Source organism: Sorex fumeus, unplaced genomic scaffold (genome assembly GCF_029834395.1).
Source record: "Sorex fumeus unplaced genomic scaffold, SorFum_2.1 ptg000128l, whole genome shotgun sequence".
NCBI lineage: Eukaryota > Metazoa > Chordata > Mammalia > Eulipotyphla > Soricidae > Sorex > Sorex fumeus.
The window spans coordinates 32,082,196-32,226,374 of NW_026606185.1; the positions used below are offsets into that span (position 1 = coordinate 32,082,196).

Below are 144,179 nucleotides of genomic sequence, written 5' to 3' on the forward strand. Positions count from 1 at the left end.
AAGAGTTTCGGTGAAATGGTATCACCCTGCTGAACCCCTCTCTTGACATCAATGATCACTTCCTTGTACAATGGTGAGATCCTGGTTGTGTATCTATAGTACAGCTCAAGGAGGATTCTGATGTATTGAATTTGAATGCCCTGATTATCTAGGGCTTCGATGACCACTTCAGTCTCAACAGAATCAAAGGCCTTCTTTAAATCAATTAATGTTAGACAGAGCGGCGTCTTGAACTCCTGAGAAACCTCAATGAGCTTGGTTATCCTGTGGATATGGTCTATTGTGCTAAATCCTTTTCGGAAACCAGCTTGCTTGTATGGTTGTCCTTCATCTACTATTCTGCCGATCCTATTCAGGATGATTCAAGTGAGCAGCTTGTAGATGACAGAAAACAGGCAGATGGGATGATAGTTGCCAATGTCATGAATGTCTCCCTTCTTGTACAGTAGTTCAGTCCTGCTGATTTTCCACTGGGATGGAACCTTGCATGTAGACATGTAGCATGTGAAGAGCCGAGCAAATGTATTGATGAGTACTAACGGCAGGCACTTCAGGTGTTTGGGTCTGACCTTGTCTGGGTCGGGTGCTGTTAGCTCTTTACTGACGAAATGGCATGTTGGATTTCGGAATGAGAACTTTGGGGGTGACATATTCATCCTGCAGAATTTGGTATATTATACCAAATTGCCAACATTATAAATTGAGGTAATATCATAAATTACAAATTCATATCCAAAACTTTTGTCAGAGTATGAAAAAATTCAAAGCATTGCTGCATTTCCATTTTTCTCATGACCTCACTCTACATGTTTTCTTTCACCGTTCTTCTTTATTTCTTGATTAATGCTTTTTAATAACTGCCTTAATCTATTTAGTTCACTATATCTCCTGCATAATCTATTTGATATTGAATAATAATTTCTCTCTGATTTAGGTAGTTCATTTTAACTTGCTATTTCAAATCATAAAAAATGCAGAATATTTTTAATTTCTATATGGTATTAACTTTAAGTGATATATTAACATATTTGATAATTCCCATGTGTTATTTCTTCACCTAAATAAAAAGTGAGTGGACTTCTTTTTACTTAACCTTTTAAATTTATTTTACTTTTTTTGGGATCCAAGCCCACTATGTACAGTGCTTACTTCTGGCTCTCTGCTTAAGGATCACTCTTGTTAGGGCTGGGGGTGCTGTATGTGATGTCAAAGATCAAATCTTTTACATGCAACAAGGCATGTGCCTAGCCCTCCGTACTCTCTCTCCTAACCTCATTTTAAACTTTCACCAAGTCCTGGTTAATATCGCAAGTAATTATTAGTATAATGCCCTAAATACTAATATAGACATGAATGACTATTCTTTCATTATGTATTTGGAACACTTCATGTAAAATCTATGCACACTGAAGGTTTTATGTTAGCAGGCTCTCTGGATGGCTCTATCTCACCGCCTGCTTTTGGTGCTCTTGAGCCGCTGTGTGTGGCCTGGATCAGGAGGGCTGTTGGCCAAGGGAAGACGAAGGAAGAAATGAGAGCCAGGCTTGTTGTTTTTAGTTGCCATTTATTCCAATCCTCTTCACTCTTGTCTCTTCTCTGCCTCTCTTCTGGGCCCTAATCTGAAACCCTCTCTCCCTCTCTCTCTGACTCTGGATCTTTGGAGCCCGAGCCCCTTCCGATCTTAAAGTCTTAGTTTATATAGCAATCATGTAGGGTGGTGACACAAAGGTGGGTTGAACATCAACAAATCAACAAAGATAGGTAAAACCACTCCTGCAGGAGATTAATTCAAGGATAAAATCTTATCTAAAAAGATTACTCCAGATTACTAGGAGATCTGCTCAGGGTGGGATCCCAAAGAGGATGTGTTCTTTCCTCAGCTAGTAATCTACTTAAATAGTTGTAGTAAATCTACTTCTAGTATTTCTAGCAATGTCGTTCTGCATGAGCACAGGAAGAGATATAAACTTACAGTTTGGTTCTTCCTGAGGACATCTCACTACATATCCCACAGCCCTTAAGACCAGGTTAATCTTTCTAGCCCCAGGAGGGTCCTAGTCTCATCTTTATTTACTTTTGGATCATGACGGCATTTGCCCATGATCATGCCCTTAACTTATAGTTGAGTATCGTGTAGCTTTGGCCTGGCCCATTCCGATGCCAGGTTAGCTCACAGCTTTCCCTGGGTCCATTCAGTCCCTCGTTGGGACCCTGCTTTTGGGGTGCTAGGAACTAAGGGCAACTGAGTCAAGAAAGCAGATGCCCAGGAGTAAATATTATTCGGAGTCAATCAGCTCCCAAGTTACAAAGCAAAATATTTACTGTCTTCCTGTGTCCACACAGAAAGGATACTGCTTTAACATAAACTATTCAAAAGACATAAGGAGAGGAGAAAGGTAATATTAATTTATAATACAAGTTCAGTGTCCTAGAAAGATCTGACCTTACAAATTAACAGAATATGATTAGGGGAATAAGCTGATTAACTGTTTGGGGAAGAGAGCATAGAGAAGTAGTTACAAATAAACAAAAGAATGGGAGTGACTCAGTAACACAGGAATGGGTGTGACACAATAAACCTAAACTACCTGAGGAAGGACAAAACCGTGTTATCCTACAACTTAATAAGTATGATTTAATCTCTAACTAGAAATTTAAATCTATGTGACATAGTGATATTTTTGATATTAAGGCACTTGCCTTGCACACAGACAATGCTGGTTCAATCTCCAACACCACATACAGTCCTCTGAGGACAGACAGAAGTGAATTTTGAGCACAGAGTCAGGAGAAAGCTCTAAAGACTATAGGTATAACCCCTAACCCCACAAAAAAAAAAAGAAAAAGAATAAAGGAGAGAAAGAATGAAAGAAAAATAAGAAAACTTGTTTTCTTATATATTTTCTGGTGGACACCTTTTTTAATGAATAAAAACATCTTTTTAAATAAAATTAAGAAAAATGTGCATGATTTATAAGTCTTGAGACTTGAATTGTGATCTTTGATATTAAGTGATTTTTCCATAATCAACTAAGTACAAGCCACATATTGTTAAGATGGTTTGGGTATTGAGTCTTCTTTATAGCCTCATTTCATTTGAACATTTTTCCCCGCTCCTTTTCATTTTTCTTATTTATTTTACCTCATTACCCTTTTTAAACTTTGTTGGCTATTATGGATGGAGTCTTAAAGTCACAGCATATGATAAATTATAAATATGGCTATATGTCTACGTATGCGACTCAATATAATATGGAACAGTCAGTCATTACTATTTGAGCGCCAAATTGCGGCCTTCTCTGGAATCAGCAGAGAAGGGATGATAACAGAAAGTTCTATAGCAGGGAAGGGAAGGCATTAAGAAAATAGAAAGTGTCAAATTTTTTTTTTCATCCAATTTAAGGTCTTGCCTTAGTTCCTAAGCATGAATTGTCTTGCAGCATAAAAATTACTTTACCACACTATGTTTTGAAAATACTCCTCAAAGGGTTAAAGACAGCCATTGCCAGTGAGTGATTCCTGGGAATTTTAATAAGCCTGAGCTTCTGCAATTCAGCAGATAACAGTCACTAGGACTGCTATGCATACAAAACTGTTCAGTGTCAAGTTTTCACAGTTGCACAATTCTTGTAGAAAATGCTCCTGGAATGCCCCAGTTTCATAGACGACAGATCCACAACGTGTTGCAGGAGCTACCACAATGGTGAATCTCTTGCTGAAGCCATAACCTTTTGGACTTTGAAGCCAAATGAAGTGGAAGAAGGGCAGAGTGACTGATGTTCGTCAGTCTCCATCTATCAGCAGTCACTTGGGTAAACAAGTTTCCCTCTGAGGTGGCAGTTGTACTCTCCTGCTGCACCCAAGACCAGTGCTCTCATCAGAGTATCTCAGTATGTAGGAAATAAACATATTTGCTTCATAATTTATGTAGCATATATATGCAAAGAATTATAAATAGGATAATTCTGCCTTCATTGTCCCAATACCCAGGGTCATTAATTCCATTTGTCATGGCATAGTGGTGCTATCCAGCCCTGAAGGGTAAGGTTGATTGACTTCTTTATATAAACAATAGACTAGTTTTTGTCATGTAGTATTGCAGAGCTCCTACCCAGGAAATAAATTCCTATGCTTTGGATGTCTCATGAATTCTGTATGATTTTTACCCCTAGGAATCTAAGAAACACTGCTCTTTTTGTACTACCAAGTAATGCAATGTGTAGCCTAAACAGATGGAAACAGCTTGACTTTGGTACAAGTGTTAGAATATGCGGTTTATGTGAAGAAATTCACGAAGCACAGCTAACATAAGTCTGCATCATTTAAAAGGCCTATCAAGTTTACTTTGTCATAAGGATTAAGGCATTGCTTGTGAGCTGGTTTATTTATTTATTTTTTTTGCATTTTTTCATGAAATTAATAGAGAATTTTAAATATATGAAATCCAAGAAAATAACATAAGAAATGAAAATGTCAATTTTTACAAATTAACTACCCATGAACTCTTATTATCGTTAATAATGGTAACTAATGCTTTCCTTATTCATGCAAATGGATGATTATAGTCTAACTCCAATCTTAACAGAGACCAGGTACATTCCAGTGCATTGTATTCTCATAAATCGGGACACAAAAATGGTATATTTTTTCTTTTGGGGTAACACCCAGCGATGAACAGGGATTAACCCTGGTTCATGCACTCAGGTATTACTCCTGGTGGTGCTCAGGCTACCATTTGGGATGCTGGGAATTGAATCTGGGTTGGCCACGTGCAAGGCAAATGACCTACCCACTGTGCTATCACTCCATCCCCTGTAAAATGACTTTAATATAGTTAGTTAATAGTCATTTCTAAACTTTTCAGTTGTTTTGAATATTGTTTTCACATTTATGAATTACTTTTATTTTAAAATACTTAAAAATAAACCTTGGAAAAACAAATATAGAAAAATAAGAAAAAAATTAAAATTAGAAAAATAGAAAAATATAATTAGAAAGAGTAAAAAATCATATAATCATAAATGCAGTTTTAGATTGGTACTATTCGATAGTATACATGCTTGAAATGCATACCAGTAAAAGCTAGGTAGGTTAAACTTGGGCTTTATTGCCTTCTATTTTTTTGTTTCTTTCTCTTTATCCATTTTATTTTTGTTTGTTTTTTCATACCTTTACTCTTACCTTCACCATCCCCAGGATTAACATTTGTGATTGATTATCTACCTGTTCTAAATATTTATGCTGGCAAGAATAATATCTAGCAAAACAAACAGATTCTTACCTGTTGTTAACGTTGTTCTCAATAAAGTTCTTTACACTTTTAAAAAGGACTTGGATAAAAAACTTGGAAACTGAACTACTATCTTTAGTTCAGGCATGCTTTAATGACATTTTATCTTTAAGGTCATTTATTCTTAGAGAGTATTAATTTTAAAGTATTACTTGAAAGAGTCCAGTTTTCTTTGCTAAACTTGCTTACAATTGGAGACTACTTCAAAATACTGAAGTTCCATCTGATTAAGAAGGGCTAAAGGACTTGATTTATGCCATTACCTACACATCTGACACTGTGTAAGTACTCTGATTCTTAATTTAACGAGCCATGTCATAAATGTCAAGTCACTGTCACTGTCATCCTGTTGTTCATTGATTTGCTCAAGCGGGCCCAGTAACGTCTCCATTGGAGACTTTGTTGTTACTGTGTTTGGCATATCGAATACATCACAGGTAGCTTGCCAGGCTCTGCCATGCAGGCAAGATACTCTCGGTAACTTGCAGGGTTCTCCGAGAGGGTCAGAGGAATCGAACTCGCGTCGGCCATGTTGGCTGCCTGCAAGGCAAACGCCCTGCCGCTGTGCTATCACACACACAAAAATGTCAAGAGTAATATAAAAAAACATGATTATTCTTTTAATGTATTTAAACATTTTGTTTCAAATTAGTAAATGTTTACTCAAATTCCAGGATATTAAAAATTTAATGCAGTAAATTAAGAATAATTTTCATTCTGTGAGAATTGATACTTTAGCCATAGTTGTTCATAGTAATACATTCTTCGAAGATCCATGAATTTGTATACCCCAAACATTTACAGTTTTATTAATGAATGGCATCTTAATAACAATAATAAAAGTAGCATACAACACAAAACTTCTCTCTCATCAAGTTATTAATGATCAGTAAAGTAATGAAAAGCAAATGAGAGAGTGATGTGGGAGTAAATATATGAAAACTCGTAAATTTTCTTCAAAACTAGGCAAAATATTAAAAATAATATGCTGGGGTTAATTTAACACAAACATATTTTTTTTTGTTTTTTTGTTTTTTTTATTTTTATTTATTTATATTTTTACAGTTGTAGATTTACAATTTTTTTTGTGCTTGGGTTTCAATTATACAATGATCAGATACCCATCCCTCCACCAGTGCCCGTTTTTCACCACCATGGATAATATCCCTCCCACCCCCATCTCCCCATCCCCCCCTGCCTCTGTGGCAGGACAATCCCCTGTGTTCTCTCTCTCCGTTTGGGTGTTGTAACACAAACATATTAAGATGGAAAATCTTTATGTATCTTATCTTACTGTTAACTACTAATAGTACAATCTTTACTTGTAACACTTAAATGTCTCCTTGTGATGGTGACAATAAACTATTTCCATACATACACTCTGCTCATTTCCTTATGCCAGCAACCATTTCTGAACAAAAAAAGAAATGTTACTGAAATAGTAAAGAATGTGTTAAGGCCCTCAGTCTAACATCAAGAATCAGACATAGTCAGGTTGTAGACAAGCAAAGCAAGACCAAAAATGAGCAACAAAGCTGAGATTCTACCCAATGCAGAATTCTATATGTGATTTAGACATGATGGAATGAATTACTTTCACAGGTTTTTGGACATTTTGGCCATAAAACGTTATTTTTAATAGAGTTCGCCAAACTATTTTTTTACTAAAATCATACACTAATTAGTAATGCTCCCTTAATGGTTAGCATCTTAAGTAAATTATTAGCATTTGTTTCCTTTTATGTTTCTGAGTGTCTTGCAAAGTGTTGTTCATGAAATCTGGGTAACCATTCCAAGATGCTAGGGCCAAAGACGGCACAAGTCCTGTGCACTAGAAACTATCAGGGACATGCAAGTGGTGTTTAAGGGGCCTTCAAGGACATACCCAGCAATGCTCAGAAACTCATGTGTTGTGTACAAGACAATCATCCTAACCCTGTGCTATCTTCTTGGTGCCAATAACCTACATCTTATTCATTTTGATTAATTTCAACTTTGAGAACATTTTAAGCCAATCATTTTAATTACTGTTTATACTTTTTCTCTGGGGCTGGAGCAATAGAACAGCAGGTAGGGCATTTGCCTTGCACACAGCCAACATGGCCAACCCAAGTTCGATTCCTCTGCCCCTCTTGGAAAGCCCGGCAAGCTACTGAGAGTATCTCTCCGGCACGCCAAAGCCTGGCAAGCTACCTGTGATGTATTCGATATGCCAAACACAGGAATAAGTCTCACGATGGAGACATTACTGGGCCCACTCGAGAAAATCGATGAACAGCGGGAGGACCGTGACCGTGACTTTTCCTCTGCGTGGATACCATATTTTCTTATTAATCATACAAGCAGGGTATATTCAGTCATCATGGTGGGCACTACAATCCTCCTAATTTGGGGCTCATAGGGGACTTTTTAGTTTCTATTTTATCTTTCACTTTCTGGTTGCCTAACGTATTTTAGATGTTTGTATAAATGTTAATTCGTATTTCTGTAAGCCATTCATAAATTTCCTCACAGACCCATCTATTTTATATCCTCTCACATATTTTGCAAAGACTGAGTCTCCAATTACCATTGTGCTGGAACTGCTGGGACTAAACATACATATCAACCATGATGCTCATATTAGAAGTACATTAGTTCCAAGAATTGGGGGTGGACAAGAGGTCCTTGTCTAATTCCAGGAAAGAACATTCCTTGAATGTCCTTCCACCATGCATGTTACATGTTAGAGCTGTGTATACGTGGCATGCTGCAATGAGCGTAGAAGTGCAGATAGCATATCTTCTGTGTATTTTAGGCCGCTGGGGATTCGTTTCCAGATTTGGTATTGCTGGGTTGTATGAAAGCTCAATTTCTAGTTTTTTGAGGAACATCCATATTGCTTCCAATAAAGACTGTACCAGTCAGCATTCCCACTAATAATAGAGTACCTTTTATCTACACCCACGTGCCAATTTCTGCTCTGTGGTGTTCTATGATACCGCTTTGTTGTTTTGATTTGCATCTCCCTGATGATCAGCAATGTAGAGCATTTCTTCATTTGTGTTTTGGAAATTTATACTTCTTTGAGAAAGTTTCTGTTCATTTCTTTGTCCCATTTTTTGATGGAGTTGGATGTTTCTTGTGAAATTCTACCAGAGCCTTATATATCTTGGATATTAACCCTTTATCAGAGGGTATTGGTAAATGTTTTTTCCCAATCTTCGGTCTCTTAGTTTTTTTTGTATCTTAGTTTCTTTTGATGTGCAGAAACTTCTTAGTTTAATGTAGTCCCATCTATTTGTCTTTGCTCCTATTGCTTGGTTATTGGTGTCTCATTGAAAATACCTTTAGCTTTAATGTCATGAAGGGTTCTTCTCATGTTTTTCTCCATGTACCTTGTACATTCAGGTCTGATATTGAGGTCTTGAATCTATTTTGATCTGACTTTTGTGCGTGGCATTGGAAAGAGGTCTTAGTTCTTTTTTGCATGAAGCTGCCCAGTTTCTCCAGCACCACTTGTTAAAGACTCTTTACTTGTTCCACTTCATATTTCTTGCTCCTTTATCAAAGATTAGGTGATCATATATTTGAGGGTCAGTGTCAGGATATTTGAATTTGTTCCATTGACACGCAGGTTTATCTTTATTCCAGTAGCATGCTGTTTTAATTACTACTGTTTTGCAGTATAGTTTCATATTGGGACAGGTGATGCCTCTCTTCTTCTTCCCAAGGATTGCTTTAGCTGTTCAAGAGGGCTTTTTGATTCCTGATGAATTTCAGAAGCATTTGATCTATTTCTTTTAAAAAATGTCATGAGTATAGTCATAGGGACTGTATTGAATCTAAATAATGCTTTGGAGAGTATTGCCATTTTGACAATGTTAATCCTCCCAATCTCTGATCAAGGAATGTGTTTCCATTTTCTCATGTCCTCTTTTATTTCTAGAAGTGTTTTATAAATTTTTTTTTGTATATGATTTTCACCTCATTAGTTAACCTGATTCTGAGGTAATTGATTTTTCTGAGGCATGATTGTGAGTGGCATTGTGTTTCTAATATTTCTCTCTTCTCTTTCATTATTTGTATAAAAAAATCCATGGACTTCTGGGTATTGATTTTGTAACCTACCACTCTAATATACAAATATATTGTTTCTAGAAATTATTTTGTGGAGTCTTTAGGGTTCTCTAAGTATAATATCATGTCATCTGCAAATAGAGACTGTTCTTTACTCTCTAGATGTCTTTAATATCTTACCTAATTGTTATGGCAAAGACCTGCAGTAGCTTATTAAATAGAAGTGGCAAGAGTTGGCAACCTTGTCTTGCACCTAATCTTAGAGGGAAGACTTTTAGTTTTTCCAAACTGAGTTAATGATTGCTGTAGGCTTGTGGTAGATGGCTTTGACTATATTGAGGAAAGTTCCTTCAGCTCCCATTTTATAGAGAATTTTCATCATGAATGGATGCTGGATCTTGTCAACTATTTTTTCTTTATCTATTGATATGATTTATGTCTCTTATCTTTTCTTTTATTGGTATGGTGTATTATGTTGATTAATTTGCAAATGTTAAACCATCCTTGCACCCCCTAGATGTATCCTATTTGGTCATGGTGTATGGTATGTTTAATGAGTTTTTAGAATCTATTTGCTAGTATTATGTTTAGGATCTTTGCATCCGTGTTCATCAGATATATGAGTCTGTAATTTTTTTTTTTTTGTGGTGTCTCTGCTTAGGGTATAAGGGTGATATTTGCCTCATAAAAATTATTTGGGAGTGTTTCTGTTTTTTCAATTTGCTGTAAACGCTTGAAAAGGATTAGCCATAGGTACTCTTTGTAGGTTTGAAATGGTTCACTAGTGAATACATCTGGTAGCTTGCCAGTTTGTCCAAAGTAGGAATGAGATGATGAGATGTCGCGCGGCCGCGTGCTTCCAGGAGCTGGGTTTTATAGTGTCTGAGTCTTGGCCATTGATGGGATTACACGGCGCCAGGGGTCCAGTTGGTGGGTGTGACCCCCGCCTACTGGAATTTGGAGGATCTGGGTGGAGGATGCTCAGCCCCGATCCGAGTAGGCTTGGAGATCTCAGCCCCGGGACCCGCATGACTTTGTTCCCCTGCCAGTACCTTCGTGCGTGCGAAGAGTGGTCTCAGCATGGTGGTGGCTGGCTGGAGGTCTTGGGCTGCCAGAGGGTCTCATTCTACTAACTCTGAAAGAGCCTTGATTATGGCACTTTTTAAAAAATCTCAGGGCTAAGACGAAGGAGACGTTACTGGGGCCTGCTCGAGGCAATCGACAAATAACAGGATGGTCGTGACCGTCGTGAATCCATCTGGGCCTGGGTTTTTATTTCTGGGAAGGGATTTTATTGATATTTCAATTTTTTGATGGTAAGAGTTCTGTTCAGGTATTCCAAATCTTATTGGTTCAGCCTTGGGAGGTTATAGGCATACAGGAATTCATCCATTTCTTCAAGGTTCTCTTGTTTCATGCAGATCTTCAAAATGATCTCTAATGATCCTATGGATTTCTGTAGTTTATGTTGTGATGACCCCTTTACATTTTTTATTTAGTTTATTAGATTTCTCTCTGTGGTTTTTTTTTTTTGGTAAGTCTTGCTAGTGGTTTATCGGTCTTGTTTATTTTCTCAAAAAATGATGACTTCTTTGCTCTTTTGGACTGTTTTTTGGATTCCAGCTCATTGATTTCTGCATTATGTTTTATTATTTACTTTTCCTGCTTTGTTTGGGATTCTTTTATTAGTCATTTTCTAAGATTTTAAGCTATGAGTTTAAATTATTGATGTGAACCCTTCCTTCCTTTCTGAAAAACGTTTGCAGAACTATACATTTTTCTTAACATTACTTTTGCTATGCTCCACAAGTTCTAGTAGATTGTGTGCTCATTCTAATTTGTTTCCAAGAATCTTTTGATTTCCTCTTTGATTTTCTCTCTAACCCACTGGTTGTTCATTAGCGAGCTATTTTATTTCCAGGTGCTTGATTTGATTCTCCGTTTCTCTGTGTTTCGTTTCTGTTATCAATGCATCATGTTCTGAAAAGATAGTTTATATGATTTCTATCCTTTGAGTTTTATGGAGATATTTTTCGTGTCCTAGCATGCAGTCTATCTTGAATAATATCCCATGTAAAATGGGAAGAATGTGTATTAAGCTTTTTGGAGATGAAAAGTTATGTATATAAAGTCTCCCTTCCCCATCTTTCATTTATTTTCTCAAATAAAGTATTCCTTTGCTAAGCTTTACTCTGGGTAGTCTATTGATAGGTGACAAAGCAGTGTTGAAATCTCTATCATTGTATCATTGTGTTGCTGTTAATGTTATACTTCAAGTCTATTAACAGTTGTTTTAAATATTTTACTGGTCCCTCATTCAGTGTATATACATTTATGAGTACGAGTTCTTCCTGATGAACAAATCCCTTAATCATTAAGAAATGACCTTCACTGCCTCTTAAAATCTTCTTCAGCCTGAAGTCTACATGGTCTAGTATTGCCACCCTAGATTTTTGATGGGGTTGTTTGCTTGGAGATTGTTTTCTAGTCATTGACTTTGAGTCTGTGTTTACTTTGGTTGTTCAGATGTATTTCTTTCAGTCAGCACAATGTTGCATTCAATTTTCTAATCCATCTTGCCTCTCTGTGCCACTTGATTGATGCATTTAATCCACTGACATTGAGAAAGGTTACTGTGATGGGGATTTCTGCCATCTTTGTGTAGGTGTTTTGTGTACTTGTGTGGCTTTTCTTAAGTAGCAGATTTAGTTCTTCTTGTGACAATTGTTTTGTGTCTATGAAGTTCCTGAGTTGTTCTTTATCTATGAGGTTGTATACTGTTCCTTCAAATCTAAATGAGAGTTTGGCTGGGTAATGTATTCTTGATGAGGCCTTTATTTCATTGAATTTGTTCACTGTATCCCTCCACTGTCTTTGGGCCCAGAGGGTTTAATTGGAAACATCTGTGAATCTTAGGGATTCTCCATTATAAGCAATTTCCTTCTTTGATCTCACTACCTTTGGTTTTCTATCTCTATTTGTGGTTTTCATAATTATGATTAGGATATGTCTTGGGGTATTTTTATTTGGATTTATTTTAGCTGGTACACTTCAGGCTTCTGGATTTGGGTGCACATACTCTTCAGTTCTGGGGACTTCTCAGCATGATAGCTTTGACAGTTGCTTCTTAATCAGGGTTTTCTTCCTGCCCCTCCAGTACTCCAGTGATACTTATGTTGTTCTTGGTTTCATACCAATTTTTTCTCGTCATCTACTGGTTTATTTGGATGTTTTTTTTTCTTTTTTTCTTTTTTTGCTTTTTTTTTGGGGGGGGGGGTCACACCTGGTGATGCACAGCAGTTATTCCTGGCTCTGCATTCAGGAGTTACTCCTGGCAGTGCTCAGGGGACCATATGGGATGCTGGGAATCGGACCTGGGTTGGTCTCGTGCAAGGCAATTGCCCTACCCGCTGTGCTATTTCTCCAGCCCCAGATATTTTCCATATTCTACTGTAGTCTAGAGATTCTCTACACCTTATCTTAAGAGCTCACTGTTTCTGTCCTCTGAGGCTATTACTCTGCTCCTGAGGTTTTCCAGTGAGTTTTTCATTTCATCTACCAAGTGAAATTTCAGATCTGTCATTTCTGCTTGTACTTTTGTTTGTATTTTTCTCATTTCTGTTCTCATATCCTCCTGTATTTTATTGGCTGTGTGTTCCATTGTTTCGTTGAGCTCATTATGCATTCTTAGCAGTTCCATTCTAAATTCCTTATCACAGAGGTTATATTTTTCATTGCATCATATGTGATAGCTCTTTCATTCACTAAAACTGGTTTATGTCTTTGTTGCTTTCCCATTGTGACCTTTTCAAATTAGGGTTGCTTCCTGTGTATTTTTGTGTCGTTAGTAGCTTAAGTTAGAATGTCTTGTATGTATAGGATGAGTCAAAGAGTGGTGAATTCTCTGCTTTGCCCCAGCTCAGTTCCCTCTCACTCCTCAGGATTTTTTATGTTTTAACTAAAAAAAGATTTCAAATTTTTAAATGAATTAGAATATTGGATTAAATTAAGAATCAAGACTTGAGAGGCCAGAGAGATAACACAATAGATAGTGGCTTGCCTTGCACACTTCCATCCTGGGTTTGATTCCCAGCACCCCATTTGACATCCTGAGCTTGCCAGGAGAGATCCAATAGTGCAGAACCAGGAGTAAGTCCTCAGCACAATGGGTGTACCTACACTCCCCCAATACAACAAAACAAAGAATCAATGACTTTAATATCATGGTTTGTCTTAATCATATGTTATATATGTGCATGATATCTATACTTAGCATATATTATAATAGTCAGGGTTGATTACAAATTCAGTTTAGTTTGCATTGAAAATAAAATTCTTATCTTAGTATGAACTTTTTCTCCATAAATACTTTTGGCTTGCTTTGGCATTTATGCAGCAGCAGGAGACCATTATTCAGTGACACATTCTATCCCACTGACATTATCACTCAAAGATGGTCGATTTCATTTTCAGGAAGGTCCCAGAGAGCCACAGACAGGTTACAATCAATCACACAACCACAATTGCTAACAGAACCACATAACTCTTAAAAAGAAAGAGTAAGGAAAACACAAATGGATTAATGCATATTTAAATCTGATATAAAAAAAACTAAAAAATGAGAGTTTTTTTCACATTTCAATATCATTATGTTTACCTTTGCCATCTTTCCCCCCAAAGTATATACAGTTTAAATTTTGTTTAAATGTTTTGCTGTGTGGTTGTAGAATATTTTCTGGTACATCAGAAAGATTGTGGTTGTTTAATGTATCATGTAGTATAGGAGTGGAAATAGATGGAAAAATTTAAAATAACTCAAATAAAATTGGAATTGGATATTTTGAGATTGAGAGATAATGTTAAGTAGAATGCAGGTTAAAGAAAGTAATAGGTATCATGGGTAAATAAAATTATCACTAGAATCAATTAAATCTGAAGTACAACATAAGGTGAGGAATTGACTCCGGGTCACTAGATTTCAAAGCACTTCAGATATGGGAGTTTGGCTCATTGGAGTTTTAAGGAAGACATTTCCCCAGGCATTGTGAGAATTTCTGCATAATGGACTTTAGACTCAGTCAGTGGATCAAACTCTTTCTGTGTGAAAAGAATCCTATTCCCATGTGTCACTTTAAGTCTTTGAAGAGTCTTGTAATTACGGTTCTTTCCCCAAAACGTTTTTGGTTTCTGTGTTAGAAGCTGGAATTCCACTGGGTTGCTTGTCATGTAATATGGCAAGTTGATGCTATCCTGCTCTTTACTTTCATTATGGAGCGAGATGATCAAGTTATTAACCCTCCTACTGCAACTTCAGTTGCCTCACATATTTCCTAGTAATAAAACCAATATTAAGCAAAAAAAATAAATTTTATTACGTATGAATAAATTATTATATAAGTGAGTTGCTACTACAAACTAGGTTTCTTAATGTCTGTTGGTAACTTTCAACTTTGCTCAAGCGGGCCCAGTAACGTCTCCATTGAAGATTTTGTTGTTACTGTGTTTGGCATATCGAATACGTCACGGGGAGCTTGCCAGGCTCTGCCGTGCGGGCGAGATACTCTCGGTAGCTTGCCCGGCTCTCCGAGAGGGGCGGAGGAATCGAACTCGGGTCGGCCATGTTGGTTGTGTGCAAGGCAAACGCCCTACCGCTGTGCTATCGATCAAATCAATTTTCCCTATAGCCTCCCCACCTCCAGCCCAATCCAGAACATATATAGGTCAACTCAGAAAGCACTTGTTAGAGGATTTGTGAAAACATTTACTGTGTAATAGTTATCTTTAAAAATGGATATAGAAAGCAAACAATTTTGAGTGGAAAAAATTTTACACATGATTTCCCCACTGCCATCTATATTCCACATTATACTGTCCCTGTATATTTGGTGTTGAATGAGATTTTGATCTATTAAAAAGCATAAAAGAGTTTATTCTTTATCTAAAAGGTTTACAAACTAGCAGCACTTTGTTATTACTGTTATTTACCAATAAAGTAAGAACAATAACATACATATGTAAAATAAAAAATGAATAGCTACTATAGTTCTTGGAAAACTTGTCTAAATTGTCTAGAATGAATTATTTTAAAAACATGGGAAAATGAGGTGAAAAAGGAGTATTTAACTCTAATATACATTCTCTATAATTTTATGTTTCCTAAATATGATCTTACATGATAATTTTTCTCTGAAATCTAAATTTTGTAGTAACTATAGCATACTATTTTTACTGCTTAGAAGTAGAACAGCTAATTTATTCATGATTTATATAAGAATTCATTATATGTAATTAAATTATAAAAATGTATAACTTGAAGTTTGTGATTGAATAGTTGAATAAATGTTGGATTCTGACAATCTGCCCTCATTAAGGTTTCTCTGAGTTAACTGTAACCAATAGTTATATATAGGACCAAATCTTTTACTGAAGGTGGAATTAAAAGATGCTTTTATATACCTCTCTCCCAACAACATAGGTTTAGTATCATCAAATACAATTGAAAATCATTGCATTAGATCTATTTGCAAAGCTAAAAGAAATAGAATATATTTATATATGTACATATGTTGCATCAATTGGTTACTTTAAAACACAAAATATTTAAAATAATATAAAATATTTAAAAAGATAAAATATTTTAAAGTAAATTAGCTACTTTAAAATATAAAATTTATGTGTGGCAGATTTTCCCTCCATTCAAAATTAGGTGTTAAGTGAAGAAGATGGCATTAAGATCATTCATTCTACAGAGAATAGTGATTTTTAGAATCCACATAATGATGGGATATGATGTTATTAAAAATCCCATCAAAGGTGATCCCAGCAAAACTTCTCACCACACGAGTCAATAAGTATCTTAGAGTAATCCTTCTTGAATTATAATTAATTTCATAATGTAGGTGCCGCGAATCGCCTAATACCCTTCCCTATTGCCACACTCCTTTTTCTATTATCTTACATATTTCTGGGCAACTGGCCAACATCAATCACCAAGCAAGTGTTGATAGAGTAAAGAAGTAAGCACTGTAGTGAACACTAGAAACACAATTAGGAAAAAAAAAAAGATATTGTGTCTCCCTTTAAAAAAATCATCCTTGACTGGAAGGCAAGTTAACAAGCAATTAAATGCATTGTAGTGAGTGCTATAATAGTGGTGCCTCAGGGGAAAAATTCAAATTCTATAAAAGAGTAATAAATGAATGATCATGAGACCTTATGAAGAAAATGGCATTTAATCTGGAACAAAAGAAGTTGGAAAAGTGCATTTTAGACATAGGCAAGTGACAGAGAGTAGAAATTCTAAAACAAAAGTAAATGAAGCAAATGGTTGGAAGTTTGCTACAAGAGTGTGTGTGTGTGTGGGGCGGGTAGCCAAAGGGCTATTAGAATAGAGAAGGGATCAGTATGACAATAAGAGTGAAATGATCACTTTGGACAGGAACTGAATGTTGAAACTAGGTAAAGGGATGTTAACCTTTCAGTATCTATATTGCAAACTATTATGCCTAAAAGCAAAGAGAGAGAGAGAGTAAAAGAGAGAGAAGAGAGAGAGGGGAGAGAGAGAGAGAGAGAGAGAGAGAGAGAGAGAGAGAGAGAGAGAGAGAGAGAAGGAAGGTACAGAAGAAGTAGAGAGAGAGAGAGAGAGAAGGAAAGTGCAGAAAGTGCTTGCAGTAGAGGCAGGAATGGGTAGGCAGGAGGGAAACTGGGGACATCGGTGCATCAGTGGTGGGAAATATACACTGGTGAAAGAATTGGTGTTAGAATATTATAGGACTGAAATCCAATCATGGACATCTTTGTAACTGTGTATGTCACTGTGATTCAATATTTTTTTTTAAAACTCCTTACCCCCATATCCCCAAAAGTAAGTGCATTGTTTAGAGAGTAGTCAGGAATTAAATATGCCTGCTGTATAAGAGTGAGGTATGATGAAGGAGACTAGAAAATCTGGATCAGGAAGGGCTTTTGAGCCATAACAAAGAGTTGGGAAAGTATCTCCTTAATGATTGATATAATTACATTTTTAGAAGTATGGATGGTTGACTGATTCGAGAGGGTAAGACTAAAGAATAATGACGTCAATTAGAAAATACTTTATTCATAGTCAGAAAAAAAAAGAAGCTGGTGGCCAAATATGAAGGCATAACTACAGAGAGAAGTGAGCAAAACTCAGAAATATTGAAACGGTAGGCTGACACGATTTAAGGAAGAGAGAAATTAAACAGATCATACAGGTTTCCTATGGAGCAATTCATGAAATGTAAAGCCATTACTAAAATACAGAACTAAGAAAATGGGACAGGTTTGTGGGGAAAGATGAATATTCTGTTTTTGAAACATAGTAAGCTGTTTTATGCTATAGAGGTTATATTAGATAAAATGAGATAAATATGTCTGGAGCAAGGAAGAAATATATACGGTAAGAATAGAGATTTGGAAGTTATCAAACTCTTTGAACTCTTTGATTAGAGGAGCTCAATCGCAAGAAAGCTGCATTTTAGAGAAAGAATAACAAAACAAAACAAAACAAAAAGACCAGAATTCTGGCTAAAATAAAGAAGAGACTCCAAGATCAACAATAAAGGGCAACTAGAAGCTACAGTGTCAGAGTTGCAAATTGGGCAAGAAGGTCTCCAGGATAAATGTATGGCTTCATCAGATAACTACTGAACCTTGTCCATTCAAATTACCATACAGTTTGTTTTCATGATTGTAACAAAGGTATTTTCACTGAAAATTGGCTAAGAAGACATATCCCAGTGCTGGGGAGTAAATAAAAATATGAAAGTGGAAATGTTGTATATGAATTTTGGCATTTGGGTTTCTTTTTTTATTTTTTAATTTAATTTAATTTTTTTTATTAGTGAAACACCATGAGGTACAGTTATAGACTTACAAATTTTTGTGCTTGATTTTCAGTTATACAATAATCAAGTACCCCTTCCTCCACCAGCGCCCATCCTCTACCACCACGGGTCCCAGCGTCCCTCCCACCCCCCATCCTCCCGTCCCAACCTGCCTCTGTGGCAGGGCATTCCCTTTTGTTCTCTGTCTCTCCTTTTGGGTCCTGTAGTTTGCAAGAGAGGCACTGAGTGGCAATTATGTTTGGTCTACAATCTACTTTCAGCATGCTTCTCCCATACTGGGAGGATCCTCCCAACACCCTTTAATTGGTGCTCCCTTCTCTATCTGAGCTTCCTTTTCCCCTAGCACGTGTGGCTGGCCTCCAAGTCAAGGAGCAAAATTCCTGGTACTAATCTCAGCCACTCCTGGGTATTAGTCTCCCATTTTGTTACTTTATGTTCCCCAGATGAATGCAATCTTTCTGTGCCTATCCCGCTGTTTCTGACTCATTTTGCTTAACATGATACTTTCCATGTAGTACCACTTGTATGTAAATTTCATGACTTCATCTTTTCTAACAGCCACATAGTACTTCATTGTGTAAATGTACCAAAGTTTCTTTAACCAGTCATCTGTTCTCGGACACTCAGGTTTTTTCCAGATTCTGGCTACTGTAAAGAGTGCTGCAATGAACAAACAATTGCAGATGTCACTTCGACTATACTTATTTGCCTTTCTGGGATAAATTCCCAGGAGTGTTATTGCTGGGTCAAATGGGAGCTCAAATTCTAATTTTTTGAGAATTGTCCATACTGTTTTCCAAAAGGGTTGGACCAGTCGACATTCCCATCAGCAGTGAAGGAGGGTCCCTTTCTCGCCACATCTGCGCCAGCACCAGTTGCTTTTGTTCTTTTGGATGTGGGCCAGTCTGTGTGGTGTGAAATGATATCTCATTGTTGTTTTGATCTGACATTTGGGCTTCTTAAGAGGATAACTTTTAAAAACATAGAGGATTAAGGGACAGAATAAAAAATAAATAAGGGAATGAGATTCAGGCATGTTAAATGCTAAACGGGAGAGATTAAGATGTTTAAAATGAAGGAGAATAAGGGAATATAAATTGTAGGAAAGTTCTCTTGAAAGAGGAATAGAGAGAAGAGGGAAATAGAAGATTTAGTACAGAGAAATTCAAGTTTGGCAATGAAAGAATGTTGACAAATTCAATTATCTCATGATGCATATACATACATGCACTGGTAGGTGGTGTAGATGGAGCTATTATTTTTCTGATGACTGTTTTCTTTGTGGAGTAGGAGACTATACTACTGAGTGTAAGAAAACTAGAAGGTATAGAGAAGACAATTTGATGGTAGTAGAGATTATTTGGTATAGATGCTCCAGAAGCATGGAATCAAAAAAAGGGGGAAAAAACGATGGTTGAAGAAGAATCATGTCTATTTGGATATTTGGATCACAGAATGACACTAAGAAGTGGTGAAGGCTCAGTTTAACTGGAAAGAACAAATTTGAGATATTTCAAGTTCTGAGAATGTGTTCTATTTGCCTCAGCTCATTCAATATCCTTTTGTGAAATCAGACTCTAAATTTTACATTAGTATGATTTTTGCCAGTGGAGTACAATGGAAGGACAAAGAACAACAAAAGGAAAAAAATACTTTCAGAGGAATGACTGATGAAAAAATAAACAAACAATCTTTGCTTCTTAGACAAGAAAAACCAAGCAGTGGAGATAGATTTGGAGATACATCTCTTTATAAAATGGATGAAGAAAAACCATTTTAGTAAATGGATTAAGGAAAAATCAATTTATAGAAATTAAAGGACAGAAGTTTTGGAGTGCTCTCAGCATTGTGGTGGCTGGTTCTGGAGGTCTTCGGCTGCCAGAACCCTGGTCGGGGCGGGGAAGAAAACTCAACCTGCTCCCCTCCAAGGGGCTCCTGTGAGGATAGCTAGGCATGGGGGCAGGAGACTCTGTGCTGTTCTCTTCTGGGATCTGGGTTTTATAGTCTCTGGGTCTTGGCGCCAGGGGGCCAGTTGGTGGGTGTGACCCCTGCCTACTGGAATATGGAGGATCTGGTTGGAGGATGCTCCTGAGTGAAGTCTCCTGCCCCCGCGCCTGGCTGTCCTCGCCAGGGCACCTTGGAGGGGAGTGGGTTGAGTTTCTCTACCGGCCCTGACCAGGGCTCTGGCAGCCAAAGACCTCCAGACCCAGCCACCACCATGCTGAGACCACTCTCCACACGCATAAAGGTACCGGCAGAGGAACAAAAGCATGCGGGTCCCAGAGCTGAGATCTCCAAGCCCGCTCGGATCGGGATTGAGTATCCTCCACCCAGATCCTTCATATTCCAGTAGGCAGGTTACACACCCACCAACTGGCCCCCTGGCGCCATGTAATCCCATCAACGGCCAAGACCCCAAGACTATAAAACCCAGATCCCGGAAGCATGCGGCCACATTCATGGCCGCACGACATCTTATTATCTCATCCTTACTTTGGACAAACTGGCAGGCTACTGAATATAACCTGCCCACACGGCAGAGTCTGGCAAACTCCCCGTGGTGTACCCAATATGCCAAATACCAGTAACAAGGATGGGTCTCATTCTCCTAACCCTGAAAGAGTCTTGAATATGGCACATTTTCAAAAATCCCAGGCTAGGATGAAGGAGACATTACTAGGGCCTGCTCGAGGAAATCGACGAACAACAGTATGATCATGATTCGTCGTGATTCCTGAAGTCTTGGAGCAGTGATGATAAAATTTAAGATTTTTGAGTTTGTGAATATTGTAATTGTTGTTTAAAATAAAGTCAGTAATTTAATTATTTTATAAACAATATTTGATTATATGAGATGAAATCTCATGCGAGCAATATTTTTCACATTGTACTAATGTAAAATCATAAACAAATTTTTCCAAATCTAATGTCATTGATTTTTTTCACATGGCATTAAGCTGGTTTTTAATCTTTGTGACATGTGCCTGTCTCACTAGTGTGAGGTGAAATCAAATTGTTGTTTTGGTTTGCATTATTTGATGATGAACGATGCCAAACATTTAGTAATTATGCTCTACTTTTTTTTTCTATTGTCTGTTTAAATGCTAGAACCTCACTACTTGTATGACTATACCTTTACTGCATAGTTTAAAATCAAGAGCTATAACATCCCATGATTTGTTCTTTTTTCTCAGGATGAGCTAAATGAGGTCTTTTATGATTTACATAAATGTTAGGAATATTTTATTAGTTTCTTTAAAAAATTTGATAGAATTATTATAGGAATTATATTAAATCTACATAACATTTGGAAGGAGTACATTTGAATATTATTTAGTCTTCCAAGTTAAGAGAACCAGGTACCTTTTCATTGATTTATATCTTATTTCAGTTCTCACATAAAAGTCATAACTACATGTATAGAGCTTGTTTATCTCCTCAGTTGAAATTACTTAGGATCATATTATTTAGAAGTCATTGTAAATGGAGTTATATTTTTTTCTTTTCTATATCCAGAAATTTTGTTTTTACAGTACCAAAATCATATAGAAATTTGATATCGATTTTGTATCCCAAAACTTTCCTAGCAGATCTGAAAGTCATTGTGATTGGGCTTGTAGAATTCCTTATATGTATAAACATCTCAATTGCAAATAATTATATTTCCTTCATAATACTTTTGATATATTTTATTTTATTTTATTTCTCTTTTGGTCTGACTGCTCTAGGCAGGATTTTCAATATTAAGCTAAGTAGAATGGTAAAATGAGTTACACTTGTTACACTTGTCTTGTATTTGATCTTATACTTTTCTTTCCTCATTGAGGATGATGTTCATGTGTTTGTTAATAATTGGCCCATAGTTTATTAGTAGTATAGGTTCCCCCTCTGACTAATTGATTAAAAGCTTATATCATTACTGGATGTTGAATTTTATCTATTACCTTTTGTGCCTTCAGCACCCGATATTCGCAGGCGGTCTCCCATCCAACCAGGCTTGGCTGTGCTTAACTTCCAAGATCAGATGAGATCAGACACGTTCAGGGTGGTATGGAGTGATAGCACAGCGGGTAGGGCATTTACCTTGAACACGGCTGACCAGGCCAACCCGGTTCAATTCCTCTGCCCTTCTCAGTATCTTGCCACACGGCAAAGCCTGGCAAGCTACCCCTGATGTATTCTATATGCCAAACACAGTAACAACAAGTCTCACAATGGAGACGTTACTGGGCCTGCTCGAGCAAATCGATGAACAATAGGAAGACAGTGACAGTGACCTTTTGTGAATCTTTTGAGATGGTTGGGTAGAATTATTTTCTATCATCCTTTTAATGTGATTTACCAAATAATTGACATATTTATGTTGAACCATTCTTATATCCTAGAGATAAATCCCACTTGATCTTGTTGAACTTTACGATATTGATGAATTCTGATCAATAATATCTTATTAAGACTTTTTGCATTTGGCAAGGGGTATTATTTAAATTGCTTAAGTGCATGCTTTGCATGCTGGAGCCTGAGTACTACTGAGCCATGGGACTACCTAATACTACTGAAACTAATCTTTAAGTACAAAGTCAGAAGTTCCCGAACACCACAAATTGTGATGTAAAGACAGAGAAGGAAAAGAAACTTTATGTCTCTACATTCATAATTAATACATGTCAATAATTCTATATTTTTTCCTTTGTTCTTTTCTAATGATAGGGGGTGGACATTTTCAATGGGACTCAAATTTTGCTCCTTGCTCTGTGCACAAGGATCATTTCTGGTGATGTCAAGAGGATCACATGAATTTCCTAACATTGAACAAAGGTCAGCACAGGGTTGAACTTACCAATAAGTACAAAGAGGTATTTACGCCTTGTAATAACTCTCCCGTCTTCCTTTCTAATTTTGATATGTTTTTGTTTATTTTGAGGGTTGCACTTAATCTATGTATAGAAGAGGGATGAGATCCAGGATACCTCTTTACTTCTATTTAGAGATATGATGCTTAGGAATTTCCTTCCTTAAGGAGGTACTCATGTTATGATTTAATTTTGACACAATTGATATATAGTTATTTTTCTACATTCATCCATTATTGGTGGAAATTGGTAGAAATGTACTTTTTGGTCAGTTTCTATGGAAAACATTATTGAGGTTTTTTTAAAAATGTGAGAATAGAATTTCCATACAAGCCAATGATACCACTTCTTAACATATACACTACCCCCGGAAAACCCCACAAAAAACATTAACTGAGAAAGATATGTGTATATATGTATATATATATATATATTTCTTGGAATATTATGTAAATTGATAGAATATGGAAGCAACACAAATATTCAATAATAGACGATAGAACAAAAATGTGGTATATATGCAAAATAGAATATTATGAATTTGTAAAAAAAAGCTGCAGTTTGCCACAAATGAGATGGAACAAAAGGTATCATATTAAGTAAAGTAAGTCATAAGTAGAAGGACAAATACAGTAGGTATTCAAAATACAGAGTGACTAAACCAGTGACTAGACAGTATTAATGGGTAACAAACCCTTGGCCTTTGATTATAAAACAGAGATTATACTAAATAGTGTGAGGAAGGAGAGAAGGGGAAGGAAGATGCAGACTATAAGTAAAATAAGGGCAGAAGTGAAAGAAGTGACATAAGTGGTAGAGGGCTTTGTTACTTCAATAGTAGTGAAGCTACAGTAAACTTATATATCAAAACCATAAACATACTATCATAGCATGCTTCATAAACAAAACCAACAGTTTTTTAATTTAAAGAAAATTTTCCAAATTTAAGAATATTTGATTTTTAATTATGAATTCTTTGTCATCTATACATCTATAAAATAATTTGGAAAAAAATAAACGAACCACTTTTACAATGACATTAAATTTTATCAGTTTAAGTCACATTTCAGTAGTTGGAATTTGCATAGGTACCATTATTTAGCGTGGAAACAGTATTCTGATACTTCTTTTGCAATCTGCCTTATGCTGGATGGTATGTAGCATTATTAATTTATGTCAACTTATAGTCTCAGGTAATAAGGTTCTAAATAATTTGTTTTCAGGACAAAATAATTTTTTAATTATTGTTAAGTTTTATGTTTGTTATGAGTATTTTTCCCCATGATCAGGAAGAAATATTAATTCAAAACTTGTTTTTACTGCTTTTCATTAAACCACAACAGAGTTTCATTGGGTTACATTTGGTAATTTTCTCATCGAAGTGCTTTAGATTGGTGCCAAGACTAATTCAATTGCTTTTTTTTTTCTAGATTCATAGGTTTCATAAAAAGTTCATTTTATGTTAGCTTAGGGCTTTTCTGCCTAGTGAGGATTACAGAATTTGTTGCAAGGGTGCTAAGACTTATTAAGTAAAAAAAAATCGTAAATTTTACAATCAAAATGACTATATTTAGAATGCTTAATAATGGCACTTAAGAGACAACAGTGTTTGTACATTCTTATGCTAATTATCCAATTTGCTGTTGCTTTTCTTAATTGTGAAAGGTGGTTTTAGTGCAGATTTCTGTGTGTGATTTATAGAACATTAAGACGTTAACTTATATTGGTGCTTTCAGGGGAATTGGGACAGTTTCTTCTGCACAAATGCTGTCACATTGCAAAAGACATGAAACTCATTATGTGATGTATTTATTGGAGGATAGTTTTCATGATAGAGATATTGTAGAGAGTGGAACCCATGCCATTTCTAATGTGTTTCATTGTTTGCAAGAAAGCCTGACTCTATTGCCATTATTATTCTGGTCACATAATACAGAGAGCTCAGAATTTTAATAACTGCCCTATTCAGTGAATTATAGTCGTTTGATGTAGCAATTTGACAGTATTGTGATTAGCTGGCTAGTGGCTACCCATTTTCATTGGTGTTCTAATAAGCCTTCTCTATCCAGGCCCGTAGGCATCTTGGATGCTGTACAAAGAGGTAACTGAAATGATGAAGTGTTGTATATTATTTATAACCTCAATTTGCTGAACTAGCTTGTTTTGTGTTGGTTTTGAGTGAAAGAAAAGATCAGGCAACTCTAAATGATTTCCATTTGTGTCCTCTGGGTATGGCTCTCAGTTCACTGCACCCTCTAATTTAAAAGATGGTTTTACTTCTGAGATGAAAGTGATTGTGCCAGAACCTGGCTTAAGCCAGCTGCAGAACTAAATGATGATTTGAAAAAGCCAGTGCTTGTCCCTAAATGCTTTAACATACTACCAGGGAATAACTTTGGCAAGAAAAAGTGAAGAAATCTGTCCACAATTTCATTAATCAATTCAACTTCAACGAAAACAATTGCACCTTCTATTATTGTAAGAGAATTAAATTAAAACATCTTAAATCATCTTCAAAGTGAGTTTTATTTCAGACTCTAGTCTAATGGTAGCTTGACTGTTCTTTAACTTGTCATCAGAAAAGACAGAGGGATGTATTTTTTTCTTCTTCTATCTTTCCATCTACCTATCCATCTATACATCAATTTCTCTTCTGTTACCTAACAAGCCAGTGTTATTTTAATAGATAATAAACAGTATTTACTTGTCCATGCAATATTCAGCATTTATTTGTATCAGGCAGTATGCTTTGTGCTGGGATGTAAGAATGAATGAAATGCTTGGCTGAATCACACATGCTAATAAAACACTCTACAACAGGGTTGTAAGTAGTTTGACAGGGATAGAAAAATTATGCCATTGCTTAGAGATAAAGGCGATTGAGCTAGTGCAGATTAGAATGAAGCAGAGTAAAAAAAAATAGTCGCTGTACTCTAGTTGAAATTCGAAGGCAGATAAATACTGCTGTCGAAGTAGCAGTACTAACTGGATCCCACAGGACGCTAAAATAACATCTGGTCCCCACCTACAAGATGGTCTAAGTTCTTCATCAAGACCCTGAACAAACAGTTTGGTGCTCTTTGTGTTCCTAAAGTGAGCAGATGCCATTGTGCTACACTAGCACACAATAGGGATGAATGGACATGTTTCTGTCGCCCACTTGAGCAAATCAGTGAGCAAAGGGATGACAAGTCAAGTGATACAAGTGAGGTGGAAGTAGACAGAAGGAAAAGTAGAAAATGTAACAGAAAAGAACATGCTCTTTTAGTGACAATAATCACGAAAGAAGTAGATAGAACTTCATGAGTGTAGGAGAAGGTATGCCTATAACTATGAATTGTATAGAAATACTTCACAATCTACAGAAGAAACACTTAATATTATATGTGCAAAAAAGAGAGGTATCTCTGAGGTAGTGAGTTTGTTTCCAAAAACCACTTATTTTTAATATACGGTTAATAAATAAACTATTTAACTTTGATTTCAATAGGAAAGGAGGCACTCTAGAATTAGTGACTCATCAGAAATATTCACAATATTAATGACTAAATAAATATTGTATAAATAATGCAATATTTAATGACAGCTTGGTAATTGTATATCTTTACATTTATCTAATTTAATTCCTCCAGGAATTGTGTGTGGGAGGAAATAACAAATTACTGTTTTATTGACCAAGTCTCTGAGACTTCTCCATACTTACTATTCTGCTAAGTGTCATGAGTCTGTTACTTATAGCTCAAATTCCATGCCAGTTCTATCTTTCTCATGATTTTCAGGTTTAAGAAATGTGATATCATAATAATATTAGGACATATGCAATGTTAAGCATTAGAGTTGTGAGTATTAAAATTTCAGGAAGGTGAAATAGAGTACAGGAAATATTTGGTGAATGATATACACCAGTTTTTGGATGTTATCTTTGCATTTGCATAGAATGTCCTTGCTGTTCCAGGCTATGCTTAAAATTTCTTTTGACGTCTTCTGAGCACTTGTATATTTCACCTTATATTTCACTAGCATCTCTATATATCTCTCTTCATAATCTGGTATTTCTTATGTTTGGTTTTTGTGTCACACTTGGTGGTGTTCAGAATTTTCTCCTGGATCTGTGCCTATGGATCACTCCTGATGTGGCTCTTAGGACCATATGGGGTACCAGGAATCAAACCTTAGTTAGCTACTTGCAAGAAAAGCACACAGCCTCTTAAATCTTCTAGACCTAAGAATGTAAGAAAAGAAAATGAGTTGAGGATAAAATTAGTGAATTTTGAAAGCATATAATGTAAGACACAATAATAAAATTTAAAACTTATCTCCCAAGTTTTGGGATATGGAGGCAACATGGGATCATTGGTGGAGGGATGGGGTCTTGACGTGGTGGGATTGTATTCTTGAAACCCTTTTATAAACAACATTGTAAATCACAATGTTTTAATACAAAATAAACTTATTTTGAAAATCAGTGACAGGGTGGCAGCAACGCATATGGTCCCCTGAGCCCTATCTTGAGTGAATATAGATCACAGAGTCCAGAGTAACCCTGAGCACTGCCAGATGTGGCCCCAAAACTAACACCAAAAAAATCAGTAACAATAATCAACAAACTTTTCTGTAATTACCTATGGTTTGGTGCTAATAACTAGTACAATGACATTCATTTGAATAAGGCTACTTTGTGACCTATTGGAATGTAGCTAATAAAATCACACAAAATATTTTTATTCTACTATGCTTAGGATGATGATAGATTAGACCTCCAACTCAGACTTCATAAGGGCATAGCCAAGCTATCATCACATGCTTATGTCACTAGTAATTTTAGTGGATAAGTACTGTTTAGTATGAAATATCTATAAAATATATTTATAAGGAACTGCTCTGCTACATACAAAACCCTGACTCAGAAGCAGGTCATTAACAAATGGTTTAGCACCAGGTGCCCCACGAACTACAAATGTGCGTTGCATGACAGGAGAGGGGACAGCAGCCATGAGGGATGCACCCTAGTTCCCAAGACAAGCAGCTCTCCGCCCTGGACCCTGGTCCCGACGTGCAGTGGGGGACACACAGGCGAAGGTGTGGCCCGTAGGCGGGAATGGCGGAGGACCGGCTAGCTGGGGCCCACCAAAGTTCCCACGGCGCTGATGTATCTTCCGGGAGGGCTGACTTTCAACAGTTCACAATAGACCTCCACTACCTCCACTACCTAGCTGCCACCACACTCCAGGACACTTTCTGGATGCTCGGGCCGAGACTCACGCATGAGTGAAGACCCACAGAACCAGGTAAGCAGAACTTTAAACTCCAGGCTCAACGGACCCAGGAACAGAGATCTTTTGAATGCTCCCACCAACCACAGGTGACCAAGCCACTAAAACCAGGAACCTCACCCTACTCTGCCCTGTCTGCTTCCACCAAATGCTGGAGACCCAGGGATTCAATACAGAAGACCCACCCTACTGGTACAGATAAATACCTCATCTGTAGACCCCCACTAACTCCACTACCTCCACTACCCAGCTGCCGGCATGCGTCAGGACACTTTCCAAACCGTGTCACAAAACAACATAAGCGGAATTCTGAGAACTAGGACTCCAGGCCCAATGGACACATCATAAGACACTTAATACTCATCTTTCAGGATTGATGCACAATATTTGATAGGGTTCAAATATGGAATGTAGCCTGCCCACAAGGCAGAGTCTGGCAAACTCCCCGTGGCGTACCAAATATGCCAAATACCAGTAACAATGATGGGTCTCATTCTCCTAAAGAGCCGTGAATATAATCTCAGGGCTAGGATGAAAGAGACGTTACTGGGGCCTGCTCGAGGCAATCGAGGATTAACAGGATGATGAAATGAAATGAAAATGAAAAAAAAATATGGTTTGAACCATGGGAACACCTAGAAGGGCAATTAGAGACCATCCCAAAAGCCTCTATCCCTCTCGGAGAGCCTGGCAAGCTGCCGAGAGTAATTCGCCCGCACAGAAGAGCCTGGCAAACTATCCATGGCGTAATTGATATGCCAAAACCAGTAATTACAATGGGTCACTTTACCCTGACCCTGAAAGAGCCACCAATATGACGGCATTAAGAAGGATGAGAAAGGAGAGGCTTATAAAATCTCAAGGCTGAACTAGGCTGCCAAAACAAAGAAAGACAAAAATGACTGTGTGTACTTTCAAAGCACGTAGTCTGTCATTGGATGCATCCATCGAGGACCTGATGGTACAAGGGAGAAAGATCAAGTACAACGTCATTTGTCTGACCGAGACCAGGAGGCATCAATCACATCACACCATTTTCTACACTGGAGAAGAACTGTTCCTTGGAACATGTGACAAAAGAGGTGTCAGAGGTGTCGGTGTCTTTGTCAACACAAACTTGGACATAAGCATTGATTCATTTGAATGTCTAACAACCTGATTCAAACAATTACACTTGAATAGATGTGGCTCACTGCCGGCAGTATCTATCTTCATTGTCTATGCACCAACATCCAATTATGATGAAGGAGAAATTGAGAAGTTCTACATGGAGCTTCTATAAAGAAGACTACACCTTTTACAAGATCATTGTTGGTGATTTTAATGCTAAGGTAGGACCGAGAAGATCAGCTGAAGAACTCCACATTGGGACCCATAGTACGCATAGCCTAGAATGGAACAAACAGGGTGAGAGACTGTCTGTGTTCATCATGTCGACCAATACCATCCATGGTAACTCACAGCTTCAGAAGAACGAATCTAAACGTTGGACATGGGAGTCTCCCGGTGGACGGTTCCACAACGAAATTGACCACATCATATTCAATCAATGGTTTTGCCTAACCGATGTCACTGTTGTCCCAAAATTCCAAATGGGATCGGACCACTGTCTGCTTTGTGCAAAATTCTGCTTCACAGAGCAGGAGAAAGAGCTGCAAAGTTTAAGAAGAGAACTCCCAGAACAACCACCAACTGTGAGTTCTTTGGCACTATTGCGGCAACATGGGAAGATGTCGTCCTTGAAAACATTGATGAGGAATACAGTCAACTGGTTCAGCATCTCCACGATTGTGTGAGGAATGCCAAGAGAGAGATAGCCACACACACACACACACACACACACACACACACATACACACACACACAATGCCTGTCTTCGAAAATTCTTGGGCTTTTTCATCAACCTGGCTTGGCGCAAGCCTCTGGCAACTGCAAGAGAACATCTGAGCTTGCAAATAAGTGCAGAGAAGCGATAAAGGAAGAACTCAGAGAAGATGAGCAGTGCTGGCAGATGCAGCAGAAGTCAGGAAAAGCATTCACAACGCCCACCTGTCCTTCGCCACTACAAGACCGAGAAGACTGCCCTCTGATGTCCTGATGGATCTATCACATCTTCCAGAAGAGCAATGGAGCAAATTATCCATGACTTCTACTCAGATCTCTTTGATAGCCACATTCACCTGCCCACATACTGAATTCCACAGGATGGATATGTTGTTTCCAACATTCTCCCTTCCGAAATCCAACATGCCATTTCATCGGTAAAGAAGCAAACAGCACCTGGCTCAGACAAGGTCACACCCAAACACCTGAAGAATCTGCCATCGGTACTCTTCAATATACTGGCTCGGCTCCTCACATGCTACCAGTCTGAATGCAAGTTTCAATCCTAGTGGAAAACCAGCAGGACTGTACTACTGTACAAGAAGAGAGACATTCACTACATTGGCAAGTATTGCCCCATCTGCCTAATGTTTCTCATCTACAAGCTGTTCACTCGAGTCATCCTGAATAGGATTGGCAGAACTCTAGATGAAGAACAACCATGTGAGCAAGCCTGATTCTACAAAGGACTGAGCACGATTGACCATGTCCACGTGATAACCAAGCAAATTGAGGTTTCTCGGGAGTTCGAGATGCAACTCTGTCTAATGTTCATTGATTTAAAGAAGCCTTTTGATTCTGTTGACACTGAAGCGGTCATCGAAGCCCTAGCCAAACAGGGCATTCAAACTCAATACATCAGGATCCTGCGTGAGCTCTATTATGGATTCACTAGCAGGATCTACCATTCTACAAGGAAATGATCATCGATGTCAAGAGAGGGGTTCGGCAGTGTGATACCATCTCACCAAAACTCTTCAGTGCCACCCTCAAGAACGTCATTTGATGACTGGAATGGGAAGAAATGGGAGTGAAGATAGATGGTTGGCAACTACACCACCTCCTCTTTGCTGATGACATTGTTCTAATAACACCAAACATTGTTCTAATAACACCAAGCGGCACAAATACTGACCAACTTTGACCGTGAGTGTGGAATGGTCGAACTACAGCTGAATCTCATGAAGACAATGTTTATGAGAAACAATCTCATTCCTGATGGTCCATTTGCTCTCAACAGAACGAACATCTCTGCATGCAACATTTATGTGTACTTAGGTCGAGAAATCAAGATGACGAAACACTTGGCACCTGAGTTACACAGGCGGAAGAGAGCAGCTTGGTATGCCTTCAAGGGCGTCGAAGAAATAGCTAAGAGGATGAAAAACCTCCGGTTTCAGGCACATGTCCTCGATTTCACTGTTCTTCCTGCATTAACATACGCCTCAGAGATCTGATCCCTACAAAAACAGGATCAGAACACTATTCGGGTCTCCCAAAGAGGAGTGGAAAGGGCTATGATTGGAGTATCAAGCTTCACTCAAATGAGAAAGAATCCGGAGTTTGGACCTCTGCCGATGGTCAAGAATCAGGGACGCTCTCTCGTTTGCCGAGGCATCGAAAATCAGATGGGCTGGACACGTAATAAGATTTGGAGATGACCACTGGACTAGAGGCATTAGTGACTGGATTCCATGGAACGTCAAAAGATCATGTGGCCATCTACCTACAAGATGTCAGACTTCTTTGTCAAGACCCTGAACTATCGGTTTGAGGCTCTTCATGTTCCTAAAATGAACAGATGCCATTGGGCTACACTTGCACGTGACAGGGACGAATGGAGACATTACTGGCATCCGCTCGAGCAAATTGATGAGTAACGAGATGTCAAGTGATAGAGTGATCGGTCACGGTCACGGTCACGGTCCTCCCATTGTTCATCGATTTGCTCAAGCGGGCCTAGTAACATCTGCATTGGAGACTTTTTTGTTACTGTGTTTGGCATACGAATACATCACGGGTAGCTTGCCAGGCTCTGCCGTGCAGGCGAGATACTCTCGGTAGCTTGCAGGGCTCTCCGAGAGGGGCGGAGGAATCGAACTCCGGTCGGCCATGTTGGCTGCGTGCAAGGCAAATGCCCTACCGCTGTGCTATCACTCCTATTTAAAATATATATCTGCTGTTATATTCATGACTGAAATAATTAGTCATGAATATAATAGCAGATGATTTAATGCTTTTCTAAGTTCCTACAACTATTTCAGATTTTAGAAAAGAATCAACATAACAACAGATCCACTTTTTTTTATTAAAGAAAGTGTACCAAAGCTTAAGTGGTTTCATTGCTTTTGTAATCACTTGCCTAAACAATCTGCAAGGTGTTAGATATTACAAAACTATGGTTTTTGAATCCAACTTGGTGACTGACTCCATGATGTTTCTTGTGTTTAAATATTCTTTTATATACTCATTTGTCCACACTTTCAATTTGATTCTTTATTTCCCATCTCTTTGTTTCTTTTAACTATATTTTATATAATTTTTATAGATTATGTTAACTTACATTAATCTCTTTTGTTTGTCTCTACTGAGGTTTTGTATTTCATCATATTTTTCTCTTATGAATGTATTATTTTTGAATTTTACTCAATAACTTGATCATACTTAGAGTTTGTTATATTTCATATGACTTAGTTTTCTCTTTTTATTTTACATCATAAAATATTATCAATTAATTCTAGCATCCTATCTTTTCTTTTGTTTATAGTTTATAACATTTGGTTTCTTTTTGTGTTTTATTGTAATATTCGGCTATATGTTCATGATCTTTGACCCATTATCTCTTGCTAAGCAGAAAAGTGTAAGCAATCAGGGATGCAATGCAAGGAATTTTTGGGTGATGCAGAATTTTTTTAATTAAGATTTTAATTTTAAGTTTTAAGAATATTGAGAGATGTATTTTAACATATCTATTATGTTATCTTGAAAATTTTAGCATATTAAACCTTGTACATTTTTATATTCTTTGATTATGTGTAGAACACTCATAAATCCATGACTTGCATGCATTTTACAGAAGAAAAATTTTATGTTATTGGCTCGGCTAAGAATACTGTTTTAGTAAGGATGTTTTAAGGTACCACATTAGTGATTTTTTTTTCTTGCTTAGATGAGGGTACCCAGCAGTGGTCAGGGTCTACACCTGGTTCTGAGCTCCATGATCACTCCTGGCCAGTTCCAGGGACTATATGTGGTGACAGGGATCTATCAAGTCCGGGGCAACCACAAACAAGGCAAGTTCTCTAGGCTAGAGTGTTAGCACAGTGGGTAGGGTGTTTGCTTTGCACAGAGCCAACCTGGGTTCGATTCCCAGCATCCCATATAGTCCACCAAGTACCACCAGGAGTCATTCCTGAGTGAAGAGCCAGGAATAACCCCTGTGAATCGGATCGCCAGGTGTGACCCAAAAAGCAAAAAAAAAAAACAACAAAAAAGGCAATTTCCCTACTTGTTATATTATTGCTCTGGCCCCCACATTAGTGATTAAAAAAATACATTCAAAATTCTTGCCTGAACACTAAAAGAAACACTATGCGAAACTGAGTAGTGTGTGATATGTTTGCCTCAAGGATTTAGAATTAGTGATAATAAAAATAATTGCATCAAATTTATTTAGGTTATATTAAGATAGTGTACAATTTAAATCAATGCAGAAAAATACATATATACATTCACATATACACATAGCTATTCTATGAACTATATTATATATGTCACTGTCCTCCCGTTCATCGATTTGCTCGAGCGGGCCCAGTAACGTCTCCATTGGAGACTTTGTTGTTACTGTGTTTGGCATATCAAATACACCACAAGTAGCTTGCCAGGCTCTGCTGTGCGGGCGAGATACTCTCGATAGCTTGCCGGGCTCTCTGAGAGGGGCAGAGGAATCGAACTCGGGTCGGCCATGTTGGCTGCGTGTAAGGCAGAGGCCCTACCGCTGTGCTATCGTTCCAGCCCATGAACTAGTATATTTAATATTTTAAGTATAAATAATTAAGTAATGCAGTAAGTAGTCAATAAATAGGAAGACAAAAATGAATCGATGAAAAAAATATTTTAATTTAGGATTTCTTAACTGCAGTATTTCAGTATATAAATGGCAAAACATAGAAATTAAGTAGTTATTCCATAGGCTGACATGAGAAAGAGTACAGTGGGTGTGGTGTTTTCCTTACATGTGGCTGACCAGACTTCAATCCCTTGCACCCCATATAGTCTTCTGAACATACAGTAGTAATAATTTCTAAGTACAGAGGCAGAAGTAACCTTTTAGCATAGCTGAGTACTACCCCAAAACAAAAATAAATAAATTAAAAATGAATTAATAGTCCTTTATTTCAGGAACAAGTTCATGACTTAAAATTTCAGAATTCTGGCAATTTTACAGTCACTTTATTATCTACTTTTTCTTAATTTAATAAGCTAAAATCTGTTGGTTAAATAAAAGGAGTGGATGACAAGTATCACCTTCATATGAGATAGTGCATAAGAATGTTGCATAATCAAATTATTTTCAGAGTATAAGTAGCATCCTTAAAACAATCCTCCTCCTCCCAAGACTTTAATGAAAGATATCCAAAATTATTTTTCATGCTATCTTTAATGTTCTTAAAGTCGTTGCTGTTTTATCACAATTCCACATTTAACCACTTAACCTCAGAATATAGGGTTAAAATCAACAGAACTTTCAAAGAAATCATCACAAATGAGTAGTGATAACACACACACTCACACACAAGTTTGTGATAGAAAATGTGTACAGTTTAGGATCCAAAGGGCAGCAGAAAAGCATCAGCAATCATTGAGAGATTACTCAAAAACTTGTATTTGCACTATGAGAATGCAGTTTTGGGAAAAATTAACTCTACTAGCAGAAGTTAGTAGGAGTTTCCACAAAAAAGAAAATTGGATCCTCCCAGGATGGGAGACGCATTCTGAAAGTAGACTATAGACCGAACATGATTGCCACTCAATGCCTCTTTTGCAAACCACAGCACCCCAAAGGAGAGAGAGAACAAAAGGGAATGACCTGCCACAGAGGCAGGGGGGTGGGGAGGATTGGGGGTGGGAGGGATACTGGGATCAGTGGTGGTGAAAAATAGGCATTGGTGGAGGAATGGGTTCTCGATAATTGTATAATTGAAACCCAAGCACAAAATGTGTAAGTCTACAACTTTACCTCATGGTGTTTCACTAATAAAAAATTTTTAAAAAATAAAAAAAAGAAAATAACTAATGAAAATGGGACAAAAGTGATATTATTTTGGAAAGATAATTGCCTTGTATGTGTCCAACCTGGGTTCAAACCTCAGCATCCACATGTATACCCCTGTGTACCACTAGTAGTAATCCCAGATAGTAGAGGTAGCAGTAATCCCTGATAAGGCTTAAACACAGCTGGGTATGTCCCTCCACTAGCCTCCATTAGAGAGGAGAAGGAGGAGGAGGAGGAGGAGGAGGAGGAGGAGGAGGAGGAGGAGGAGGAGGAGGAGGATGAGGAGAAGGAGGAGGAGGAGGAGGAGAAGAAGGAGGAGAAGAAGAAGAAGAAGAAGAAGAAGAAGAAGAAGAAGAAGAAGAAGAAGAAGAAGAAGAAGAAGAAGAAGAAGAAGAAGAAGAAGAAGAAGAAGAAGAAGAAGAAGAAGAAACACTTGAAAGCAGAAGTGGACAAAATGCTGCAGTGAAAATATGTAATTCAAGATAAGAATAAGTAAAAGATGGCTTGGAACATTGCTAAAAGTTTTATAGCAACTACTTTGCATGCAGGAGTTCTTGGTTGAGTCAGTGGCACTGCATGATCCCCTGTGCAATGCTGGGAGAATCCATGACTAAAGTGTGTGCGTGTGTGTGTGTGTGTGTGTGTGTGTGTGTGTGTGTGTGTGTGTAAATACAAGAAAACATGGAGAAATCATCAATGTGGCTGGAACATAGTGGAATGCAGAAAGGAATGAACAAATAACTTAGACATACAGTTAGGAAAGAAGCACCTGAAAATGTAACTCTTTTTTCAGGAATATAATTTAAATCATTGGAAAACACTTCATCTGTCATGTGCTACCTGTTAAATTTTATAGAAATGAGAAGGAAGCATCCAGTAGTTATCCAGAGAAAAGGGAAATATAGATATTTTCCTTGTTAGCATTAAATTAAAACTTTGTGACAGAGCTACAGGAAATGCTGCATCAGGAAAGAGATATTAGACCTATTATGTAAGTGAAATTTCTCTGTCACATGGCAAGTATTGACAGATGGTGGTATAAAACACCCTTATAGCATTCTTAACTGAGGAATTTAATACAAGGCCTTTGTTAGAAATCAGTAAAATTTCAGACACAAGGCCAGGATCTCCAGGGAACAATTAACAGTTGCAACAAAATCTGAGAAATTCTAGCATACCAGACCAATAAAGCCTACATGAGAAATAAAGCATAAGCAGAAATATATTCCATCAGAGGATTTTATCTTAGACTGTCTGAAAGCAGGATCTGCCACATTTTTGAGGATCAATCAAACATTTTGGTTTTTGGCCAATCCACAATCTCTCACTCTCCAGTGCAGACTGAGTGATTTTACATATCTACAGTGAGACCAACCAGCTGGCTGCTCAAAGCCACATTCTTTGAAGCAACCACAATTGTCACTACCCAGTTCCCTTTATATGCCCCGTTTTTATACCATAGTGGCCAGTGTTTGAGCCCACATACTAATTTCTGATTTTATTCTTCATGTTTGTTAGTTTTCATTTCATTCCCCTTGCCCTATAATATAGTTCACGTTTATCTCTTCTATTCTAAACTCTGGATCCTGGCATTTCCTTGTTCCCTCCAATCCCGCCTGCTCCCCCATCCCCCCCACCCCCTGCAACACACTCACAGAGTCACAAACAGAAGTCAGTGCTGCTTTGTCTCCTTTCTCTAGTGTGGCTGCTATCCTCTCCCCTCAGTGAAAATCCCCTTCCAATACTGTCAGCTCTCTAAATCTTGAAAGTACATGTTCATGTGAGTGTACTTGCCACTATAATTTTAAGGTAATAGCCAAGCTTTCTAATTTTTTTCTATTTATATTTTCTTTTCATGAGAATGTAAATCCTAAATAATTGAAAAAATTAACTATGATCTTTAATATTCTACAGAAACAGTTTATATATGATTTTTCAAAAGTAGTGCATCTAGCTAACCTTAAGACTTGGCATAAAATGTGATTTTTTTTACCCATTCTGGAAGCCTGTATGAAATCTGCCTATAATTATAAACATAATAACAAACCTAGTCATGGCAGTTTTTAAAATTGGTTGCTATAAAAATCTATGACCTACATGCAAAATAAACATATTTTAATAAAATGTCACCAAATTATAGTGTTCTAAGGGTTTTGGAGCTTAGTTCTTACAATGTTGCAGGTGCAAAAACCAGACCCAAGATTAATCTTTTAGCAAAGAGCAGATCTCTCCTCTGTGTTCCTTGTTCATTTCACTTTGCATTTGGGGATTTTGTTCACTTTGCCCTCATGATGGGGATTTTGTTCACTTTGCCCTCATGACTGACCCTATCTTAAAAATTGTGGGTAAAACCCATGATGCTGAAAAGACTTGTCTTATTTATACACAGATACTTTTGCTTTTGTTTTAGAAGTGGGGAGCAACTAGAATTTTTGTAATGATTCTGTGAATGTTCATTTCTGTGTGCGGTGATCTCAGTGAACTTGTTACATACTAACTGTTGATCTGATTTCTCTGCACTATTCTACACCCACATACAGAGACAACAAAGTAACAGGAGGAAATGGTAAGATAATGGATCAGAGTCTGCTTTCTGCATGGGGTAACATGGGCTTTTTTATTACAAGAATACATTTTACACAGTTGGATAGAGGGAATCTCTCCTTTGGAGTGACTGTGTATCATCTTTGCATTTGGATATTGTACTTAAGCATCGTTTCTTCATTCTTTTCTTCCTTCAACAAAACTTTATTAACCACTATAACAAGCACATGCAAAGTATTGGGGAAATAAAAAAATAATAAAACTATATTATCAGTTTTTCAAGAGGTCTCTAAGAGACTGTTTAAAACTAGACATTAATAGAAGGGAGTGCATGTTATAGTAGTACATCTGCACTAGAGATGTATAAGGAGGGGGTGAAATTTTAAAAGTTTAAGAGAAGTATCCCTAGGATTCTAACACCTGAACTAAGAGAGCCAAGAATGTTAGGAATGATCTCAGTAATGAACTGCATTATCAGAGAGACCATGTGGACAATGGAAATGATTTTTTAAATAGTGTATGACAGCTCTTTCACAGAAAACAATGATTCTTTCTTTGGAGGCCAACAGCACCAAAGAGAAATGTCATTCCTGGAACATGTTGGTGTTATTCTCATCAAACTAGATTGTTTTAAAATTTTAATTAAAAGTAAAACTTGTAATATGTCAATGGCTTAAAAAAGGTATTCATTCAAACATAATAAAATAACCATAAGTAATAAAAAGAAATAGAAATTAAATGAAAAAAATATGTTAAAATTTATACAAGTCTTAGCAAGGGCAATTGCATTTTTCATTTTGCAACTATAATGCATGGTGGGCATTGATCTTCCAAACTTGGAGTAGCTGAAAAAGAATGTTTGAGAAATTCCTGAGTTCCTTTTAATGTGGAATAAATTAAATTGGTCATGTAATTGATTGGAACGCTGTCACCTGTGCCCTATATGATTTCAAAGAAAGTTTAAATGTGCTGTTTCCTTATATTCTGAAAATGGAGGAAATAATATGGCAAACTCAGGCAAATATTTCAGCTTGAACCAACTGTGATATTCTGAAATCATATTTTGGACAATGGATTGAAAAATGATCAAACAGTTTTGCATTCTTAAAGGTTAATTTAAACTAAATACTGGATATGTAAATAATGTCAAACAAATTAAATGCAAATGTGAATAAAGAAAGGTAATAAAAAATAACTGAAAATGCTTTTCAGAATTAGTTCACTGTGTCTAACACATTTGAACAAAACTTGTCTCCTGTTCAAATAAGAGAAAATGTCTCTAACTTAGGTTTTCTAAGAAAATCTCTTGGCAAGCCAGAAAGACTGTAGGGGGTGAAGGGGGAGACACAAAGTTATTGTCTTCTTGCTGCTCACCTGTTTTTGATCCCCGACATTGCATATGGCCCATGTACTAACAACAGGAGTCACCTCTTAGCATACAGCCAACAGTATGTACTGAACATTGAGTGTTCTGCTCCCTCCTTCATGTCTCTTATAGTTGTAGTTTGATACACTCATTGAAATTACTTTTTGAGCAAAAAATACGTTGCTTGAGCAGCCTAACTGACAGAGTCTAGATATCAAGTTTTGAAGGCCAACAAAGCAAAAATTTCACTTCTGCATATCCACATTTGTTTGCTAAAGTAAAATATACAATTTATATTGTTTTACAACTTATGAGTTTTAAAATTTGTGAAAAATGGGAACCGAGGAACCATTGTCTCTGCAAGAATGAGATAACAGCATTGGACAGCAGTGCAGAGGAAGAAATAATAAGTTACATTGGAGATTTAAGGAAACTTTAAAAGAAAATATCATAGTGTGGAAGTTGAGTTTTGAAAAGTGAAGAGCATGTTTGGTAGAAGTAGAGGAAATGTTGTTTTAGAACGGAAAGTTATATGAGCAGTCATGGATTTTTATGTTAAATGCATATTCTAAAGGAATTCTAACTGTGTAGTTGGAATACATGGTTGAAGGATGCCGCTCAAAGGGCAGACACAAAACTTGAAGTCTTCACTTCAAAGATGAACAGAACAGATTTACTTGCTCTGATTATCAGACCAGAGCACTTTCTGTTGTATCTGTGTGTTCTAAGAGAGTAAGGCTACTCCTCTAGTGAAGTACTGAACTGATATTCATTTTTAATTTGCTGGAACTATGTCTAAAATGCATTACTAGCTAAGTAGGTAAATTAGGTTGATGATGATGGATTCACATTTTATTATTACTTTCTATTGTCACAGAAAAGCCTATTTTAGTCCCTTACCTTGAGATCAGCTTTAGGTAGTGGGAGCATTCTTGACAAAGTAATAATTTGTTTCTGTTTTCTCCTGTATAAAATGGAGTAGACATAGCACCTGCATCACCAGCTGTGAGAGTAAGTGAGTTCATTCATTTCAGAAAGCTGGTCTAGAGCTTATGGTATAATATGTATGCTATTGTTGTCTCTATTTTGCTAGTTTGTCTGAAGATTGAAGAAGAGGGATGAGAAGTAAACAATATCACCAACATAAAGTATCACTTGATCACTTGACATCCCGTTACTCATAGATTTGCTTGAGTGGGCACCAGTAACATCTCCATTCATCCCTGTCACATGCTAATGTAGCCCAATGGCATCTGCTTGTTCTAGGAACACGAACAGCCTCAAACTGATCGTTCAGGGTCTTGATGAAGAAGTCTGACCATCTCGTTGGTGGGTGGCCACATGACATTTGACATCCCATGGAACCCAGTCAATAATGGCTCTAGTCCAGAAGTCCTCTCCAATTCTCATTATGTGTCCAGCCAATCTAATATTTGATGCCTTGGCAAACGGGACAGCATCCCTGATTCTTAACCATCCACGGAGGTCAGAACTCCAGATTCTTTCTCTCATTTGAGTGAAGCATGATACTCCAAGCATAGCTCTTTTGATTCCTCTTTAGAAGACCTGAAGAGCATTCTCTTCCTGTTTTAGTAGGGCCCAGGTCTCTGAGGCATATGTTAATGGAAGAAGAATAGTGGAATCGAAGAGATGTGCTCGGAGCTGGAGGTTCTTCATCCTCTTAGTTATTTCTTCGACGCTCTTGAGGGCGTTCCAAGCTGCTCTCTTCCTCCTGTGTAACTCAGGTGCCAGGTCATTCGTTGACTACTCAACCTACATACACATAACTGTTGCATTCGGAGATGGTCGTTCCATAGAGAGTGAATGGAGCATCAGGAATGAGGCTGTTTCTCATAAACATTGTGTTTGTGAGATTCAGCTGTAATCTGACCTTTCCACACTCATGATCAAAGTCGGCCAGCATTTGTGCTGCATGGCTGATGTTTGGTGTCATAAGAATGATGTCATCAGTGAAGCAGAGATGGCGTAGTTGCGACCGTCTATCTTCACTCCCATTCCTTCCCATTCCAGTTATTGCATGCTGTTCTTGAGGGTGGCAATGAAGAGTTTCGGTGAAATGGTATCAACCTGCTGAACCCCTCTCTTGACGTCAATGATCACCTCCCTGTAGAATGGTGAGATCCTGGCAGTGAATCTGCAGTAGAGCTCACGGAGGATCCTGATGTATTGAGTTTGAATGCACTGTTTGGCAAGGGCCTCGATGTCCGCATCAGTCTAAACAGAATCAAAGGCCTTCTTTAAATCAATGAACTTTAGACAGAGTGGCATCTTGAAATTCTGAGAAACCTCAATGAGCTTGCTTATCATGTGTATATGGTAGATTGTGCTAAATCCTTTTCAGAACCCAGCTTGCTCTCATGGTTGTCCTTCATCTAGTGTTCTGCCAATCCTATTCAGGATAACTCAAGTGAACAGCTTGTAGATGACAGATGACAGGCAGATAGGGCGATACTTGCTAATGTCGTGGATGTCTCCCTTCTTGTACAGTAGTACAGTCCTGCTGGTTTTCCATTGGGATGGAACCTTGCATTCAGACAGGTAGTGTGTGAAGAGCCAAGCCAGTATATTCATGAGTACTGATGGCAGGTTCTTCAGGTATTCGGATCTGACCTTGTCTGGGCAGGGTGTTGTTTGCTTCTTTATCGACTAAATGGCATGTCATTTTTCAGAAGGGAGAACTTTGGGAACAACATATCCATCCTGCGGAATTTGATATTTGGACAGGTGGACATTGCTATGGAAGAAACACGAGTAGAAATCATGGTTAATCTTTGCCATTGCCCTTCTGGGAGATTTGTTAGATCCATCAGGACATCGGAGGGCAGTCATCTTGGTCTTGTTGTTGGCAAAGGACAGGCGGGCGTTGTGAATGCTTTTATCAGCTTCTGCCACATCTGCCAGCACTGCTGCTCTTCTCTCTTTGAGGTCTTCCTTGATCGCTTCTCTGCACTGCTTTGTGAACTCAGACATGTGCGCCAAGCCACATGAGCTCAATAGTTTTCAAAGACAAACATCTTTTTGTGGCTATCTCTCTCTCCGGCTTTTCTCACAAAATCATGCAGGTGTTGAACCAGTCGATCATATTCCTCATCAATGTTGTCAACGACAGCATCTTCTCATGTTGCAGCAATAGTGCCAAAGAGCTCCCAGTTGGTGGTCATTCTGGGAGTTCTCTTCTTAAACTTTGCAGCCCTTTCTCCCCATTCTGTGAAGTAGAATTTTACATGAAGGAGACGGTGTTCCAATCCCATTTGGAATTTTGGGACAATAGCAACATCAGTCAGGCAAGATCATTGGTTGAATACGATGTGGTCAGTGCCATTGTGGAACCGTCCACCAGGAGACTCCCATACCCAATGTTTAGATTCGGCCTTCTGGAACTGTGAGTTACCATGGATAGTCTTGGTTGACATAATGAACTCGGACAATCTCTCACCCTGTTTGTTCTATTATAGGCCATGGGTCCCAAAGTGGAGTTTTTTGGCTGAAATTCTTGGTCCTATCTTGGCATTAAAATTACCGACAATGATCTTGTAGTAGGTGTGGTCTACTTTATAGAACTTTGCCATCTCCGTGTAGAACTTCTCAATTTCTCCTTCATTGTAATTGGATGTTGGTGCGTAGACAATGAAAATAGAAACTGCTTTCAGTGAGCTACATCTATTTGAGTGTTATTGTCTGATTTGGGTTGTTAGACATTCGAATGAATCAATGTTTATAGCCAAGTTCATGTTGACAAGAACACCAACACCACCGACGCCTCTTTTGTCACATTTTCCAAGGAACACTTCTTCCCCAGTGTCAAATATGGTGTGTTGTGATTGGTGCCTTCTTATCTTGACCAGAACAATGATGTTGTACTTGATCTTTTGCGCTTGAACCATCAAGTCCTCAATGGATGCATCCAATGCCTGTGTACGTGCATTGAAAATATAGACAGCCATTTTTGTCCTTCTTCATTTTGGCAGCCTAGGTCGGCCTTTAGATTTTATCAGCCTCTCCTTCCTCATCCTTCTTAATGCTACCATATTGGTGGCTCTTTCAGGGTCATGGGAATGAGACCCACTGTATTTACTGGTTTTGGCATATACACCACGAATAACTTGCCAGGCTCTGCCGTGTGGGCAGAATGCTCTCGCTAGCTTGCCAGGCTCTCCGAGAGGAATAGAGGCATTTAGGGCAGCCTATAATCATCCTTGCAGGTGTTCCCATGGTTCATACCATATTTCAACACATTCAAATATGGTGCAGTAATCTTGTATTAAGTGTTTTATGATGCAAGGGTTTCTGCAATGCGGCCGTGCGGTCCAGAAAGTGTCCTGAAGCGTGTCAGCAGCTGAATAGTGGAGGTAGTGGAGGTAATGGAGGTCTGCCCGGCTGCAAGGAGCATAAACTATTATATATATGAGGTGTAAATAGGAATTTGGAGTAGAAAAAAGTAGAGGAGGTGTAAATCATTGGAGGACCCTTTAGGAATGTGAGTTACTAGAAATGTGGATGAGAAATTCTGGCGAGTTCTAAAAAGCCTAAGAAATTTTTAAAAAAGTGAATTTTGTAGGTTGGAGAGATGTTGGTAGGCACTTTCCTTGCATACTGCTGATATCTATTGATCCCTGGCTTTACATAGTTTCCCTCAACATTGTAAGGAATGACCTGAGAGTAGAGTCATATGTAAGCCTGAGCACCACTATGGGTGACTCCCAAATCCTCCCTAAACTCTATTTTTATATTTTTGATTTCTCATTATTAATTTCCAAATAAAAACTAGAAACCAACTTTACAGTACTACTTTTAAGATTTGTAGAAGCTTCAGAGAGGGCTTGGGATTCAGAAATTCACTGTGCATAAATTAGGGTAGAGTACTAAAAGACTTGGCCAGAAATAAAGGGACATTGTAACCCTTGCTGTGTGCTTTACACTTCCCAGAAGATCCAAACATTTTCATCCAAACAACCATTTGTTGAGTCTCTCAATTTGGAACTCCACAACTAATGTGAAACATAAAATGTTTGCTTAATAATTCTTAGAGTTTTGTTTTCCTTTGGTTCCTATATTGATATTTTTTATTGTTGTTCTGTGGCTCCACAACACATAATCAATTGTATTAGTGTGCTTCAGACTACATTTTATAGTATGATATTTACTTGAAACATTATTCTTAGGTTTTAAGGGACCCAGAATGGCTCAGTGGTGGAAGATTTTGACTCTTTGATGCTGAAGTAGCACTGTACACCAAAAGCAGGAGCCTTACTATTATTGTAAATGATATTATCTCTGTCATAATAAATAAAATTGAAAAAAAAACAAATAAGTAGTTACAGATTAACCAAATATATGAAAAAAGTTTCTTGAAATCACTTTGGGATTCTTTCAAATTTTATTATTATGAGTCTTAATGGGAAGCACATTTCACTGGATATGAAGAGATCTTGCATTAACTAGAATACTTAATTGTATTATAATTTCCTTTCCTCTAAACAAAGCTCATTCTTATACCACCATCATTAAATTAATTAAATATATCTGTGTATCTAGTATAATGTGAAGAACATAGCTAAAATCAGAGCAAATATGATTTTTTTGGGGGGGGGATCACACCCACAGCGATATCCTGGTTGTACTCAGGGATCTCTTCTGGTGGGCTTGATGGACCATATTGGTGCCAAAGATCAAACCTGGATTGGCTTCATGCAAGACAATTGCCCTACACACCACACTATCACTCAAGCTCTACAATATGAATTCTTTAAATAAACACTTCTTTATCATTTATTACTAAAAGTACTGCAACAATGCTGAGGGGACACGTGATAAGGAAACTTATTTCTATTGTAATGTGGTAGAGAGACAGATACATACATATACAATAAAATAGTTAAATTTATCTAACTGCATGCAAAAAATAAGCAAATACATGAATAGCTTAGTATGTTTTAGACATATGATAATTTTTCAGAAGAAATCATAAGGTTAAGAATCTATTATTTAAGTGTAATCCAGATCATAATTTGTATATTTTTAAATTTTTCTGCTCATCTCTGACATACTTGTTATTTGGCTTGCAAGATCTCAAGGCATTTTTGATGGGTCAAAAATATAATAAGTTATAATCAATTTGCTACAAACACATATAACTTAAATCAATCTTCACACACTCCAAATTTGATTAATTATTTTACCTTGGAAATATAAATAATTTAAAAGTGGGGTAATGCAAGGCATTTGGTTTCAGTTAGTTGAGATTCATGACAACATTGTCAAAGAAAATGTCTGCTTTGTAAGTTGCAATGTTTCAAATATTGAAACTTGGCTAATGTCTAAATCTATGCACATATTATTATTATTATCATTATTATTATTTTGTTAGAAAAATATAAACTAGAATCAACTAAATAACCGTTTTATTACCTGAATTGTCCTCTTTTCTTGTTGTATAATAAGGTTACTCAATTTTTGGAACTATTTTTCCTAAGTAACTATTTTACCTACACTTTTTCTAAAAACATTTTATTCTTAAAAGGTTTTTTGAAGGAAAATGGAAAAAATGCCTAAAAGATGTTTGGTGTAATCTGTTTTAATTTATCTGAGGATCTACATAGTAGAAAGTCATAAAAAAAGAGAGTTGACTTTTCTGATATTAGTTAGTCGGCCTGTTTTGAGACTATAATAACACCTTTGAGCTAAGTCTACCCTCACATAATATTAGAATTGAAAGAAAATGAGAAGATTGGTCCTGTAACCTAACATAGAGGCAACTGTCTGGGAAGCTTTTGGTGTACAAGTTTTCTCTTATATACCTACTCCTGCATTCTACTCCAATCACACTGTAAAATCCAGACTCCATGGCAAAGGAATCTGTATGTTAATCCAGTGCTCAAAGAGATAAATAAAAAAAAACTTGGGAATATATTAAAGTATAGATAAAGGTAAGCTCATTTATGCATAGGGATGTTACAATACAGAGATTAAAGTGTGGAGATATGTGCTTATTATATTTTTCAATGAAGAGTAAATATGTAGTGTGAAGAATAATATATAAGGGAAGGAGCATGTAGGAAGTATATAAATTAACACAGAAAATGCCAATAAAAATATATCACTGCTCTCAGATATACATATTGTAATAAGGCTATAGGAATATAGATTAGAATGTATTCTTTTCCACATAGTGCATCAAATTACTATTTTTCTTTTGAGAAAATGTAAAGTACAGATATTAATATCCCCTAGCATTTTGCTTTCATTTTTAAAAAAGTATCTTAAGTGGGATATAATTAATGATTAAAACCTTCCTCCCTGAGAGCAATACATGAAAGAATTGATATTCGGGTGAGGGGTGTCAGCCCACACCTCACAATATTCAGAACTTATCCCAGGCTCTGTGCCCAAGGGTCATGCCTGGCAATGCTCAGAAAACCATTTGATGATTGCATCATAGTGAACTTGGTGCAAGGGAAATGCTTTAACCATATTATTTCTCCAGTCCCAGAGGCTAACACTTATTAAGTACTTAAACTATTTTATGTGCCTTACTATTTTGTATTCATTAACATATATTCCTCACAACAACCCTTCTAGACAAATACCATTATTCTTTTTTTACTGATTGATGCAAAAAAGGATTACATAAATGGAGTTCTGGAAGTTGATATTTAGAGTTTGCTTAGCAGATAATTGCATTTCTCTAGGATAAAAGAAAACAAAAAATAATTTATGGTGAACATGCCCACTTCTGTATGGTTGGTAGTGTCAATTAAGACAATGACACAGGCGTTACATACTGAAATTACTAGGATCGTCAAGCCTTATGCATTCTTTGTTTCTATTTCTAAAAGAATATGTCCTGACACCCCAAAGAACAAAGATACTAGATGTAAGGAAAGAGTTCACTCCATAGACCCTGGAGAAAAATTCATCACCCTAAGATTTGACAACAATAAATTTTTTACTGCAAACTAATCAAGCAGATAGGAAGAGGGCCATGGCATGTGGTTTACTTAATTAAATCTTTGAGGGAGGAGAGTGAGTTAGTTCATAGAGCTGTAGACTTTACACGTTGACAAAAACCAGCAATGCCAGCAGCACAAAAAGAATATCACTCTGAAAATGACAAATGCAATTGCTTAGGGTGCTCTGTCTGCCTCTGTTAAATATGACAGGGCCTGCTTTATGTCAGGAAAAATCAGGTGATTTCTATTTTGTAGCAGAGTCCTATTGTTCTTGTGAAAACTTTATGCAGTATGTAGTGAATCATTTCTCAGGAAATCTCTTAAGGCTTTTCTGACAATCAAGAGTAGCAGGAATCTCTTCTACAAAAAATTGCTTGAATGTGGTCAGATGGGTACAGACAAATTCCTTCAAGGTCTTTTGTTACTTTGTGATCCACTAACAGATATGTTGGATCCTTGCTGTTAGCCTTCTCCTGTTCTCCAGCACGCCTAGCATCTTTTTGTTTGTTAAATGGGACTGGGAAACTCTATCAGTAATAGTAGTCTTGGCTAGACTGCAGTAACAAATAACACTCAGGTCTCAGACAATAAATGCAATAAGAGTTTAAATCTAGCTCATCCCACCTTTGTAGCATAGAGGAGCACGGAGGATGGAGAGTGCTGACATAATGTCATCACCTAGTGACTCAGGCTGAAAGAAAAGCTTTCTTGACAAATGCTTTTTCCAATAACGAGAGGAAGGGAAAGGGAATGTGGTAATTATACATTGACTCATGAAACTTCTCTCTGGAAGGAATACCTGTCACTTCAAATTACCTTTCTTAGGTCAAACATGTCACATTACTGACCAGTTTAAAAAAGAATGGAGAAGTCTAACACTGGTATATGCTGTGTGTGTTTTGTACATGTGTGTGTGGGGGGGGAATTCTAGCAGAAAGGAGAAAATATCAAATACAGGAATATTAGGCATGCTTATGAATGCTAAACATTTCAGAGCATACAAAACATAACGTCCTTGTTATCTAACTGCTTAATTTGGTAGATATAAATTTCTTATCTCAGGAGTCTTCCTGCATTTCAGCTATGGGCATCTTTACTATCAAGAATATTCACTTTTCTGAAAAGTAGGAAAGTATGAGGAGCAAAAAATTTAAACCATGAGTCTCCTGAGGTACCTATTTAAAAATGCTAAAGCGTAACAGCTTTTGTTCAAAGAAAAACAAGATATGTGACAGATTATCTTATGTTTCTCGCTCACATCCACATAGATTCTTTACACATATCCAAAAAGCTTGCTCAGCCAATACCATTTCATATTACCCCTCAACATGGCTCACTCTGATTCAGGTGGCAAAGGGTTTTGCTCAGTTTAAAATAAATTGTATACATCCATAGTCCTATTAGTGACTACTGAATGTATTTCTGCTCTGTGCTCTTACGCTCTAGTGGCCATTTATAGACTTGGGCCTATTATGGAAAACACTCACCTTTAATGACCACCAAATTTACCTCAGTGGTTGTCAGGCAATTGCTACACCACACGTAGTTTTCGTCTTTAATTCCAAATGCTTACCCACTGCTTATAACAGTGTTTTTTAATTTTAAGGAAGGATAAACTACTTACACATGTAGGACAAACTAAAGAGGGAATCCTTAGATCATTAGCAATGCTCTTCTTAACTTATTTTGCTTGATTTTCATTTTATATTTTTAAATTTTTTGCCACACCTGGCAGTGCTCAGGGCTTAATCCTGGGCTCTGCTCTCAAGAATCACTACCATGGGACTCAGATGACCATATGTGATGCTGTGGATCTAACTGGTCAGTAGCTTGCAAAACAAGTGGGCTGCCTGCTATTCTATTTCTCCACTCCCTCTTATAACTTTTAAATTGCACATGTCACTAGAGTATATATTGAAATAAAAAGTTTATTTATCTAGAAAAATATTTTTTGAAAAATAAAAATAAAAAAAGGATTTTTTTCTAATTTACCTTTATATCTCAATTATCTTCAAAATTAGACTAAGGAAATGATTATGTTAACATATTTCAGTCACAGTTACTAGATTTAGGTAAGTTTTGACATCATCAAAATCAAGAATTCATTTCTTTTCATTTAATTCAGTGTTTCTAACCCTTTTCCTGCCATGGTTCTTTCTGACTTGTTTCCTTTCCTGGCCCTATGTTCAAACTATTATCCATGCAGCTGTTCTGTTCCTCCATTTCTGTCATTTTTCACCTGTGAACACTGAATATTCTTAGGGCCCACAGGGGTTCATATGACACCTGGTTGAGAAATTCTGCATTTACCCCTCAGCAACTATTATTAGTTCCATCTTTAAATCTTGAACGTGACCTTTTCTATCACTTCCGAGACAACCACCCAAATCATCACTTCATCTCACTAGGGTTATTAAGAATAGCTTTCTAAATGAATTCTGTGATTCCACTTTTGCTCTGTGGCAGTATATTATCCTCTAGGCAGCCATAGTGATGTTTTTACAGTAAATCAGAGTTACTCCCTGTTCATGACCATTCAATGATCTCTATTACACACAGTCTGAGATATAAATCCTTTAATAGATTATGAATCTCTCTACCACTGAGGCCATTTTTAAAAATCATAGTTTCATTCTATTATCTATCTCTATTCCAGCAAAGAATAGTAATTTATGGTGGCTTAGCTAGCACAACAAATATACTTAAGACTTTTGTACAAATTTTCTTCACTGTTTGAATCACTGTCCCCCAAAAACTCATTTGGACTAGAAAGAGAGTTCCATGGTTTAGCAGACGTTTTTCATGTAGGAAGTGTAGGGTTGATCCTCACCTGATCCTCCAACCACCATGGGAAGCAACCTCAGACTACAAAGCTGAGAGTAGCACTTTAGCACTGTCCTCCTGTTCTTCATCTACTTGCTCACGCGGGCCCAGTAACGTCTCCATTGTGAGACTTGATGTTACTGTGTTTGGCATATTAAATACGTCACGGATATCTTGCCAGGCTTTGCTGTATGGGCGAGATACTCTAGGTAGCTTGCTGGGCTCTCTGAGAGGGATGGAGGAATCGAACCCGGCTCAGCTAGACGGGCTGCGTGCAAGGCAAATGCCCTATTGCTGTGAATAAGCCCTGAAAAATCTCTAGATGTGCACAAATCACATAACTTCTTGTCTCTCAATTTTCATATCTAGAAAATATGACATTGTAAAACCACCTTGAGCAGTTGTAATGAATAATCAAAAATATATAGCACTGTAGCACTGTCCTCCCGTTGTTCATCGATTTGCATGAGCAGTCCCAGTATTGAAAGAAAATTTAGTGAAGTGAAATATTATATATTTATTTTATTACTACCACTATTACTACTATTGTTCTTCTTCTTTCTTTTTTTTGACTTTTCGGCTGAACCGGGTTCGATCCCTCCACCCCTCTCGGAGAGCCTGGTAAGCTACCAAGGGTATCTCGCCCACACGGCAAAGCCTGGCAAGCTACCCGTGACATATTCAATACGCCAAATGCAGTAATATAAATCTTATGATGGAGACATTACTGGGCCTGCTTGAGCAAATAGATTAATAATGAGAGGACCGTGACTGTGACTTTTTGGACGACACCCTGTGATGCTCAGGGAATATTCATGACTCTACACTCATGAATCACTCCTGACAATGCTCTGCACACCGTATGGGATGATGGAAATAGTTACCCAGCTTGGCCATGTAAAAGACAAATGCCCTACCAACTGCACTATCATTCTGCTCCTACTATTACTATTCTCATTTTTACTATAAGTGTCTTTTTATTTCCTTCTTACTGGTTTGCATCAGTTATACATATATATTTTTGATCATTGTTGTATTCTTAAAAGCTAGAAGAGATTTTTTAAAAACATATGATAGACGGATTTATACTCTAGAGGGAAATATACTTATGTATTTTAAGTTTGGTACTATAAATCAAGTCAAATATATCCATCAATTTATCCATTCAGTCTCACATTCAAAATGTTTTTGTTGAGTAATTTATGAAAATTTGACATTTAATAGCATGTATTTATGCCTTTATCTCATATTTTCACTCAGATACAAATTAGTGTCATATCAAACACAATAGAAAAAAAGCACAATAGAGTTTGGTTAGATGAGTCATAGATGATTGTAAGAAAAATTTAAAAACATAAGAATTAAGTTCTCTTTGGCCTATGCTCAGACCAATGTTATTGATAAGAAGAAAAATTTATAAGTATAAACTGTCTTTTTGAAAAATATACACATAAATTGCTATTTTATATATTTCAAATTTTTAATTTGAATACTTTCAAATGACTCATAATCATTTGTGACTCTTGAGTGAAATAAAAAAGTTGGTTTAAGATACAATTAAGTAGATGTTCTTGGACTTTCCAAATAGCTTCTCTCAGGATGTCTTACAATGTTTTCTTTTATTTTTAGTTTAATAATTTATTAGCAAATGAATGATACACAGATAAAAGAAGTCAGATATACTTTTGCTTTCAAATTTCATAAGCTGGCAGTTTAAATAATTCTGAAACATAACATTTGGATTTTAATCACACAATATATGAGGATACGGCAGAATTTTGATTTTGCCTTGACTCGTACAAGTCAAGCCGAATATGACTCACACAGCTGTCTACATTGGCCATCAACCAGAGAGAGACCAGCAGCCGGAGGCCCATTGTACAAAAGATCTGAAAACATGTCTTGTCTATATGACATCAGTACATCTATACTTACACCTGCAGTTTGCTTTCCAGAATTGTTTAACGGAAACCTCAAATCCCTTTAAACTAATGATGAAAGGATAGTTGTGCCATACTCTAAGATTGTATATATTAGCAAGTCTTAGTCTACACAACTATAGGCTTGATCAGTCACTCTTGAGTGTGTCTGCCTTTGGCTAGAACAACAAACAAACAAAAATAACATACTTCCTTTAATTGATTGCTTCTAGCAAGAAACCTGCTGCTGAAGGAACAGACCTAGACAGTCTGGAGGTCATTGACCTTCCCAATTTATACATGGACACAATTTCTTTTCCTATCATTTCATGCTCATTTTATCTGTGTTGCTCATGTGAACCCCCATATTACATAGAGCTTATACGTTCTCTTTACTGTACAATGAATATTGAAACATTACTTGCAAACTTACTTTCAAGAAAGAAATATTTAAATGAAAAATATTTTATATTAAATATGTGTTTACCTATCAAATATAAAACAGGTACTAATCTTCAGAAAAGGTGATTATATCAAGAAAGATTGCAGATTTTGGATTTTTCATGGAGCTATTATAAAGAGATCAAAAGAGTTTATTCTAATGGCAGTTTTAATTTGACAATTTGCAATTTAAATCTGATAAATTAATGTGAGCACAATATAATAAAGAATATATATATAAAAGGAAACTATTATTCCGTTTATTAACTCATTTACATAATGGTTTTTACAAATTGGGCTCTAATGTCAATATTGAATATTGGGAAGCAAATATAATGACACTAAGGATGGAGAATTTATATGTGTGATTGTCAGAGTGGTTATAATGATTTGTTCATTTAAATAATTTTTGAGTGCCTACTGTGTGATTCAGTTCTCCTTCAGAGATGTAATGATATACAAAATTGGCTTTTTGGGAGCGTTTATTGAACAAAAATGGCTAAAAGTAGTTCTCTAAAAGTAGTTTTTAGAGAATCAATGAGAAAATTAAGTAGGTGGAAGAATGTATCACGGAGTGTGGTGAGTAATAGTAATATATAAGGTCAGCAAGATCCTGAAATAAAGTTGGGCAATGATTAGATAGAGCATTCTTGTTTGTTTAAAGCCTTTATTTCCATTCTTATATGATGGAAAGCTTTGGAGTATTTTGAGCAGTGGTATGGTATGTCTTGAAAACGATGACTCTAGTTATAGGAAACAAAAGTAAGAATACTGAGAAGTAAAATCAGTGGAAAATCATTTTAAACTCTGGCCACATTTAAGGATAGTAAGATACTAGTACCACGTTACAGATAATAAGAGACTGCTGTGAATATAATTTCAAAGTAGCACAAAAGAGTTAGCTGCTAGACTGGATAAGAATAGAGAAGACAGACATCACTGGAACAAACAGGATGTTTGAAATGGTGTGAAGTTTGAAGTGTCTCTGGAGAGTGACAATTTATTTTTTTTATTCAAAAAACTAATTAGGAATAACTTTAAAAATGGCTAAAGATGGACAGAATACCTAGTAAGGGAGCAGATTATTTTCCTTGAAGATAGAAGAGGAGATTTTATTGAGCTATCAATTAATAAAAATATTGAAATTATGTGACAGTGCTCAAAGGACCATATATAGTGCTGACTATCAAACGGGTGTTGATTGCATGCTAGGACTGGCCAATTTTCTGAAGAGTAAGGTACCGAAAAATAAGATGAAAGCTCTTGTTGCAATTGCTTGGAATTTAAGAGATGATATAGTTACCTAGATTAAATCTTTGGCCTAATGTTTCCAAGACATCTCTAGGAACAGTGAAATAGCAATTTTTTCTTGACATTAGCTTTATTAAACATAATGATGAAAACTACTCGAAAATTATACAAACAATTAAAAATTAGACACAAGTCATGATTGCTTCATTACATTCTGATTCTGAAGAGTCATTGATGTCCCTAGTTCATCTCATTTACCTGTGGTGTCTGGCAACTTGGGTTTTATTATGGGCAAAGCCCCCTTATCTCAGAAGGTAATATTAAATCCATTTGCTGTTACATAGTAATTTCCAATTTAACAATTGCTCATTAATACTACTCTTACAGGACTTTGGAGAGGTAGAATGTACAGCCATTACACTTCACTGATGGGGGAAAAATGAAAGTTTTGGGCATATTAAAATTATATTCTGAGCATAGTTTGGGTTCATTTTTCACACAGCAGGTAACCTATTATGATACCGATTAATACTATTACTACCTCTTTGAGATTGAGACTCTTCAACACAGCACAATTATATTACTCCTACCCAATGAAAGTGTTTTCCTTTTGAAATATTCTGTGTAAAGTCTATTTATAGTGGACTTTCTTTCATCTACTTGAAGTTTTTGCCTGATGAGACCTCCAAAAATGAGATAGCTAACAGTTTTTATAACGGACTGTCAGATTTTGCATTCTTTATGCACTGTTGAGTTTTAAAGTGCAGGATTGTGACAGCTTACTACATAACATGCTTTCAGTAAACCTCCAATCAGAGACTTAGCTCAGCAGCATTTCAAAAGTCATACACCAGCCCCAGGGGCATTTGAGAAAAATGTCTCCTCTCAGCAGGCACAAGTAAAAATCTAAATGCAGAGTTGGCCTTTGTTAGAAGAAAGACCCTAGAACCAAGGATTGCTGGATGAGTAAAGCCAGATCTACCTTTAAACTCATTTTAACAACTGACATTCCAGATCTGTGAGGAGTTGAAAATATTGAATCTAGGGTCAGCTGGTTTTTTTGCTCTGAAATAATAGTGGTAACCTTCATTCAAGAGTGAGATCTGCCAAGAGCAACCTTACTGAGGCAGGGTAATTGACTTGTAAAAGAAAATTTAGAATTGAAAAGTTAGATTTTATTGGCAAGTAGACTAAATCTGGTATGAGTTGAATTAACGAAAACTGCTGCTTTGACTGCCAATTTGGCCTTTTTATTCAAGTTTCTTAGCATCCGTGCTTTCTTTATGCACCACTATGTAGAAAACTGACATTTTTCTTAAAGATATTCTGGCTCTTAGACTACATTATGAGTCATTTGGGTAATGACATCTAGCATTTCTTAGCTTTTCTTCCAGCAGGCGTCATTTATTGTGTATTGTTCATAAGAGCAAGATTATAAGTGTGGAGGCAGAAAAGATAGTATAGTATTGTCTGAAGAGTTTGGTCAGAAAGACTTCCTTTTCATCGCTCTTTTCCATTTGATGATGTCTTCTACAGCAAGTCCATTTTACTCTATGGTATTTTAACTTTTATTTAATTGTTTACATTCACTATCAAAACTTAAGTAACTTTTGGTGCTTCAGAGATGCTAACACAAGTAGGGTTTGATGAGGAGACAAAAGGACACAGAGACAGGATGGATGTTCTTTGCTAGAAAGTCAATTTACATCGTAGTCTTTGAACCTGATCATATAGCATATTTTGATTGTTCTTTTATTTGTTACTATATATGCAGAGGTCATTGTTCAAGAATTGCAATATTATTCAAGGCACTGTAATATTCGATAAGCAAATGTATACTTTAATCTGTTATACCTGCCTTTAAGAAGGTGCGTTTTAGAAAGAAGTGTTTCCAGTTTCCTAGAAATTTAAAGTTCTTAGGAGATATAGAGATTTTTTTTTAAAGATTGTAAGTGAAAAACAGAAGGTTTGGAAGTTAAAGTATATGTTTTGAAATTAATTTTTCACAGAAAAAAATATTAACAGAGGAGTGAAATAATTATCATGTTTTAAGTGGAAAAGAGTCGGCAAAGATAATGATTGGGGAAATTCATAGAAGTTACTGTAATAGTTTAGTCAAGAAAGAATGTAAAATGAAAATTAAAACTATAAATTTATGGCCGGAACAGAGAAAATAAAAATAAACCAGGTGGAAAAAGTTTCTGACACTGACAGATTTTTAGGAAAGTAAGTATAGGAGTTAAAGCACTGTGTGCTTCTGAGAGAATATAAAAAGGAAAGAACTGATGATCATGTGGATCATGTGGAGAAAAGAAATTTTAATAACTTTTTCTTATTATTACCTCTTAGACCTTTTCTGAATAATAAACTAATAATGATAATGATTAGATTATTAAATTATATTCGTGATGATACTTAATCCTTAAATATAAATGATAAATGAATAATATTAGTGACCATTATATAAAAAATAATCAGGTATGAGAAAGGTATAGATATTAGGGAAATTTAGATAAATTCTGCTTGAAAAAAATAGGTCACACCCAATTGGTTCTATTCTATGTTTAGTTTTCTGCATAGTCTGCAAAAATTCCTTCTGGTGTGGGATTCCACATTCTTAGGTAATATACACAATGAGTATAATCTACCTTTAAATGTTATTGAAAGGGGAAAATAGTCTTATTATGTAGAAGTTTTATTACACTATGAGGTAACTTTTTAATAATCTTACTAAACAATGACAGGATTTTTTTTTTACATTATGTGATAACCTTTTTTTTCTCTATTAAGGATAGTAAAATGGTGAGGAAAAATATTGACAGAACCAAAGCACAAAAGATTCAAACTTGGAAATAAAGATCGGGGCTTAAAGGTCTGGAGCTCATGCTTCACAAAAAAGATTCTGACATTGCATGCTTCCTTGAGCATGAACTGGCATGAGCTCTGAGCAGAGTTAGGAATAACCCCTGAGCATCACGGGGTGTGATCCAAAAACAAAACCAAAAACAATTGTAGTAAAAAGTACAATATTAAAGAAAGTTACAAATAGTCTCCTCTACTCTGTTAATTAATATTGGACTAACAGACTCCATGCTTGAGCTGGCCAGCACAAACACAGTCTGTTAGTGGAATATTATAAGCTTTATTTTCACAATTTACTGCAAATTGTGTTAACTGCTTATATATTTTACTTCATCCATACAGCTTATTTAGTACATACACTAGTTCTCTTTATCCTATTGTATAGATAAGGAAATTGAGAAATTTTGTTATAGCAATTAAGGAATAAAATTGAAGCTCATTCCTTAAGCATTTTTTTTCTCAATATCTGGGATTCTTTTCTTGATGTCACGTTACCAGAGACAAGTGACGGTAATATATGAAGATTAGCAGTTTCTATTCAGAGATTGAGCATTAATTTTGAGACTGCCCATTCAGCTCTGAAAGGTTTTAAGTGGAAGCTTCAAGCTGGGAATGCTTCATTTATCTTATGACTCTGACAGGGAATAAGATGTATTTTGGAATTCCCTAGAGCTCAAGAACTCTACTATATAGTGACAAAGCTTCTTGTAATTAAAGGCTACATTACATTTGAATGGAAGTGGCAAACTCCCTCCTAAAGCATATAGCCATATGCAAGGCTTAACTTAATAACAATAATGATAAAAAAAGAAATCAGAACTCAATCAAAAGTAGGATTTGTTAGGATTAAGATGTTAGGAGAAATCTTGTTCACAGGAGACTTGACAAAATCTTTCTCTCTGGTTGGTATGAAATGAAGAACTCCTGCAATCATAAAAAAGATTTTATTTTAGAAGCGATGGAAGAGAGAGATCATTTGTTGGCATGAGCTGGAAATCTACAGAACTTTTCAAAGGTTTGGTGAACAGATGCTTCTAAAAGCTCTTACCAGCTCAGTTTTCACTACTAGTAATTTTGAACAAAGCAGGAGGTAGGAACATTAATGTTCTTTTCCTTCTTTTGTCTGTAGTCCCCTAGGCTAACCACTGATAGAGAAAAGCCTGGAGCAGTCTTGAGGAACCCCCCATGGTGAAAACACATCAATGTCAGGCTTTAAACTGGAAGTTTGTTGTCAGCTTGAACTAATTCTTCTAGTTTCTCCCCAGTTTTATTTTTTTCAAAACCACATTTAAAAAAAATAATATTCATCACCTATCCCCAACGATTTGTTATTTACTTTGGGCAGTTATCAAGAACTTGCTATTTATTTCATGCTGAAATCTATTTTTTTCCTGAATAAGATCACCAAATTGTTGGCCAAATAGATAACCAAATAGCTTGAGGAATCAGTGATACATATCTTACTAGACATGGTCTATTACATTAGAACAGATGTTATTTTAAGTCATAAGGTCTTTAGAAGTATATCTTTACATGAGTTTAATCTTCAAGGAAATTATGGAGATCCTTTCCAGATAAACTTATAAGGACAGGATGACTAATGACAGGAAAGGAAAAGGAATTTCTAATAAAGTTCTCTTGAGAGTAGTATTAAAAAAGTATCCTTTTTCCCCCCCCCCCTCAAGGAATCCTCCCATATGTTTTGCTTTGTTAAGTCTCATACCTTGAACTGAGATTTGGACTTCATTTGTCCCTACTTCAGGTTCTTTAGGTAACTACTATTATCCCATCTGGGTTCTGACTTCCAGAAAAACCAAACCAAGTAACCAGGTGGCAGTCTTAGAAGGAAGATCTTGCAGAGAATTTGGAACACTAGCCCCTGTCCTGTGAATTCTCTCTAGCAAGCTACACTTAGAACTGTCTCATTTTGCCCCCAAGTCAGCCAGGATGCCCCTCTAATTCAGCTATTCATTTCTTTACTTCATCATATCTCACAGAGAGGATACAGCGGCATTCCAACTCTAGATTCCAGTACACACAAAAACACACAAAATTTATCTGTAGGGTACAAGAGGCACAATGGGAAACAACAAGAACCCCAGCACGCTTAGTTGCCAAAGGTGGAAGTACAGATGATTCAACTGCTAATAACCAGCTCGTAAAGACTTTAGATAGGAAATGTTGAGGATGTTTAAGAAGCTTAAAGAAATAATGGAATGGACAGCCAATATAACACATGAGGATATAAAAGCAGAATTTAGAAAATTGAAAACAGAAATGAGCAAACTAAATAATTTTGCAGGTGAAATAAAAAAACGCACTGAAAGGTCTCAGCAGCAGAGTAACAATAGCTGAGGAGAAAAAAAAATGTGAGTTCCAAGATAAAATTCAAAAAACCTCCAAAGAATCGCAGAAGATGAAAAAAAGACAAAATAAATAAACAGCAAATAAAATAATTCTGCAATGAATTTAAGAGTAACAACATAAAGGACATTGGGGTTCTGGATGGATGGGAAGGAAATCCTCATGAAGACGAAACAGCCTAATATATCTTTGCTCAGAAGTTCCCTAGAGCTAGAAAACATAATCACCCAAAGAGTACCAAATAACAATACTCCAAGACACATCTTTATCAGAAAGGCAAAGGCCATTTAAAGCAGCAATACAAAAAAAATTACATACAAAGAAGTGTTGGTAAGATGTATAGCAGTTTTATAATATGAAACCCTCTGGCCTCAGAGACAATTGTGACAGATTTAAAAAAAATGACTAAATGAAATGAATGCTTCTTTATGAACATTTTACACAGCCACCACAATTATTTTACTTATTCAAATTTGAAGAAGCAATAGGCAACTTCATGGATAAACAAACAATAGCTCAGAAACTTCATAGACTTAAAACCACTTCTACAAGAAGGACTCAAAGGGCTACTCTAAGAAAAAACAAATGTCACAAACACAACAAACTTCTACAGAAATATGGTACAAAACTCCATAACAATAATCTCTCTCAATATTGATGGCCTAAATACACAAATTAAGAGACAAAAAGTAACAGGATGGAATAGAATATTAAACCCAAATTTCTTCTTACAAGAAATACCTTTGAAAAATAAGACATGGGGCTGGATCGATAGCACGGTGGGTAGGGCATTTTCCTTGCATGTGGCCTACCTGGGTTCGATCCCTGGCATCCCATATGGTCCCTCAAGCACAGCCAGGAATAATTACTGAGTGCAGACCCAGGAATAACCCTGAGCATCGCTGGGTGTGACCCAAAAGGTAAAATAAGTAAATAAATAAATAAATAAATAAAGGAAAAATAAGGCAAACACAGACTCAAAAGTCTAAGATTGGAAGAAAATATTTCAAGCAAACAGCCACAGAAAAAGGCTGTTGTGATGGTAGCACTACCAGATAAAATCAACATAAGGATTAAAAAAGTTTTAGGAAACAGAGTGGGGCATTTCTTAATGGTGATGGAATACGTACAATAGAAAGAACTCACACTTTTAAACACATATGCATCTCATTTTTAATGATGGAAAGCAAATAGATAAAACAGCTGCTAATAGATTTGAAGGAAGATATCAATGACAACACAATAAAAGTCAATTTCAACACTTCTCTCTTATCACTTATAGATAAACTATATTAAAAATCAGCAAGGAAATACTGAACTTTAAGGAAGAAATGGGAAAGCAGAGCTTATATGTATATATACATATATGTATGTATACATATATATTTATTTATGTATATGGTTTTTAATCCCTTCAAAGCAGAATACATAGTCTTTTCCAATGCACAGAGACATTCTCCATAAGAGGTCCATACTAGGCCACAAGACATATCTCCATAGAGTTAAGAGCATAGAAATCATATCAACAAACTTCTCAGAGCATCACGATCACAACCATCCTGTTGTTCATCAATTGCCTCGAGCAGGCCCCAGTAACGTCTCCTTCATCCTAGCCCTTAGAATTTTTTAAAAAGTGCCACCATATTCAAGGCTCTTTCAGGGTTAGGAGAATGAGACCCAACATTGTTACTGGTATATGGTATATTGGGTACGTCACGGGGAGTTTGCCAGACTCTGCCATGTGGCAGGTTACATTTGGTACCCTGCCAGGTTGTCCAAAGTAAGAGTGAGATAATAAGATGTCACAAGGCCGCATTTTTGGCCGCAGGCTTCCAGGAGCTGGGTTTTATAGTCTCTGGGTCTTGGCCATTGATGGTATTACACGGCTCCAGGGGGCCAGTTGGTGGGTGTGACCCCTGCCTACTAGAATGTGTAGGATCTGGGTGGAGAATGCTCAGCCCTGATCCGAGCAGGCTTGGAGATCTCAGATCTGATCTGATCATTTTTTCACTGACCCGGTGAGGCAGGGGGTGGTGGGGGGGTTAGCCCCAAGGAGCTCTCGCTTCTGGCGCCAAGCGCCTGGCTGTGCACCAGTCTGGGATGACCCGCTCCAGGGATAGTGCCAGGTGGGGAGTTTGACTGGGGCGGTACCCTGTCAAACGGTAACACAGGTGTCCTAAGGCGAGCTCAGGGAGGACAGAAACCTCCCGTGGAGCAGAAGGGCAAAAGCTTGCTTGATCTTGATTTTCAGTACGAATACAGACCGTGAAAGCGAGGCCTCATGATCCTTCTGACCTTTGGGGTTTTAAGCAGGAGGTGTCAGAAAAGTTACCACAGGGATAACTGGCTTGTGGCGGTCAAGCGTTCATAGCGACGTTGCTTTTTGATCCTTTGATGTCGGCTCTTCCTATCATTGTGAAGCAGAATTCTCAGAGCATAATGCTCTGAAAATAAAAGCTAACCACTAAAGAAATGGAGAAACAACTCAAATATATGGAAACTAAACAACTCACTACTGAACAAGCAGTAGGTCAGAGAGGAAGTCAGAGAGGAAATCAAAAGATTCCCAGAAATATGTGAGAATGAGGATACCAGTTACCAGAACTTATGGAGCAAAAGTGAAGTTCAGTGGAAATTTCATAGCTATGAAAGCATTCATCAGGAAGTAAGAACTCACATAAATAACCAAATAGCACAGCTTGAGAAACTGGAAAATGACCAACAAAAGAATCCCACAGCAGGCAGGAGGAAGGAAATAATAAAACTTAGAGCAGAAATTAATGAATTGGAATCTGAGAAACAATCAAAAGATTAGTGGAACACTATATTGTAAAACAAGCAAAGGTGATTACAGAAACAGTACAAGAGTTCCAAGAATATCTAAGCAACCCCCCATTGTCTCTGAAAGAAAATGGGTAAAGATGTATTAAATTTTTTAATTTAATTTAATTTTATTTCATTATTAGAATAAAATAAAATTTATAAATATACTTACATTTATTTTAGTTTGGGGCCAAACCTGACAGTATTCAGAGGCTTACTCCTCCATCTCTGTTCTCAGGTTTCATTCCTAGAGGTGCTCAGGGAACACTTTGTGGTGATTGGGATTAAACAGGGATTTGTCATCTGGACAGAAAGCTCCTTTACTCATTACTATCTTCTGAATGCAAGTTTTTGTACCTTTAGAGTTCCTAAGTTTGATTATTAAAAAATGATAATAAATATCCAGAAACTGGTAATTGAAGGTCTATTCATGAAAAGGATTGAAGTACAGGAAAGACATACAGAGGACTCAGGGTCTACAAAGAATTCTGATAAAGAGGTAATGTGGTTTACTACTATATAGTATGTTCATTACTATCCTTTGGGTTAAGTTATTTCAATTTGTAGTATTAGGAACTATCTAATTCTGAAGCCCATTTTGAAGAATATTTACTTGTTTATCTCTGAATTCCCAACACAGACCAAATTTCCAAGTTTTTCTAGGAACAAAAAACAGTTTTGTTCCTCCCCCCCTCACTTTTAAAGGAGAGGTTTAATTTATCAATCCACTCTTTTTAAAAATTTTCCACCATTATCTGCATTTTTATGTCCAAATTGGACAGTATTATTATAACAACAATATTTTATAAAAGCTATTTACCTCCAGTGAACCTTTCTCATTGCTACAATTCTGCTCTGTTCTACGGCACTAAAAAGATTCAGAACGTGGTTGAAGGAAGGATACATAAGCAATAAGACTGGACAAAGAAGAGACTTTACAAATAAGATGCTTAAACATAAAGGAAAATCTTCTTAGATATTTGGCAACTGTAAAGATAGATCAGACCTATTTATTTGCAAGAACGACATAGTCCAGTTTATACATTCAGAGTTTATGACAACTCTCTGAACTGAAAGGAGAACCAGGAAGAAAATATTCTCAGTATAAAATATCTTCTCAAAGACATCACATAATAATACTACTAACTGCTCAAACCGAAAAAAAAAAAGGGCTTAAACTATGCATTTTGAAATCTAGAAAACAGACTATTAAAGGTAGAATGTCACCCATGCTGAAAATGATTTACTGTTTCTTTCTGGCTGCATAGCAAGGAAATACTTTGTATATGTTTGTAGTGCATGTAATATTCTGTATCAGCTCTGCATCCTAGTTTCAAATCCACCATCCAGCCTATCAGAGGGCTCCCAAGACAGTGCTATCTACATAGAATATTACCTCTCCACTTTGTCAAAGTCTCCAGAACTAATTCCCAATCCAGGCAGCCAACATCTCCATTCAGATTATTGGCCTGCTTTCTATCAAATTTGGATTTTGATACTATTCAAGATCATTGGAAACCGGCCCTTTTCTAATTTGTTTCCTCAGTGCAGTAATTGCAACTACCCAAAATGAAACACACAAACATATAAAGTCAATGAACCAAACAGCAAAATGCCTTTTAATCCTGGGTGCCAGTAGTCCTTGGTTCTGCCAAAAAGAACGCAGAGCTGGTGATATTGCTCCAATAACTTCCTACTCTTTGCTTTTATCTAGAAAAAAGAGGGTGAACAATTTAGTTTGTACCGATCTTTTGCATTTGCCAACCAATACTGCAACTGAATCATTGCAGAACTGTAATCAGTAACCACTGTGTAGAAAGTGGTCTAGTTTCTGATATTATAGCTGACAATATATTCTGACAATAAATTAAGTCACCTTTCAGCTAAAAAAAATTTTACTAATGAAGGAAGCAGGACTTTGGGGAAGAATTTAATTGAATTCTTGCTCACAGTGATAATTTTGCAAGAGTAAAGGTACAGCTACTAAGCAGAACTTGACTGAACAATGGGCTTTTCTTTTTCTCAGCAAGACCCACAAAGGAATTCGGGAGACAGGAGATGAAAGAATTGAAATTAACTTCTACTCTGCATATATTGCAATCATATACTATAGTGATCCAACCTAGAACACTACTTCGAATATTAAGCCACTGAAATATTTTTTCTACTCACTGATTTACCTATATGTGTGAGCACACACGTGTGTGTGTGTGTGTGTGTGTGTGTGTGCGCACATATGCTCACACTAGCACTGTTCTTCTACAACATGGTATGTGCTTCTTCCAGTATTATCTGTTACAGCCGTGACTTTCAATATTTGAAGTCAAAAGGAAAAATGTGTTTTTTATATTATGTAGGAGCTATAGCACAGCGGGTAGGGCGTTCGCCTTACAAGCGACCAACATGGCCGACCCGAGTTCGATTCCTCCGCCCCTCTCGGAGAGCCTGGCAAGCTACCGAGAGTATTCGATATGCCAGACACAGTAACAACAAAGTCTCCAGTGGAGACGTTACTGGGCCCGCTTGAGCAAATCGACGATCAACGGGAGGGCCTTTACCTTTACCTTTTACAAAAACATAGACATTTATGTAATGTGAAAAACATTTTCACCAAAAAATCTACCGTTGTCTTGTTTATGGTAAATACTGACATTTTCTTTCTTTACTAAGCTCATATAAAACACAGCTGATATAGTGAGGTAAACTAATCATTCCCATGTATTGATAATGTTCCAAAAGGGAAAAAAATAGTTTCTTAAGAGCAAAAAAAACTCTGCATAGTTTTATGTACTTCAAACATATCATAATTAAATAAATAACCATACACTATATATCAGATATTAGAATTTATGAGGGTAAATATTAGACAAATAAACGTCTGAAAAGTCTTTTTTGGGAAAATTGAAGATAAAAAGAGAAATGAAAGAGAAACAGTTCAATTTTGGCCTGCAATTTGCAGAAAAAATATTTTTTTTTGAAATGCAGGGTATCAAATAAACTAAGGCTGAATGAAAAAAACTTGGAATATTTTATTCAAAACTCAAATTTAATTTTTTAAATCTAATTTTTTTTTCTTTTTGAGTCACACCTGGCAATACACAGGGGTTAATCCTGGCTCTACACTCAGGAGTTACCCCTGGTGGTGCTCAGGGAACCATATGGGATTCTAGGTATCGAACCCTGGTTTGTCACATGCACGGCAAATGCCCTACCCACTGTGCTATTGCTCCAGCCCCTTAAATCTGATTTTTAAAAGAAAATTATTAGTGAAACACCCTGAGGTACAGTTGTAGACTTACAAATTTTTGTGCTTAGGTTTCAGTTATACAATGATTGAGTACCTATCCTTCCACCAGTTCCCATTCTCCAAAACCACTAATTCTAGTATCCCTTCCACCTCCCATGCCCGCAACTGTAAAGATAGATCAGACCTATGCCCGCAATCCCACCCTGCCTCTGTGGCAGGGCATTCCCTTTTGTTATTTCTCTCCTTTTGGGTGCTGTGGTTTGCAAAAGAGGGTTTGAGTAGCAATCATGTTTGGTCTATAGTCTACTTTCAGCATGCATCTACCATACTGGGCATGGTTTGGAGGCCAGCCACACATGCTAGGGGAAAAGGCAGCTCAGATAGAGAAGGGAGCATTAAATCTGATTCTTAATGATGCCAGTTACACAGTGGTCTGTAACTATCCTTTCCTTTCTGTTACCCAAGAGGAATAAAAATTTCCTCTTGACACCAATAAACCAGAATCACATCTTTAGCTCAACTGGGACTGACCATTATAGGACCGTTAGAAGATGAAATTTCCTCTTATTTTATTATTTTATTTAGGAGTCTGTTCACACCAAGCGGTGCTTAGAGTTTACTTCTGGTTCTGTGGTCAGGCACCACTCCTGAGAGTAGTCAGGCGATTATATGTGCTGTCAGGTTTTGAACCTGGTTCCGTCACATGCAAGAAATTCACTTTAAACTCTAGACTATCTCTATAGTCCATATAAGCTAAAATTTAAAATGAGTCTGATTTGAGAGACCAAAAATGTTCTTATAACTATAAAATCGTCCCAAAACATTTAGAGAAAACAAAAGGAGGCTGATGCAAGTCATTTAGCAGCAATTAGGAGAAAATGAAATGCTGTAATATTTATCACAGATAAAGTTACTTAATAAACCAGCTACATCTGTCCACATTTCTTTTATTGAATCACAGTTTCAAAACTTTCATGTTCAGCCATACAATGATTAAACACCCATCCATCCACCAGTGCATATTTTCTACCACCAATGTTCCCAGTATCTCCCCCACCAAATCCAGCCCTCCCCCTGCCTCTATGGAAGACAATTTCCCTCATAGTCTCACTCTACTTTTGGGCTATTATAGTTTGCTCTAATTTTCCTACCACCATTCAAACCTGCCTGCCAGGGGCAAATGCTAGGTAATTTATTTCCTACTGCTCATTTTGAATATCATGAGAGTTTACAAAGCCACACTTCTCTATTACTCTTTCCTAGTCTTATCTTTTTGTCTCTGCATTTCCATTGCTAATTTATTTGTAAGTTCCATGATATAGAAAAATAACGAACAACAACGCTGTCATAGTATATAAAGGACCTTAAACAAGATTTTTTTCTAAAGCAAGTTTAATCTCCAAGAATGAGTGAACATAGATTATCATATTCATCAAGCAATTTTGAATATACTTAAAATTCATTATGGGAAATGACACAAAATTTTGCAGCAGTATCTGTAAGTAACTGTTCTTTTCAAAGATAATGTTCATTACCATTAGCTCCTAGAAATCTGTAATTCTAGTAACTGGCAAACAAAATCTGAGCAAAGGAGGACAAGGTAATGTGCACACTAGTTTACCCCAACCATATGTTGATTAAGCAATTCAAAGTTACTCACAAAATGGAAATGTTTGTTAGTATTTAGTCAATGCAATCTCTGTTAGAAGTGTGATATGGTTTGTACACCCATTTTAAACTAGAAAGAAATGAAAATGTGTTCAAATTGTACCATGCACCTGCTGTTTCAATATATGGCAAAAATACTGAGACACTGAGATGGCCCAAGAGTACAATTACACCATTGCAGGTGGAGTGGGTGTAGGGAGACAAAGCCTCAGGCTGCTTCTAATAGGGAAATGTCTATTTTAAACAAATGAGAAATAGTTTTCCTCTCTCTAAACAGAGATGAAACACTGCAAAGAGTAGACACTTGTTCCTATGAAATATCTTTCTCTTACTTTTGTTTCAACTTTAATACTTCTTTGCCCCAGGTTGACATTTTAAATTATTTAAATTAATTTACTTTTGTCTAAAACTAATATTTTATCACTTTAAAAATAGTATCTGACATCCAGGTTCAAGATAATATAAAATTCTGTTTTTCACACTGTGACTACAGATATTTTTACTTGGTAGATCAGTTTACTTAGCAACAACAAAGTCTGATTTATAGTAAAATCCTATGTAAGTATTTTTTTTAGATATTCACAGTTTAAAAGCAGGTACAAAGTTTACAAAGTAGATTTGAGATTTGTACTTAAGCAAAAAAAGTCTGAGATACAGAACTCCACTGAAGACAATAAATAATTTGCAAAATAGTATTGGTACAATATCATTGTTACTTATCAGACAATTTTTCTCTAAGTCATCAGTATGTATTTTATTCTAAGCTTCTTAGTATAAGAAACGGGTCTTATCAAAGTCAGGACAAAGAAGAAGTAAATAGGGGAGATAATCTAGATAAATAAATAGGGGAGATAATCTAGATAATTGAATTTTTTAAAATCTGGCAACCTTTTGTATCACAAGGTAACCTCTAATGGAAGATGCCTGCTTCTACTATGATCCCTCCATTAAGTGCTTTTTTAATCAATCACAGAAAAGTGGCTTTTTACTATAATTAGAAAGTTAATTTTTGCTAATTGGTAGAGTTCTTCTCTTTCATTAAAATTTAGAGAAAAAAAAGTAATTTCAAATACTGGAGTGTACTGGTAAAAAGCATGGATACTTTCCAGATTTTGAACCTATTTGATCATTTTTAGGCCAGTTTGGTTTGCAAGACAAGCTGTTAGTACCACTGAAGTAGCTGTACTGTTTGCTGTGCACTGTGAGTGATCTACAGAGTACTGGCATTTGTTACTTACCAGTTCATCTGATTTGAAAATTCCTCATTTCAGACATGTAGAAGAAATGACCAGCCCTCTAATTTTTCAACTTTTTTTTTTTTTTTGCTTTTTGGATTACACCTGGCTATGCTCAGGGGACCATATGGGATGCTGGGAATCGAACCCCGGGTTGGCCACATGCAAGGCAAACACCCGACCTGTTGTGCTATCGTCCCAGCCCCTAATTTTTCAACTTTTAAAGAATCTATAGCATTCTTTTATATTTCCTTTGCAATTTCTTATTGCTTTGGGATATAAAATTACTAAGTATAAGCACAATTTTAACTTTTTAAAACAGTCTCATTTTCTTTTTAAAATAAAGCCTTAATGTATAATATATCATTTGGTATCTTATTATTATATTTTGCTTTGTCTGGACGATACTGCAATAAATTGTCATGGCTGACAGAGCAATAAGTGAATTTCAATAAATTTTGAGTACGTTCAATCCACCAGATATGCAAAAGAAAAAATACTTGACATTTCAATAAAACACAAAAAGATGGCATTTAAAACCAAACTAGTACAATTTAAATATTAGTCCTATTTTCTCTGTTCAATTGTTCTATGTAGGGATAATAAATATGTTTTAAATCTCTATTGTTATAGGAACATTTTATATAGTAATTGAAAACAATTTATTTCAAATTTTAGAATGCAATTTTGTGTTACAAAAATTTTTTAATCTACAATAGTTGTTACAAAGTCTTAGAATTGTCATTGAAAATACTTTATCATAGGTTTTGTATGTTATTGATCTATGGTTTAACATAATTTTCTTCAAAACATATTGAAAACTAAATCTCATCATCATGTACATTTTAATTTTAAATTAAGGAATCATATCTTAGTATAGATTTGAAGTCACTGTTATTTATTAATATATTTTGTTATTTTAATATAGTATATATTTTATGTTATATATTATATATTTTATATATTTAATATATTTTATTATAAGTAAATATAAAAGCTAAGTTTTAAGTTTCAGTCTTTTGTATTTTGGGCTGCAGTGCGTGATGCTCAGAGCTTGCTCCTGGCTCTGTGCTAAGGCCTCCACTCCTAGTGGTGCCAGGTGCTAGTGGGGGGACATACGTCGTGGGGGGACATACGTCGTGCCTGGGATCTATCCCAAGCTGACTATATGCAAGGCAAATACCTTACTTTCTCCATTCCCAAAAAAGGTAATTTTTATTTTTATTTTATTATTATGTTTTTTACTTTGATTACTTTCATTATTTTGACAAAAGAGCACTGTTATTGTTTAGAGTTTACACCAATAATCAGAACTGCTAAAAAGGCATTGTGAAATAATTTGTTTTCTGCAGTTAGTTATGAGAACCATATGATATCATGTGGCTGAAATAGCAGTCGCGCGATTTTAGATTTCTAATATTTTACTTATTAAGCCTAGAGGTATTTCTGCCAAGAGCCAGATAACTATGAGATTGGTTTCTGTGGCTTTGGAGCCATGGCCATGCCGGAGAGCTGCTCATAGGGGCAACTTGTGACCTCAGTAGGTGTGAAGAACGAGCCGGGACCACCCCCCTTCCCACGAGGTTTCAGTTGCCCCGTCACCACGGGCTCATACCTGGCTTTCCAAAAAGCTCCTAGGAGGCTGCCATCTTGCTTCCCGGGGTGGGGTGGGTGGGTGGGAGGGGAGCTGAAGTCACTGTTTTATAGTTACAGAGCTACTACACCAATCTTTCAACCAAAGTTACAAGATTCGTATATCATTATATCACAGTCTTGGTCTTTCCCACCTGTGTTTCCAATTTTATTGATTGTGTCACAGGATTTATTTTCATCGAGCACTGTGTTATCCCTTTCTTCATTTCTATATGCTTTGTACATGACTATAATCATCAAGTACTTATGTTTTACTTTCTGACTCACTTCACTTAGCATAACTCCCTCCCAATTCCATTCAAATTGCAATAACTGCTGAACTTCAACTTTTCTCATAGTTGAGTATTAATCTGTTATGAATATAAACCATGATTTGTTTAACCACTCACCTATTCTTGGGCACTTGTGTTGTTTACAGATCTTGGTTATTGTAAATAGTATTCTGATGAACTAGGTGTACATATTTTTTTTTTAAAGTAGTGGCTTTGTGTTGTCGGGACAAATTTCCAGTATAGGAATCTCACATTCATATGGAATCTCTATTTGTAACCTTGTGAGAAAACTAGCTGTTTTCCAAAGTGGCTGAACCATGCATAAACCATGAACAGTTTAGGGTACATTTGTGCACGTTGGGTAGTATTCTGATGGGAGATTTTAGGGAATTATTGTGATGATTTTGCAATGGATATTCAAATTCGTCCATCTTGAGAGGAAAAGGGATTTCTACTCACTGGTACAGAGGTGAAGTCTGAAGCACCGGTGAAAGAGTAACAAAGAGAAAAACAGTATGTGCAGATTTCCTGTGTATCATCAGTGCTGGATACAATTGTTAAAAAGAAATTTAAGTATTTGTTAATTATTGTACTACTTTGAATGAGAGCCTGAATTGTTATTTTTCATATTTGCAATAGTCTATGATTTTAACAATTTTAATTTTAACCTTTCACCCTTTATTTATTTGATTTGCATCAACCTTTTTAACAAAAGGGGACACCATTATTCACAGTTCTCTTTTTTCTCCTCCTTTTCTTTCCATGAATTTCATGTCTGATTAGTGTTGGGTGAGAAGGAAACTGATGTCTGGCAACTGAAATTTTGAGAGAAGATAGAGAGTGGGGTGAGCGTATAGGGAGAAGGGCTTCTTCCTGAAAAGTGCAGATGTCCTCACTATACAGGACATGGAATAGAAACAGGATCAAGGCAATGCACTCTATAAACAAACTTCCCCACAATCTCTCCTCTTCCTCTTTCTGACTCTGATCCATGTACTCTATTGGTAGTTGTGATTTCACAGGTACATTCCAGGTTCATGGGATGAAGAGTAAATTTCAATTTCTGTTGACAGTACTAAAATTTACAATTCTCCTTCTCATTGGGCCAACTATCTGTATATTTTCTAGTCTTCAAAAGTAAGTTAAAGCATTATGTCTGCTATTGTTTCCTGTTCTGATCTCTCAGTTCTTGTGGGTATAAACTTTCACTTAATCACTTAATCACTTAACTTCCCGTTAGTCGTCGATTTGCTCGAGCGGGCGCCAGTAACGTCTCCATTTGTCCCTGTCGCGTGCTAGTGTAGCCCAATGGCATCTCTTCGCTCCGGGAACATGGAGGGCCTCAAACCGATCGTTCATGACCTTGACAAAGAAGTCTGACCATCTGGTAGGTGGGCGGCCACGCGGTCTCTTGACATCCCGTGGAATCCAATCAGTAACAGCTCTAGTCCAACGGTCGTCTTTAAATCTCATTACGTGACCAGCCCATCTGATTTTCGATACCTTGGCATATGAGACAGCGTCCCTGATCCTTGATCGTCGACGGATGTCAGAACTCCGGATTCGTTCTCTCATTTGAGTGAAACGTGATATTCCAAGCATAGCTCTTTCTATTCTTCTTTGGGAGACCTGAATGGCGTTCTCATCTTGTTTGCGTAGGGCCCAGGTCTCTGAGGCATATGTTAATGCAGGAAGAACAGTGGAATCAAAGAGATGTGCCCGGAGCCGGAGGTTCTTCGTCCTCTTAGCTATTTCTTCGACGTTCTTGAAGGCATTCCAAGCCGCTCTCTTCCTCCTGCGCAGCTCGGGTGCCAGGTCATTTGTCATGTTGACCTCTCGACCTAGGTACACATAGCTGTTGCATTCGGAGATGGTCGTTCCATTGAGAGCGAATGGGGCGTCAGGAACAAGGCTGTTTCTCATAAACATTGTCTTCGTAAGATTCAGCTGTAGTCCTACCTTTCCACACTCACGGTCAAAGTCGGCCAGCATTTGTGCCGCTTGGCTGATGTTTGGTGTTATTAAAACAATGTCATCAGCAAAGCGGAGGTGGTGTAGTTGCCGACCATCTATCTTCACTCCCATTCCTTCCCATTCCAGTCGTCGCATGATGTTCTCGAGGGTGGCACTGAAGAGTTTTGGTGAAATGGTATCACCCTGCCGCACCTCTCTCTTGACATCAACGATCACGGGTATAAACTTTGTTTTATATATTTTTTTTTTCATGTTGGGCCACAGCTAGAAGTGCTCAAGGCTTATTCCTGCATCCTAACTAAGGGTATCACTCTGGCAGGGTTTGGGAGACCATATAAGGTGAACAGGATTGAACCTAGTTGACCACATGCAAGGTAGAAATTCAATATTATGTAATAACTTGAATAAACTATTGAAAAGTTGTACTGAGGAAGTCATTTCTCAATGCTTATAGCTGTAGCTTTCATTAAGATAGTTTTGAAGTAACAAAGTTTTATAAAAGTTTTATAAGTGGAAGGGTAATTTATACCCACCAGAGTATAGGAGTATAGGAGAGGATAACTATGTTTTAACTAGGTAGCATAAAAGATCTGTCTTGGGTGGGAGAGATAGTAGAGCCTGGAGAATTCTTGCATTGAATGCACCTGACCTGGGATTTATCCCCAGCACCCCATATGACTTCCCAAGCATTGCCAAGGGTGATCATATAGTACAGAATTAGGAGTAAACTATGAGATCACAGTCACTGTCACTGCCCTCCCATTGTTCATCAATTTGCTCAAGTGGTCCCAGTAACGTCTCCATTGTGACACTAGTTACTGTGTTTGGCATATTAAATACATCATGGGTAGCTTGCCAGACTTTGCCGTGTGGGCGAGATATTCTCGGTAGCTCACAGTATGTCGCCCAAAGACCCAAAAAGATAAACAAAACAAAATAAGAAATATCATCATTTTGATGGCTTATGTAGATATATAAAATAACATATATAAGGATTTTTAAAAATTGTTATTAGTATATATAAGAATATTAATGGAATAGGTATGAATACAAGATAACTTGGTCAATAATATAACAGGTATATTTATCAATATCAAAAGCTTGGTTGTGGATATTTGTAACATAATTAGCAATACATTAAAGTTGGGGAAAATCAGAAGGAAAAATATATATCTGTATTATTTCTTACAATTGGATAATGAAGGTAGTAATAATAATGTAGTAAATGGCAGTGCTATAAGGGACCGTATGCCCTCAAGTTTTGTAGGGGAAGGAATTCATTTTCTTTTCATTATTTTCCTAATCCTTAAAATGGTGCCCAGTACATAGATTTTTGGAAAAATAAGCATGTTAATGAATTAATATTTAATGATAATATCTAATATCTAATCTTAAGGCATCCCTGAAATATTTATTTTACAAATGAGGAAAATTCGGTAGAAAAAATGTATCTAAATTACTCTGCCTATAATAGACAAGTTAGAACTCAAGCTGATATTTGTGGAACTTCAAAACTCCTGCCCTTTCTACTATACTGTTCTGTTTCTTGCAGCTATAAATTAGTTATACTTCTTTCTTATTCAGCAATTCAATTAAAAGCACAGAAATACAGCTGTGATAAAATACTACATTTAACTGATAACTAAATACAATGATGTGTTGAAGTAAAAACTGCCCTTGCCTCTAGTTTTATAGTGGGTCCCATAAAGAAAGCTTGTATAGCTGCTATGTAGCTTGCAGTTTGCAGGTGTGGATATTTCTGTTTCATAAGGCACAAATAAGCCTGGTCATATTTGGTAATTACTGTGTTAATACAGAGTAATTGCACAGCTATTTCTTTCTTACAAATTATATGGTAGTTATAGTTGGAATTACCACAAAAATGAAAAACTTATAGTTGCCAATAAATGATTGCTTCATAATTACAAAATAATTGCATAGTTATTTTGGCCTACAAATTAAAAGCATTGTACAAATTCTCCATACTTTGCTGCCATCTTTGTGAAGTTCCAGGGTCATCATTCCTTTTAGGAATCTCCCTTAGGACTTTTAAAATTCTCAAAAACTTTTCTGAAAAAGAAAAAAAAATATGTGCCATAGGAGAAATAGCTTCATTTATTAAAGTAGATACTTCAGAGACCCCAAAGCTGCTATTGTTTTAAAACATAATGATAGCAATAGTAATAGAATTATTTAACATATACTGATTTTATTTAACATATACTGATTAGGTACAGTTGGCTATGGCCACTTAAAAAGGCAATAAATTTAGTTCTGGCCAGTGGTAGACCCTTGTTGAATCCTTGGCATTGTATATGGTTTCTTCCCCAGTGCTGCTCAGCATCAGTAATCCAAGAGTTCAGAGCTAGGAGTAAGCCTTGAGCACCATTGTGTCTGGAACCTAAACAAAAAGGAGAAAAAGGAGAGGAAAAGTAGGAGGAAGTTGAGGATGTGGCGGAAGAAGAATAAGAGGATGAAGGAAAAGGAGGAGAAAGACTAAGAGAGGAATAGGGAGAGGAAGAAGAAGAAGAAGGAGAAGGAGAAGGAGAAGGAGAAGGAGAAGGAGGAGAAGGAGAAGGAGAAGGAGAAGGAGAAGGAGAAGAAAGAGGAGGAGGAGGAGAAGGAGAAGGAGAAGAAGAAAGAGGAGAAGGAGGAGGAGAAGATAAAGAAGAAAAGAAGATGAAGAAAAGTAGATGAAGAAGAAGAAAGAAAGAAAAAAGAAAGTAAAAGAAAAGAAAAAACAGTAAGCTTATATTCACTCAAATGTATTTTTTGAGTAGGTCCTAATAATAAATTTATTCCCATGAAATGAAGTACTTCTTTTTTTAAAAAAATTTTATTAGTGAAATGGGCAGGAGTGATAGTGTAGAGGGTAGGGCATTTGCCTTGCACGCAGTCAACATGGTTGACCTGAGTTCGATTCCTCTGTCCCTCTCGGAGGGCCTGACAAGCTACTGAGGGTATCTTGCCTGCATGGAAAAGCCTGACAAGCTACCCGTGACATATTTGATGTGCCAAACACAGTAACAATTGTCACAATGGAGACGTTACTGGGCCAAATCGAGCAAATTGATGAACAAAAGGAGGACAGTGACATTAGTGAAACACCATGAGGGTACAGTTGTAGACTTACAAAACTTTCAAGCTTGGGTTTCAGTTATACAAGATTGAGTACCCATCCCTTCACTAGTGTCTATTCTCCACCATCAATGATTCCAGTAATTCTTAATTGTTAACATAATTAAACACAAGACCCATTTTATGCTGTTTCTCAAAAATATTCTTGAAAACAAGGACTGAGTTTTTATGTAAAATAATAGACAATTATATACACAGCATCCACACTACCTCCACTACCCAGCCGTCGCCACATTCCAGGATGTTTTCCAGACCCGCGTGGCCGCTTGGCCACGCGACAAATCATAAGACACTAAATACCCATCTTCCGGAATTGTCGTACCGTATTTGATAGGGTTAAAATATGGTAACACCAACAAGGGTGATTAGAGGTTGCCCCAAAAGCCTCTATCCCTCTCGGAAAGACTGGCAAGCTACCGAGAGTATTTGGCCCGCACGGAAGAGCCTGGCAAGCTATCCGCTGTGTATTCGATATGCCAAAACCAGTAACTACAACTGGTCTCATTCACCTGACCCTGAAGGCTTCACCGACATGGCAGCACTGAGAAGGATGAGAAAGGAGAGGCCGACAAAATCTCAAGGCCGACCTAGGTTGCCACAACGAAGGAAAACAAAAATGATCATCTGTACTTTCAATGCATGTACGCTAGCATCAGATGCATCCATCCAGGACCGAATGGTACAAGCGCGAATGATCAAGTACGACATCATTGGTTTGACCGAGACAAGAAGGGACGAATCTCATCATGCCGTTTTTGACACTGGAGAAGAATTGTTCCTCGGAACATGCGATAAAAGAGGTGTTGGAGGCGTCGGTGTCCTTGTCAACACAAACTTGGCCAGGAGCATTGATTCATTCGAATGCCTAACAACCCGAATCGGACGTCTACATTTGAACAGATGTGGCTCACTGCCTGCAGTTTCTATCTTCGTTGTCTACACACCAACATCTCATTATGATGAAAGAGAAATAGAGAAGTTCTACATGGAGCTAGAGAAGTTCTATAAAGAAAACCACACCATCTACAAGATCATCGTGGGTGATTTTAATGCCAAGATAGGACCGAGAAGATCAGCTGAAGAACTTCACATCGGGACCCATGGTCTAGAATGGAACGAACAGGGTGAGAGACTGTCTGAGTTCATCATGTCGACCAAGACCATTCATGGTAACTCACAGTTCCAGAGGCTGAATCTAAACGATGGACATGGGAGTCTCCCGGTGGATGATTCCACAACAAAATAGACCACATCATTTTCAATCGACGGTTTTGCCTGACTGATGTCGCTGTTGTCCCAAAATTTCGAACGGGATCGGACCACCGTCTCCTTCATGCAAAATTCTACTTCACAGAGAGGAGAGAAAGGGCTGCAAAGTTCAAAAAGAGAACTCCCAGAATGACCACCAACTGGGAACTCTTTGGTACTATTGCGGCAACATGGGAAGATGCCACTGTTGACAACATTGAGGAGGAATACGATCGACTGGTTCAGCACCTCCATGAATGTGCGAGGAACGCCAAGAGAGAGATAGCCACAAAAAAATCGCCTATCTTCGAAAACTCTTGAGCTAATTCGCCAGCGTGGTTGGGCGCATGCCTCAGGCAACCGCAAGCTAACGTCCGAGCTCGCAAAGCAGTGCAGAGATGCGATCAAGGAAGACCTCAAAGAGAGAAGAGCAGAAGTACTGGTAGATGCGGCAGAAGCCGGGAAAAGTATTCGTAACGCCCGCCTGTCCTTCGCCAACTACAAGACCAAGATGACTACCCTCCGACGTCCTGATGGATCCATCACATCCTCCAGAATGCAATGGAGAAGATTATCCATGACTTCTACTCAAATCTCTTCGATAGCCATGTCCACTTGCCGACTTACCAAATTCCACAGGATGGATATGTTGTTCCCAAGGTTCTCCCTTCCGAAATCCGACATGCCATTTCGTCCGTAAAGAAACAAACAGCACCCGCCCAGACAAGGTCAGACCTGAACACCTGAAGAACCTGCCATCAGTACTCATCAATACACTGGCTCGGATCTTCACTCGCTACCTGTCTGAATGCAAGATTCCTTCCCAATGGAAAACCAGCAGGACCGTACTACTGTTCAAGAAGGGAGACATCCATGACATTGGCAACTATCGCCCGATCTGCCTATTGTCTGTCATCTACAAGTTGTTCACTTGAGTCATCCTAAATAGGATTGGCAGAACACTAGATGAAGGACAACCATGCGAGCAAGTGGGGTTCCGCAAAGGATTCAGCACCATAGACCATATCCACATGATAACCAAGCTCACTGAGGTTTCTCGGGCGTTCAAGATGCCGCTCTGTTTAACGTTCATTGATTTAAAGAAGGCCTTTGATTCTGTTGAGACGGGGAAGCGGTAATTGAAGCCCTAGCCAATCAGGGCATTCAAGCCCAATAGATCAGGATCCTCCGTGAGCTGTATCGCGGATTCACTACCAGGATCTCACCATTCTACAAAGAAGTGATCGTTGATGTTAAGAGAGGGGTGCGGCAGGGTGATACCATTTCACGGAAACTCTTCAGTGCCACCCTCGAGAACATCATGCGATGACTGGAATGGAAAGGAATGGGAGTGAAGATAGATGGTCCGCAACTACATCACCTCCACTTTGCTGATGACATTGTTTTAATAACACCAAACATCAGCCAAGCGGCACAAATGCTGGCCGACTTTGACCATGAGTGTGGAAAGGTCGGACTACAGCTGAATTTTACGAAGACAATGTTTATGAGAAACAGCCTCATTCCTGATGCCCCATTCGCTCTCAACGGTACGACCATCTCCGAATGCAACAGCTATGTGTACCTAGTTCGAGAGGTCAACATGACAAATGACCTGGCACCCGAGCTGCGCAGTAGGAAGAGAGCCGCTTGGAACTCCTTCAAGAACGTCGAAGAAATAGCTAAGAGGACGAAGAACCTCCGGCTCCGGGCACATCTCTTTGATTCCACTGTTCTTCCTGCATTAACATATGCCTCAGAGACCTGGGCCCTACGCAAACAAGATGAGAACGCCATTCAGGTCTCCCAAAGAAGAATAGAAAGAGCTATGCTTGGAATATCACGTTTCACTCAAATGAGAGAAAGAATCCGGAGTTCTGACATCCATCGACGTTCAAGAATCAGGGACGCTGTCTCATTTGCCAAGGTGTCGAAAATCAGATGGGCTGGTCACATGAGATTTAAAGACGACCGCTGGACTAGAGCTGTTACCGACTGGATTCCACGGGATGTCAAAAGACCGCGTGGCCGCCCACCTACCAGATGGTCAGACTTCTTCGTCAAGATCATGAACGATTGGTTTGAGGTTCTTCATGTTCCTGGAGCGAACAGATGCCATTGGGCTACACTAGCACGCGACAGGGACAAATGGAGACATTACTGGCGTCCGCTTGAGCAAATCGAAGACTAACAGGAAGTTAAGTGATTAAGGGATATTCACAGCAAACACTAGCCATGTGAAAGCTGACATGTTTGAATTAATATGAGATAAAAAGGACTTCGGGGAAAGGGAATCTAACCACAACATAAGAAGTAGTTAATGACAAAATTACTTTTACAAGAAAACATAACACACTTAGTACATTTACTGCTGAAAACAATCTTCAAAAGACCTGACAGATAGTACAGAAGATAGGGCACTTGCCTCGCATTTGGTTGACCTCTGTTTAATTCCCGACATCCCATATGATCTCCTGATTATCCAGGAGTGACCTCTCAGCACGGAAGCAGCAGTCAGCCCTCAGCAAAACTGGATGTTGTGAAAACTGGATGTTGTGAAAACTGGATGTTTTGTTTTGTTCCAAAACAAAAATATTGAAAAGTAAAATGAGCTTCAAAATATAAATTTAAAAATAACATAAATGTAAAACCAATAGAGAAATAGACACGTCAATTGTATTTTAATTGCTAAAATAATCAATACACTTAATCTTAGTTATGTTGATAGAACAGCCCACAGGTTCTAGATTTTTCATCTAGAACAGTTAGTATGGTATGTCATATTTTATTCCATGTTCCAAAATATTTCATGTTATTGAAATAAAATAAAATATTACATGAATAAACAGAACTAATTTAGAAAATATAAATTAATATAAAATTTTATGTTAGTTGAATTAATATAAAAAAGTGAAAACAAAAATTATAAATTGCCATCAGGTGGTGTTAAGATGAATATTTAGATTGATAGTTAAATTTCAGAAACAAAGGAATAATCCAAATAATTTCTTTGAATTTCTTTAATAATTGGATAAAAAATAAAGAATAGTTTTGTTTGTTTTCATTATAGGCCATATCTGGCTGGCTCAGGAACCACTTCTAGCAGTGCTTGGGGAACTATATGTGATGTCGTGGCTAGACTCTATGTCTGCCCTGTGCAAGGCAAGTATCTGAAACAATACTCTATCTCTCTGTCCCAAGCAACCTGAATTTTGAGTTATTGAAGAAGGATAAGTCAAGACTGAAGGAAGTACTAACAAATAAGATCAACACAGACGTCTTGGTTTTTGGAGAAATCTGCAATTTACTATAAAGAATGATTAGAAAAAGAGCAAAAGGAAAATGAACAACTTAAAAAGTATTTGAGATTCCAGAATCAAGGTATAATAGCACATCATGAAAAACCCTATGTCAATAAATTCTGTAACTTAGTTCAAATGAGAACTGTATCACTGTATCACTGCCATCTCGTTGTTCATTGATTTACTTGAGCGCCAGTAATGTCTCCATTCGTCTTGGCCCTGAGATTTTAGCAGTCTCTCCTTGCTTGTCTTTCCCAACGCTTCACTAAAACATGTTCATTAAAAATAAAATATCTTATTTAAGTATTAAGAAATTAAATTTCTTCAGCCACTTGCCATCGCACCTGTCCCTTCTCTGTTGATTGGCATAATACAGCGGTGATTTCCTAAACCCCAGTTTAGGAAGCAGGGTTGTTTTTCATGTGGATGACATTAAATTACATTTCTTAAAGAAATTTGGAAGAATTTCAATTTTCTTACAGAATTTGTGCTGGGGCTTATACATATTCAGTTTTTTTGTGTGAAGGAAAAAAATCTTATTAGCTACATCATCTAGCTGGCAAGAAAGCTTTGATAAAAACTACATTTTTTTTATTAGTGAAACACCATGAGGTACAGTTGTAGACTTCCAAGTTTTGTGCTTGGGTTTCAGTTATACAATGATCAAATACCCATCCCACCACCAGTGCCCATTCTCCACCCCCACCAATCCCAGTATCCCTCCTAACCCCCCAGCCCCCATCACACCCTGCCTCTGTGGCAGTGCACTCCCTTTTGTTCTCTCTCTCCTTTTGGGTGCTGTGGTTTGCAGAAGAGGCATTGGGTGGCAATCATGTTCGGTCTATTGTCTACTTTCAGCATGCATCTCCCATCCTGGGCAGATCTTCCCAGCACCCTTTATTTGGTGCTCCCTTCTCTATCTGAGCTGTCTTTACTCCTAGAGTGTGTGACTGGCCTCGAAGCCATGGAGTGAACCTCCTGATCTTTATCACAGCTGTACTTGAGTGTTAGTCTCTTATTTTTTACTTTATGTTACCCAGATGAATGCAATCTTTCTATGTCTATCCCTCTCTTTCTGGCTCATTTCACTTAGCATGATATTTTCCATGTAGTACCACTTGTATGTAAATTTCATGACTTCATTTTTTCTAACAGCTACATAGTACTCCATTGTGTAGATGTACCAGACTTTCTTTAACCAGTCATCTGTTCTCGGGCACTCAGGTTTTTTCCATATTCTAGCTATTGTAAATAGTGCTGCAATGAACAAACAAGTGCAGATGTCACTTCAACTATACTTTTGCCTCTCTAGGATATATTCCCAGGAGAGGTATTGCTGAGTGAAATGGGAGCTCAATTTCTAATTTTTTGAGAATCATCCATACTGTTTTCCTTTTGGTATTAGAGAGATATGCGTTTCATAGAAACTGTTTGGGAGAGGTTTTTTGTTTTTTTTTTCAATTTCTTGGAAAAGTTTGAGAAGAACTGGCAGTAGGTCCTATTTAAATGTTTGGAAAAATTCACTAGTGAGTCCATCTGGACCTGAGCTTTTGTTTTTGGGAAGACTTTTGATAACCGTTTCAATTACCTTGATGTTAATAGGTCTATTCAGGTAGTCTATATCTTCTTGATTCAGCTTTGGAAGATGATAGGAATCCAGGAATTTATCCATTTCTTCTAGGTTCTCTTGTTTCATGGCATACAGACTTTCAAAGTAGTCTCTGATGATCCTTTGAATTTCTTTGGTTTCTGTTGTGATATACCCATTCTTATTTCTGATTAGATTTATTAGGGTTCTCTCTCTCTCTCTGTTTTTTTGTGAGTCTTGCTATTGGTGTATCTATCTTGTTTATTTTCTCGAAGAACCAGCTCTTGGTTTCTTGATCTTTTGGATTGTTTCTTTGGTTTCCATGTCATTGATTTCTGCTCTAATTTTTATGATCTCTTTCCTTCTGCCCGATTTGTGCTCCTTCTGTTGATCATTTTTTAAGAACTTGAGCTGTGAAGTCAAGTTGTTTATGTGCATCCTTTCTTCCATCCTGAGATATGCTTGCAGGGCTATAAATCTTCCCTTTAATACGGCTTTAGCTGCATCCCATAAATTCTGGTATCTCATCTGTTCATTCTCATTTGTTTCCAGGTATCTTTTGATTTCGTCCTCGACTTCCTTCCTGACCCTCTCATTGTTCAGCATTGAGTTGTTTAGTTTCCAGGTGTTTGATTTGGTTCTCCGTGTCTGTATGTGATTCACTTCTATTCTCAGTGCATTGTGGTCTGAAAAGATTTTTGATACTATTTCTATCTTCCCTATTTTATTGAGGTATGTTTTGTGGCACATGGTCTATTTTGGAAAATGTTCCTTGCACACTGGAGAAGAATGTGTATTCTTTCTTTTTGAGTTGTAAAGCCCTGCATAGGTCTATAAGTGATTTCTCTTCTATTTCTTCATTCAAAGCCAATGTTTACTTGCTGAGTTTTGTACTTGTTGATCTATCCAGAGGTGATAAGGCGACGTTGAAGCCTCCAACTACTATTGTTTTACTAGTAATGTCCTCCTTAAAATCTGTTAGCATTTAAGTATTTAGCTGTTCCTTCATTAGGTGTGTATACATTTAAGAGTGTGATTTCTTCCTGTTGTACGTATCCCTTGATGAAAAGAAAATGACCTTCACTGTCCCTTATAAACTTTTTCAGCCTGAAATTAATGTTGCTGCATACTAGTATGGCCACCCCAGCTTTTTTGAAGGAGCTGTTTGCTTGCAGGATTGTTTTCCATCCTTTGACTTTGAGTCTGTGTTTGCTCTGATTGTTCAGATGAGTTTCTTGTAGACAGAAGGATGTTGGTTTCAGTTTCTGGAACCATTTTGCCACTCTGTGTCTCTTGGTTGGTGCATTTAGACTATTGACATTAAGAGAAATTATTGTCATGGGGTTTTCTGCCATCTTTCTGTGGGAGTTGGTTGTGTTTATAAGTGTTTTCCTTCTTATTTTACAAAAGCCCCTTTAGTCTTTCTTTTTAGATTTCTTTTTGAGTCTATGAAGTTCCTGAGCTGTTGTTTATCTACAGAGTGGTGTATTGTTCCATCGAATTTGAGTGAGAGTTTAGCTGGATAGAGTATTCTTGGTGAGGCATTTATTTCATTGAGTTTTTTCACTATATCCCACCATTGCTTTCAGGCTTGCAGAGTTTCCTCTGACAGGTCTACTGTGAATATAAGGGGTGCTCCTTTGTATGTGATTTCCTTCTTTGACCTTGCTGCTTATAGTATTGTGTCTCTGCCCACAGCATCCATTGTTCTGACTATGATATGCCTAGGAGTGTTCTTATTAGGGTCTCTTTTAGCTGGCACCCTTCTGGCTCCTTGGATCTGGATGTCTGCATTCCTTAACTCTGGGAACTTTTCAGCAATGATTTCTTTGACTGTGGCTTTTTCATTGGGGTTGTCTCCCTGTCCTTCTGGTACTCCAATGATTCTAATGTTGTTCCTCTTGGCTTCATCCCCTAGGTCTCTGATTCTCCTTAGAGCCATTTTGAGGTCTTTTCCTATTGCTTATTGTTCCCTGTAGGATTTCTGTTGCTCATCTTCAAGCTCGCTGATCCTCTCTTCAGCTACACTTATCCTACTCTTAAGGGCACTTACTTCGTTTTTAATTTTGTCTACTGAATCCTTTATTTGGGGCACTTCTTTTTGTAACTTTTTTATTTCTGCTCTCATTTCTTCCTGTATTTTCTTGACTATCTATTGTTTCTTTCATTTTTTCCTTTAGTTTTCTGGATATCTCTTCCACTGATTCTTTGAGTAGATCCTTGAACATCCTCTGCATTTCATCTCGGAATTCTTTATCGAAGAGAGCATAATTGTGAACAACCTCAGTTGAGGATTCAGGATTCTTTTCTTCGTATTCTTGTAGTGGAGTTTTGTGCTGTTTCTTCATGTTGTTTTGGTTGTGTAGAAGTAGAACCCTGAAATCACAGCTACTGTTCCCTCTTATTGTGGGAAAGGATTTTGGATAAGGTCAGTCGATGGTAGTGACCCTTCTCCCTTTCTAGAGTCTGACCTTCTTCTCAGTCAGGCCTTATTCTTTGTTTTATAACGGGCATTGAGTGAAGCTTCAGAGGCGGTGCTCTTTAATATTGAGGTTGTGCAACTTATTTCATACTGGTCTTTTGTTAGAAATGGAGTAGGCGAGTGGAATATTGTTGTATTATAGTAGAGGTGGTCAAAAATTTTGTGTCGGTATTAGGTGACAAAGGGTGGGATGAAAGTCCTGAGTGCTTGGACTGGGAAATATAATGGCCGCCTGCCCTGGAGAAGGCCACGCCCACTTCCGGGAGGCCACGTCCCCTACGTAGCAGCCCCGTCCCTGTCCTGTTCGGATCATGGAATGGAGGGGTGATGGGGAGTCCCAGGGAGCTCCGGCCAGTGTCCCCCGCTGGAGGGTGTCCTGTTCAGCAGGAAAAGGTCCTTGGGGCTTGGGGAGGAAGCGCAGTCCCAGCTCCCCCTACCCACCTGGAAGGGAGGGGCCAATGAGTTGATGGGTTGTCCCCCAGAGCTCTGGCCTTTGTCCCCCGCTGGAGGGTGTCCGTTCGGCCGGCAAATCTACATTTCTTTAAAACTGCAAAATATACATAAAATATGAGGAAAAATCAGAGTACAGCTAAATTTCTTCAGATTGAAAATAAATATACCTGAATTTAATGAACACACACACACATACACACACACACACACACACACACATATATCTATATATATATATATACATGTATCCAAATGTACACAAAGTCAATCAGTAAATGAAAATTCTTCCTAACTCACTTGAAGAAATTGGGATTAAACTCTGAAAACACATGAAAGGGCTTCCAGAAGAAAGGAAATTTCGGATGAATGCAAATAAAATACTAGCAAATTTCAGCTATCCACATTCAAGAAGAAAAATACAATCCCGACCTCACACACACCACAAAAAAATAAAAATTACTACATGAATAATAATCAAAATAGTTTTAAGTTGGTTCAGCTCAAGGGAGAAGTATATCATGAAAATAAGTACACACAGTGCACAACATTAATAATCATCAAGGAGAATAGAATTAAAATCAACTATATGTTTCTACCTACCTATTAAGGCATGTGTAATTTAAAAATTATCAGCAGAAATGTGTGACCCCCAAATATTTAACATACTTTTCAAGGCAATGTAAAAATAGAACAACAACAATGAAAATATGGCAGTTTTTCTCATTAGACATATACTTAATGCCCTGAGTCAGTCATCCAAGGCACCGTTCTGATTTCCCATCATGAAAGAGTTTGTCTTTCATCTGAGTATAGAGCAACCATTTGACAGCATTATAATGCCTCCTCTTCATAACATCTTCATAATCAATGTTGGTATTCAAGCAGAATACACTTAGGGAGCTATTTCCAAAGTTATGCATCACCTAATAATTTATCTGCAAAATGACAGTGTTCTAATCTCAAGACTTTGTTCTAAGGACCTCAATTGTTTGAGGTTTTGTCAGATTTGCATTGTAGTCTGAGGCTCTCTGCCTAATTATGCATTCTCCTGCCAGTTTTTCACAGGTGCTAGTTCTGCCTCACAGTTTGAAGGCATTTTCTGTCTCAAATTGTTTTTCTCTTTTAATTTTTCCAGGTGTTACTCCAAAATGCCTCATACTTGCTCCATCTTAATGTTAGCTTTTTCAGGATATGAACAACAAGAAAAGTTAAGGGGTCAAAGGTTCACCTTATTACCTTGCAAATAAATGATTCACCAGATGATGGCAGGAGACAGGAGAGCCCTAGTTCAGAGATGAAGGGTTGTATTTTGGCAAGGCAGGTTGCGATGTTTTCATTTTTACAAGATTCCCATTCCAACCCTTCTTTGCCCCCAGGAATAACAAAATGGGCCACAAAAATGCTGAACACAATGAAGGTTTATAGATGAGAATAACTTAGCTTGGAAAGCCAGTTTTTAAAGTTGTATTTGATATTTTTTATACTTAGAAGCTTCCCCCCCCCCCCTTTCATTTGTTATAGAAACTGAAGTGACTGAAGGTTTGTACACACTTAGCTGCAGTTCTTGCATACCTGGTTATAGAGTTTACACATTCAGGTCATGATAAGCATCCACGGTCACACATGCAGTCAAAATGATCACCCACTTGGGTGCTTTGTGAAAATCACATTGTTGAAACATGAAGGCTACCAGATAGCAGTAAGTTAAATTATGGCTTCTTCCGAGCAAGGCGAGTTTTTACTACTGAACTATCATTGCCTCCAACATCCTGCTGTATCACCCTGCCTCAATAATTTAATTCGTATAAAAAATAAACCCAAATTGTAATATAAAATATTATAATTTAATTTATAATAATATCAATATAATAAATAAACAATATAATATGTAAAACATATAATATAATAAATAAAAATATAAACATTATTTACAATACTATTTTGACTATTAGCCTGTGCTTAACTTTTCAACGTAAGCCAAATGCATTGATGAACTATATGTACGAGTTAAGATTATGGCTCCTTTAAAAAACGTAAATTTTCATGAACTCATATTTTTAGTGCAGTGTTATTTGACATCTAAAACCAAAGAAACAAAATAATAAATAGATGAACTTAATTTTAACTTTTATCTCCATTCATCAAAGAAAACTATTAATAAAGCAAAAGAGACTATAGAATGGGTCATAATATTTGCCAGAAGTATCTCTGAAAAGACTCTAATATTAATTGAACAGCAAAAAGACAACCCCAATATAATTTAACAAAGTATTTACATCAATTTTTCTATAGAAGAGATGAACAAAGTTGAAAAATCATGTAAAATATTTCACCATAGGGTCAGAATGGTAGTGCAGGGCTAAGGCCCTTATCTTACACAAAGCTTATCAGAATCAAAGAAATCCCAAGCACCATATTACATATTACACATATGGAGAAACTCCAACATGACTGATGGTCTTTCTATTCCAAGACCCCCATAGTTCCCCCCAAAGTGATCAGGAGTGATCTCTGAGCACAGAGTCAGGCATAAGTGCTGATCATTGTTAGGTATGGCCCAAAAAACAACAACCAGAAAATGATACTTTTCACATGTACATGTATACGTCATCCCAACTACACATCACATAGAGCCCACTTCTCCACCAGTGTCCCTACATCTAAGATCATTTGTTTAGACAAAATCTCTAGTTCCAATGACTTTGCTATTTGTTGTTCCTTTACTACGTTTTCACATACCAACACTGTGTGTTGAGTGTTTCATGAGGGTCCAGGGATCTCATACAGCATAGCAGCTCCAGATGCCCTCTAAGCATGTGGGGGAGAATGCAACTCCAGCCTTACGTTTTTAAAGTAGGCACCTTTAGCCATTGAGCCATTGACGGGTCTCTCACTGCTCTTTCTGTAAAAGGTAAAAGTAAAATTCTAAGAAGGAAAGAAAAGAAAGAAAGAAAGAAAGAAAGAAAGAAAGAAAGAAAGAAATTGCACATTTTTGTACCAGGTATATAGTCTCTCCACAGAGGAACAAAAAGCCTTTGGGAAATAAAATTAAAACCATATAATCAAATCCTGATATCTCATTTGAGGCAATATATATATATAAATAATTACTTGAAATATATTACTTTTATAGAAAAATATATAAATGTTGTTGTTTGTTTGCAATATTTGACATTAGCTCATTTCATACTCATGCTGAGTAATACTTCCCACTGGGCTGGAGCGATAGCACAGCGGGTAGGGCGTCTGCCTTGCACGCAGCCAACATGGCCGACCCGAGTTCGATTCCTCCGCCCCTCTCGGAGAGCCCGGCAAGCTACCGAGAGTATTCGCTATGCCAGACACAGTAACAACAAAGTCTCCAATGGAGACGTTACTGGGCCCGCTCGAGCAAATCGATGATCAACGGGAGGGCCTTTACTTTACTTTACTCCATCAGAGGCCTTTTTGTTTGTTCTTACATGAATAAGATAAAAATTAATATGCTCATCAATTGATACCTAGAAGCACATTTAGATTATATGATACAGTGATACTTCATTAAAGATTAATCAATGTTGTTTTTTGTATCAATAAAAATAAATTAATACCTTTAAAGTTGAATTCAAGAAGTTTGACGTCAATTTTATATGCAAAACAGATTGCAAATTGCGCTCAAGTTGGCACATTTGTCCACACTTCGGAGCCAAGGTAGCTTATATTAAACACATAGTCCCTCTACTGTAGGTTTCACTAGTTATGGTCTAACAGATAATGCTGCAGTGCAAAAGATAGCCCTTTTCCTCTACCATCACTCTTTAAAAGTTGAAGAAACAAATATTAGTAATATAAGTTATAATGAGCAGGTGGTCCCCTCATTATATTCGATCATTCCCAAGTGAAAGCATAACCAAAATAACATAGATGCTGATGTTGTTCTGAAATAATTTGGGAAATGAAGAACATGTGCATGGGGCATTTGCAATGTGTATCTGGATATAAATATTTGAAATAGATTATCTTATAAAACTTTTATTAATGGTTAATTAGAACTTAAGAGATTCCTTGAAATTTACATAAGTGTCCTAAGGCTAAATCTTACTGGAACTTCAATATCCTGAATTTATAGTAAATTTTGTTTTCATTCAAAGCATTTGCGGGATGTTTTTCTTGTGAATAATTCCCACAGATATACAACTCTACTCTAGGAATTATATTAGAAACTATAAAAAGGACTGGATATCAAAAATTCCAGTTCTATACAATATTTAAATTAAATAATCTTAAAGTAATCAAGTTGTGGTGGGAGAAGAATAGTAAAGTTTCAGCCCCATTTCATAGATGAGTTAACATAAAGCTTGATCACTTGATCACTTGACATCCCGTTACTCATTGATTTCCTTGAGAGGGCTCCAGTAACGTCTCCATTCGTTCCTGTCAACCTGCCAGTGTAGCTTAATGGGGTCTGGCTCATTCTAGGAACATGAACAGCATCAAACCGATCGTTCAGGGTCTTGACGAAGAAGTCTGACATCTCATAGGTGGGCGGCCATGCGATATTTTGATGTCCCGTGGAATCCAGTCAGTAATGGCTCTAGTCCAGCAGTCATCTCCAAATCTCATTACATGTCCTGCCCACCTGATTTTGAACGCCTTGGCAAACAAGACAAGATCCTTGATTCTTGATCATCAATGGAAGTTGGAACTCTGGATTCTTTCTCTCATTTGAATGAAGCGTGATAATTCAAGCATAGCTCTTTTGATTCCTCTTTGAAAGATCTGAATAGTGTTCTCATCCTGTTTTCATAGGGCCCAGGTCTCTGAGGCATATGTTAATGCAGGAAGAACAGTGGAATCAAAGAGATGTGCCCAGAGGTGGAGGTCATTCATCCTCTTACCTATTTCTTCAAAGCTCTTGAAGGCATTCCAAGCCGCTCTCTTCCTCCTGCGCAACTCTGGTGCCAGATCATCCGTCATGTTGACTTCTCGACCCAAGTACTTATAACTGTTGCATTCGGAGATGTTTGTTCTGTTGAGAGTGAATGAAAGGTCAGGAATGAGATTGTTTCTCATAAACATTGTCTTGGAGAGATTCAGCTGTAGTCCGACCTTTCCACACTCACAGTCAAAGTCGTCCAGCGTTTGTGCCACTTGGGTAATGTTTGGTGTTATTAGAATGATGTCATCAGCGAAGCGGAGGTGGTGTAGTTGCCAACCATCTATCATCACTCCCATTCCTTCCAATTCCAGTCATGACATGACATTCTCGAGGGTGGCACTGAAGAGTTTCATTGAAATGGCATCGCCTTGCTGAACCCCTTTCTTGACATTAATGATCACTTCTTTGTAGAATGGTGAGATACTGGTATTGAATCCATAATACAGCTCACAGAGGATCCGATGCATTGAGTTTGAACGCCCTGTTTGGCTAGGGGTTCGATGACCGCTTCCTTATCAACAGAATCGAAGGCCTTCTTTAAATCAATGAATGTTAGACAGAGTGGCATCTTGAACTCCCGAGAAACCTCAATGAGCTTGGTTATCATGCTGAATCCTTTTCGGAACCCACGTGCTTGCATGGTTGTCTTTCATCTAGTGTTCTGCCAATCCTACTCAGGATGTCTCAAGTGAAGTGCTTGTAGATGACAGACAACAGGAGATTGGGTGATAGTTGCCAATGTCATGAATATCTCCCTTCTTGTACAGTAGTACAGTCTTGCTGGTTTTCCATTGGGACGGTCCTTGCATTCAGACAGGTAGCGTGTGAAGAGCCGAGCCAGAATATTAATGAGTACTGATGGCAGGTTCTTCAGGTGTTCGGGTCTGACCTTGTCTGGGCAGGGTGCTGTTCACTTCTTTACCAATGAAATGCCATGTCCGATTTCGTAAGGGAGAACGTTGGGAACGACATAACATAACATAAAGCTTAAATATATTTCATAATTCATGGTGGCATAGAAATAGAAGATGAAACAAAAATTAAGTCAACCATTATTTTAAGATGGAAATTAAAGGTAAATACCAGCTTTGAGTGTTTAGTGTTCCTAATTAGATACTCAAAAAAATATTTTTTGGGGGACAAGTCATTACAATCACACCTGGTGTTAGTCAGGAATAGATCCAGGCTTGCTTCTGATAGTTTTGGGGCACTACGAAGAGATCAGCACTGTAAACATCTCTGGCAAATGTAAATGTGTATATATGTATATTTTTGCCATATATATGTGTATACATGCATATTTGCTTTGTTTTGAGGACCAAATACAGAATCACTCAGGGTTTAATCCAAGATTGGCACTCAGAGATCACTCCTAACAGAGCCACATCTGAGGAAGATGCCTTAAGCCCCTACTGTGTCTTTCCATCCCTATAATATAGATATTTAATTACTATATTTTTGGTACTCATCTCATTCTTATTTTTTGCTGAAAGCAGAATGGAGTTGTTTTAATAGTTGAAGGGGGTTGTCTTTTGTAACTGAAATAACAATGTATTACAACATTATAGTAAATTTAGGCATGAATAATTAAAAAAAATCACCGTGTAAATATGCTATATTATATTAGACTCTAAATTATATTTGAAGAATTGCAACAAAATTCTTCATAGCCATAAACTTTATGGTAAAATTATTAATTGCTGGGAACAAAAGTTATAGTACAGTGATTAAGGGATTTGCCTTGCACACAGTGGACCCCAGCGCCTCATTTGGTTCCCAGAGATCCACAAGAAGTGATTGCTGAGCACAAAGCCAAGAGCAAGACTTGAGCCCTCAAACAAACAAATGTAACTGCTCAGAAATTATTTACTCATTATTAAGTCTACTGATATTTTTATTCAATTTTGGTCTTTGATTTTGGCTAGAACTTTATTTTTAAAAGCACAATAAAATATTTTATATATTTTACAATTTTAAAATATTTCTCACATAATTTTTGCTGTCTGCATTGTAAATCATGGCAGTTTACATCTCACCAAGATATTATGGATGTCTGAGTATTTAAAGATATCTGATATAAAATTTTGAGGCTTTTGATTTTATTCTAAGTTAGATACAATATATTCTCCCACCTTCAAACTGTAGCACTTATTGATTATGTTCAATGTTTAGCCTGCAGCATAGGCAGAATTGGATTAAGATCTGTGAAAATGGTTGTTTTATTTTGTCTACCTCTTGATGTCAAAAACAATGTCTGGATTTTCGCGGACACAGAAAGATGTCTAGTTTGTTGTAGTCAATTCTACAACTTGTTTTTCCAACTTTCATATCTGTTCATATCTATTAGAACAGCATACAATATCTGTTCATATCTATTAGAACAGCATACACACCTAAAATGGGATTATACCTGGTGTCAAAAAACTATGCAAAATTTTTATTTTACTTAAATACAAATTGGAGTGATAAAGAGTTTTCCTTATACTCTTGTTGGGTAGGCCATCTTTTTTTTAAATAAAAATATTTTCTTTTACTGGTTTTCAGCATTATCTAAATAGTTATTAGACAGTTTACATTATTCATAGAAAAGTTACTCTTAAGAACAGGTAGTTTTATATGTTTTAGAGGAAAAGAAGGCAGCAACAATTAATTTATCTTTGTATGAAGTCAGTAAGCTGACACATCATTTGTTTAATTTTAATGATAGCTGTGATCCATTAACCTATTTTACTAAAAGTTAATATTTATTTTTGAAGAAGTGGATTTAGGCAAAAGTAAAATCACTTCACTTAGCCACTAAGTTGCTTTTTTATTATCCAAGCAAATTCTTCAGACCAAATGTATGTAAATAGCTGACATTCAGAGCACCAAAGGGAGTGCACTTCACACTATAACTTAAATACTAATGAAATCAACTGAATATGAGAGTCATTAGTCAGCTGTGCCTCGATAGAGTTCCCTGCAGACTGATTAAATTCACCATTAGAAATATATTTCTTCACAACCTATAGCAAGTAGTTATATATTTAGTTTTTTCCCCTTCAGAGTAGATTTAAATTTATATTTAATGCACTATTGTTTTTTAAACATTTTATATGGCATTTTGGGACATGTACAACTTGAATTTAATCTTCAGATGCCATGAATCTGTGTGAAATGTATAAAATAGCAATAATCATCAGTGTACATAAATGATTCATTTAAAAAACTCAAACTAAATTCTAGTGATCTGAATATGTGAATGCAACTTGAATCTTGGTTGAAGAGAAGATCTACATATATGGAAGAGCTAATATGCATAATATTATTGCATTCTAGGTCAAGGCAGAAGTGGATAAAATTATTTAAAGAATTCCTTGGAGAATAGTGTAAATACTTACAAATTTAAAATGTAATGATTCCATAACAACACAAATGTGTTTACATGTTGTTTTGGATATGATGCAGAAGAGAAATTTCAAACACATTTGTTCAAATATATTGAAAAGCAATATGGTGGGAGGTAACAAGAGTAATACAGATGTTCTATTCTTGCTGATGTGGTGCTTGGTAACCACATCTTGTCTCAGTAACGGTCATTTCCTTCACAAGGTTGGGTTTGGGGCTTATGTCGTGTCAGGAATCACTCTTGGAAATTCAGACATGCATAGTGTGTGCTCTACCACTTGATCTACAAACACAGACTTAAGGAAAATTTTTATTACGGATTATTTTATATATATTCTGTCACCACAGAAAAAGATATATAAGATATAAATTTTAAAGATAAAAAAATTATGTTTAGCTGTAGAATTATAGGAAAGAATTCAGTAGTAAAACAGAATCTTTAACATTGCTTAATTAGGGTTACCATAGAAAACTTTCATTATGAGTTTGAGAACAAACTTGTGCTCACTTCCGCAGCACATATATTAAAATTGAGAACAAACCACTTAATGACATTATATAAAATACCTTGAATTTATTTTCCATCAAAGACCCAATTGTGCATAAATATCTAATTACTTTAATAATCTTAATATTCAAATTACTTGCTTGGGGATCTCTTAAAGAGTATTTAACTATTCCTGGCCAGAATAGAATTAATAAGTATTGTGATAAATGTTATTAATTAGCGTCTGTGGTTTGGGTATTGAGAGCTAATGATAATATATACATTTAATACAATATTAGCAGTGGAACTTCAGGGAAATGTGTTGTAACATTTTTCTAATTTTTTGCAATATTTTTCCTGGGTCTACATATTGCTTATATAAAGTGCTTTGTTAAATTTTTTCTATCACAGTTATGAGAAATGGTGAGAAAATTTCTCACAATAATATGAAAATAAACACAAATAGGCAAATAAAACAGATACTCAAGTAATGTGTAAGTGAAGATACATAAACATTAAGATTTGTGAATGTATGTTATATATTAAGACGAATTAAGTCATAAGGAGACACTATCCACTTTATTATTGATCTATAATTCATTTTATTTTAAATTTGGAACTATACTTGGTGGTGTTTAGAACTTACTTCCAATTCAGTGCACAGGAGTTGCTCCCTAAAGTGCTCAGGGACCATGAGGTGCCCGGGTTAACACTGTCATTCAGTAAGCAAAGCACATACTCAACCTGTGAGATATCTCCCTAACCATATATTTTTAATTACTAACATAATGTAATTATTAATTTGTAGGTTGTGCTGAACTATATATCAATACTTAGTGTAGAAACATTTCACTGTGTATTAATGTTTATTCTGAAGACTGAATGGAGGAATCTATGTGGTAATCATGACAAAATACGGGTAAGAGAGGAAGGAAAAATAATTGACACAGAAATCCTCAGTATAAAGGCAATGTCTGTTTGCATAAAGAAAATGAGAAAAATGTGTCCTGTAAAATCAAAAACTTCACTATATGCTCGGGCACATTTTCTATAGCTCCGATATTGTAAGTGATCAGTTCTCCCAGGGGTAAATAAAATTGTATTTCATTTACAGCAGTCTCCTTGGGATTAGCTGGACTCTGCCCCAGGAACGCTTCAAGCAAAACAGAAGACTAACAAAGAACTCTCTATTCTTTTCATCTGAAGAGAGAACAGAATATCAAATACAATATTGGGCATTTCATAAAGTACATTTTTCTCATGGGCTGGAGTGATAGCACAGCGGGTAGGGAGTTTGCCTTGCATGCGGCCGACCTGGGTTCAATGCCTCTGCCCTTCTCTGAGAGCCCAGCAAGCTATCGAGAGTATCCCACCTGCACAGCAAAGTCTGGCAAGCTACCTGTGACATATTTGATATGCCATAAACAGTAACAACAAGTCTCACAATGGAGACATTACTAGTGCCCGCCCAAGCAAATAGAAGAACAATGGGAGGATAGTGCTACAGTGCTACATATTTTTCTCTTATAATTTTATACCTCATTCTATATTTTTAATACAGAAAGGCACAAATGAAAAATTTACTTCCTAAGTGCCAATGCAAAAGGTTTAAGTATGGCTTTTATGATGTTAATTGTTTGCTCTTTTTCAGTTGCTTGTGAATAAAATAAATAAGACAAATAACCATTTAGACTCAAGAGCAATTAATGATTACCAGAAAGAAAGAATGGAGAAAGGAAAGCAAATTGAGTACAATGAATTACAGTGAAGAATAGAATTCAAGTAGTGGTAAACAATGTACTATATAAATATGTTAATTTATAATAATACCTATTTGTAACTCTATGATTTTATAATGCTATGCTACTTTAAGTTGTTTGTAAATGATCTTAGGAAAGTTAAGAAATTTGTTTGAGAGTCTTAGAAATAGTACAGAGCATAAGATTGCACAAAGTCAATCCTGGTTTGATTCTCAGCAATGTGTATGATCAGTCCCTTGAGCATTGCCAGGAGTGAATTTTTAGTACACAGCCAGGAGAAAGCCCGGAGCAGCACTGGATATGGTCCAAAAAAGAAAAATTGACAAAGGTAAAGGAAATTTGTTTTTAAAAAATGAAAATCTTATTGGTGTCAGACTAGTTCAAATAAGAAACCTTCACTGACTTTTTTGTCTTTCACAAATTATAGGTATCTTAAAGAACCAAAATATTTTGTCAGTAGTTATTTTCTCCTTTTGAGCTGGTTTATTTAAAAATAACTTGCATAATTTTGTGATAACTCCATTTGTAAATTAATATGAATGTAGCTACCAACTGTTGTGCGTTTTGAGGAAGGGTGGGGAAAAGGTTAAAACTCAATAAAATTCTCATTGTTGAGGACACTGAATAACATTATCTTACTTTGTTGTCTGACAGTTCATTTGGAAATGACATGAAGCAGGTTAGCAGCTGATGGGTCTTCCCCTCACTGTAACATCATTATCACCACATCTGAAAGGTTGATAAGAATATAATTGATATTAGTAGATAAGCCATGGATGTGAAGATTCCATTAAATAACTTTGGGGCTAAAGCAGTGGAATCTAGCATCCTAAATCTTACATATATGTGACTGCGTGTTACCAATATCTTTTTCAGTTTACAATCTGTATGGTTTATGTCCACATGGAGTTTTCTCTTCATTGCTGTCTGTTTTTAAACCAAAAGACCTTTTTCTTTTAATTCCCTAGTTTTAAACCATTATAAAATTCAGAGGCTCTGAAATGTTTTTCTTCTTCTCTAGCAATGAAATATTTCCACTTACCTCTTTTTAATTCAGTAGAGTCATATCATCTGAACCTTTTAAGAAGCAAAAAGTCAAAGAACTTTGCCAGATTTTCTGCTTGAGAAAGCATTAAACATTGGACAGCAGGACACTGTGATATGTATGATGTAATTGAACACAGAAGCTATACTGATAACAGGAACAAGAATACTGCACTCTGCATGTATATATAATATGAAAAGGGATGGGGGTTGTGGGAGGAACCGTTCCTATAAAGTCACATCCTTCACTTCCACAGACTTGCTTCAATAGTCAACTGCATTACTTCTTCAGGACTGTGAGCCACTTACATCACACTCTGTTAGTTTCATGTCATAATGAAATTGAAAATGGAGAGCTCTGAGTTATAATAGGCAGGTTTGATGAACTTCATGAATTCTCTGAATAGGTCAGAACCCTACACTAGGCAGGACTTTGCATTTTCTTTTGCAGTAAATTGCCCTGCACCAGAGTGAGAAATCATGTCATGTTTTATTACTAAACCTGGGAACTCAAATCAGGGATCAATGAGACTTCAAAAAATATACTTATTAAGAGTTGGCAGTGAGGTGCAAGGCCACACATCTTCAAAAGCTTTGTTTTATACTCCTGAGTTTTTTTAATTCTCCATTTTTTACTTTAAAAATTTTTTTCAAAAATATTAGAAGGGGCAGTTACTAAATACAGGTGCTATGTAGAAACAACCTTATATCCTTTTAAGTACAGTTTTCTTTTTAAAAGACTCTTAAATAACGCTTAAAATCACCATTTCATAAGTTTTTTATATGGAATAATATGTGTCCAAAATATTTGTAATATGTACTTGGAACTTTAAAAATATTACATAATCCTAACTGAAATAATTTCTTTAAGACACTTAATTTTATACTTTTCTCTTCAATTTTGAACTTTTAATATTTTATTCATTTATCAATGATGTGAGAGTAATGTAATCCTTCCTATTGTGATTAGAGCCCTTTTTGTCCTAGTAGTCTAAAGAATTTAGAATATTTCAGAATGTACTGAGCACTGTTCATATATATATATTTTATATTTATATATTTATATATAAATATATAAATTTATATATATCTATATATATTTATATCATATCTCACCATATTTATATATTTATATATATTTATATCATCATATCTCGCCAGGGCCCCTTGGAGGGGAGCGGGTTGAGCTTTCCTCCCCGCTCTGACCAGGGCTCCGGCAGCCGAAGACCTCCAGGACCAGCCACCACCATTCTGAGACCACTCTCCGCACACATGAAGGTACTGGCAGAGGGACAAAGCCACGCGGGTTCCGGGGCCAAGATCTCCAAGCCTACTCGGATTGGCGCCGAGCATCCTCCATCCAGATCCTCCAAATTCCAGTAGGCGAGGGTCACACCCACCAACTGGCCCCCTGGCGCCATGTAATCCCATCAACGGCCAGGACTCAGAGACTATAAAAACCAGATCCCGGAAACGCGCGGCATCTTATTATCTCATTCCTACTTTGGACAAATTAGCAGGCTACTGAATGTAGCCTGCCCACACGGCAGAGTCTGGCAAACTCCCCGTGGTGTACCCAATATGCCAAATACCAGTAACAATGATGGGTCTCATTCTACTAAAGAGCCTTGAATATAATCTCAGGGCTAGGATGAAGGAGACGTTACTGGAGACTGCTCGAGGCAATCGCGAATAACAGGATGGTCATGATTCGTGATTCGTGATATTTCACCATGCTGAGACCTCTCTCCACACGCATGAAGGTACTGGCAGAGGAACAAAGGCATGCTGGGGCTGAGATCTCCAAGCATGCTCGGATCGGGGCTGAGCATCCTCCACCCAGATACTTCATATTCCAGTAGGCAGGGGTTTTACACCCACCAACTGGCCCCCTGGCGCCGTGTAATCCCATCAATGGCCAAGACCCAGAGACTATAAAACCCAGATCCCAGAAGTGACATCTTATTATCTCATCCTTACTTTGGACAAACTGGCAGGCTACCGAATGTACAATGCCCACATGGCAGAGTCTGGCAAACTCCCCGTGGCGTACCCAATATGCCAAGTACTAGTAACAATGATGGGTCTCATTCTCCTAACCGTGAAAGAGCCTTGAATATGGCACATTTTAAAAAATCTCAGGGTTAGGACAAAGGAGACGTTACTGGGGCCTGCTCGAGGCAATTGACGAACAACAAGATGGTCGTGATCATGAACGATCAATCATCTATGCAATTTATGTATATTAATTTTGCCTAATTGACTTGATTCTATTTCTATTAAAATTTCATCATTTAACATTTTAATTATATACTTAGACAAGGCCCCCCATTGATCGTCGATTTGCTCGAGCGGGCCCAGTAACATCTCCATTGGAGACTTTGTTGTTACTGTGTCTGGCATATCGAATACTCCCGGTAGCTTGCTGGGCTCTCCGAGAGGGGCGGAGGAATCAAACTCGGGTCGGCCATGTTGGCCGCGTGTAAGGCAAACGCCCTACCCACTGTGCTATCGCTCCAGCCCACTTAGACAAGACAATTAAATTTATATAAATTTTCACTTAGTTCATAAACATGTATGTATTTTCCTATTGAATATGTATATACTGTACCACTCTAGCACTGTAGCACTGTAATCTCGTTATTCATCAATTTTCTCGAGGAGTGGGCACCAGTAAGGTCTCCATTGTGAGACTTGTTACTGTTTTTGGCATATTGAACATGCCACGGGGAGCTTGCCAGGCTCTGCCTTGCAGACTGAATACTCTTGGTAGCTTGGCGGGCTTTCCGAAAGGAACAGAGGAATCAAGCTGGGTAGTCTGCATGCAAGGCAAACGCCCTACGCACTGTGCTATTGCTCCACCAATGTATATATGTGTTTATTATTCTTTTGGTTCAAAGAAAGTTTTAATTCTCATGTATATGACTTGTGCTACTGAAGAGGAGTGTTAAATACCATCAGTTGAATTTACATGGACATTATCAGGGAAATTGATTTCTGGAGTCTGAAATCCCTGAAATCACTCAAAGTTCCTGTTGCTTTTCAGGTGTCCCATTAATCTTTTTAGGACTCTATTGGCAGTGATGGTGGCTGCTTTAGTGGCATAGGTTAGGGCAGATGTGAGCAGAATATCAGGGCACAAGCATTCAGGTCTAATTCAACAGAACTCACATAAAGCCTTTAGCTAAACACAAAAGGATAGAGAAGAAATTTGTAAAGAGAGAGATGTAAATTAGAACAATAATGCTAAACTTTACCTGATAACCGGGGCTTCAAAGAAGAGCTTGTCTCTGGCATTACCTGTTTGCTGTTTTATGGGGTTTGAAATTTAATAGGAAAATGCTTAAAAACCAAGTTTTCTGGTGAGTATTTAGGATTTTTGAAATTAGTTAGAACTGGAATTTTTGGGGTCTGGGACAGTAGTGCAGCAGGCAGGATACTTATCTTGCATACTGTTGACGCTGGTTTGATCTCTGGCATCCCATATGGTCACTCCTGCCCTGCCAGATATTATTACTAAATACTGAACCTGGCAAAATCTTGTGGCATATTCGATATATCAAAAACAGTAACAATGATGTATCTCATTCCCCTGACCCTGAAAGAGCCTCCAATGCAGCACCATTGGGAAGTACAAGTAAAGAGAGGCTGCTAAAATCTCAGGGCTAGGATGAATGCAGGCATTACTGGTTCCCGCTTGAGCAAATCGATGAATAACGGTATGACAGTGATGACTGTGATGACTGAGCAAGGAGTAAACCCTGAACACAGCCAAGGGTGCCCTCAAAACAAACAAACAAAGAACAGGAATTTTTGACTGGAAAAGAAAAAGTAATCCAAATCTGTAGAGTCTAACAGTAAAGACTAAAGAAAGCCCTTATCAATGAAATTATAGCTTAAAATAATAAATGTGATAAAATTATATAGAATGTTTCAGCATCACCATATTTCCTTTCCAAAACCCAGTGGAATTATGTTTGTAATCTGAACCTAATTTAATGACAATATTAGGAAAGAATTTGCTCTTAAAGGGAGACTAAAATAAATTGTTCTAGTTTTTCAAAACATTTAACATGACTATTATTATAATCATTGTTCTGTTACAGGCTAAAAGAAACCTGAGATTATTTAGGAACAAGTAGGAGTAGGTTTGAGAATTGTTGAATCTATTTCCAAGGGTGAAAAGAACTTCTCAGAAAAAGAACTGCATGGTGGCTTCAAATGGGCCATTGAACCAAACGGGCCTGGAAGAGGCAGCAGGGGCTCAAGTGACCAGGACAGCAGACAGGGAAACTATCTCATCTGTTACTTGGACAAGCAAGTGCAGGACAGCCGTGTGGAAGCCGAACCAGATCCTGGTGGAGAAGAGCTGCTGGGCCATTGTCTTGGGTCCCCTCCAACAGATTCCTATGAACCTCTCCATCATACACCTGGCAGGCAATAGTATCTCCATCGTCACTATCATGATGTTCTGTGTGAGGCTTGGAGAACCATTCAGGCACTTATAGCCTTTTCAGTCACTTTTAAGATGCTAGAGAGTTCAAGCCAGAAGTTTCTTCAGGGTTTGGTATATCTCACTGGGAATCTCATGGGACTGGCATTAGTTGTTTATAAGTGCCAGCCCACGTGGGTTATGACTACATACACATAAAATTGGCTAACCTTCACTGAGCCTCCTTGGGATGAAGTTCTGTGGAGGAAGGATGCTTTTGCTTGTAGGTTACTGATACCTGTAGATTTGGATCTCATTTATAACCTTCTCTATAGCCAGTGTCTTTTTCTCAGCATATTTCCACTATAACATGCTGAAAATAATTTAAAGTCTTCTTTCTTCATCCTGGAGACAAATCCTAGTAAGACAACGTATGTATTATTACAAATAAAACTATATCACCACTGTACTGAAAAAAATGCAGAAAACTTTATGCTTCCAGTACAGAGCAAAAAAAAAATGAAAACCATAACTATGTAAAAAAAAGACAGCTTCTTTGGTTTGTCACAAACTTTATTGCCATTGTGGCCTCTTTCTTTGATTCAACTATCATAATGACTAATTAGTTAAGATATATGTAAACTATAAATATATGCAACTTCATCTGATTCTGAACACAGTTTAAGTTTTTTCATACGATATAAATTGTGTGATCAGAGATGTTGGTGATTTTCTTAAAATATCAGCTTCTCTACTGGAAACACTTAGAAATAACTGAAGCATAAGTAATGATTCCAGTATTAAATAACAAAAGATCATTTTGCTTTTAGATATGACATTATTCCATTGTTTGAAAAATAAGGATAAGTATGTTAAGCCTTAAGATACGATCCTTTCCTCCTAAACATGCTCTTTCATGTGAAAATGAGAGAAATTAAATATAGACAGACAGATAAAAAGATTTTACTCCAGTTTCAAGATAATTTATTTTTAGCACTTACTTTCTTAGCTGTATTTTCTGTATTAAACACTAAAAAAGCTCTCTTGATTATGTTCCCCCAAGCATCTTTGAGTGAAACAATCCAAAACATATATGGATTTAGTCATAAAATGCATTTTATTTTTCTTGTCAAAACAACAAAAAATGGAAGGATATTTGAAATCATATAAAACATACTCATGGGAAGGAGAGAGACATTAGAATCTTCTAATATCTGACACTCATTGAGAATAACTGTGTGAGAATGATTCAGATACTTATGCTTTAAATTAACCTGAAAAAATATTCCCTTTATGCTTTAAGGATTATATATGGACATATTTTACCTACTATATGTCCTCTGGGCATGCTATAAAGATAAAACAAACAATGAAATGTTCTAATTTACTCATCATTTTGTCAAAAGGTTGAATTTCTCTGTAGATCTTATAGTATTGGCACTTTAAATAAATCTTGGATAAAAGAACATTAGGAAACATTTTCCCTTGTAAGTTGAAAATTTAAAATTTCTTTATATACACTGGCAAGAGTTTGTTGCAGAATTTAATCTACAATCTTATTCTCATATATCTGCACTATGACTGACTCTTAACTGTACACATTATATAATGGGCATGAGCCGACGTGAAGTAGAGAGCTCTGGAACAGTAGAAAAATACTTTTCTATTTTTGAAAAGAACTATATTCAGTTATAATGTTGGACAGATGATAATATTTTCCATAATTTTTCTACTTAGAAAATATAGGCAAAAGACATCTAAGGTTATTTAATGCTCAAACCAACTGAATGATCAAGTAAGATGGATAGTACAGTCTTTACAGAAGAATAGTGAGGGACATAAGGTTTGAAAGCACAAACCTTATAAATTATCTCAATGATTTTACCATCCCAGGCTTTTAATATTTATTATTATTATTTTGCTTTGGGGGTCATACTCTGCTCTGCTCAGGGCTTACTCCTGGCTCTCCAATGAGGGATCACCTCATGGCAGTGCTTGGGAGAATATATGTGATGTCAGGGATTTAACCTATGTTGGTTATGTGCAAGTCGAACAGCGTACTCACTGTACTGTCACTCTAGCCTGGGCTTTATATTTTGGAATATTTTGCAATTAAATAGTTATCAGTTATCAAATTAATTTCACAAATACCATGATTGTGAGGAAATGTGAACGTTCTATGTAATCGTAAACATGAAACTCCCTTTATAAGCTTAAAACCTCAGGGCATTTTGAGACTGCTATATATTACATGCCCTCCCACCCACCCCTGAGAAGACAAGTTCAGGACTGAAAAGTCATTCAAACATCTTTGTCAACTTGACCAGTTGGTTTCCTTCTGATGCTCATGAAGCCTTACCAAGATGAGTATAAGTAGAAATGGAAGATTTCAATTATCTGCTATTGAAGTTTCCTGCAGGCAGGGAGGAGAATGACGATACTGCATATTTCACAATAATCTTTTCCAGCGCTGACTTTGCTTCATTTATAAAGTGAAAATAGCAATGAGGCAATGTTCGTAATTTAATGACTCAAGAAATGGCTCACTGCTGGTCAAATGAGTTATTTTTAGCTTTCATAATGAGCAAATCAAATTACTACTGGATTCATATGATCAAATGATACACACTTGACTATAAAAATAACTGAACATGACAGATACTCTCATCTTTTCCCATTAGCAACTACATGATTTGTACTAATTTTATAAAAAGCACTTTTGCTATGGATCTATACTAAACTGCTATGCAAATGTTAGTTATAGAAGTAGAAGGCTCAACCCTAAACTACACCATTCTGAAACTGCAATGTACTCAATGATAAAAGTGAAGTTAGGATGCCTCTAATATAATTTTCATTATACGATGAGGTTTGTAGCTATAAATATCTCTTATTAATCAATTATACTTTGAAAAATACTAGTCTCAAGTGCGTGATTTTATCCACACATATAGAATGTCTATTGTTCTCCCAAAACATATTGTTTTGGTGTTAGCTATACAATTATTTCAGTTTTTTAAATTTTTTTAGTTTTGTTCAGTGAAACTCTGAAGAATACCATGATCTTTATAAATATTGTCACATAGCCATCTATTTCACGTAAAACTTGTGTTTTTTTTCTGTAGAACCTAATTGGACTACATACTTGAGATTCCCTCAATCTGACATTATTTGTTTTGGCAAGATAGTCTGTCTTCCCATTATGCCTTTCTATACGATCAATCTGATTATTCCTTTAACATTTAGAATTACCTTTTTGAATTTTTTTTAATTCTCTTTCATAATTACACCAAGTAATTAGGTATGTTTTAATTTTGCATTTTAATTTTTTATTGAGTTCTTTATTATGTGTCCCTCCTAATCCCATTAACTATCTGAACAACCTGTTCCAAACCCAATAATAGAAAACAAGAATCAAGGTGGATTGATTTGTGAATCCCTAGAATTTAACTCAAAAAGTGTTTGTTAAATAAAAGATGCCTTAGGTCAATTTCCCCAAATCAGAGCAAGAAACTGGGATTTTTTTTGCAATTATTTAAGGAAACACTCTTTAGAGAAATTTTTGGTAAGCCAGAAAAGAATTATAGGACACAGTAAGGTGCAAAGTTAAACAGGATAAGCTGAAATCTGTCCTGAACTTATACCAGGATAGCTCTGTTGTATCTAAAACACCCAAGTGATAATTTCTCTAGATTAGCAGATTTGGTCTTTAGTGATGTATGTCATTCAGTTATAATCTATGACCATCTGAGAAAAGAAATATATATACATAGATATATACATATATACATACATATATACATATATATACATACATATATATATATATATATATGTATATATATATATATATATCACAACTGCAGTATAAGCCAAAGAGTTCCCCTTAGAGAAAGTGAACTGTTATTGAGATTAGTCATCATCATTCACAATACATTTGGGAAGGGAGTACTGGGCTAGAAAAGACATCTGAATAGGATAACAGTGTTTAATCTTATTTAATAAAAATACTGTACGACTCAGTCAACACAATACTTTAAATGATTCATATGAAAACGGATGATTAGAAAAAATTTAAGCTTAGGGTTTAAACACTTGGTTCAAACCTCAGCTTTACCTGTGTAACCTGATGCTGGTCACCTCTCTCAGCCTGCTTCCACCTCTGGAAACAATGATAATAAAATGCATTTCATGTGTCTAATAAAAGTTAGAAAAGATATAAAGGATTTTACACAGTGGTTATTGTAGAGTTAGTATAGCTATGTTATCAACTCTCAGTTATTTTCCATACTAAAAAAGTCAGTACAATTCAACGCAGAAAATTTGACTGTCTTTGATAATAACAATTCTCCCATGTGTAAGGATTTTGAAGTATAGGATGAGTAGCAGATAATCTAGACTGATTCCTAGATGTAACTCAAAAAGCACATTTAAGCACATCAGATAGTTAGCCTCACTCTAATCACTCTTGATCATTACACACACTTTTTCTCTTCAGAGCAGTTGTTAGTTATTTAAAAAATTTTAAACACCCAGATTCAATCTCAGCATCCCATATGGTCTCTCAGCCCTTCCAAGAGTAATCTCTGAGCACAGAGTCTGGAGTAAGCCTAGATTACAGCCAGGTGTGAACCCCAAAAAAACAAAAAAGTGTTTAAATATATAAGTGAAATTAAAACGGTTTCCAAGCAGTTACCTTCTTTCTTGTTCTGTCAAGCTTTCTTCATAAAACTTGTGTACCACATTGTTAGCAGTACATAAATAAAACATCTCCACTATTTTAAATGATCTTGTCAAAATCACATGCATGGTTTAAATTTCAGGCAGGTTTTGATGTATTTAAGCTTAGTTAACGTGAAAAATCACACCTCCTAGAGCTGTAATGTGACAGATGTGAACAACAGTCTCACATGCTAAGTATTTTTAATTTTTTTTTAAATTTTTTATTTGTGAATCACCGTAAGGTATAGTTATAGACTTACACACTTTTGTGCTTGCGTTTCAATCATACAATGATTAAGTACCCATCCCTCCACCAGTGCACATTCTCCACCACCAATGATCCCAGTATCCTTCCCACCACCCCCACTTCACCTCTGTTGCAGGGCAATCCTTTTGTTCTCTCTGTCCTTTTGGGTGCTGTGGTTTGCAATAGATCACATGCTAAGTGTTTTCATTATTGTTAAAGTGACACATATTTATTAGCATTATTAGTCACTTATGACATCAATAGTCAATTATTACAACTTTTAGCAGATTTGTATTTTGTATTTAAGCAAAGTTTCTGAAGTTCCATGTACTTTAAAACATTGCTTTATCCTATCAAGATAGCACAGCTGGCAGGGTGTTTGCCTTGAACACAGCTGACCTGGGTTCGATTCCTCTATCCCTCTCAGAGAGCCCAGCAAGCTACTGAGAGTATCCTGCCCACATGCCAGAGTTGGCAAACTCCCCGTGACATATTCAATATGCCAAAAACTGTAACAACAAGTCTCACAATGGAGATGTTATTGTTACCCGCTGGAGCAAATTGATGAACAATGGGACTACAGTGCTACAGTGCTACTTGTTAAACTTCTAATAATATTTGGGAGAATTATTTGCTTTTAGTCCTCGAAATTAGTGTTAATAGAAATTCCACCCACTTTATCACCTTTATTACACATACACAGCTGTATACACACACACACATGCACACACACACACATCATAGTTCAAATTATTGGGTAAGCAATATTAATGAAATTAAAAAAGATGTTGGAAAATTTATATAATTACATAAATAACTGCATGAATATTGGGAACTTCTGGTGTTCAAATTACCAAGAGCTATCTAGCACATCTGGTAATGTGTTTGCCTTGCATGTGGCCGACCCAGGTTCAATTCCTTCATCCCTCTGAGAGAACCCGGCAAGCTACCAAAAGTATCCTAGCCGCACCAGAGCCTGGCAAGCTACCCGTGACATATTTAATATGCCAAAAACAGTAACAAAAAGTCTCACAATGGAGACGTAACTGGTGTCTGCTGGAGCAAATCGATGAACAACGGGACAACAGAACTACAGACAGCGCTATCTGGATGTTGATGGAGGTAAGCATATAAAGAAACAAACAAACAAACAAACACTGTCTCCCATTGTTCATAGATTTGCTCCAGTGGGCCAAGTGACATCTCCATTGTGAGTCTTGTTACTGTGTTTGGCATATCGAATTCATCACAGGTAGCTTTCCAGGCTTTGCCTGCAGGCGAGATACTCTTGGTAGCTTGCAGGGCTTTCCGAGAGGAATGGAGAAATTGAATCCAGCTCAGCTGGGTTGGCTGCATGCAAGGCAAACACCCCAGGCTGTATATAAGGGCGAGTGAAATCTCATTCCGTTTTCTACTTCTTTCTCTATCTATTGATAAACTTGCCAAAAATATAAAAAAGACTCAATTCTGCTTCAGGAAATAAGAATCTCAAAGAACACAATGATTACCGGAAAAGTAATTTTTCTTACACTGTATATCTGAATATATTTTTCTTGTAACCTGATATCAAAGGATATAAATCTATAAAGTCTAATAAATTTGGGGCTTCATATAGAGAAATCTGTCAGAATCCAAATACACCTTCAGATAAAATTGAATGTTATGATACCATGTATTACCAAGTGTTTTTTCAATTATTTATGGAGAAAATAAAATATATTCAATGATTTAGAGACTATGCAATGAATGTCCTCTACTGATTTTCAGTCTCACATCTAAAAATGAAGTATACATGTTAAACAAATAGGAACTGTTTTATTTAAAATCTAGAATATTTGATCATTCCAAAGTGATGGATGTATTCTGTAAAGCTTAAATTCTGAGTTCATAAATTCTGAGTTAGAAAATTGTTTCTGCATTTCTATCAAATGGTTTTAATGACTATGTAATGGGTAAAGAGGCAAAAGAAAGACTTAAAAGGAAGTTAAAATCTTTCCTAGGATCTCAAAATATATGATAAAAGACTTTTTAGATGAGTTCGTTGCACTCAGTTAATGAAAATATACCTGCTTAAAAAAATAATGCTTAATAGTAAAATTAAATGCTCAGATTGATACTAAAAAATTCATTGCATTTCCAAATTAATCTACTCTTTCAGGGATTGCTCAATATGTCAGTCACCATTAATAATTGAATTTATTCTAAGAGCCAACCAAATGAATTTTACTCAATGTCTCCATAACATTAAGGAACTTAAGAAAAGCTGAAATTTAATTCAATCATTTGTTCTCTAGAATCTCTTCTTGATTTAAAATAGGTGCTGGATGTCCTAACTTTATCCAATTATAATGGCACAGACCAAACAACCAAAACAGAGCATTTTCAAACGGTGTGATTGCTGGCTACAGCAATCATTTGGATTAATCACAGATGTGGAGCCTTTTGATTTAAAGATAACTCTCTTTACACCCAAGTTTTAAAGCTTTCTGTGCTTGGTAATTTGCTAAATGTCCAATTGTTCCTTACATTTAGAGGTAAAATATGAGATGTGCTATGGTAGAGCTATTTGGGGATGATATTTGCAAAATCACTTTAAATACAATATATAGACTTCAAGTGAAATATAGAGGAATTACATTGTTTTAAATTCAACACAAGCAACTAATGGAGGTTATAAGTGCCATTTAAGGTGTCTCTTTTTTAGAGAGAACAACGTTGGTTACATAGTAATTTACATTCACCTTTACTTTAAGTGCATATGTTTATGTCAAACAGTTTTTACAATAAAGATAGGTTCAATAAAATAGTCTTAATGCAATTATTTTATTCAGCAAATAATATTTCCAAATTCATTTTATCAAGTGAAAAGCAGAAAATAACATCAAATTGAAGAGAAGGAAAATTAATAGTCATGAGTTTAAGGAACACTGGTGAGAAACACATGATGCTTTTTCTCTCAGTAACAAATACAAAGCTATGTTTCTAATATAAGCACATTTCTAACTTATTTTAGCGTATTTGTAACACATTTTTATTTGCTATAGTCTTTATCAGTCCTCATCTGAATTGAAATAGTTTTCTTAATATGAAATAATTTTGCATAGCATTTGAACTAACAGTATACTTTAAGATATTCTATTTTTCCTATGACAATAACAATATGTATTCTTATGCATTTACTAAGTCGATATAGATTGAAATAAAATAAGGAGAATAGCACTGTCCTCCACTTGTTCATCGATTTGCTAGATCGGGCACCTGTAACGTCTCACAACAAATTGTGAGACTTGTTATTACTGTTTTTGGCATATCGAATATGTCACAGGGAGCTTTCCAGGCTTTGCCGTGCAGGCAAGATACTCTCGGTAGCCTGCTGGGCTCTCCGAGAGGGGCGGAGGAAGGAGAATAAGAAATAAAATAAATTAATAGTAATTTTTCCCTTTTTTTTGTTTTTTTGGGTCATATATGGCAATGCTCAGGGGTCGCTCCTGGCTCTGCACTCAGGAATTACTCTTGGCACTGCTCAGTGTACCATATGGGATGCTGGGAATCGAACCCGGGTCGGCCATGTGCAAGGCAAATGCCCTACCCATTGTGCTATCACTCAAGCCCCAATAGTGATTTTTTTATGATAGTCAATGAAAGTTCATTGTCTTATTTTATTTGTGTATCTTTCTCTTAATAAGTCCATATGATTTGTGATTATGATATTGTACAGTACATCATATTTTGTTGACTAAATTAGCCACTTAGAATTTATTAAGATGTGTTTATTCAATTAATTTTAGTCCATGGTTAGTATTTATTATCATACTTGCAATGATTTTATTTGACTATAAGCCAACCATTAAGAAAATCTGATATTTCTTTTTATCAGAATTTAGATTTTATATATCTTGTCCTAATTTTGTTTAGTTTGTCTTGTACTTCTTTGACTTGCTTTGTCACCTGTCTTAACTGTCCAATATTTTTTATAATATCCTATTTCTACTACTTTCCCTTATATTTCTTTTATTTTACTAATAAATAGGGACTATCTAAGTGTTGGATCTCTTTTATTGATACATTAACTCATTCACTAAGGTGTTCTAATATTTTTGTGACTCTACTCAGCACTTTGGAAGTTCTTAATTGTGCCTTCTATATCTCAGTTGTGATTTATCATATTTGGTTGATTCAGTGATAATTTCTAATCAGCAATGACTTTTCCTATTTCTTTTATGAACTTCTCAGCCTTTTTGTTGCTGCATTGATATCGATGTATTTTAATCTCCTTATAGAAACAAGTGTATGTATTTTTATTTTTTCACAGCAAAAAGCATATGTCATCTAATTGGTACATTTGTTTCCCATTTTGTTAAACCACTGTTTTGGAAGCCATGCTCTTTAAAAATTCTTTAGAAATAATGTCATTTTTATATTATAGAACAATTTTTAAAGTCCCTTGTTATTTTTTTCTTCGGTGAAGAGATGACACACCTGACCTTACATTTTTTTTTAAATGCTATTCTATTAGTATCTTATGTTCAGGTATGAAGGAAAAAAGGTTGAATCAAAGTTGAGGAAAAAGGATAAAGGCTATTTAAAGAGAAGAAAGTTTCTTTGTGCAATTTCTTCTATGTGTTAGAGCTACTTTTAAATATGAGTTTTCATCACCTAAATTCATATCCACCCTGACCTTCATTCTAGAGAGAAGGTATAGATTTGTAGGACTTTCTTGAAATTACTATTATCAAAGTTCTAGCTTCACTGCTTAAAAATGGATATGTAGATATGAGTGTACATATATATAAAACTAAATAGTGATGCTGAATTTACTACATTTTTACAAAAATTCAAATTCCTGTTTTTCTATAAAATATTAATTATAAAACAACATTAGTTTAAATATCTCAATATTTTGAAACAAAAATATTTAATTTTCTTAAGTGTTAGAGCTAAAAATAGAAATATACTATGTATATACACACACACAAACACACATGGTGGTGCTTATAAGTATTAAACCAAGGACTTACACATGAAAAGCATGTGTTCGAGAAAGGGACTCTCATTCATTGCTGGTAGGAAGGCCGACTGATCCAACCTTTTGCCAAAACAATATGGATATTCCTCAAAAAGTTAGAAATTCAATTTCCATCTGACCCAGTAATATCACTTCTGGGAATACGCCTTGTGGGGGGGGGGGGGGGGTCCAAAAACACACAGCAGAAACACCATCTGCACTTCTATGTTCATTGCAGCACTATTCACCATAGCCAGAATCTGGAAACAACCTGAGTGCCCAAGAACAGAAAAATGGATAAAGATACTATGGCACATCTACCAATGGAATAATATGCTGCTATTAGAGAAAATAAGGTCTTGAAATTCGCCTATAAATAAATGAACTTGGAGAGTATCATGCTGAGTGAATTTAGTCAGAGGGAGAGGAACAGATTCAGAATTACTGTATTTATTTGTGGGATATTAAAAAACAGTATGAAACAAATATCCAAGACCAGGGAAAAATGGGTCAGGAGGACTGGTCAATGGTTGGAAATTACCACAAGTTGTAGGAGGTGGATGTCAACTAAGATAGAAGAGGGTCCATTATGACAACATTAGTCGGAAATGATCATTGTGGACAAGAACTGAGTGCTGAATGTAGTAAGGTAAGTAAAGGGTAAATTGATAAATTTTCAGTACCTGTATCACAAACCATAATGCCTAAAATGAGAGAGAGAGAGAGACAGAGACATAGAAAGAGACAGAGAGAGAGAGAGAGAGAGAGAGAGAAGATATGTACCTTCCATAGAGGCAGGTTGGGGTTGAGAGTGGCTTGAAACAGTGTGAAGGAAACTGGGGATACTAGTGCTGGGAAATTACACTGGTGGAGGGATAGGTGTTGGAAGATTGTATGACTGAAACCCAATCATGGACAGCTTTGTAATTCTCATCTCACAGTGAGTCAGTAAAAAATCAGATTACTATTACTATCTTATGAATTAAATTATAAACTAGCAAAAAAAAGAAAAAGAGAGAAGTATATGTTCTACCAGTGAGTTATAATCCCAGTCCTACAGTTATATTTATTTGTGTACTTATTTATTGTTATTAGTGTAAAATAGTCAAACATAAAATTGAAATGTTTATTGCTAAATCAATATGTGTGTTTTATTACTATTTGTGCACCCTATGGTGTTCCCATATCACATCTTATAGTCATTAATTGATTGCCCTTAATTGCCCATTAATTGCTTGAGGACTTCATTGTTGCTTTCTTCAGTTCCTATGTTTCTTGCTTTCTTTTAATTGCACTTGAATGAAATCATATGGTGCATGTTTTTAATCTTTTGGTTTATTTCCTTGTCTATGATGTATAATCTATACTGTTGGAAACAGCAAACTTTTATCTTTATTTAGAGTTGAATAATATTGCAGTTATATCATACTCCATGATTTTTTTTATCTAATTATTAGTTGATGGATAAAACAAAAAAACACTGTCCTCCCATTGTTCATCGATTTGCTCGAGTGGGCCCAGAAATGTCTCCATTTTTGAAACTTGTTGTTACTGTGTTTGGCATATCGAATACGTCACGGGTAGCTTGCCAGGCTTTGCCTTGCAGACGAGATATGCTCGGTAGCTTGCCAGGCTCTCTGAGAGGGGCGGGGGAATTAAACTCTGGTTGGCCATGTTGGCTGCGTGCAAGGCAAATGCCCTACCACTGTGCTATCACTCCAGCCTAGTTGATGGATACTGAGTTATTTCCAGTTCTTGGCTATTGTTAATTATACTCACTAGACACAAGTGTGCTTATATATCTCCCAAATATGTAATTTTGTGTTTTTTCAAAAAAATACTGTTTGGAATTTTAGGTTTAATTGGGGAGCACGGGGGTTGTTGGGCCATGCCTCTCAGTGCTCAGAGGAAATTTCTGACTCTCAGCTCAGAAGTCACTCCTGGTAGTGCTAAGGGGCTCATAAATGATGCTGAAGATCAACCAAGGTCAGTAGAATGCAAGGCCTGTCTCTTTATTCCTTTATTATCTCTGTGTTCCTTATTTTTTTTTTCAAATTTTATTTTAGTCACCATTATTTATAATACTGTCAATGGTAAGGTTTCATGAATAAAGTGTTCCAGCACTACACCCTCCATGGAAGTGTGTTTCCCATCATTTGTAATGTTTCAAGGAATCTCTGTACTCATTTCCATAATGGCAGTACCAACATACTTTCAGACCAGCAATGAAGAATCATTCCCTCCTCTCTGATGATTCATGCTTCTTAATTTTGGGATAATAAGCATTCTCACAAGTATGTGTCGACACATCATCATTTGGATTTGCATTTCTCTAATAATAAGAGGTAATAAATACCATGCTGTGCACTTATTGACCATCTGTATGTCTTCAAATCTTCAGTCCATTCTAAAACTGAGTTGTTTGCTATTTTATTATTTTGGTTTGCACAAATTCCTCATTTAAATTTCTGTTTTTTAAAAAAATCAGTGACTTAGAGAATTAAACTATTTTTTTCCAGAAGATGACATTATATTTGATTTTTTATTACCAGTCTTAATTTATTAGCATTACTTATTAAATTGTATTATTATTAACCTCTGTTGGCTTCCCTAAGGAACTGAGGTTTTGTATTTGCAGATGTGTGTCAGCACACAGACGTGTCTCTGCTGAGAATGTACTGGAATAAAGGCCTGGTTCATGTTTTTGGCATTACCAATAGCATTCCTCTCTAGGGACCAATATTTGAAAACCGGCAGTCTGTCCATTTTCAGTGCACTTTACAAAGGTCAATATCTCTCCTCTTCCAAGGGGTGAGGGAGGGAGGGAGAGCGCTGTCCAGACTGTTTCCTCTGTTTTCCTCTTTGCCAGGATCTGGTCAATATAGTGCATCCTGGCTTCTCTGGACTTCACTTTGAACAGGGACATGTGTTTCCAATGTAGTTTCTGCTCTTCCTGCCCATATTTCCAACTGGGCTGGCTGCCCATGTCCACGTACTCCCACAGTGGAGATACTGTGCAGCCCCCACAGTATCTGTTTCTGTCAGTTTTCTGTCAAATGCACTGTGAGTCTGCTCTGTGTCCTCGCCATTGCAATCTATTTTGGTCTCTGAGGTGCCATTAATATCTCAGTTGCACCCAGTGCTTTGGAATTCTTGGAGAGTCCAGGATCCTTTGGTTAACTAATTGTACATCTGAGGAACAAAACAAAGATCCTCCTCTTTTGTATATTGGTCTGTTACTTCCTTAAAGTTTTAGCATCATGGTGAATAATAGCATGCCCATAATTCAAACTGAGAAACATTTTTTTATATTTTTTATTTTATTTTTTTAAGAAACATTTTATAAACAAAATTCTAAAAGTATAAATTAGAATGGATATTAAACTGATCACTATACAATATAACAGACAAGTTATAGCTATATTTTATTTTAAAAATGTAATGAGAAGAATGCTATGCTAGTATGGTTGCTATTTACCCTGATGATTCTATGCAATGTCTAAAGAATTCAAGAAATATTTCTAAGAGGCATTAAGATATTTGCTACCAGAAGCATAAACTAAGATTATTTGCTGGTTTAAGATGAGGGTGGCATAACATTATATAAACAATAACTAGGATGATAAACCACACACACACACAAAACACATTCTATAATCTAGTTCAGTCTCCCAAACTATAAAGTACATTATAATATTTATTTGGCATTTTAAATCTCATATTTTTGACCCTATTCTACAGTGCCTTCTGTAGGGCTGAGGTGAAACCTTTAACTGTGCTTTTTAAAAAAAATCCCCAGAGAATTCTTCAGCTACTGATACTCGGTCACACTTTTATAATTACAATTCTAAGCTCTTCTGTCTCTAAGAAAACTTATTCAGAGAATAATTTGGAATTAATGTGAATGTTGTAGTAAAATAGCATGCAAACTTCACATGACCATCTCAAATTTACTTCAAATAGAAAACTTATTTTTCTTTTTTTCTCATATCCGTGCTGACAAAGTACACAAAATACTGTTTAGGACAGCATCAATGAGGTAGAACAATGAAGCCTGGAAACAATTAACCTATAGGGATGGTGTTTATTTTCTCCTCTAAGTCAGCAAGAAACTCTAGCAGTCATCTGACTTCCAATAAAATGTAGAATAGATGCCAAGGAAATAGTAAAACCCATGTCATTTCACCTCAACTGAAAAATAAAGTACTAGCATCAATATCTAAGAATAAGTGCCAAGAAAATATTGAAATCAAGGTCATTCTGTCTCCACTGAAAAATAAAGGACTGGCATCAATATCTAAGATTATAATGAATGGAGTAAAACATAATTGAATATCTTTCTAATCTACTTATCAGTGTATAGTAGTGGTAAATACATTATTTATATTTTGAGTGAGGGCCATTAAAATGAAGGAGAGATCCCTGGCATCCCATAATGTTTCTATAACCATCAGAAGTGATCCCTTAATGCAGAGCCAGGAGTATGGTGTGGTCCAACAAGGAAAGAAAAAGAAAAAGGAAAAAACAAACCATACTGTACTGATAGTAAGTGCAAGTAATCATGTAGATAAAAATTTTTTTAATTGATTTAAGATTTTTAAAAATGTTTTTAGTTTCAGATCACTTGCTAGATAAGACTATATATTTCATAATTATAAAATTTTTTAAATGATTTTTTTAGATTTTTACAAATGTGTTTAGTTTCAGATCACTTGCTAGATAAGGCTATATATTTCATAATTTTGTTGTATCTCCCCTAAAACTGAACAAAAAATTAAATCAAATTTGCATTTAAAATACTTTTTATCCAAGTACAAATTCTCCCTTTTATTTTTCTCATAGCTATATTTAATATGATGCTCAAGTTAATGTAAAAATAATAAAATACTAGGTTAGTACTTTTCATTAAAGCTCAGATATACTTACTATTTAAAATAATTAAAAGTGACAGGAAAATTTTAATTATGTGAAAGAATAGGGAGGAAAGTCAGCAATACTCAGCATTCTAAATACAAAGGTTTTTTGAACAATTTTTACTTTTATCTATAATATAATGTAATAGAATACTGCCTCACCAACTAAACTCTTACTGTGAAAAACAAATAAGTAAAAGGAAAATTTGATATTAACTGTCTTAGCTCCTTACTACCTAAAATGTGCTTATTGAAATAATAGAATTCATTCCATATAATTGGATAATTTTAAAGAATTCTGCATCTTACAATGAAGGGCATTATACAAGAAAAGCATTAGCAAATATAAAATGAATCTTGTTATAAAGGAAAATGTAGGTCTCCCAATTTCGCATTTTCTAAACATGAACAAAAAATTATATTAAATCCACTTAGAACTGATTTTAGAAGCTCTATATAAAAGTGCTATTCACATTAGGCATGTCTGACAAGTGGGGACATTCGTAATTTATTTAACATCTGAATCCAAATTTCTGATTGTATTTATGAAATTGAAATGGCTCTTAATATTTCTGATTCTGTCATTCAGCCCTAAACATCATTAAGCGTTGAATCCTTGTGTTTGCTCCCCCTCCCTGTTCTTCCTCAACCATGCATGAATTCCCTGCCCACCTCCTGTGCTTTCTGCTGGCATGTCACCTTAACTGAGCCTTTTACCATCCCGCCTGCAAATTAGCACCTTTGCTGTTTGATTGTCTCCTCAATTTCCCCCTCTCTTTTAATAGAAAATCAACCCTGAGTAAATATTTACTCTAGAGGAAAAGTCAAAATATTCAATTATCCTGGCTAACATAGTGATGCCAAAGCCATCAATCAGAAAGGATTCTTGCCAGGCTCCTATTGGGTCAGACATAACATTTTTCAGTTTCTAGTCCTAGTGGAGCCAGAAGCTCCTTAGGAGAGCCTAGAGTAGCCACAGCAAGGGAGATGTGCTTGAAGAACTAACTTTCCATATACTGCAGAACTTCACTCCCAACAGGACCCAGCTTTGTTACTACTTAACACTTTTCTTTATATATTTGAAAGTGAATTTCCTTCTGTTAAGATTGTCACTGTCACTATCCTCCCATTGTTTATCGATTTGCTCAAGCAGGCCCAGTAATATTGTGAGACTTGTTACTGTATTTGGCATATTGAATACATCACGGGTAGCTTGCCAGGCTTTGCCATGCGGGCGAGATACTCTCGGTAGCTTGCAGGGCTCTCTGAGAGGGGCGGAGGAATTGAACTCGGGTTGGCTGTGTAGACCGCGTGCAAGGCAAACGCCCTACCCGCTGTGCTATCGCTCCAGCCCTGTTAAGATTAGTTTGTGAAAATAGAGTCTTTATTTTGTTCAATAATACATATCCAGGTCCCAGAATAGTGTCTTTCCTATAGTGGTTAAATAATAAATATTTGCCAAATGGACAGATGAAATATTTTTTTTTTTTGCTTTTTGGGTCATATCTGGCCATGCACAGGGGTTATTCCTGGCTCTTCACTCAGGAATTACTCCTAGCGGTGCTCAGGGACCATATGGGATGCTGGGATTTGAACTCGGGTTAGCTGCTTGCAAGGCAAACGCCCTACCTGCTGTGCTATCGTTCCAGCCCCTGGACAGATAAATTCATGCTATAGAATATTTAAGTGATTAAGGGAAAACATTCCCCCAGAACTTATTTATTCCCCAGCATTATATACTTATTTCATATAGATGTATTTGAATGGATCAATGTTATAATGTAAAATTTGAAAAGAAATATTTAATTTTTATAGTAAAATACGTTCTCATTCCTATATATGCAGATAGCTGAAAGAAGAGATACCCAAACACTTTTAATACAACACTCCTAAATGTTTTCAATTTGTAACACAATTAATATATATTTATGAAAAGTTATAGATGTAAATTATTATATGTATAGATACATTCATCTATTTTTCTCGAGAAGGAACCAGTAACGTCTCACAACAAATCATGATACTTGTTGTTACTGTTTTTGGCATATTGAATATGTCACGGGTAGCTTGCCAGGCTTTGCTGTGTGGGTGAGATACTTCGGTAGCTTGCTGGGCTCTCCGAGAGGGGAAGAGGAATCGAACCTGGGTGGGCCATGTCAGCTGCATGCAAGGCAAACACTTTCCCTGCTGTGCTATCACTCCACCCCTACCAGTATGAAGTATATTTTATAAAGTATATTTTAAATTTTAATCACCCGAAAACATGGAGTTTGCTAAAATTCGACTTTCAATGTTCATGTTTCCTAGCATCCATTAACTGTTTATTAAAATGATCTAGATGAGTTTAAATAGTTATCATTTATAAGACATGTTCAAACTTCCATAAAACTCATTTTGAATTTCTTTAAAATACATCTAAAAATCTCTTAAGTGGCTTTGTATTAGATATAAACATATTAATACCTTTAGATCAGTTTTGAAAAAATAATAACCTAATAAGGCAAACATCTCCAAACAATCATTTTTAAAGTGATTGTTTTTGGGGGGTTGGGCTTTTATTTTTTTGTGGGAGTCACACCGGAAGATGTTTAGGAATTACTCCTGGCTCTGTACTCAGAAATTATTCTTGATGGTGTTTAGAGGACCATATGGGATGTCAAGGATGGACTCCAGTTTGGCTGTATGCAAGGTAAATATATTACCTGTGGTATTATCACTTCAGACCCTAAAGCACTACTTTGGTAAGATTAATTTATTTATTTTTTGTTTTGTTTTGGTATCATGGTGCTCAGATCCTACTCTGACTGTGTGCTCATGGATCACTCCTGGCAGGACTCAGGAAACCATATATGGTGCTGGGGACGGAACTTAGGTCATCCACATGTGAAACAATCATTAAATTAATTTAATGTAAATTATTAAAGTGATTCTCCACTGTACTATTTTTCATCCTATAACATGGACATTTTTAAAAAATGATTTCTCATTTTACTTAAACCATTATGCCACCTTAAAAATATTAAGTGAACATTTTCCTTTAAAATATATTATCTGAGGGGCTTGAATGATAATACAGAAATTTGGGCACTTGCCTATCACGAAGCCAACCCAAATTATCTTAAACTAAGTTTAGTTATCGTAAACAAAATGATTTTTAATACAAAATAAGGAAGGTAACTAGCCTCCACCCATATACTTTTTTGAAACATATTTTAAAAGAACTCACTGCCGATTAGGATGAGGGAAGGTATAAGGCTTTCTATGAAAAGGGCGGGTCGTGTAGTTAAGAGTTAGAGAATCTATACAACCAAATGTCTTCTTTAAAGAGACAGATGAGATTTATTCATCGTGGTTTACAATACAGTCAATGATGAGTTTCATATTTATACGATGTCCAAACACATCTTCCACCAGTGTCCATATACCCCTGCTCCTAAAATTGTCTCGTGGTGTACTCATCAAACCACTTCCATCACCCCTATGGTAAAATCAGTTCTGTATGCCAGTTCTCAGATTCTGTTGAATTTGGTCATTTATTATTCTTTTACTATATATTTTTATATACATATATCTCACATATGAGCTGGAGTGATAGCCCAGTGGGTAAGGCGTTTGCCTTGCATGCAGCCAACATGGCCGACCTGAGTTTGATTCCTCTGCCCCTCTTGGAGAGCTTGGCAAGCTACCGAGAGTATCTTGCCCGCACGGCAGAGCCTGGCAAGCTAACCGTGACATGCTGATATGCCAAACACAGTAACAACAAGTCTCACGAAGGAGACGTTACTGGGCCCGAGCAAATCGATGAACAATGGGAGGAACGACCATGATCTCACATATGACAAAAATTGTTCTATATCTGTCTTTCTCCTCTGGCTATTTCACTCATCTTGATATAGTCCAGTACCCTCCCAATTTTGTATGTGTAGTAGCAAATTTCATGATTTTATCTTTCCTTATAGACAAAGTAGTATTTCACTGCACTGATGTGCCATAGCTTCTTTATTCAGTCATCTGCTCTTAAGCATTAGGGTTGTTTCTACATTTAAGTTATTGTGGGTAGTGCTTCAGTGAACAGAAGAACATGGATGTCTTTTTTTAGTAGAGTTTTTGAATCCTTAGGAAGATGTGGAGAAATGAAATTTCTGAGTCATACAAGTAAAGGTAAAGGTGAAGGTCCTCCCATTGATCGTCGATTTGCTCGAGCGGGCCCAGTAATGTCTCCATTGGAGACTTTGTTGTTACTGTGTTTGGCATATTGAATACTCTCGGTAGCTTGCCGGGCTCTCCGAGAGGGGCAGAAGAATTGAACTCAGGTCGACCATGTTGGCCGCTTGTAAGGCGAACGCCCTACCTCTGTGCTACCGCTCCATACAGAGGCACAATATTTCGTGTTTTGAACAGTGTCCATATTGTTTTCCAAAATGAATGAACCAATATGCATTCCCACCAATGATGGTGAGAGTTCCTTTTTCCCACATTCATGTCCAAACTGGAGTTTTTAAAATCTCTATGGTGGGTACAAGTTTCACTGCTCTGAGTTGATATCTCATTGTGATTTGCATTTCCCTGATCAGTGATACGGATCATTTTTTTCCATTTATGTTTTGACCATCTATATGTCTTCTTTGAGGACATTTCTGTTATCCATTTTTAAGTGTTGCTTGATCATATAATTCTTGTTCTACTTTAGAAGTGTATTATGTATTGACATAATACTCCTTTGTCAAGTAAGTGATAAGAAAATATTTTCTCCCAGTTTCTGAGGATTCTTTTTTATTCTGCTCATCTTTTTTTTTCCTTGCAGAAGTTTCCTAATTTGCCAGAGTTCCATTTGTGTACTGTTGCTTTCTGTCTGCTTGGCCAATAGCATTGATCCTTTGAAGATGCCTTTAGATACAATGTTATGAGGGTCTCCGCCTGTTTTTCTCAATATAATTTATGGATTTGTGTCTGATTTTTATGTGTTTGTTTTCATCAGCTCTCTTAGGTGTTTTTCTTTGTCAGTTTAATAGACTTTTTTTTTTAAACCAGTGTATATTTCTCAGCACCCTTATTCCCAGTTTCCCTCCCATAATCCCTTTCCCCTCACTCCCCACTGCCCAGCCTGCCTCTATGGCAGGTAGTTTTAATTGTTCCATATGAATTTCAGGAGTGTTTGATCAATTTCTTTAAAAAATGGCATCCCACAGCAACTGTTTGTCTCAATTGGCCATTTAAGTTTAATAGTAAAAGACTGGTTAATGATAACAATGCATCGTAAAACCTTCCGAAGGAAAGGAAAATGTTTTGTGGACCATTTGTTTTTTTTTGTGTGTGGCAGTTTAAGTTATTAGTTTTTAAAATCAGTACTTTTTAATGGAAACAACTTGACCAAATATCTGTCACAGAATTTTGAGACCCATTAAAAACAAAAGTTTAATGAGAAAAAAATGGCATTCCTGTTCTTACAGAGACCACATTGAATCTGTATAATGCTTTTGGATGTATTGCCATTTTGACAAAGTTAACTCTCCCAATCCATGAGCAGGAGATATGCCTCAATTTCCCAGTGTCCTCTTTTTTTTTAAAGTAGCATTTTGTAGTTTTCTTTGTTCAGGTCCCTTACCTCTTTAGTTTAGCTGATTACAAGGTACTTGATTTTTCTGAGGTATGATTGTGAACTGGATTGTTGTTTTACTAACAATTTCTTCTCTTTCATTACTTGATAACAGGAAAGCCATGGACTTTTGTGTACTGATTTTGTAATCTGACACTTTACTATGCAAATCTAGTATAGGAGCTTTATTGGTAGAGACTTTAGGGTCTTCTGAGTAGAGTATCATGTCATCTGAAAATAGTGAGAGTTTGAATTCTTTCTTTTCTATCTAAATGCCCTTCAGATATTTTTCTTCCCTAATTGCTATGTCAAGTAATCCGAGTACTATATTGAATAGAAGTGGTGAGGATTGGCAACCTTGTCTTGTCCCTGATCTTAGAGGGAAGCCTTTTAGATTTTTCACATTAAAAATAATACTTGCTGTGAGCTTGTTGTACATGGCTTTGACTACATTGAGGGAAGTTTCTTCAATTTAAATTTTGTTGAGAGTTTTCATCATGAGTGGGTGCTGGATCTTGTCAAGTGTTTTCTCTGAATCTATTGATATGATTATATAGTTTTTATATGTTTTTATTGGTATGATGGATTATGTTGATTGACTTGTAAATGTTCAACCATTCTTGCATCCATGGGATGAATACTACTTGGTCATGGTGCATGATCTTTTCGATGAGTTATTGGATTCTATTTGGTAATATTTTGTTGAGAATCTTTGCATCTGTTTTCATTAAGGGTATTGACCTATAATTTTATTGTTTTGTGTTGTTTTTGTCTGATTTTGGTATCAGAATGACATAGCCCTCAGAGAAACTGTTTAAGAGTGTTATTTTTTCTTCATTTTCCCATAAAACCTTGAAAAGGACTAGCAATGGGTACTGATGAAATGTTTGAAAGAACTCACTGGTGTCTCTCTGGCCCTGGGCTTCTGTTTTGTGGAATATATTTGATTACCATTTCAATTTCCTCCATACGTATATTCAAATATCCCAAGTCTTACTGCTTCAGACTTGGGAGGTTCTAAGAATCCAGAAATTTTGTACATTTTTTTCTAGATTCTCTTGTTTTGTAGCATAGAGACCCTCAAATTCATCTCTGGTGATTGTTTGAATCTCTGTGCTTTCTGTTGTAATGTCCCCATTTTTATTTTTCGTTCTACTTATTGGGGTTCTCTCGCTCTCTTCTTTCTGTTTCTTGCTAGTGGTTTATCGATCTTGTTTATTTTTTTAAAGAACCAGCTCTTGCTCTCACTGATATTTTGGATTTTTCTTTTTCTTTTTTCCCCATTCCAGCTTGCTGATTTCTGCTCTAAGTTTTTTTGTTTCTTTTCTCTTGCCTAGTTTGGGTTCCTTTGTTGGTCAGATCTTAAGCTATGAAGTCACCTAATTTATGTGGGCCTTTTCTTTCTTCCTCATAAAGCTTGCAGAGCTATAAACTTTTGTCTTAACACTGCTTTAGCTATATACCAAAATCTCTGGTAACTTGTGTCCTTGCTTTTATAGTAGCCCCTTCAATCCTTCTTTTAAAGTTGGTTTTCAATCAATGAAATTCCTGAGCTGTTCTTTATCCTAGAAGTTGTGTATCATTCTTTCAAATATGAACGAGAGTCTAGCAGAATAAAGTGTTTCATTTTTTTTTTTAGTTTTTTTCACTACATCTCACCATTGTCATTGGGCCCCTAGAGTTTAAGTCTGCTGTAAATCTAAAGGATGCGCCATTGTATGTGATTTCATTCTTTGATTTTGCTGCTTGCAATATTGTTTCTATCTATGGTACTCGTCATTCTGATTATAATATGTATTGGAGTCTTTTTATTAGGTTTTTTTTTTAGTTGGTACTCTTCGGGCTTCTTGGATATGGATGCCTGCATTATCTTGCTCTAGGAACTTTTCAGCAATGATGACTTTAACTGTTACTATCTCATTGTAGTTGCCTCCCTGTCCCTCCAATGATTCTTATGTTGTTCCTCGTGAATTCATCCTATGCATCTCTTACCCAAACGAGCTATCCTGAGATCTTTTTCCATTTTGTGTTGTTCTCACTATGCTTTCTGCAGTGCATCTTCAAGCTCACTGATTCTATCTTCGCTGTTGGCACTCCACCACTAAACTTGATATTTTGCCTTGTATCAATTTTGTAATAATTTCATAATTTAATGAATAGCATAACAAAACTTATTTTATTCAGGTTTGGATAATTGTAATCAACAAATAACTGTCATTGCTAAACTACAATGTGCTTATGACACAATGTAAGCTTAGGGGGTGTTTGAACTAAGAAGAGACTGCCTGTATCTTGATGCCCCCCACTCCTCTGAGTTCTCTCTCCCCTTAGTGAAATATGAGCATGCAGGGAGTAAGTCACTTCATAGCAAACACTCCCAAGGAACTCCAATTTAATTATTTTTATTAAATGATATAAAATAATTTTTCCTTATGTTATAACAAAAATAAAAATCAACTATTTACCACTATAAAATATTTTGTATTTGTCTATATTCTAATTTAAAAAATATTATTTTGGTCTGAGAGTAGTGTTTAAAGGGACATGCACAAAGTTGACCTTAGTTAAATCCCCTGGCAATGCATATGGTCCCTTAGGCCCTGTCAGAAGTGATCTTTGAGCACAGAGCCAGGAACAAGTCCCAAGCACCACCACGTTTGGCTCCATCCTAATCTATTTCTTATTTTTTCCTCCTCTTTGTACATCAAATTCACTTGATAAAATTACCAGTTATTCTCTTTTTAAAAAATGTTACCTATAAGAGATACTGTTCAAATATGTATATTGGCATATACATAATAGAATAACTATTTCCAATTCTGCATCTAATCTCTTTATTACTGCTTTTTAACCTTCCTGTAATTCATTTTCTAATAAATATATTTTCAGAACTGAAAAAAAGTTATCTAAGTCATAAACTTTACATAAGAATAAAGAAACAAAAATTAGATTTTGCCTACATTTTTTAATTTTATGAGAGTCATAGATAATTAGTAATCATCTTCACTAGTCTAGGTTGCTTCATTGAGTCTTCTATTTAGAAAAAAGCTTAAAGAAAGATTAGGTAGAGATTAAAAATTTATACTTATAAAAATTCATATCCTATTCATACTGAAATTTTCTCTCTTAGTTTCTCTTTCAAACTTTTTTTTTAAAAAAATTAACCACTTATTTCCTCCTTTACTAAGCCTAAAAAATTTGGGGCTACGATTGTGAAGATAGTACGGGAATTAGTGACTATGCCTTCTGTGCAGTCGACTTAATTTTAACACCCAATTCTGCAATGGTCTCCCAAGGATTGCCAGGTGTAGTCTTGATATTTCCCCTGTGCACCATCAATATGGCTCTGGTGGTCCCTGACATTGCAGCTCCTAAGCAGCTTATAGCATCCTCAGAATCTCTCAGTTAATCTCAGGCCTATTTGGCTGTGTATTACTGCCAGTGGTCCTCTGCCCCCCTAGCATTTGTGACTGATTTCTCTGCCAAATCCTTGTTTTTAAAAAAATGCCAGTAAAAATGCATAGAGGCATCAACAAAATAAGCCTCTACATCTTCCATCTATTTTTCTCTTTTTTTAAAGATATTAAGATTTTTAATACATACATTCCATTTATTATGTCATTTTAAAAAAATACTTTACTAAGTTTGCATAAGATAATTGTTAAAAAGAAATATACTATTGAAGATAGACAGGATCCCTTCTTCTCTTTCAGTGCTCCAAGAGATTGAGAAGAGGAAGCTGATTAATTGACAGTTTGTTACAAGGCTCCAAACTTCCAGAATAATTTGAAGACAGATTAGTTTTACAGATTGTTTATTAACATACTGGCAAAGGGTCCCTGACAAGGGGCCTGCTTCCTGCTTCGCAGTGCATAAATTGGATCTTTCTGTGAAAGCAATCTTTTCCTTGAAATCCGAAGTGGGAAGTGAGTTAGGGAAATACAAAGGCAAACATGCAGTACTTATGGGAATTTTGTTTAAGACATTTTGGGACCTGAACTGATACTGATATAAGACTTTTACTGAAGAGTTTAATCAAGTTCATATGTTCCCTAGCCTCTTTACATAAAATGCGCTTTTAAGATTTACAAATATCAATAAAATAAGTGTTTATCGTTTTTATGAGTGTGTTTGCACATGCATAGACTTGTTTGTACATGCCTGTGTGGGAGGGATGTTTTTAGAATTTAATGCAAAATTTATGGTCCCATGTAGTTGTTATAACCTAAGAGAACAGGGTAGCAAATAAATATTCTTCCACTTAAGGCAATGTACCAAATCAAAGCCACACAATTATACTTTTTCATCCAAAGTAAGCCAGTTCTGGGCTTGCTGTAGATTTCCAAAGCTTCACTTTTGGAGCACAAGCAACAGTTCTAAAGTGTTTAATGAGCAGTGACAAATCAAAAAGATCATTTCACACGTAAGCTCTAAAGGAAAGCAACCACACCTCAAACTTTTTTCTGCAGAATGTGACCAGGTATTTGCTTTTAGATTACTTTTGATATTTACATGATCATATTATCATTACATAAACAAGAAACTAGAGATATGTGTTCATAGAACTAGAATAATAATTGGAAACTGTAAATTCTCTCTCCCAATTTAGAATACTAAGGCTTTCAGTTTTGTAATGAGAGTCTCAAAAGAAAGCTCGCTCCACTATATGGATAATTAAAAAATGAAAAGGAACTGAATAGGGTTTGAAGATTACAGAGTTTGGAAAGATACTTAAAATCAGTCCAGAGAGCTAAAGCATGATTTTGGAGATCTGGTGAATGCTGTGTTGTATTTTAAGTTCTATAGCAGAGATTCTAGATTAAAATCCGTAACAAATTTTTCCATATGACACAGATAAAATAAGATGCAAACTAAATTTGGAGACTCTATTCTTAACACTGCTGTACTTCCCTTTGTCATACTCTAGCATGGTCAAAAGAGATTCAAAGTAGAATCTTACAAGGAGTGATCAATTTGAACATCTCATTTTAGGCCTTCTAATAAACTTCTATACATTTCATTAAATCACTGAAGCTCTCTATTTCCTAGTTCCAGTTGGTGTTATTGAGTTTTTAAATTGTTTTACAACAATTTATAATAGGGGCTGGAGCGATAGCACAGTGGGTAGGGTGTCTGCCTTGCATGCGGTCGACCAGGGTTTGATTCCTCTGTCCCTCTTGGAGAGCCTGGCCAGGTACCGATAGTATCCCGCCCGCACAGCAGAGCTTGGAAAGCTCCCCGTGGCATATCCAATATTCCAAAAACAGTAACAACAAGTCTCACAATGGAAACGCTACTGGTGCCCTCTCAAGCAAATCAATGAACAGCTGGATGGCAGTGCTACAGTGCTATAATAGTATTTCTTGGAATGTTAGAATGAATACCTGTAAAATATGATAAAGAAAGTTTTATAAAGATACATAATAGCCTAACTAACAGCTCTTCAAAAAAGTTTTTAGAAACTGAAAAGTGAGCATAGCAAAGAATCATTAAGTGAAAAGCAACAATGTCCAAATATTGACCAGTAATTATGAGGCTGCAGACATATTATAACAGGAAGAATATTTGCACTGCATATGGCCAATGCTGATTTGATCCCTGGCACACCTTATGGTCTACCAATAACTCAAGGGGTGATCCCTGAGGTCAAAACCAAGAATAAGTCCTGAGCACCACTGTGTGTCTCCTAAACTATATATGTGTAAAAAAATATATATAATATTTATAGATATAAATTTACATATAAATCTACATAGAAATATTTACATATAAATATTTACATATAAATGTTTACATATAAATGTACATATATGCATACGTATATGTATGTAGAGAGAGGAGACAATATAAAATATAAAATATAAAAGTCACATAACATGATTTTAAAAATACTAAAAGTGGGTTTTCAACCCCTGAGTTGCGCGGGACGGGCACGGAGGCCCAGCTCTGGGCAACAAAGCTGAACGGCTCCAATTCCAAACAGGTACAGCCCGCCCCCAAGGGCCTGGGACCCTTTCTGGGCATGCGCTCCTAGATCCAGCCCCTAGAAAGCCAGTTTTCAACCCCTGAGCTGCGCGGGACGGGCACGGAGGCCCAGCTCTGGGCAACAAAGCTGAACGGCTCCAATTCCAAACAGGTACAGCCCGCCCCCAAGGGCCTGGGACCCTTTCTGGGCATGCGCTCCTAGATCCAGCCCCTAGAAAGCCGGTTTTCAACCCCTGAGCTGCGCGGGATGGGCACGGAGGCCCAGCTCTGGGCAACAAAGCTGAACGGCTCCAATTCCTAACAGGAGATGTTCCCAACTCCTCGCCCAGTGCCAGGGACTCTTTCCGGAGCTGCGGACACTAACGCGGCCGCGAAATATTTTCCCACTACATATGCCATAGGAACCATAAGCTACCTTCTTAGATGGAAACTTCTCTATTTTAGCTCACCCACTAGAAACACAGTAGCCAATAACTCATAAGCCTATCTTAACTCACACTGCATATCAAGCAGAATAGTAACAGTGAACGTGAAGGACTAAGCCACACCTCTCACAATGGTAAAGCAACGCAAAAGCCCACCAAACTTTCATATTGAAGAGTCTAGCCCAGATGACACCAACAGTACTGTAGTGTTAGACAACCTCTCTGACAAGGAATTCAGGAGGGAGCTACTTAGGATGCTTAGGGAATTAAAAGAAACAATGGAAAGCAATACCAATAGAAGACAAGAGGATCTAAAGGCAGAAATGAGGAAAATGCAATCAGAAATATCAGACCTGAAAAATCTCGTAGGTGAATTGAAAAGCTCAGTGGAAGGCCTCAGCAGCAGAGTAACAGCTGCTGAGAACAGAATCAGTGAACTCGAAGATGAAGTTCAGAGACTCTCCAGAACAGAGCAGAAAATGGAAAAGAGACTCACAATTCGGGAACAGATGGCAAGAGAAGATCGTGATGAAGCCAAGAGGGATAACATAAGAATTATTGGAGTCCCAGAGGTACAGGAAGAAAACCTTGATGAAGAAGAAACTGTCAAAGACATCATTGCTACAATGTTTGCAGGGCTGAAGAAAACTTGTGACCACATTCAGGAGGCCCGAAGGGTACCAGCTAGAAGAAATCCGAATAAAAATACCCCAAGACACATTCTGATCAAAATGACCAAAACCTTAGACAGAGACAAAATTCTGAAAGCAGCAAGATCGAAGAAAGAAATCTCTTACAAAGGAGCATCCTTAAAATTCACAGCTGATTTTTCTGATGAAACCCTCATGGCCCAAAAACAGTGGTGGGACATAGTGAAAAAACTCAATGAAATAAATGCCTCTCCAAAAATACTTTACCCAGCGAGACTCTCATTCATAATAGAAGGAACAACACACAGTTTCACAGACAAACAACAGCTCAGGAACTTCATAGACTCAAAACCATGGTTACAAGAACAACTAAATGGGCTACTTTAAGGCAAGAAAGGCCCCTCAAATACACCAAATTTTAACAGAACCATGGGACAAAATCCCATAACAATAATCTCTCTCAATGTCAATGGGCTAAACGCACCAATTAAAAGACATAGAGTGGCAGGATGGATTAGAAAATTGAACCCAACATTCTGCTGCCTGCAAGAAACGCATCTCAATAGTCAAAGCAAACACAGACTCAAAGTCAAAGGCTGGAAAACAATCCTACAGGCAAACAGCTCCCATAAAAATGCTGGGGTAGCCATCCTTATATCAGACCACATCGATTTCAGAGTGAGGAAGGTCATAAGCGACAGTGAAGGCCATTTCTTATTGATCAAAGGATCTGTACAACAGGAAGAACTTACAATAATAAATGTATATGCACCTAATGAGAGATCAGCAAAGTACTTAAAACAACTACTCATAGATTTGGAAAAAGACATCAATAGCAACACAATACTAGTGGGAGACTTCAACACTGCTTTGTCACCTCTTGATAGATCAACCAGACTCAAGCTTAGCAAGGACATACTTCATTTGAGGGAAACAATGGAAGAAAGGGACTTAGTAGATATATATAGGACACTTCATCCACAAAAAGCTGAATACACATTCTTCTCAAGCGTACATGGAACATTCTCCAAGATAGACCACATGCTGAGCCACAAAACATGCCTCCATAAAATTAAGAAGATAGAGATTGTATCAACAATCTTCTCAGACCATAATGCGCTGAAATTAGAAGTAAATCACACACAAAAACAGAAAACTAAATCAAACACCTGGAAATTAAACAGTGCACTATTGAACAACGAGTGGATTAGACAGGAAATCAAAGAGGAAATCAAAAGATTCCTAGAAACGAATGAAAATGAGTACACGAGTTACCAAAACTTATGGGACACAGCAAAGGCTGTGTTAAGAGGAAAGTTTATAGCTCTACAAGCATTCCTCAGGAAGGAGGAGCGAGCACACATAAGTAACCTAACCTCACAGCTTAAGAGCTTGGAGAAGGACCAAAAAAAGGAGCACAACCCAAACTGGAGAAAGGAAATAATAAAACTCAGAGCAGAGATTAACGAGATGGAAACCCAAAAAACAATCTGAAAGATCAATGAAACCAAAAGCTGGTTCTTTGAGAAAATTAACAAGATCGATAAGCCTCTAGCAAAACTCACAAAGAAAGGGAGAGAGAAAACCCTAATAAACCGAATCAGAAATGAAAAGGGGGTCATTACAACAGAAACCACAGAAATTCAGAGGATCCTCAGGGAGTACTTTGAGAAGCTTTATGCCACGGAACATCAAAACCTCGAGGAAATGGATAAATTCCTAGACTCCTACAGACTCCCAAGGCTGAACCAAGAAGACCTGGAATACCTGAACAGACCTATCACCATCAAGGAAATAGAAATGGTAATAAAAAGTCTCCCCAAGCACAAAAGTCCTGGCCCGGATGGATTCACTAGTGAATTCTTCCAAATCTTTAAAGAGGACTTACTCCCGATGCTCTTTAAGCTTTTCCACGAAATTGAAATATCAAAAACACTTCCGAACAGTTTCTACGAAGCAAATATCACACTGATACCAAAAGCAGACACAGATACCACAAAGAAAGAGAATTACAGGCCGATATCCCTGATGAACACAGATGCAAAGATCCTCAACAAACTACTAGCAAATAGAATCCAACTACTCATCAAAAAGATCATACACCATGACCAAGTAGGATTCATCCCAGGGATGCAAGGATGGTTTAACATTCGAAAATCAATCAACATAATCCATCATATCAACAAAAGAAAAGATAAAAAGCATATGATTATATCAATAGATGCAGAGAAAGCATTTGACAAGATCCAGCACCCCTTTATGATGAAAACCCTAGCCAAAATGGGTATAGAGGGGACCTTCCTCAACATAATTAAAGCCATCTACCACAAGCCTACAGCAAGCATCATCCTCAATGGGGAAAAACTGAGAGCCTTCCCTCTAAGATCAGGGACGAGACAGGGATGCCCACTCTCTCCACTTCTGTTCAATATAGTACTGGAAGTACTTGCAATAGCGATTAGGCAAGAAAAAGATATTAAGGGCATTCAGGTAGGAAAGGAAGAAATCAAGCTCTCACTATTCGCAGATGATATGATACTCTACTTAGAGAACCCAATAACCTCCACCAAAAAACTCCTAGAAACAATAGACTCGTATAGTAAAGTTGCAGGTTATAAAATCAATACCCAAAAGTCCATGGCTTTCCTATATGCAAACAGTGAGAGAGAAGAAAGCAACATAAAAAAACAATCCCGTTCACAATTGTGCCCCAGAAAATCAAGTACCTAGGAATCATCTTAACTAAGGAAGTAAAGGACCTGTACAAAGAAAATTACAAAATGCTACTTCAGGAAATAAAAGAGGACATGAGGAAATGGAAAGACATCCACTGCTCATGGGTCGGGAGACATAACATTGTCAAAATGGCAATACTACTTAAAGCACTGTACAAATTCAATGCAATCCCTATAAGGATACCCATGACATTCTTCAAAGAAATGGAGCAAACACTCCTGAAATTTATATGGAACAATAAGCCCCCACGAATAGCTAAAGCAATTCTTGGGAAAAAGAAAATGGGGGGAATCAACCTCCCTAACTTCAAACTGTACTACAAAGCAGTAATAATTAAAACAGCATGGTACTGGAACAAAGGCAGAACTGCAGACCAATGGAACAGGGTTGAATACACTGACATCTCCCCTCAATCATATGATCATCTAATCTTTGCTAAAGGTGCAAGTAATGTGAAGTGGAGTAAGGAAAGCCTCTTTAATAAATTATGTTGGCATCATTGGACGGCTACATGCAAAAAAATAGGCTCAGAACTCTGCCTAACACCATGTACAAAAGTAAGATCAAAATGGATTAAAGACCTCAATATCAGACCAGAAACCATAAGGTACATTGAAAATAAAGTTGGCAAAACCCTCCATGATATTGAAGCTAATGGTATCTTCAAAGATGCCACGCCACTGGCCAAGCAAGTGAAAACAGAGATAGATAAATGGGACTATCTTAAACTAAGAAGCTTCTGCACCTCCAAAGAAACAGTGACCAAAATACAAAGACAGTCTACAGAATGGGAAAGGATATTCACCGAATACACATCTGACAAGGGGTTGATATCCAGGATATACAAAATACTGGTTAAACTCCACAAGAAGAAAACATCCAACCCCATCCAAAAATGGGACAATGAAATGAACAGAAACTTTCTCAAAGAAGAAATCCAAATGGCAAAAAAGCACATGAGAAAATGCTCTACATCATTAATCATCAGGGAGATGCAGATCAAAACCACAATGAGATACCATCTCACACCTCAGAGACTGGCCCACATTCAAAAGAACAAAAGCAACCAATGCTGGCGCGGATGTGGCGAGAAAGGGACACTCCTTCACTGTTGGTGGGAATGTCCACTGGTTCAGCCCTTCTGGACAACAGTATGGATGATTCTCAAAAAATTAGAAATTGAGCTCCCATTTGACCCAGCAATACCACTCCTGGGAATATATCCCAGAGAGGCAAAAATGTATAGTCGAAGTGACATCTGCACTTGTTTGTTCATTGCAGCACTCTTTACAATAGCCAGAAACTGGAAGAAACCTGAATGCCCAAGAACAGATGACTGGTTAAAGAAACTTTGGTACATCTACACAATGGAGTACTATGTAGCTGTTAGAAAAGATGAAGTCATGAAATTTACATACAAGTGGTACAATATGGAAAGTATCATGCTAAGCGAAATGAGTCAGAAAGAGAGGGATAGACATAGAAAGATTGCATTCATCTGGGGGATATAAAGTAACAAAGTATGAGATTAATACCCAAGAATAGCTGAGATCAGCACCAGGATGATTACTCCATAACTTAGAGGCCAGCCGGGTATCCTAGAGGAAAGGGCAGTTCAGATAGAGAAGGGAGCACCAAATAAAGGATGCTTGGAGGATCCTCCCAGGAGGGGAGATGCATGTCGAAAGTAGACTATGGACTGAACATGTTTGCCACTCAATGCCTCTTTTGCAGACCACAACACCCAAACGGAGAGAGAGAACACAGGGGATTGCCCTGCCACAGAGGCAGGGGGGGATGGGGGAATGGGGGTGGGAGGGATATTATCCATGGTGGTGGAAAATGGGCACTGGTGGAGGGATGGGTATCTGATCATTGTATAATTGAAACCCAAGCACAAAAAATTGTAAATCTACAACTTTAAAAAAAAGTTAAAAAAAATGAACTTCAATAGATAATATCAGAAATAAATAATTGAAAAATGGCAAAAAAGTACTAAAAGTTTGCAAATATTTGCATTAAAATGCAATTTAAAAAATTCTGATAGAAATATCTTTATCCTTCTTGAGATTAAATTTTTGACCTAGTTGTTTGATAGTTTTATGAATAGTTAAATATCAGTGAATTATTAGAAATTATAATTACCTACAGTTGTATGTGAATAGATTATAATTATTATATTACGATCATGATTATCCTGTTGTTCGTCGATTATCTCGAACAGGCACCAGTAACGTCTCCTTCTAGCTAGCCCTGAGATTTTAAAAGACCCATTTTAATGCTCTTTCAGGATTAGGAGGATGAGACCCATCATTGTTACTGGTATTTGGCATATTGAGTACGACATGGGAAGTTTGCCAGACTCTGCCATGCGGGCAGGATACTTTTTGTAGCCTGCCAGGTTCTCCAAAGGAAAGATAATAAGATGTCGCACGGCTGCAAATGCAGCTGCATGCTTCTGGGAGCTGAATTTTATAGTCTCTGCGTCTTGGTCGTTGATGGGACCAACCTAGTGCTGGTGGCAACTGGTGGGTGTGACGCCTACCTACTGGAAAATGGAGGGTCTGGGTGGAGAAGGCCCAGTCCCAATCAGAGTAGGCTTGGAGACCTCAGCCCCAGGACCCGCATGCCTGGGTTCCTCTGCCAGTTCTTGCATGCATAAGGCCTGTTTGGATGTGTGGAGAGTGGTCTCAGCTTGGCCGTGTCTGACTCCGGAGGTCCTCAGCTGCTGAGGCCCTGCTTGGGGCGGGGGGAAGAGAAACTCAACTCTCCTCCTCCAAGGGGCCCCAGTGAGGACAGCCAGGTGCGGGGGCAGGAGACTGCGCTGTTCTCCTCCGAGAGCTGGGTTTTATAGTCTCTGTGTCTTGGCCATTGATGGGACCAGCCTGGTGCTGGCGGCAGCTGGTGGGTGTGATGCCTACCTACTGGAAGATGGAGGGTCTAGGTGGAGAAGGCCCAGTCCCAATCCGAGTAGGCTTGGAGACCTCAGCCCCGGGACCTACATGCCTGGGTTCCTCTGCCAGTTCTTCCATGCATGTGGCCCATCCGGATATATGGAGAGTGGTCCCAGCATGGCTGTGGCTGGCTCTGGAGGTCCTCAGCTGCTGGCGCTCTGCTTGGGGCCGGTGGAGGGGGAGAAACTCAACCCTCCCCCCTCCAAGGGGCCCTGGTGAGAACAGCCAGGCGCGGGGGCATTATATTATATCTGTCCTCCCATTGTTCATCGATTTTCTCGAGTGGGCCCAGTAACTTCTCCATCGTAGACTTTGTTGTTACTGTGTTTGGCATATCAAATACATCACGGGTAGCTTGCCAAGATTGCTGTGCAGGCGAGATACTCTTGGAAGCTTGCCAGGCTCTCCGAGAGGGGTGGAGGAATCGAACTTGGGTCGGCCATGTTGGCTGCATGCAAGGCAAACACCCACTGTGCTATCGCTCCAGTCCATTATATTATATATATAATTATTATAATTATCGAACTCGGGTTGCCTATGTTGGCCGCTTGTAAGGCGAACACCCTACCCGCTGTGCTATCGCTCCAGCCAATTGTATTCGATTCGATATGCCAGACACAGTAACAACAAAGTCTCCAATGGAGACGTTACTGGGCCCGCTCGAGCAAATCGACGATCAACGGGAGGGCCTTTACCTTACCTTTACCTTATTATAATTATAATTAATTATAATATATAATTATTATATAATGTAAATCATTATACACCATACTTCATATTAACATCTCGTTTTAACATCTTGTATTAATTTAATGTTAATAAAATTTTTAAATTATTTTTTATTATTTTCATCAGTTCTTAGTGCAGTTTCTTAATTTGCAATAGTATGGATATTATTGTTTCATACTTGCAAAGATGCTGTATTATGTCTTCCACTAAGACTCCTTTACTATTATTCCAAGGTCCTTTCCCCACCTTCCTTTAATGTTCAGAATTCTGAGGATCATATCAGTGTTTTTCTCCACTGTGAATCATCTAATCCCTGCAATATGTATTAATACATTATTTGTGAAATCTTCTAGTATTTGTTTTTTATTTTTTTATTTTTTATTTATTTAGAAACTGAAAAGTGAGCATCACAAAGATGTCACATGGCTGCAGTAGGGCCATGTGATTTCAAAATTCCAAAATTTTAACACTTAAATCTGGAGGGATTTCTGCCAAAAGCCACTGGGTTTCAAGATTTGCTCCTGAGTCTCTGGGATCATGGCCGTTGAGCAGCTTGATCAGGAGTCAGAGAGGCCGTTCATGGGCGATGACTTGGGGTCTTGTTGGAACGGGGAGACCAGGACCGGTTCCACCCCCATCCTGTGAGGTCCAACAAGTTTCATCACTGCGGGCCCAGACCTGACTATCCAATGGCCTCTGGAGGATGATGGACACCGAGCCGCCAAGGGGGATCAGGCGGAGGGACAACACCCTTTCCACCCTGGGATGGCCTGGTGTCAGTGATCTACTGCAGGGTCCAGACACATTTCTGCCAAAGGCTGCTGGGTTTTGAGATTAGTTTCTGAGTCTCTGGGATCATGGCTGTTAAGCAGCTTGATTAGGAGCCAGAGAGGCCGTTCGTGGGCGATGACTTGGGGTCTCGTTGGAGTGGGGAGGACAGGCCCGGCTCCCCCCACCATCCCGTGAGACACAACAAGTTTTGTCACTGCGTGCCCAAGTCTGACTGTCCAATGGCCTCTGGAGGATGACGGCCACCCAGCCGTCAAGAGGGAGCAGGCGGAGTGACAACACCTTTTCCTCCCTGGGGTGGCCCGGCGACAGTAACGTACTGTGGGGTCCTGACGCATTTCTGCCGAAAGCCACTGGGTTTTGAGATTTGTTTCTGAGTCTCTGGGATCATGACTGTTAAGTAGCTTGATCAGGAGCCAGAGAGGCTGCTGGTGGGCTTGATAACTTGGGGTCTCATTGGGATGGGGAGGACAGGACCAGCTCCACCCCCATCCTTTGAGGCCCTGCATGTCTTGTCACTGGGGGCCCAAACCTGACTATCCAGTGCCTCTGAAGGATGGCGGCCACTAGGCCACCAGGGGGAACAGGCTAAGGCACGAAACCCATTCCCACCTGGGTTGACCCAGCACTGATAACCTACTGCAGGGACCGGAAGGTTTTCTGCCTAAAGCCACTGGGTTTCGAGATTTGTTTCTGAGTCTCTGGGATCATGGCCATTAAGCAGTTCAATTAGGAACCAGAGAGGCCATGCCTCCAATTATATAGCTGAGCCGGAGGTGGTTTGTGGGTGTGTTTCCCACATACCTAAATTTGGCAGTTTACTTTCTTAGTAAACTTTGCTCCAAGGTTTTGGGATCTGGCCAAAGGCACAGCAGCAATTTTGGGGTATCTGGAAGTCTGAAGGCGCCATCAGGCAGCTGATGCACTTGACTCACAGATACAGATTTACCTGCTGGCTTAGCATGATACTATCCAATTCCATCCAAGTTCCAGTAAAATGCAAGATTTCATCTTTTCTCATAACTTTGTCTCACTGTCTCTGTCTCTGTTTCTCTCTCAGTCTCTCTATGTCTCTCTGTTTCTCTATGTCTCCCTCTCTCACTCTAATTTTGGGCATTATACTTTATATATGCAGATACTGAGAAGCCATCATGCTTAATCCTTTACCCACTTTTAGCACACATCTCCCATCCAGTTCTATCCCTTCTAACAATCACTGCATAATGGTCCCTTCTCTAACCCATCTGACCTCTCCCCTAGCATTTGAAACAGGCTTCCAAGCATAGACCACTCATTCTTGCCCTTGTTTCTACTTCTTTGGATATTTGTGTCCTGATGTTTTCTTCCCCACAAATGAATGCAGCAATTCTATGTGTCCCTATCTCTCTGACTTATTTCATTTAGCATAACACTCTCCACCATCCATCCATAAGCAGATTTCATGACTTAATATTTTTCTTGCAGCTGTATAATATTGTTTCTTTTACCAGTTATCTGTTCTTGGCCACTCAGGTTGTTTCCAGATTCTGGTTACTGTGAGCAGTACGATAATGAACATACAAGTGTAGATGTCATTTCTGATGTGTGTTTTGCAACCCAGGGGTATATTCCCTGAAGTATCATTACTGGGTCACATGGAAGTTCAATTTCTAGTCTATAGAGAAATGTATGCATTGTTTTCAGAAAGACTGAACCAGTTGGCATTCGACCAACAATGAATGAGAGTTTATTTATCCCTGCATCTGCCAGCACTGGTTGTTATTAATCTTTTTGATGTGTGTCAGTCTCTGTAGTGTAAGGTGGTATCTAATGTTTGATTTGATTTGAATATCCCTGATGATTAGAGATGTAGAGCATTTTTTCACATGCCTTTTAGTCATTTGTTCTTCTTTATTCTTCCCATTTATTCTTCCCATTTTTTTGATGGAGTAAGTGTTTTTTTCTTATAAAGTTCTACTAGTGTCTTATATATATTGACACAATCCTTATCTGGGGCTGGAGCGATAGCACAGTGGTAGGGCGTTTGCCTTGCGCGCAGTCAGCCTTGCCGACCCGAGTTCGATTCCTCTGCCCCTCTTGGAGAGCTCTGCAAGCTACTGAGAGTATCTCACCCGCATGGCAAAGCCTGGCAAGCTACCCATGATGTATTCAATATGCCAAACACAGTAACAACAAGTCTCACAATGGAGATTTTACTGGGCCTGCTCGAGCAAATTGATGAATAACGGGAGGACCATGACCGTGACCGTGAATCCTTATCTGATTGGTATTGGGTGTTTATAAAATTTTATTCTCTCTAGTGTGAAGTGATATCAGTGAGATGCACTTCACTCATAGTGATGGTGAGAACTTTTTCTTTTGTATGTCGACCATATTTATGTCTTCTTGGAGGGAATATCATTCCTTTCCTTTTCCTATTTTTTTAGGAGGTTTTTTTGTCACTTTATATTCATGCTTTGAAAGTGGTATATTATCTCGATTTTATGTATGGTATGCAGATATTTTCTCCCAATGAGGCTTTTTTATTTTCAGCTCCACTTCTTTCACAGTTCATATGCTATTAAATTCCTATTGTTTATCTTTGATTTTGATTTTTTTGTTAGCTCCGATATTTGAATTTAGGGAACAAGGTATACCAGCTATATATGTAAAGACATATCACTGAAGACTTGTTCAAAGTTAATATTGTGAATAGTGCTTCAATGTTTTTCTCAATATATTTTATAAACATAGATTTGTAATTTAGGTCTTTAATCTATTTGAATAAACCTTTGTGTGGGGTGTCAGATAGAAGCCTAATATAGTTTTTAAGTAATATAAATAATATTGCTCTAGAAAAAGACTGTATTATGAATGCAATTGATGATGAAATAAAAAGCATTTGAAATGTTTTCTAGTTCTGTAAAGTATGACAAGATTATAATTAAATTCTTTAAACCACAATTTATAATCACAATATATGTCATATACCTGTATCTTTGAAGAATTGTTTTTTCAAATATAATTGAATAAATTTTCACAAAAAATTATATGTGGTATTTATTAAGTGATTTTTATACAATAAAAATTTTCTAAGCATTTTACATGATCTTTAATTTATTACTCATATTTTTTAATAAAGTAAGTACTTTATTCCTATCCTTTTTACATGTGATGAAAACAAATTAGATAATAAATCAGCAATTTTCCTAGCTTCTCCACAGATCATATAAAACATATTTAACTTGAATCTATCTGAATTCAGAATCTTCACTCATAATAGAAATTCATATTTTGTAAATGCCATTTTATGTTTCAGAAATATTGTTCCCTAAAGCCAAAATGTGAGCTAAGGATATAAAATCATTGTCAAGTTAGGCATAAAAAAGCAGTTCCTGAGAATCTCCTGACCCAGCACCAGGCTGTCTTCACTGGGTTGATTTCCCCTCCCTGCCCCAAGCAGAACCCCAGCAGTTGAAAACTTCCAGAACCCAACCACAGCCATGCTCAAGGCCACACTCCACATGCTCGAACAAGCCGCACTCATCACTTAATCATTTAATCACTTAACTTCCCGTTAGTCGTCGATTTGCTCGAGCGGGCACCAGTAACGTCTCCATTTGTCCCTATCGCGTGGTAGTGTAGCCCAATGGCATCTGTTCGCTCTGGGAACATGAAGAGCCTCAAACAGATCGTTCATGATCTTCACGAAGAAGTCTGACCATCTGGTAGGTGGGCGGCCACGTGGTTTTTTGACATCCCGTGGAATCCAGTCAGTAACAGCTCTAGTCCAGCAGTCGTCTTTAAATCTCATTACGTGACCAGCCCATCTGATTTTTGACACCTTGGCAAATGAGACAGCATCCCTGATTCTTGATCATCGATGGATGTTGGAACTCCAGATTTTTTCTCTCACTTGAGTTAAACGTGATATTCCAAGCATAGCTGTTTCTATTCTTCTTTGGGAGACCTGAATAGCGTTCTCATCCTGTTTGCGTAGGGCCCAGGTCTCTGAGGCATATGTTAATGCAGGAAGAACAGTGGAATCAAAGAGATGTGCCAGGACCCAGAGGTTCTTCGTCCTCTTAGCTATTTCTTCAACGTTCTTTAAGGTGTTCCAAACCACTCTCTTTCTCCTGCGCAGCTCGGGTGCCAGGTCATTTGTCATGTTGACCTCTCGACCTAGGTACACATAGCTGTTGCATTTGGAGATGGTTGTTCCGTTGAGAGCGAATGGGGCATCAGGAAGGAGGCTGTTTCTCATAAACATTGTCTTCGTAAGATTTAGCTGTAGTCCTACCTTTCCACACTCACGGTCAAAGTCGGCCAGCATTTGTGCCACTTGGCTGACGTTTGGTGTTATTAAAACAATGTCATCAGCAAAGTGGAGGTGGTATAATTGCCAACCGTCTATCTTCACTCGCATTCCTTCCCATTCCAGTCATCGCATGATGTTCTCGAGGGTGGCACTGAAGAGTTTCCGTGAAATGGTATCACCCTGCCGCACCCCTCTCTTGACATCAACGATCACTTCTTTGTAGAATGGTGAGATCCTGGTAGTGAATCCGCAATACAGCTCACTGAGGATCCTGATGTATTGGGCTTGAATGCCCTGATTGGCTAGGGCTTCAATGACCGCTTCCATCTCAACAGAATCAAAGGCCTTCTTTAAATCAATGAACGTTAAACAGAGCGGCATCTTGAACTCCCGAGAAACCTCAATGAGTTTGGTTATTGTGTGGATGTGGTCGATGGTGCTGAATCCTTTGCGGAATATGGCTTGCTCGCATGGTTGTCCTTCATCTAGTGTTCTGCCAATTCTATTTAGGATGACTCGAGTTAACAACTTGTAGATGACAGACAATAGGCTGATCAGGCGATAGTTGCCAATGCCATGAATGTCTCCCTTCTTGAACAGTAGTAGGGTCCTGCTAGTTTTCCATTGGGATGGAACCTTGCATTCAGATAGGTAGCGAGTGAAGAGCCGAGCCAGTGTATTGATGAGTACTGATGGCAAGTTCTTCAGGTGTTTAGGTCTGACCTTGTCTGGGCCAGGTGCTGTTTGTTTCTTTACCTACGAAATGGCGTGTCGGATTTCGGAAGGGAGAACGTTGGGAGCAACATATCCATCCTGTGGAATTTGGTATGTCGGCAAGTGGACATGGTTATCGAAGAGATTTGAGTAGAAGTCATGGATAATCTTTTCCATTGCCGTTCTGGAGGATGTGATGGATCCATCAGGACATCGGAGGGCAGTCATCTTGGTCTTGTTGGCGAAGGAAAGGCAGGCATAACGAATACTTTTCCCAGCTTCTGCCGCATCTACCAGTACTTCTGCTCTTCTCTCTTTGAGGTCTTCCTTGATCGCATCTCTGCACTGCTTTGCGAGCTCGGACGTTAGCTTGCGGTTGCCTGAGGCATGCGCCAAACCACGCTGGCAAATTAGCTCAAGAGTTTTCGAAGACAGACTTTTTTTTGTAGCTATCTCTCTCTTGGCGTTCCTCGCACATTCATGGATGTGCTGAACCAGTCGATCGTATTTCTCCTCAATGTTGTCAACAATGGCATTTTCCCATGTTGCCACAATAGTGCCAAAGAGTTCCCAGTTGGTGGTCTTTCTGGGAGTTCTCTTCATGAACTTTGCAGCCCATCCTCCCCGCTCTGTGAAGTAGAATTTTGCACGAAGGAGATGGTGGTCCGATCCCATTTAAAATTTTGGACAACAGCGACATCGGTCAGGCAAAACTGTCGATTGAATATGATGTGGTCTATTTCATTGTGGAATCGTCCACTGGGAGACTCCCATGTCCAACGTTTTGATTCTGCCTTCTGGAACTGTGAGTTAGCATGGATGGTCTTGGTCAACATGATGAACTCAGACAGTCTCTCACCCTGTTCATTCCATTCTAGGCCATGGGTCCCGATGTGAAGTTCTTCAGCTGATCTTCTCGGTCCTATCTTGGCATTAAAATCACCCACGATGATCTTGTAGGTGTGGTCTTCTTTATAGAACTTCTCCAGCTCCATGTAGAACTTCTCGATTTCTCTTTCATCATAATGAGAAGTTGGTGCGTAGACAAGGAAGATAGAAACTGCAGGCAGTTAGCCACATCTATTCAGATGTAAACGTCCGATTCGGGTTGTTAGGCATTCGAATGAATCAATGCTCTTGGCCAAGTTTGTGTTGACAAGGACACCGACGCCTCCAACACCTCTTTTATCGCATGTTCCAAGGAACAATTCTTCTCCAGTGTCGAAAATGGCATGGTGAGATTCGTGCCTTCTTGTCTCGGTCAGACCAATGATGTCGTACTTGATCATTCGCGCTTGTACCATCAGGTCCTTGATGGATGTATCTGATGCTAGCATACGTGCATTGAAAGTACAGACAATCATTTTTGTCTTTCTTCGTTGTGGCAGCCTAGTTTGGCCTTGAGATTGTGTTGGCCTCTCCTTTATCATCCTTCTCAGTGCTGCCATGTCGGTGAAGCCTTCAGGGTCAGGTGAATGAGACCAGTTGTAGTTACTGGTTTTGGCATATCGAATACACAACGGATATCTTGCCAGGCTCTTCCGTGCGGGCGGAATACTCTCGGTAGCCTGCCAGTCTTTCCGAGAGGGATAGAGGCTTTTGGGGCGACCTCTAATCCCCCTTGTAGCTGTTACCATATTTGAACCCTATCAAATATGGTACGACAATTCTGGAAGATGGGTATTTAGTGTCTTGTGATGTGTCGCGCGGGCCTGGAAAGCATCCTGGAGTGTGGCGATGGCTGGGTAGCGGAGGTAGTGCACCGTCTCCTTCGTGCAAAATTCTACTTCACAGAGCAGGGAGAAAGGGCTGCAAGCCTCACTCATGAGGGAGACGATAAAGGAACCCAAGTATGCGGTACTAATTGCTGAGATCTCCAAGTCTCCTGGGATCGGGACTGGTTCTCCTCCATTGAGATCCCCAGTTCTTCATTAGCTTGGCAGTCACAACCACAAACTGCCCCCAGCGCCATGTAATCTCAACAATGGCCAAGACCCAGAGACTATAGAATAAAACTCCCAGAAAAGAGTGATGCAGTATATATTGAAGTGTTTGGCCACATTCGCAGCAGTGTGACATCTTATACTCTAGCCCACCGATGTAACTAAAGTAGCACACATTTTTTTGATTTTTAAAAAATTAATTAATTAATTAATTAATTATTTCCAAATACCTATCCCTCCACCAGTGCCCATTTCCCACCACCACGAATCCCAGTATGCCTCCCACCCCCCATCTCCCCCATCACTGCTGCCTCTGTGGCAGGGAATTCCCCTTTGTTCTCTCTCCCCTTTTGGGTGTTGTGGTTTGCAAAACAGTTAAGTCTGATTTTCAGGGAGAAATGTTGGATGATTTACTTTCCATTGATCACTTTGTATATAAGGAGATGTCGCACAGCTAGCCGCGTGGTTCAGAAAAAATGTCCTGGTACCCATATGCCAGAGTTATGCTTGTAGGAGCTCATGGTCACCCGGGTTCCATCTGGAGAAAGAGGGATGGCAGCACCTGCCCCATCTGGGACCTCCCAGTGATATGGGCTCTGTTTGGGACCTGGAGCATTCTCTGGGAGCAATGGGGCCCTCCAGCCAGTTTTCTTCTTTATTGCTGTGTGACATGTGTTTGATTTTAATATATTTGCTTGTATTCTCTTATATATGGACTTAATTTGCTCCAGAATGAAATACAAAAACCTTCACACACTTCCCTCTTATTGTGATGGGAAGATGCTCGCTGATGGGGTGAGTGTTTAAATACTATCTGTAATGAACTATTGTGAACTACTTTATGAAAATAAAATGTATAAAAATTGCAAAAAAATAAATAAATAAGTAGTTCCTTAATAATTGAGTACATTTTTAACTGATGTTAGCATTGAACTTTTAAAATATAAAATTTTATGAAATGAAATATAATTATGCCCATATGAATAATCATAGCATCATCCTTAAATTTTCCAAAATGCTTATTACACATTTATATTTATTTCTTCATGGAAACATCCTTTTGAGAAGGACATTTCTATTATCATTCCACTTTATTAACAAAAAATATAAAAGTTTATTTCTTTTCCAAAGTTAATAAGATATTAGGTGGCAGAAACTGAACTTGAATCACGATCTTTATCTACATATCTGTTCTCATTTCATACACAAGTTGGCTCTCAGCATCATAACAACAAACATATAAATTTTAGAAACAATTTTTTTACATCTTGTTAGAATTATGAGAGCTCATTCTTGTATTAAAACGCAATTTCTTCATTAATTTTGATTTTTTTCTAGCTGTGGTGGATGTACGATTTATTTCTTGGGGTTTCCAAGGGCTATCTATGAGACACTTAGAAGTCATGTGTTGTTAGGGATTAAATCCAGGTTCTGCAACATGCAAGGCTCATGCTCTACTACTTGAGCCTCATCCCTGACAACTCACATTTACTTCTCAATCTGAGTTATTATATCACTGCTCTATGAATATCTATCTAATTCCATGAAACCCAACACTATTCTGGGATTATGATCATGTCCTATAAATAGGCCATTCCTTTTAAAATTAGATGAGTAGTATCCTTATTAATATTTCATAGGCTCAATCCTGCTTGAATTGATAATGCTGCAGTAATTTTAGTGTGAAATAATGTAACATAATATGCATAGAGAGTAAGTAGTCTTGTCAGAAAATTAATAAGACTTAGTTGGGAGAAAGAAAAAATATAGCTCACTCTTTAAAACTCAGTTTAGGAGAATTTAACTTTTCCTTTGCCCTATGCAAACCTTTCCTTTCAGATGCACATTACTAAATAAATCATCTTTATGAGCTAGAGTGTAAATAAAGCTAGTATCACAGTCCCCATAACGGAACACAGAACTGCTACATCGAGTCTATTCCCACGGAAATGCACTAATATCCAAAACCAAAGTAGTCTTGGTGACATCAGAGAAGAGAACTGTCTCAAGCAGGGTGGCCAGCTCTTTGTACAATACTAGGTGGCTACATTAGCAGACAGGTACCTAATAGAAAGCATTATCTAAGATAGATACAAACATTCAGTATTCTATACATTTTAAGTTACGATCACTATCATGATCATCCTGTTCATCTATTTCCTTGAGCAGGCACCAGTAACGTCTCCTTTGTCCTAGCCCTTGAGATTTTAGAAAGTGCCATATTCAAGGCTCTTTCAGGGTCAGAAGAATGAGACCCATCATTGTTACTGTTTTTTGGCATATTGAGTACACCATGGGGAGTTTGCCAGACTCTGCCGTGCG

At 37.2% G+C, this 144,179-nt stretch overlaps 1 pseudogene; it reads left to right on the forward strand.

Annotated features, from left to right (window-relative positions):
- The first annotated feature begins 28,167 nt into the window (after positions 1–28,167).
- Positions 28,168–100,447, forward strand: LOC130045519 (ER membrane protein complex subunit 4-like; annotated as a pseudogene).
- Positions 100,448–144,179: the final 43,732 nt, after the last annotated feature.